Source organism: Saccopteryx leptura, chromosome 2 (assembly GCF_036850995.1).
Source record: "Saccopteryx leptura isolate mSacLep1 chromosome 2, mSacLep1_pri_phased_curated, whole genome shotgun sequence".
Taxonomy (NCBI): domain Eukaryota; kingdom Metazoa; phylum Chordata; class Mammalia; order Chiroptera; family Emballonuridae; genus Saccopteryx; species Saccopteryx leptura.
The window spans coordinates 231464471-231593147 of NC_089504.1; the positions used below are offsets into that span (position 1 = coordinate 231464471).

Consider the following 128677-nt stretch of genomic DNA (forward strand, 5'->3'; position numbering starts at 1 on the left):
ACATGATTAAGGCCATCTATGACAAACCCACAGCCAACATCATACTCAATGGACAAAAATTAAAAGTAATCCCCTTAAGATCAGGAACAAGTCAGGGGTGCCCCTTTCACCACTTTTTTTTTTTTTTTGTATTTTTCTGAGGTTGGAAATGGGGAGGCAGTCAGACTCCCACAGGCACCCGACCAGGACCCACGCGGCATGCCCACCAGGGGGCGATGCTCTGCTCATCTGGGGTGTCGCTCTGTTGCAATCAGAGCCATTCTAGGGCCTGAGGCAAAGGCCACAGAGCTGTCCTCAGCGCCCGGGCCAACTTTGCTCCAATGGAGCCTTGGCTGCGGGAGGGGAAGAGAGAGAGAGGAAGGAGAGGGGAGGGGTAGAGAAGCAGATGGGCGCTTCTCCTGTGTGCCCTGGCTGGGAATCGAACCCAGGACTCTCACACGCCAGGCCGACGCTCTACCACTGAGCCAACCGGCCAGGACCTCACCACTCTTATTCAACATAGTTCTGGAAGTCCTAGCCACAGCAATCAGACAAGAAGAAGAAATAAAAGGCATCCAAATGGGAAAAGAAGTAAAACTATCATTTGCAGGTGAAATGATATTGTATCATATATAGAAAACCCTAAAGTCTCAATCAAAAAACTACTGGACCTAATAAATGAATTTAGCAAGGTGGCAGAATGGCAGGATATAAAATTAATACTCAGAAATCAGAGGCATTTTTATACACCAACAATGAACTGTCAGAGAAATTAAGGAAACAATCCCCTTCACTATTGCAACCAAAAAAATTAAGTACCTAGGAGTAAATTTAACCAAGGAAATTAAAGACTTGTACTCAGAAAATGATAAAATGTTGATAAAAGAAATCAAGGAAGATACAAACAAGTGGAAGCATATACCATGCTCATGGTTAGGAAGAATAAACACCATTAAAATGTCTATATTACCCAAAGCAATTTATAAATTTAATGCAATACCAATTAAAATACTAATGACATACTTCAAAGATATAGAACACATATTCCTCTCTCGGTTCCTGAGATTAGCATTAGAGCAGAGAGCAGGTTGGAGAGCACAGTAAGGCCACATGGAAGAGAGAAGCAGCCAAGATGGTGGAGTGCTGAAAGAAGCCAGTATGTGCAGAGTTTGTGCAGAGAGGAGATGGGGAACAGAGGTGAATGAGACTGGTGAGCTTAGAAACCTTTGATTCTAAGAAACTCAGATAAGTCAGTAGCTTTGTGAGTACTGAATGAGTGGGTTTTGGAGCCCAGTGTGTGTTTTTACTTGCCCGCCGGGTGCAAGCTAGGATTAAAGATGGTGGCCCCACCAGTTCTTGGCTCCATTTCATTACCGACTGTCCGAATCTAATGCGAACCTGCACAGGCCAGGCGGCTGTGATGGTGGCAGTGCCTACTGGCCAAACGTTTGGCGTAGTCTGTGGCAGGATTCGATACAGATGAGTATGGAGCCACCTTTGAGTGGTGGAATAGAGCAGTGGTCCCCAACCTTTTTTTGGGCCATGGACCGGTTTAATATCAGAAAATATTTTCATGGACCGGCCTTTAGAGTGGGACGGATAAATGCACAAAATAAAATTATGCGACCGGCGTAAAAACTGGTATTTTTAAATATAATTGTCAAACTTAAGAGCATCAAGAGTGAGTCTTAGATGGATGTAACAGAGGGAATCTAGTCATTTTTTTTTTTTTTTTGTATTTTTCTGAGATTGGAAACGGAGAGGCAGTCAGACAGATTCCCTCATGCGTCCGACCGGGATCCACCCGGCATGACCACCAGGGGGCAATGCTCTGCCCATCTGGGGTGTCGCTCTGTTGCAACCAGGGCCATTCTAGTGCCTGAGGCAGAGGCCACAGAGCCATCCTCAGTGCCCGGGCCAACTTTGCTCCAATGGAGTCTTGGCTGCGGGAGGGGAAGAGAGAGACAGAGAGGAAGGAGAGGGGGAGGGGTGGAGAAGCAGATGGGCGCTTCTCCTGTGTGCCCTGGCCAGGAATCGAACCCGGGATTCCTGCATGCCAGGCCGACACTCTACCACTGAGCCAACCGGCCAGGGCCTAGTCATTTCTTAAAAATAAAACTTCGTTCAGACTTAAATATAAATAAAATGGAAATAATGTAAGTTATTTATTCTTTCTCTGCGGACTGGTACTGGTCCGCAGCCTGGGGGTTGGGGACCACTGGAGTAGAGGACTGGCTGCTGTTATGGTTCCCCATGGCTGTCTGTCCTTTGGGGACCGTAGGCTGGCTGACTTACAGCCATGTGTGAGGAAACCGAGAGCTATATGGAAGAGGCTGCCCGGGACCTGTAAACCAAGCAGTGGAAGGAGCTGGAGCAAACATGGGAGAAACAGATGCTGACCCTGGAGCTGGAGCAGCTGCTGGAGGAGGATTCACAGATTCGTGAGTTGCAGATTGCCCTGAATGTTGTGGAAAGCCAGCAGTGGCGGGAGGCCGGGGCTGAGACTGAAGCTGGAGCTGCAAGGTCTGCAGAGCTGAAGGCGGTGGCAGCCTGGGGCTCGAGCCCGGCACCACAAGCTGGTGTTTTCAGTTCCTCTTTGGAGGATGAGGAGAATTGGGCTGGAGTTGCAATCCGCAGTCTCCAGAAGATGAGAGCCCAGCTGGAAGGAGCACCTACTACGGCCCTGGTAGGTCTACGATTTTGGGACATACGGGTGGATGCCATCATGCTCTCTGGAGCAGAGATGGAAATGCTGACTGTCATTGCCGAGTGCTCCTCTTTGGGACAGTGTAAGACCTGCCAGGATGGCAGGAATGAGGGGGGTGGCTGACGCCACATGTGCGTGGACTGATTTCCTAGACTACGATCGGAGTGGGCACTGGCTCCTTTGTTGGATGGACTTATGGATTTTGGACAATGTGGAATACCCTGATGGAGGTGGGGGGCGGCTTTGCTGGAGGGCTTCCCCCTGCCCCGGGAAACTTTTCCCATAGCTAGAAAGAAGGCCGAGGACATTTTGCACTTTTGGCAAAGTGCTCAGAGACTGGTGATGTGTACCTTTGTAATTGTTGAAATTGTATGATTTGTCATGTTGCTGTAAAACAAAACAAAACAAAACAAAAAAAACCCAAACAACAACACATATTCCAAAAATTTATATGGAACCCAAAAAAAACAACAAAAAACCACGAATAGCCTCAGCAATCTTGAAAAGGAAGAATAAAGTGGGAAGTATCACACTTCCTGATATCAAGTTGTACTACAAGGCCATTGTACTCAAAACAGCTTGGTACTGGCATAAAAACAGGCATATAGATCAATGAAACAGAACAGCAAACCCAGAAATAAACCCACACCTATATGAACAACTGATATTTGACAAAGCAGGTAAGAGCATACATTGGAGTAAACACAGCCTCTTCAACAAATGGTGTTGGGAAAATTGGACAGCTACCTGCAAAAAAATGAAACTAGACCACCAACTTACACCATTCACAAAAATAAACTCAAAATGGATAAAAGACTTAAATGTTAGCGTGAAACCATAAGCATCTTAGAAGGAAACAGGCAGTAAGCTCTCTGACATCTCTCGCAGCAATATATTTGCTGCTTTATCTCCACAGCAAGTGAAATAAAAGACAGGATAAACAAATGGGACTATATCAAACTAAGGGACCAGAGGAAAAGAGGACAGGGGGAAAGGGGATGATAGGATGGATAAACCTGAAGGGAAGGGGGGAGGGCGTTATGAGGAGTGGGGCAAGGGAGATGTTGAGGGAATATGGGGGCGGGGCGATACATTCAGGGCAACACTAGAATCTATGTAAACATAATAAATTAAAATCAATGAAAAAAAATAAAAATGCATAATTGTGCTAAGGCCATGAACTATTTTTTTCAACTATCTTTTAATGTCTTACCACATGGCTAACATCAGTTATGAATTTATACATTTCAATAGGAGGAAAATATGTATTTTGTCAGCAATGCTAAGCACACGTTTCCAACGCAGTTTTCAGGTAGCCTGAAGAAAAGCTTCTGCACAGCTAAAGACAGTAAGAACAGAATAAAAAGACAAACTACACAATAGGAGAACATATTCAACTGTACATCTGATAAGGGGTTAATAAACAAAATTTATAAAGAACTTGTAAAACTCAACACCAGGAAGAAACAATCCAATCAAAAAATGGGCAAAAGAGATGAATAGACACTTCTCCAAAGAGGACATACAGATGGCCAATAGACATATGAAAAAATGTTCAACATCACTAATCATTAGAGAAATGCAAATTAAAACCACAATGAGATATCACCTCACACCAGTCAGAATGGTGCTCATCAACAAAACATCACAGGATAAGTGCTGGCGAGGATGTAGAGAAAAGGGAACCCTCCTGCACTGCTGGTGGGAATGCAGACTGGTGCAGCCACTGTGGAAAATAGTATGGAGATTCCTCAAAAAATTGAAAATTGAACTGCCTTTTGACCCAGCTATCCCACTTTTAGGAATATACTCCAAGAACACCATAGTACTGTTTGAAAAGAAGAAATGCACCCCCATGTTTATTTATTTTGTTTTTTTGGGGTTTTTTTTTAATTTATTTATTTTTTACAGAGACAGAGAGTGAGTCAGAGAGAGGGATAGACAGGGACAGACAGACAGGAATGGAGAGAGACGAGAAGCATCAATCATTAGTTTTTTATTGCGCGTTGCAACACAGTTGTTCATTGATTGCTTTCTCATATGCGCCTTGACCGCGGGCCTTCAGCAGACTGAGTAACCCCTTGCTGGACCCAGCAACCTTGGGTTCAAGCTGGCGAGCTTTTGCTCAAACCAGATGAGCCCACTCTCAAGCCAGCGACCTCGGGGTCTCGAACCTGGGTCCTCTGCATCCCAGTTCGACGCTCTATCCACTGTGCCACCGCCTGGTCAGGCCACTCCTATGTTTATTGTGGCATTGTTTACAATAGCCAATATCTGGAAACAGCCCAAGTGTCTGTCAGTGGACGAATGGATTAAAGAGCTGTGATATATACACAATGGAATACTACACGGCCGTGAAAAAAAAGAAACTCTTACCTTCTGTGACAACATGGATGGACCTGGAAACTTATGTTAAGTGAAATAAGCCAGGCAGAAAAAGAAAAATATCATGACCTCACTCATTTGAGGAATCCAATGAACAATGTGAACTGAGAAATGGAATTGAGACAGAGGAGAGATCAAAGGGACCAGAGGAAAAGAGGACAGGGGGAAAGGGGATGATAGGATGGATAAACCTGAAGGGAAGGGGGGAGGGCGTTATGAGGAGTGGGGCAAGGGAGATGTTGAGGGAATATGGGAGCGGGGCGATGCATTCAGGGCAACGCTAGAATCTATGTAAACATAATAAATTAGAATTAATGAAAAAAATAAAAATGCATAATTGTGCTAAGGCCATGAACTATTTTTTTCAACTATCTTTTAATGTCTTACCACATGGCTAACATCAGTTATGAATTTATACATTTCAATAGGAGGAAAATATGTATTTTGTCAGCAATGCTAAGCACACATTTCCAACACAGTTTTCAGGTAGCCTGAAGAAGAGGTGGTGTCGTGCTTCATTTTCTTCACCTGTGTCTTCAGCAACTGACTGATGTCCCAATCCTGGCTTCCGAGGTAGAGAGTTTACCTCGCCCCATTTTGTCCAAAAGCTCATCCTCATCAGATGACTCCTTGTGGTGTAGCCTCTCTGCCATGTTTCTCTTGTGTATGGCGTTGAGCGATCCATATATATCTCTAAGCCAAAGCGGCCGCCTGCTCCAGAAACCGCCCCCCACAATGACACAGAAAAGTAAAGTGAACTTCATTACTGCCACAGAAATGGGTAGTGCCACGATGAGTTTATTCTTATACGCATAGGCTGGCAGTTCTTTTTTGAGCTCTTCCTCCTCATCCTGTGCATCTGTCCTCTCATTTTTCAATTGATCAGTATCACACTCTGCCTTGGGAACCTTGACTTGTTGCTTACTGAAAAGCTTCATCAGGGGGCTCATAAAGGCTGACAGATTGTCGCCACTTTGAGGATTTCCACTCCAGTTCAATAGCTCAGTGCTGGTGCTCTTTTCTTAGGATTTGTAATGCTTTTATTAACGCTGCATTTCCTGTGGACAGTTCTTCATCGTGGAGGAACCAATCGTACCATTGGTCTCTCTCTGAACTATTCTTAGGATTATAAAATTTAACCAATTTACTCATTATCTTAAGCACTTTATCAGTTTGTTTTTTTTTAAAGCTTTATAGAAAATATTTTATTAGCAGTCTTCATTCCTTAAAAGTGTCTAACTTCATATTCATATATTCTGCACCCTCCCCCCTCCACTCTTGAGCTGTTTTGTTTTACTTTTTGTCACTTGGTACTTTAGCTGCACTGGACAGAAGCTTTAGTGTGTTCTGACTATGCTCTTATCATTCTGGGACGGGCATGAGGCGTGGGGCTTTTTTCTTTCCTTCTCAGACTAAAGGATAATTGAGGATTCATAGATGAAGGAAACACCACAGGATAATACTGTGGCATACAAACTAACACAAACATACATGTGTGAACGTCTGTACGCACACAGACACACACATACATGCACACATACACAATCCAGCCCTTCTCTGCCCAGGCTCATCCACAGCTTTGCCTGTGAGGAAGCCAAGACCTTGTGAGCTCAGAGGAAGGCACACTCCACTGAGGCATGAATAAATTCAGCCCCTAGACAGGCACTTTATCAGTTTTAACTGATGTGAGTATTCCTGTATTTTATTGTTTTTGTTTGTTTGTTTTTTATAAAACAGCACCTATTTATTAGCTTACAGTCTATAAGTCAGAAGTGACTGGGTTCTGTCTGCTTTGGGTCTCATAAGGCTGAGGTCAAGATATTGGCTGGGCTGTATTCCCTCTGGAGGCTCCAATGGAAGAATCTACTCCAAGCTCATTCTTATTCCTGGCTAAATTCAGTTCCTTGTGGTTGTAGGATCAAGGTTCCTGTTTCCTTGCTATCTGTCAGCTGGGATGACTCTCAGCTCTGAGGCTACCTGCATTTCTTAGGACTTGGCCCTCTCCATCTTCAAAGTCAGCAATGGCATGTTGAATCCTTCTAATGTTCCAAATTTTTCTGACTACTGAATATTCCTGTTTTTAGCCTTGAGTAAACAGGCATGGAGAGAGTAAGTTGTATACTCACAGTCACAGAGTAGAGAGATGAATATAAAATATGTGCAAAACACTTGTCACAGTTCTTGCCGCCTAGTAAGGGCCAGACGCAGGCTGTTATTTTTGCTATTGTGCTATCACAGGGAGATAAGTGCTGCAGTAGGTGTTCTGAGAGAGGAAGGTGAAAACCTGTTATAACTTTCCTCATTTTAAATCTAAAGCTGATTTCATTCTGACCATCTCATGTGTATTTTCCCCAAGAGTTCCCAATGCCTTTTCTTTGCAATCCCTCCATTTTTCCCTCCTATCTGCCTTCTGAGGTCATCCCCAGGACTCAGAGGGGGGAGGCTATTCCCAAGGTCATAGAACCAGTATTTTAGTCACCACTTTACCCTACCCCACCCCCACCAAGCCCAGGGCTCCCAAGTCCAGACCTATGGCTCAAGTGCCTTCTACAGTGCCAATTGTATGGCTCCATTACAAACTGCTGGACCATGTTTTTAACTCTGTCTGTGGGTGATGTTATTCCTCATACTTTTTGGTGTTTGCCTCCTGTGTGGTGGCTGGAAGTTTTCTTCAGGGGCTTGGGCTGAAATTGGGCTTTTGAAGTTGGCTCAGTGGTTTGGGTATTTAAAGGGAGCCCACTGCTAGTTTTGCTTCTCCATGGCCAGCACCCAGAATCCCCCTAACACTAACCCAGGTCTCATTCCAAGGGGAAGGGATCAGGAGACCTGGGGGAGTCCCGCACTCCAAGCTCTCCTTTCTTCCTGGGATTGGCTCTGGAGACAGGGCACTCTCCTCCACAGACTGGCAGATCCCACAGGCCTTCTGTGACTGAGGCTGTGACTGGAGGCCAGGAATGCTGCTGGGTGGAATGTGAGTGAATGGGACTTTTGAGCTGCCCTCTGGACTGGCCCAAACCCAGTTTCCCTGAGCTCCTGAATGAACATCTGTCCTGCTTCAGCTGCAGAAGGCCTATTGACCACAAGGCAGCCTTGTGACTATCAGAGGCCATAGGCCCAGCATGTGGCCCAGCACTCTGCATTTCTTGTTTAAGGCTTGCAGCATGAGGCAGCTCCTTGCTGGCAGATTTTCCAATTCTCATTATCATCCTCTAAGGATTATCTGCCCCATTGTTTAACCAGAGCAGTTCTTCCTTTCCTGGTGACCACACTTTGACCACACTGTCCTCACTGCTTCACCAGACTGGACTGTGAATTGGGAACAGATGTTCCTGGCATGGCACTGCTGGGAAAACTAGGCACAACTTGATGCTTTCAGAGTCACCATAATTTTAAAGACTTGTAGACATTAAGGAATTTTACTTTTCAATTGCACCAGCTGCTTGAAAGCATTCGTCATGTAGCCCAGAGGAAGCCAATAATAATTAGAACCATTTCACTTTTTAAAATTATAGTATTGCATTAGAGAATATATATATAAAGGTTGTATTAGGTTATGATAGGATATATCCTTGAATGGAAATATGTGATGTACTCTAATTATATGTAATTGTATTTATCCCTATAATTTAAAAAGCAAAACATCAAAAAAATTACAGTACATGTACTACTAAATAAGGGGTTTTTTTGAAGTTTACTTTTTCAAAATAAAGTAAAATGTAAGATTGTGAGGTTATTATTATTAATGCTTATCTGATTTGGGGCTTTGCTCTTAACTATCCTACATTGTTATATTTAAAAAGTGAGTGCCTGACCAGGCAGTGGTGCAGTGGATAGAGTGTCGGACTGGGATGCAGAGGACCCAGGTTCGAGACCCTGAGGTCGTCAGCTTGAGCGTGGGCTCATCTCGTTTGAGCAAAAGCTCACCAGCTTGGACCCAAGGTCACTGGCTTGAGCAAGGGGTTACTCAGTCTGCTGAAGGCCCACGATCAAGGCACATGTGAGAGATCAATCAATGAACAACTGACGTGTCGCAATGAAAAACTGATGATTAATGCTTCTCATCTCTCTTTGTTCCTGTCTGTCTGTTCCTATCTATCCCTCTCTCTAACTCTCTCTGTCTCTGTAAAAAAAAAAAAAAAAAAAAAAAAAAAAAAAAAAGAAGAAGAAGAAGAAGCTTTATAGTTTGCCTATTCATCATAAACTGTTCGGTACCAGCTTACTACCATTTGAACCACTGCTGTCAATTACGAATAAAGGCTATGACATCTGGACATCTCACAGATTTCCTAAGTACATGCAAGCTCCACATGCCAATGGGATTTGCACCTAGGGCGAGACTTTCAGGAATGACCCCAGTAGAATGAAACTCCAGGTTATCAATATATTCCTATATCCCTGGTCAAGTACCTCATCCTAAAAACAACCCCTATGGCAGCCAGTCTATTGGGATGTTTCACAGCATTGCCAAAGGTGTCTCATTTTGTATCCCAGTGAACCACATGATTCTGTGCAGCCATTCCTTGGGATCATTCATTCATTCACTCCTGCTTTCTCACTATAGTCTAACCACACCATCTGAGCCTGCTTCTCTTTAAGGACTTTGCATTTACTGCCCTACTTCCTTCACTTTATTCTCCTAGGTCCCCACAGAGAGGCTTCCTTATTTCCATCTCCACCAACAAGCCCCAATTCTGCCCTCAGCATTCTCTATACTTTACCCTGCCTTATTTTCCTTTTCACACTGACAAATGTTCTATGCTTGTTTATGCTTTTTCTCCTCCTCTGGAATATAAACTCTTTTGAGCCAGGACTTCATCTCTTTTGTTCACTAGAGTAATATCAAATAAGTGAAAGGGCTCTGAAGTTTGAAGTAAATAAACAACATTTATTGAATGTCTACTATGTGTTGGAGGCTTCAGCGACTTAGGTCACTGACTTCGCCAAGTAATTATTAACATTCCTATTATTCAAAAGAAGAAACAGGTTTTGAAAAGTTAAACAACCTTGCACAAGAACATCCAGTTATAGAGAAGGCACAGCCATGAAACGAAGACTCTCAAGCCATGTGTCAATGGTTAAATCAGGTAAACTCCCCTGCTGCAGCTATAGGCTGTGGTGGGAAACACACACAAGACAATAATGAATTCGCAAATGCTTTGCAAACTACAAATGCTACCCTCCTGGCCTCCATTTACTGGGTATCTCCATGTGCCAGATATGAAGATATGCTTAGCACATATTATCACACTGAAGTCTCAGAACAATTCTTCCAAGGAGGTATTTTTTTTTAGTATTTCTGCTTTGCAGATGATGCAGTGGGCTCAAAGAGAAGTGATTTACTCAAGGTCACACAGTGACAGAGCAGAGATTTGAATCCTGAGAGGTTTTATATAAGAAAATTAGAAGCTGAGGCATAAAGGCCTATACGTGAGAAACATCTATCCAGTCTCCCAAAGACACCCAGGTCCCTCTAACCTACCCCCACCCCACCCCACCCCAAATGCTCTTGGGGTGAACATCATTGTATATTACTGTTATAGATCTGAGCATGTTTGGGATATGACCCTAGGATCAGAATTATGAAGTAAAGGGTTGTAGATACTTTGCCAGGTGTAGGGCTTCATATCTGTGCATCTGGCTCCTTTCTCCTTTTCTTGGGACAGACACACATCCCAATGTGAGGCCCATTCTGCTTCTCCTGGGAGCTGCTGGGACTAGGAGCTCACCACTTTGTCGGGAGCCACTGGAAAGGAGGAACATCCTCCCAGACTGAGAATTTAAGACCAAAATAGCCTGTGCCCACTCCCATGTCTGCTGTTGCCCTGTTTATGGAAAACCAGAAGACTGTGGAATGTGAACACTGCATAGCAAAGTCTTCAAGAATGTCTGGGCCACGTGGCATCAAGGAAATAATGAAAGGATGGTGAAATCACTGAAGTCTTAAAACACCCCGCGTTGGGGCTTGGTTCAGGCCCCTTAGTGGCCTGCCTGTCCCAGGCCCTGCAGTTCAGGTCTGGCTCGTTCAGTCCCTTCCTATCTCTGGGCCTGTCTCCCTTACAGGTCTACAGTAGAGTGTCAGATGACAAGATGGTACTGGACTTAAGTGAGGAGCTATCATGACTCCCAAGTGTTAACAATTCCTGGTGTCAGAAGTAGGCTGCTGGGAGCTAAGTCTATGCAGATACAATTGGCTCAGGCATCCTAATATAAGCTGTTACTGAGAGGTAGGTTCAAATCCTGGCTCTGCCACAAGATATTTCTGGGACCCTGGGCAGCTGATTTCATTCCTTGCACTTCAGTTTTCTTAACTGTAAAATGGGGCTAATAATATATTTATCTACCTTACTGCTAAAAGATTATAAGAGATGGTGCAACCAATTAGAAAACAGCTTGCCAGTTCCTCAAAAGGTGTTCTTTCTTTTTTATTGATTTGAAAGAGAGAGTAAGGGAAAGAGAGACAGAATCAATGATCTGTTCCTGTATGTGCTCTAACTGGGGATCAAACCTGCAACCTTTACATTTTGGGAGGTGCTCTAACCAAGTGAGCTATCAGGCCAATGCCCTTGAAAGGTTTAAACAGAGTTACCATGTGACCCAGAAATTCCCACTCCTAGATATTTAGCTGAGAGAAAAATATTTTACCATAAAAGTTTGTACCTCAATGTTCATAGCAGCATTATTCAAAATAGCTTCAAAGTGGAAACAACCCAAATGACCATGACTGAAAAAATGGATAAACGAAATGTGGTCTATCCATACGATGGAATATTATTCAGCCATAAAAAGGAATGATGCAGTGGTATATGCTACAATGTGAATGAACCTTCAAAAAACACTATGCTAAATGAAATAAGCCAGACACATAGGGTCACATATATTTCTATTTATATGGTATGTCCAGACAAAGCAAATCTGTAGAGACAGAATGCAGATTAATGGTTGCCAGGGCCTGGGGGAAGGAAGGAAGATCGGGGAGTGACTGCTAATGGATAGGAATTTCTTTTTGGAGTGATGAAAATGTTTTAAAATTTGATTATGGTGATGTTTGCACAACTTTATAAATAGGCTTAAAACCACTGAATTGTACACTTTAAATGGGTGGTTTTTACGGTATTTTTAGGGTATGTTGACTATTCTCAAAGCTGTTAGGAGCAGGGGGAAGGGGCTGTGGAACTTCTAGTTCAGCACGGGTCTTTAAGCCGCTGTGGTCCTGGGTTAGTCACCGACCCCCATCCTGAATCTCCTCAGAGCTTCTCATAAAGGGGTGGACGATATAATCCTCATCTACGTTTCTGGGGTCTCCCGAGGAGTCGGGGCTCAGGAGGAAGGTGCAGATTCCTCGGCGGACGCCCTTCACCTTTTCCCGCGCCGCATTACAGGTAATAGGCCTGACTCGGGCCAACCCGGAAAGGGCAGAAGGGCTCTTTCAGGTGAGCTCTCGTGATTGGCAGCCCGGGGAAGGCTCTGGGTGACGGCTGCCCCGCCTCCTCACGTCGGGCTGGTTGGCGCCAGGGGGAGAGCTCCCAAAAGCCTAGGGACCCGCCCCCGGCCTTGCGACGGCCAATGGACGCGACGCGTGGGCGGGGCGTCGGCGGCGTCGGCGGTGGCTGGGCGGCAGAGGCGGCTGAGGTGGCTGAGGTGGCTGCTGAGGCTGAGGCGGCGGGCGCGGCCGGGATGGCGAAGAGCCCTGGAGAGAACGGGCCGCGCTCGCCCGCAACTGGGGGGAGCCTGTCAGGGACCCGGGAGAGCCTGGCCCCGGGACCCGACACGGCAGCCACCGACGAGCTCAGCTCTCTCGGCTCCGATTCAGAGGCCAACGGCTTCGCCGAGCGCCGCATCGACAAGTTCGGCTTTATCGTGGGCTCGCAGGGCGCCGAGTGCGCGTGAGTAGCGCCGGGGGCTCGGGGGCCGGGGCCGGGCGCGGGACTCGCGTGGAGCGGGATGGGCCTCGACGCTGACAGAGCGCCTTCAGGACAGACCGACATGTTCCCCTCCCAACCCGGAACAACCGTCGCCTTCTCTCCCCTGCTCCACCCGCACGACCCTCCTAAGTAGACTAACCTGCCTCTCACCCTGAGCCCACTTCCGACCGACTGACAGGCTAATCCCACCGCCTCACCACCCCCTACCCCCGTCCCGACCCTGCCGACAGACCGACCCGCCCTCCAGGAAGGACCGACTGTGTCCTCCTCTCAATTTCAGAACAGGCACTTGTCCTAACATCACTGCTGCCACCCGGGCCTTAGGGACTGATTGACTTTGCCACCCCCGACAGGCTTCTAGATGACTGCCCCTCCCCCAACAGGCACCTATTTTCTATACTCTCCCCCCCCCCTGCCAAGACCCACGGGCGCCCTTGTCTCCCCAGCTCACTACCCCCTCACCCCGGGACACCTCAGGCAGGGTTCAGAGGGGTCAGACTCTCTTGTCCCTCTCTCACTCCAGAACAGAAACACAAAGGCTTCTGGATGGACTAACATTGGTCAGCTCCATTCAAACAGTTCCACCCTGGGACAGACAGTCCCCGGTCCGCTCATAGAAGCGTCGGAGTGTGCGCCCCTTCCCCCTCAGAGGCAGATTTCTTCCGGTTACTGGCAACAGATGGGAAGACAGTCCTGTTTCCTAGTACTCACAGGGTGACAGCGCCTCACCTTCAGGACAGACTGTCGGCTGTCTCCCTGTGCGCTATGGAATCTCTTTAAACACAGACTTGGGGTGGGAGCAGGCGGGGGGGGGGGGGCACAGCAGGATCCAATCCCCTACTCCCAGAGCACCCAGGCACCCAGCTGTCAGGCAGAGAAACGGGAGGCAGTGGAGTACCACCTTCTTTCCAAGCTGGGTAAGCTGGGCAGCGACACTGTCCACAGAACCACCAGAACCCAGTCATCAGATAGTATGTATAGTATAGGCTGGTGGTCTTAGGAAAGTTGGACTCTAGACCTCACTCCCACCCCAGCTGTCCTGTCACATGAGACCAGTGTTCTACAGAGAACTGACAAGCCTCCCTTATGATGTTCCCCCTGTGTGGGGCGTGGGGGGCCTACAGCACTACTGAGTTCCATGATCCTACTCCAGAGGGTCCTTCCTCCCCTTCTCTGACCAGTTGTGACTGCCCAAGGCTCCTGCACCCTCTTTTATGACTTACAGAAGTATAAGAACCCCACCCCATACAAGCAGCCCCATTAAGGTCACTTCCGGGGTTTTCCCAAGTCCTAAAGCTTTATATTCCTCAAGGGTCCTTCTCCTTTGTAAAAAATATAGGCCCCTCCCCTTAGGAGTTCCTTTCTAACCACTGGTTCTGTCTTTTCCAGCTTCTTCCCATTTACTCACACTAGGCTAAGCTTATCTCAGTCCAGGACTCAGAAAGCACCTTTTATTCTGATCCCTCATCCTGATTTGATGCTTTGTCACAGTTCTCTAGGGATTAGTTTGTGAGAACTCAAAGGGGATTTAAGGTATATTTTTGAATTGAGGAGCAGTCACAGGGCCCAAGAACCTGGGAGGAATGGGGTCTTGAGAAGTGGAATTTCAAGTTGTATTTCTGGGTTCTTGGAGGGAAGAGCTCAGATTTGCTGGTGAATTCTAGGAGATAAGAATTTCTACTACATGTTTATCAAGCAGTTAACCAAGTCTTGGTGTACAGAGCAGTGTGATATAGTGGGAAAAGGCCAGACTTAGGAAGAATTCACCCTTGTTGGCTGTGTGACCTTGGGTAAGATCCTGAATCTCTGAACCTGTTTATTTTCTGTAAAGGGCAACAGTAACACCTACTCCCAAGATTATTATCGGGTTTAAATGAGATCAGGTCTGTGAAGGTGCCTAGCATGGTGCCTGGCACATGTAGTGGCCCAGAAAATGTTAGTTTTCTTTCTTTTCCTTCTAAGGGTCTGAAAATTGAGGAGAAAAATGAGGGCGTACCTCTGGTATTTGTGGACAGAGAGAGGCCCCAGTGGGAGCACCTCCCTTTGGCTGTAGTCCCCAACCAGTCTGCCAGACATCTGTCTTCTCCCTCCAATTACAAACCCAGGCTTTGCAGACGCCCTCTGTATCACTGGTGTCTGTAGGCCTGAGGCTGAGGTGGAATCCTAGGTCCTCTCCTCTCTCCCTGCCTCACTTTTTTTTACCTTGTTGGTCAACCTAAAATCTTTGGTGTCTGAAAGCTTTGATGTTCTCTGCTTTGTTTATATTGTGGTTTCAAAAAAGCCAAAAGTAAGTCCCTACCCACAGTCATAAGGGAAGTTATGGGAAGTTTCAGTGTGACCGCCCTGAACCCAGTCTCGTGGTTGAGGGCTAGGAGTCCATGTGCTATCCCAGAGAAATGAAACATTAGCACTGATGGCTGCAATAGAGATGGCAGGGACTCTGGCTCCAGATTAAAAGTCCGTTTCAGCCATCCTGGGCTAAAGGTTATCTCAAGACTGTTAGTTTTGGCAGTCGCCGGGGGCTGGAGGGGAGAGGAAGAAAGCAGGTCAGAGGCTACCCCACTCAGGTAACTGTTAGGTGCCTGGCATGAGTAGATTTTAAAATCATAGACTGTTTGAAGAGATCTTAAGATTGATCAGCTTAGCCCTTACTTATTATACAAATGAGGAAACTGAGGCCCAGAGAGGAGAATAACTTGCTTAAGGTCACACAGCATATTAGTAGCAGAATCAGGACTTGAACCCAAGGTTTCTGACTCCTAGGTCAGGACAGTTTCCACTGCCTTCACCATCCATTAATATGGCCTATGGTCCTAGCAGAAGAACCAGGTGCTGGACAAGTAGAACATAAGGTTCCTAGCAGGAACGTGCCTAACCTCATCTTCCCTGGCTCAGCTCAGCACTTTTGACTCCCTCAGCAGTGTAGGAGGCTAACAGAGACAGCCCAGCCAGGGTAGGAGTGTGTTGTCATTACCAGTTCATTAGACTGATCAACTTTAGGGCTGGCACCAGACTTATTCACCTTTCTCCTCAGGCTTACAGCAAAGTAAATGCTCAGTTAATATTTATTTACTAAATGAAATATTATTTTTTTGCTTTTCTTTTTAGATTTTATTTTTTCATTTTTAGAGAGAGAGGAGAGAGAGAAAGAGAGAGAAGGAGGAAAGAGCAGGAAGCATCAACTCCCATATGTGCCTTGACCAGGCAAACCTGGGGTTTCGAACTGGCAACCTCAGTGTTCCAGGTCAATGTTTTATCCACTGCGCCACCACAGGTCAGGCTATTATTTATTTCTTTTCAAGTCAAAAAGCTGAAGATATGGCCATCATCGTACAGATTGGTAAACTAAGGCCTGAGAGAGGTGATTAGCTTTACTATTAGGAGCAACATCAGGAATTGAACCCAGAACTCCTGATTCCTAGCCCTAGGCCTTTTCTACTTCTTCACCTTGCCTGTTTTTTGAGCCTACTCTGCAGGGCACCTTTGATGGGACTGAGATGATCACTACCTGCTCTTGAGCAGTAGTACCCAGTAAGTGGGGAAAGGCAAGAAAGCAGCCAGCCATCAAAGGGCCTCTGGATAGCATAGACACAGGGGTACAAGTGTCCTCAGCAGGGAAGGGTGGGAGGAGTAATGTTACCATTCCTATAACTTTGGGGGTAAGAAGAGCAGACCTGTTTATGGGGGAAACCCCTTTTGCAGCATAGAGGATGTGGTCAGGAAAATACAGATACCAGGTCTCCTGGCCTAAAGGAGATGGCCTGAGAGAGGTGGGTCCCTGAACTCCTTCTCCTTTTCCTATGTAAGTGCCAGGATTGGCCTCCTGAGGCTAGTGCCTCCCATCTAGCTTTAGTTTGCTCAGTGCAGCAGGCCAGATGAGGTGAGGAGCTATGCACTCTAGGATCCCATGGGTGTTGGCTTCCTGTTACGGGAGAGAGGGATCTGAGTTGAGCCCAGGGAGAAACATCTGGAATAGCAGTCTTGTCTTCTCCTGATACAGCTCTCCTCTCCCCTGGGCCCTCCACTATTCCTAACCAACTATGGTAGCCCTATGACTTTGTAAATCATAGAATTGGCTTAATTGACATCTTTATATTTTCGGTCTGTGCCAGTTTTTGTTGGGGTATGGCCAGGGCCCTTCTGGCAGGCCAGTGCCTGCCTCCCTGCCTTCTCACCGCCTTCTCCAGTTTATAAGCTCAGGGCATCCTATTTTCTTAAACTATTACAGTTCTCAGGAGAGCATGGAGCTGGCAATAGAGTGGTCCCTGGGTGGCTCATCTGGAATGAGGCAGCTGCACATGTGGAGCCCTGGTCTGTGACTCAAGACCACAAGCCCTCCATTTTCTCTCCTCCTTCTCTTCCTCCAGCTTCAAAGGAAAATCCGGTTTGGTGGCCCTTTGGGTGTTCTAGAGCCTCAGACAAGACTTGACTTGGTGAAGGAGGGGGCTAGCGCACCAGCTGCTGGCCTGGGAAGGTGCCTGTGTGTCCGCCTGTTAGGAAATCTTAAGCTGTGGGAAAGAGATAAGGTATTGGGGCCTGCGTGATGTTTTGTCCTTCTAGCATCTGCATCTGAAACAGGACCTCCAGAGGGCCAGTGGGGCCTGGCTCTGATCCATTCACCCAATCTGTTTACCCTAAGGTGGAGGAAAGAAGGTGCTCTGTGTTCCTTCCTCACGCAAGTTCTGGAGTCGGGCTGTCTGTGTGACCTTGGACATGTTGCTTAATTTTTTCCTATTTCTCACTGAAACGATTATGATAATACTGACATTGCAGGGGTTTTGTGAAGTTTAAATGAGATGATGTTTGAAAAGAGCCTGGCTCAGTAGAGTGCCCAGTGAGTGTTCTCTCTTTTAAAGACTGGATTAGGTAGTCTTGTCTTTTCATTTTTTACTTTCTGTCTCTGGCTCTGATAGTGGGTGTTAGTGAGGTCCATCCCATGTGGGCAAGAGTTAACTCTAAGCAATGGTGAACCCTTTCTTTGAAAGGCATGGTTATCCCCATTCTGTAGATGAGCATTTTGAAGATTGTACCTGAGGTTTGCCAGCTACTAAGTAAATGGCAGAACTGGGACTAGAACCTGTTTCTCAGTGCTGAATCCAGTGACTAAGCTTTGCTAAGATGGCAGCAGGCAGAGTGCCAAGTACTTGCTGGTCCCTGAGGCCCCCACACCCAGAAGCAGGAGTTAGCAGGAACCTGGCTACCTCCCCATCCCAGTGTGGAGGGCAAGGCAGGTCTCCATACAGTGAAAGTCCATAGACAGCTGAGTCAGAGAAGACCTGGTGAAAGAAGATCTTTAGGGAGGCCCTGGAAGCATGTTCAGATTAGGCTTGGTCTAGCTCTTTTATAGCCAGAGTCCATACTATGTTGCTCTTGATCCCAAACTATTGTGCAATAGCCATCTGACTTTGATATCCAGTCTGTACCTTTTGGAAGAAGTGTTTCTGTGTACGGAAGAGAGGGATTATGTTTTGTGTGAAGGTGAGGAACTCAAGGCCTGTAGAAGCCTCATAGTTATTTAACAATGGATCCAGATTAGGGAGAGATTCCAGATCTTCTGACTCAGCCCATTGCTACTCCAGCTATATGGCACTGGCTTTTCTCTTCCCACTCCAAGCCAGTTGAGCCTCTAGACCAGGGTACATTGCCCACCAGTGAAGAACCCTGCCATCAACCACCCATTGTCAGTGCCCTGGCTGATAACTTTCTTTTTTTTTTTTTTTTTGCAAAGGGGAGAGAGAGAGAGAGACAGACAGACAAGAAGGGAAAGAGATAAGGAGCATCAACTGGTAGTTGCAGCACTTTAGTTGTTCATTGATGCCTTCTCATACAGTCCAGTGACCTTGGGCTCAAGCCAGTGACCATGGTGGTCATGTCTATGATCCCACACTCAAGCTGGCACCTCCATGCTCAAGCCAGCAACCCCGTGCTCAAGCCGGCTACCTCAGGGTTTCAAACCTGGGTCCTCAGGGTCCCAGGTCGACACTCTATCCACTGCACCACTGCCTGGTCAGGCATAACTTTCTTTATTTTACAGGCACCACATATGAGGGGCAGGAGGCCTCTTTTAGCTGACTTTTCTACCCCTGGCATATCTGCTGTTATCCTGAGCCCAGGGACCCTCCCTGGGAGAAAACTGTCCTGTCTGCTCTACTGGCAAACCAATGCTTCACTTGCTTAGAAACCCCCTATTCAGGATTCAGGGAAGCTGCCAACTTTAGCTTTCTTTGTTTCATCTTTCTCTTTCCTGTCTTCATCACACCCTACTGTACTACATTCTGTGCCCTGTCGAGCTCCTCAGAGGCTGTCACAGTTTAGCTCTTCACTGTTTTTCAGGTTGGGAAATAGCAGACTCAGGAGTCTGGGAGAGAAAGCCAAGGTTCCGTTTGCTAGTTTATTTATCTTAGTGGGCTTATTTCCAAAACATTTATTGATTACCTACTCTGCCAGCCCCTGTGATTGGGACAAGAATATAGAACTGAACAAGACATCTGTGTCTTATTGCCCTCAAGGGGTTCACAGACTTGTTGGAAAATGAACCACACACAAATCACTGTAATGTTGAGCAATAAAAGCTATAATTGAGGTATGTGCTTGCTCTAGGGAAATAGATGAAGACGCAGCCAGCTCACCTATTGGAACTCAGAAAAAAAGAAGTAGCATTTGATCCAGGCCTCAAAAGGATCAAGGGAAGACATTCCGTTGGATGGGAGGGAACCATGTACGAAGTCCCCCTAGAAGCCAGCTGTTTAAGAAATGTGATATACAGAGATTACAAGAAGAGCAAGTGGATCATGTGAAGCAAGGGGAGGCTAGGAAAGTAGGTTGGGAAGACCATGCCTAGCCTTGATTGTCAGACTGAGGCCTTCTGTGTTTCATCAAGGTCAGTCTGATGCTGGTGTTGAAGATGGTAGTGAGACTAGTTGGGAGAGTTTAGGACAGCCCATAAGGGCTATAGAGAGTCCTGGAAGAGATCTGGAGCTATGAGGATGAACAGGCCAGTGAATCAGTAGGGCTTGGTACCTGACTGGCTGTGTGAACCAATAGGGAATTGGGAAGGCTTGGGACAGGCTGAAGTGGTCCTGGATTATCACAGAACCCATCCTGGGGCCATCTGGCCACAGGGAGGGAAGGGTAACTGTGGCCTTCCTCTGTAGTGGACAACGGGCTGCTTTTGACTGCTTTGTCACAGCGCTGGGCTCCCCAAGGTGCCTGGCATGGCTGGCATGCCCAGGGCACATCAAGGGGTTCTTTGTTTTTCTCCAGTAGGAGAGCCAGTTAGCTGGCCTGGTTGGGAGTGGGCAGGGTAAATGGCACTGAGCTTTGTGGTCTCTGCCCAGTAAACATATTAGATGGCAAGGAAGGCTGCAAGGAGAGAGCAGTAAGGTCTAAGGGCATGGAAAACCTACCTTAAGACTGTGCGGCGAGGACGGGTAGGTTTTGCGTTTGGGCACAGCATTAGCTGCTTGAGGGGAAGCAGATGATAGCTGAGGGCTGGCTTGAGCTCAGCTCAAGTTGTTATTGTGTTCCCGGAGCTGGTGCCTCAGCTGGGATGGGTGGAAGCAAGTCCAGTGCCTATAAGAAGGCAAAGACCTCAGCACTTAGGAACACAAAAAGCTGTTTCTCAGGGTTGAGAGATTCTGGCTGAAAATGTGGATTTAGGCTAGTAATGGGAGATGGCTCTGCTGGTTCCACTACTGGCTGTTGTATTGTGTAACTTAGGCATGTCCCTCACCTGACTGTGGGGCTAATGCTCCCTGATTTTCATTTAGCGCTTATTATATGTGCAACCATGTGCTCAGGAGATACAGACATGGTCTTGCCCTCCCAGAACTTATAGCCCCACAGGGATGTCAGACATTCAACAAGTAGTTAAAGGCATAGTCTATGTATAAAAGGATTGTGAGGATCAAATGAGATAACTGGATTAGGTGCAAGTATAGACAAAGACTGCTGAACAGGGTCAGGAGACCTAAGTCCAGGACCTCACTGGGCCCCTAATTTGCTGTGTGACTGAGAAAACTCCTTAATTTCTCTAAGCTTCAATTTCCCCCAGATATAAACTAAGGCAGTTTTAAAGAGATGATGTTGAAGAGTTCATCTGCTTCTAACATTCTGAAAATGACCTTGGATTATATGAAAAGTGTGTTGAGAAGTTTTTTATGAGGTACCACACAAGTGCAAGGAATTGTCACAGCACAGCCTATAGAGGCCAATGCTTCTGTCATGCTCTGTTCCTCTTGTGAAAAGATCTGTCTTTGTGGGTGGTACCAGTGGTCTTCATGTTTTTGGCAGTGTAATCACATCAAAGGATGCTTTGATTTCTCTAGCTCTTTGGTCTGCAAAGTACTTTCATTCCCATTGCCTTGCAGTAATCCTTACAGGAGCAATGGGAAATCAGTAGGGTAGGTTTTATTTTACTCCATTTATAGACGAGGAAACTGAGGCTGAGCAAGTGATAGAACTGGGCCTGAAACCAAAGATTCCTCCTTCCCAATATTTCATTGTACCAAAGCTGGTGGCACCTGTGGCCTCTCCTCGCCCTCTCTGTCCCAGCCTTAAGACTTCAGCTCAGCCCTAAGTATCTACTCTTCTCCAAGTAGGCTTCTCAAGTTTTTTGTTGTTGTTCAGTTATTACGATGGGTGGCACACTTCCTGTCCCAGTTCTTCACACCTAGCCGCTCACATGTTCCCCAAAACAAGGCAGAGCAGGTGAGTAGTGAGGGGGCCTAGGAACATAGTGTGGAGAACACTTGTTCTTCCTCAGTGCACTCTGGGCTCTGGACTCTATGTGTTCAGAAGCAATCCTTCCTAGCCACTACTTTTGGAGGATGCTGCTTTTTTCTCATCCCTTCCTGTCTTGGTTTCACAAAAAAACCTCAAATTTGGGTCTGAGAAAGCCCGAGTTCAAGATACCAGCTGACCTGGCTTCCAGTCCTGGCTCTGTTACTTTCTTGCCTAGCCTCAGATTCTGAGTCTGTAGTAGGGGTAGGTGGTGGCATTGGGAAAGAGGTGTTACGAGGATTAAGGGAGGCAATGTTGGTAAAGCACAGTGTTGCCACAAAGAAAGGGGTCCATGTACACAGTGGCTCTTAATACTTGAGTGTAAATTATACTCTGAGGTTCACTTCAGGCCTTTGGTATAATGGTGAGAGAACAAGGCAAAATGGGTGTGAAGATCCAGGTTGCCTCATTTGCTCTGTTGCCAACCCACCATTGGGCCTGGAGGAAAGGCAGGAGCTGGTACCTCTCAGCTTGTGGTCTGGAGCTTTCTGGCCTGCCAGGGCAGGTTGGGAATCCCTCCATCAGTTCCTTATTGAGTCATTTGAAACGGAGTCTTCACTCTGAAGGCCCTGATCTTTCTTCTCCTTGGCCTGTGAAGATAAAGCAGAAGTGAGAACAGAGGTGGGTCTCCTGAAAGATTCAACTCAGCATGCAACCATAGGGCTGCCTGGGGCCTTTCCCCTCCTGAGTAGTGGCAGTTTTCTGTAGGAGTCAGAGTTTGCTTTATAATTACCACCACCCTGCTGTGTTTTTTGTAAAATTTCATTCTGGTCTCCCTGTCCTGCTTCTGAGTGACCTTTACCATCCTCCCAGTATAGTCACATGGTAATGCTATTTCACATAAAAACCTGCATAGTGGACAAAGCTTTCACTGATACCACCTCATTTAATTCTGTGAGACGTACTTGTCATGGTAATGGCCCATTTTACAGAAACAGCCACCAAACTCCAGAAAGGTAAAATGAGTTGCCAAGCAACACACAGTTTATGACTCTGAATCCACTAAACTCCACGCTCCCTGGGAGTAGGGCTTGTGTGTACCCAGCCTGGTGGACAGCACTCAGTTCTGGAGTCGAGTGACAGAGCAGAAGCAGAGGAGGGCCTGGATTCACTTCCTAGAGCTATCCTCTGCTCACCCTGGACCTTGGATAGTTGCTGGCTGGCTGTTTTCTTCATCTGTAGGAAGGGGATGATAATTAGAGGACCTGTCTCATGAACTTGTCAGGATTAAATGAAATAGTTTAAGTTAAGCATTGAGCACCATGTCTGGTGCATAACAAGTGCCTGGTAAGTGATATAATAGACATTTAGAGATGTTAATTGAATATTAGAATTATAATGTTGTAAAAGGCTGTCATCAAGCACATCTGTTTTCAGCCCTGTGCACAAGGAAAATCCATAGCTGATATCAGGCCAAGGAGGGAGTGCCGTTTATTAAGCACTGTCTGTGCTTCACCCACCTGATCTTAAGGTAGAGGACAGTATTCCCATCTCCCTGAGGGGGAAATCTGAAACTCATAGTGCCCAAGGTCACAAAGCTAATGAATCTGTCAACACAGAACCAGCTAGGTACCAGGCTTTGTTCTAGGCCCAGGATGAACTGCAGAGAATGAGACAGGCAGAGCCCCTGCCCTCTAGGGACAACTTTGTGGAATGCTGCCTCAGCAGAGTGGACAGTCAGGTGGAGAAGCCTTACCTGTTCTATTGGACAGCTCACATTCCCCAAACAAGCTGAGCTCTTTTTTGTCAACTTATGCTTGCTCATACCAAATCTTCAACCTGATGTGCCCTTTCCCCTTTCTCAACCTGGCCACTTTCTGTTACCCTTCAAGGACCATCTCAAAAGGCAGCTACCCTTTAAAGCTTTTCCTAAACACCCCTGCTCCCACGCTGGGGGCTTCTTGCAGTGATCTAGCACCTTTTACGTGCATCTCTGATAGCACTTCTCTGTGTGCTAGTTATTTACTCACCTCTCTGTCTCTGCCAGATGGACCTCTTCAAGGACAGGGAAAGTGTTTTTTTATTTTTGGAGATTCAGGAACAGGAACATAGCCTCTAGAGAGATGTATACGGACTATAATGAGATGCTGATTGTGTTCTGTGCGCAGGGTAGTTAAGAAAGGCTCTATAGAGATTAGAGGAAGTTCTAAATGAGGCCTCAGAAGATGAGTAGGGCCAAAAAAGAGTAGGGTGAGGGAGGGCAGCTCAGAGAGAGGCCTAGCTAGAGGAGTGAGGAAAAAAGAGGGATGTTTAGAGGAACTAGGAGTAGCCTGAGATTTCTTTTGGACACAGAAGGTAGTAGGGGGCCTTGAAGGAGTCTGGGCAGAAGAGGACTTACGTAAGCCATAAGTCAATACTAACTCAGTAAGATACATCAGTAAGATCTAGCAGTTTGGTAAGGATGTGTAAGGGGACCTTATGTGAGTAAGGGTGGTTGTGGGTGTCCACAGTGAGATTGTGATTTGAGGACCCAATTGCCAGATGGGGAATTTCAAGCATTACTCTTCTGGCAGGGGTGGATGCATGGGGAAGAGATGTTTTTGGCTGAAAATAGTCTCCATACCTTGCTACAGTTCTCAGGGAGCATTGCCTTGAGGATTTCTGCTTTGGTCAGTGCCTTTTCCTAGCTGAGTGGGCGCGGGGGAAGGGGAAGTCCTTGTTTTTTGGAGCCAGCAAGGCTGGTGCCTAAAGGAACCATTTCTTCCATCTGAATCTTGGGATGGGGGTGGGGGTTGAAGCTGAGCAGAGTGGAGAGCTGGGCAGGGGCCCAGGGCACTGAGGCCAATGAAGGGTAGAGAGAACCTGTTTACCATTGTGCACTGACCCAGGGCTGGAAGAAGCAAAGCCAGGGAATTCTGTATGGAAAAGAGAGGCCCAGAACTAGCTTGCATGGGGGCAGGCAGGGGGAAGCAATCCAGACTCTCTCTCACCCTGATAGGGAGCCTGGACACTGCCCTACCTCCAAGCCAAGGGCTCCAGATCAGGAGGGAGCACCAGGCTGCTACCAAACTTTTCCTTTTTCACACTGACTCCCAGTGTGGCCTTCGGCAGATCACTTATCGTCTGGGTCACAGGCCTCCCTGCTGTCTGGGGAGGGGATGGACTCACTGGGTGATCTACAGGCCTCCCAACCCTGACCGTTGGCCATTTGCGCACCACCAATGCACCCTCTCTTGCATTCCAGTTTCCTGTCATTTGCACACTACCAGTGAACCCTCTCTTGCATTCTAGTATTCTATCATAGGTTATGACACTGGTATAAAAGCTGATTATGGCTCTGGCCGGTTGGCTCAGTGGTAGAGCGTCCGCCTGGCGTGCAAGAGTCCCGGGTTCAATTCCTGGCCAGGGCACACAGGAGAAGCGCCCATCTGCTTCTCCACCCCCCCCCCCCATTCCTTCCTCTCTGTCTCTCTCTTCCCCTCCCGCAGCCAAGGCTCTATTGGAGCAAAGTTGGCCCAGGTGCTGAGGATGGCTCTGTGGCCTCTGTCTCAGGCGCTAGAATGGCTCTGATTGCGGCAGAGCGAAGCCCCAGATGGGCAGAGCATCGCCCCCTGGTGGGCATGCTGGGTGGATCCCGGTTGGGTGCATGTGGGAGTCTGACTGCATCCCCGTTTCCAACTTCAGAAAAATACAAAAAAAAAAAAAAAAAAGAAGCTGATTATACTTTCAGTCACTACCACCTCTTAGGTTAATGAACTCCAGAAGTTGTTGCTCAGTGTGCAAAGTAGGTCAGTTTTTTGTTTATCCTCACTTCTTTTTCCAGCTCTGGGTGGGAGAGGGGAGCTCCCTCACCCTGTTGTCCCTGGAGCTGTGATCAGCCATGTTTTTTCTCAATTTTCCACATTTTCTTGTTGCTCACTCCTGCCCTTCTCAGCACAGAGGGAAGTGGTTTTTTACTGGGTGGTGAAGAAGAGGGGGAAGGAATGTGACAGGTATTGAGGTGGTGTTACATGTTGGGCACTTTCTCTTTATTGGAGAGTTTAGTGCTCAAATGGCAATTTCCCCTTCTGAGCTGTGTAACCTTGGGCAGATTACTCAACCATGCTGAGCTTTAGTTTTCTTGTCTATTAAATGGAGATAATAAAAGCTACTTCCTTGGGGAACTATGTGCCTTTGTAGCGCTTGGCAGAAGCAAGTACGTAGCCAGTGCTAGAAATGTGTCAGCTCTTACTGCCTTGTGTGATCTTTATCACTGTACTCTGAGGAGGTAGCATTATGTCCAAATTACAGGTGGGGAACCAGAGGCTCAGAGAGTGGAGCACCCTGTTCCTTTCACACAGCCATAAAGTACTAGAGCTGGGAACTGTTGCCATTAAGTAAATTTCTTAATTTTTTGAGGATATCAATTGCTTTTGGCTAAAATGGGGATAATCCGGCCCTGCCACATGTGTATGTGGCTATATATATGAACCAGTTGGATGAGAAAAGGGATGTGAAAGTGTGAGGTAAACTGCAAATATTTATACCATTTGCTGGCCACCCACCAGGCTGGGCCCTTATATATATTTATTCCTCATTGTAGCCCTATAAATGTGAGGTGTGTGTTTCAGTCTCACTTAAAGATGAAGTTGAGACTTGAAGGCAAGTATTTTGCCTATGGTCTTTCTAGTGAAGGATATGGAATGGAAACTTAGGTTTGTAAGCATTATAATCCCCACTCTGTTCACTATTCCTTGCACCCAACTGGGCCTCCTTAGTGTTTGAATGAGGAGGATCAGTTCTGTGGTCTGTGACTTTGGGCTTTCTGCTGGGGTTATGTTTCTCTTCCTTTGGGCTGGTTTGGAGAGTAAAGCTTGGAGTAGGGGTTTAGAGTGGTCTTTGGGACCAAGGTTTACCTTCTACTGTCACATAAAGGGGTCATGGGCACAAGGACCATACCTGACTGAGCCTGCCAACCAGAGAGGCTGAGGTATGCTTGGGAAGAAGCAGACAGCTGGAAGGACAAGGGGACCGAAAACCCCAACCTGTGGTCTCAGTAGCCTTGGGAAATGGTCTTGTCCCTTTGAACTCTTATAAGTCCCCAGCCTCTGGGTTTGGGGAGAAGGCTAGGGAACTGGGAGCCTACTGAGCATATGGAACCACTGCCACTTTGGACCTTGGCATAGCACAGCACAGCTAAGCCTAGCTCAGCCTAAAAGCCCAATGGATCTGGGATCAGGGGCTCCCTGGCAGCCCACCGTTGTCTCCTCTGTGCCGCTCCCCCTGAGGAGTGGGTGGCTGGCAAATAGCACATTGCCCAGACTTGCTGTCTTCAACTGAGGTTGTAATTGCAAGCTACACTTATTCAGTATATTGGCCTCACTGTGCATTGCTAGGTATGGACAGGCTACTCACTGAGTTAGTCAGAACATTGGAGGAGGGGGTTAGACTATCTCTAGGGGCTTGGAGGCCAGAGATAGAGCCTTCTGGTAACATATTTAGAATGACCTGATTTCCCCACAGTCTTCCCAAGGGGGTTAGAAGCAGTACACGAGTCACTATGGCAGAGGGGAAGCCCTGGTTCTGCCATTTATTAGCTTTGTGACTGCCCAAATCATACAACCTCTCTGATGGGTCCAATTTCTCTTGGGCCAAATGGAAATAGGAATTAATCTATGAGGGATCCCCCTCACTGGACTGTTAGGGACACAAATAAAATTACTTTAGGCAGTAGTGGCTTGTAGCCTGGAATGCAGTGTGGTTGAAAGTAATGATGTCATGGTGAAACCAGGCAGGCACCTGTTGAACACCTGTGGAATGCATGGTAGGAGTTACAGAAGTTCAAGATCTAGTCCAGTTAGGCAGGGATAGTGCAGAACAATATGAGCAAGTTGTAATGAAGTGCTCGTTTCAGACTTTATGTCTTGATTCATTAATGACTAGTGATAAAATAATTTTAGGGAATTGTGATCGGCATTAAAAACAAAGAAATATAGAATAATATAAAATTGAAATATCTGAGTGCTTTAGTACATTTAGGAGTAAATTGTTTCATAAAATATATTTTGGTTATATAGGTATATATATATATATATAAATCTCAGTATAAAATATGTTTCTTACTGTGGGTCTCAGTTTAAAAACTTTGAGAAACTGTTCTAAGTCAGGATGAAAGTCTTTAGGTTGGAAGACAGTTAATGAGACTGGGCAAGTATGGGGGCTGAATGCTTGACCTATAGGGATAGAGGGGTACAGTGCAAGGGCGAGGAGTGTGCGCTGTAAAGTCATGCGGGTCTGGGTTTCAGTTTCAGTTCTGTCACTTAATGCTACATGGCCTTGAATGAGGCACTTAACTTTACTAAGTCTTAGGTTCTACTTATGTAAAACGGAGAGAATGATACTATGGTAGGGATATTATGAAATGTACATGAGATAATATATGTAAAGCATTTAGAAAGACATTGGTAAGTAGTAAATGATGTACAAATGGTAACTACTATTGCTGCTGTTATCATTGAAATTGTGGTTTTTATGTTATAGTTGGCTCTGAAAGAGTTATGGTGACTTGGAGAGGGGAGAAAAAAGGACATTCTGAATAGGGTTGAGTGAGTGACAAGGGATAGTCAGTGTGTGTGCCTGGTGTGAGAACCTTAGAAGAGGGTGTTGAGATTATAGGAAGAAGGTACCAGGAAAATTTTGGCATTACATGAGGAAGAAAGTTTTAACAGTAAGAAACTTCAGCGATAGGGTGGCTTCACCTAGAGATAATGAGGCCCCATACCTGGAGGCATTGCAGCAGAGGCTAAGCTTCTAGAGACTGTTATCACTAGGTTCTTTTGGATGCAGTGACTCCCTCAGGCCACCATATGGAAAGAAGGGTTTTCTGAAGGGTGAGTGAAGCCCTGGGACCTGAAGCATTCCCCATGGGCTATTTGGTCCTTTTAACTGGCCATATGGTCACTTCTCTCTCACTAGAAGCTGGCTCATGCTCTCCTTCCACTATCAGGAGGAAGCACTTCAGGGCTTCTATCACATCATGCTGTTTACCTGGAACATCCTGACCTCAACTTCATCTCACGACCCTTTCTGGGCATCCTTTGAGGCTCAGTTCACAATGCAGGCCATCCAATCATTTGGGAGATTGAGGCTCAGAGAGGGCAAGAGACTTGCCTGTTGTAGAAGGGATTCCTATATCAGATAGCAGTTTGATCAGATGCCTTCTGAGGTCCTGACTAGACTGAAGGATACTTAAATCTTCTGATTTAAAAAAATATCTTATTCATTTGAGAGAGAGAGAAAGAGAGAGAGAGAAATGGGGAGGGAAGAGGAATGGAAAGCATCAATTCATAGTTGCCTCTGTATGTGCCTTGACCAGGCAAGCCCGGGGCTTTGAACCAGTGATATCAGCATTCCAGGTCAACACTTTTCCGTTGTGCCACTACAGGTCAGGCATGATTTCTTTTTTAAAGATTTTATCATTTTAGAGAGAGGAGAGAAAGAGAGAGAAAGGTGGGGGTGGGTGGTGTATTGGGAAGCATCAGCTCATAGTTGCTTTTTGCATGTGCCTTGACCGGGCAAGCCCAGGGTTTCGAACTAGAGACCTCAGCATTCCAGGTTGATACTTTATCCACTGTGCCACCACAGGTCAGGTGAGGCATAATTTTTAATAAATGGATAGCCTAAAACTCTTCAGGGCACATCCGTGTATAAAGAGAAGTCTAACTACAGTTAGAGAGCATGTGATCTGCTGAGTGCTGGGTACAGCCAGACCTTCAGTGTCTTCCTTCTTACCATCTCTAGCTGGGTTAAACTCCTCTGCTGTTGGAGAAGCCATGCAAATGACATTTCTTCAAAATTTTCTGAATTTAAGGTTTTAAAAATTAAAAAAGAATCTTTCAGTTGACATGTACATTTAATGAAGTAATGGATTTTTTTGTATGTTTCTGAGAAGATCTTGCCAAATCAATGGTGCAAGTTAAAATCAGTAGTGTCTTAGAATCCAGGAAATACAGTCGTTTATTTTGTACCCAATTGAAATTCCGGTTAGAGGTTTGATGTTCAGGCTTTGAAACTGCCAAAGTTCTTATCTGGGATCAGTTATAAAAGAATAAAACACTGAACTTGAATGTGTTCCCCTGTGTATCTATCTGCATTTGGGTGAATGGATATCTCTGAGGCCCTGTAGTCAGATCTTATCAACACAGACAGAGCTGAGGACATGTATTACTGTGTTACATGGGATTTCTTTGAAAACTAGTCATCTCAGATGAAAGCCTTGCCCTTTATGAGCCTTGGTTTTCTCATCTGCTCAATGTGAAGATTGGATCAGACATGATCCACATCCATGACTGCCAGAACTTCATGTTGACTCAGTGTGGGCACTCCCTTTCATTTAGTTAACTAGAAGGCTCATCCCCTGACTTGTATTAAGTGTTTTGCAGGTGGCAGGATGGCCTGTGATGCATGGTTCTTTGGTTTCTTTTCCTAGGGTGTTTGGGGGTTGCTGAACCTGATCTAAAGGTGTGGTCTCTTCTTTTCTCCTCTCAAGGAGGAAAAGGGAGTGTCCTTGTGCCTTGATTTTTGCCTCTGGGTGGTACAAGGCTCAGTTCAAGACTGGGATGAGCAGTGTTAGTGTGTCTGAGGGACTAGGTTTGCCCTCCTCAGCTGTTCATCTCTGAAGCTATTCTCCGGCTTGTGCTGTTTTCCAGATAAATTGTACTGAAGAAGAGTTCCTACCCTTTTGTGTCTCAGAGGCCTCTGCTCTGCCAGGGCCCCTCCCTCTGCTTTTCCAACCAGTAAAAGTCACAGCAGTGCATTTCCTTCCGGTAGAGAGAGAATCAGAATTCAGGCCTGGGCCAAGCCCTAGCCTCGCTATGTCCTGTTCCTGAAAGCCTCCTCCCAGCCGCCTCAATAACTTCGACCCTGCTCTCCTTTCTGGGAGGTCAGGCAGGACTGAGTGCAGGCTCTTGGCTGGGATCTGACTTAGATTTGAGTCTGGGTTTTTCCACTGATTTGCTGTTTGACTCTGAGCAAGATACCCTCTCTGGATATCTTCTCAATACTGTCAAGTACTTTTTTAAATGGAAAAAAAGAAACACAAGAAGCACAAAAAAAGACATTTAAAGATCCATAAGCCTTTTTACAAAAAACTTTACGAAGAGATAGTGTGTGTACAAGAGGTGCACATATACAATTTGTTGTTGTTTTACCGATATTGCTGTGTAGGCTAAATAGTAAAGTATATGTAAACACCCAGCCTACACGTGCTAGTCTGCTCCTTCTTGTTGCCCCTCAGAGTTAGGTAAACTCATTAATTCCTGGGGACTAACTCCTTAGCTCACTCACTTGAAGTACCCTCTGGCAAAGCCAGGGATTCCCACCCCAGCCTGCCTCATCTGCTTTGGTGCCTGTCTGCCTGCCTTGGGTGGATCTCCATGCTGAGGTATTTTTCTCACTAGCTCTAGTGAATATTCAGTGCCAGTAGACTGTTAACACCATGAGGTCCAGGACTAGTTCTGGTCACAAGAGTGCTTCCCCACAGCCTGCCCGGAGGCCCTGGCCCTAGAACAATGCAGACACAGCTGTGATAGCTGCTCAGTTAGTAGATATACAAATACAGGTGGTATTTGATGGGGCTTTGATGTGTGTGTAGGATTCTGATTGGTAGACAACTTGGAGAGCCTTTCAGCAAAGGGATGAGGAAAGTTTGAAAGGTGGGAAAGGGCCAGGGTGTAATTGGGGAAACTATGAGTAACTGGTTTTGCTAGAGTGAAGAGGTGAGCATGTTATTTTTGTACTTGTTTGACTAGTTTTTTTTATCCAACTCTGCACTTTGCGTGTAGGCCCTCTAAAGAGGCTTATTTATCAAGACAGACCCAGGACAAAAATGCATTGCTTTGGTACACAGATGCAGGCACTTAGACCTCTGCCTCAGCAAGACACAGTGACCCTTGGCTCCTTAACGTGTTGGGGGAATGGGCACTTGAACCTGGTGTCTCTTTGGCCTATATGCCTTTCAGGGACAGGGTAGAATTTCCTGACATTTGTATTAGGGTGTTCATGAGTTAGCAGTCTCAAGGGGAACAGCAGGGATGAAAGGTAGGGGGAAGAAAGGAGGAATGACCAGACTGGTGGCTAGGACCTAAGCCAAGGCCTCTGCTTCTCTTGGCACCTCTGATGGGCCCTGTCCTCTGTTCCACAGGCTGGAGGAAGTCCCCCTGGAGGTGCTGAGACAGAGGGAGTCCAAGTGGCTGGACATGCTCAACAACTGGGACAAGTGGATGGCCAAGAAGCACAAAAAGGTGAGGGGCCTCTCTTTGGTCCTTGGACTGGGAGTTGGTAGCCTGGGGAAGAAGAGGAAGAAACTATATCAGCTTAGAGGAGCAGGTCTTCAACTGCCAGTTGCCTTAGGTATGCCCCATCTCCTGGCTCTGAAATGGGAACAGAAGCTGTTGGTACTGTTGGTCCTCCCACATGACTTCAGACTCATGCAAACTTTGTCCTGGAGTCAAACTTTAAAGCTGTCTTAGCCAAAAGCCCTTATAAGGTAGCTTTCCTCCACCCCCTCCTGGGAAAGTACTTACTGCTGCTGACCTATCAGGAAGGACTTTATAATACTAATAAATAGCTAACGTGTCAGACATTTGCCATGTGTTGGGCACTTGGCTGGGATAATCCTTATAACAACCCAGTGAGGTTGGTAGTAGTAGTATCTTCACTTTACAGATGGCCTGTAGAATCAAAATTTGAATTAAATTTAATCATTTTAGTGCCTATACTCTTCACCACCACAATAAGGAGAAATTTTAACCCTCTAGATTAATTTGATGAGCTTCCTCTTGCCTCCTGGCCAAAGCAAAAATAAAAAAAATAATCTCACAGTTTAATAGTTTCATAAAAACAAAAACACAAGTGTACCTTTTCTAGTCAGGCCATCTTTAGGCACCAACTCTATTGCCTGGTAGGAATGTACTTGCCCACCATTCTTATATGTATGTGTTGATGTCCTTGGCCACTTTGGCATGGTCTAGTTACTAGTTACCCCCTGGCCTAGTGGAGGCCTACCTAGAGCCTCACAGCTGGGGTCTGTGCACAAGTTCCCAGTGCACAGAGTGAACCAGCTGACTTGCTCTTGTTAGCTGACACACTGGTGTGGTCCAGGCTGGCACAGCTAGGTGCAGGGCCTAGCAGAAAGCTCAGGATCAAAGGTCAGGTACAGGCTTGGGCCCAGCCCTACTGCCTTCCTCTCTTCATTTCCGTGGTTAGCTGTGTAACTTTAAGTGAGTCACTTCACTCTTACAACCTCAGTTTCCCTCGTCTCATGGGAATGATAGTCCTGTTGCAAGGCTCCTGTGAGGTGGTGACTGTAAAGCCCTGTACCCATGTGAAGAGAGGAGCAGCTACGGCGGGCCTCTTTCTTACTGTTCTGTGTGGGCTGAGGACATTCTTTTTTTTTTTTTTTTTTCTTATTAGAAAGTCTTTCTCTCTTTCTCTTCTCTTAAAAAATTTTTTTTTTTTTTTTTTTACTGTAGCTGTTCTCAACCACCTCCAGTCTGACTCTGGGGTCTGTTTTCCTGCCTCCTCAGCCCCCAGGATCTTAACCCGAGCTTCAGCTCCCTCTCCACTGACTGTTGTGGTAACTAGTGGCTCTGACCTTCTTGCCATACCTTCCTTGCAAATGGGGATTCCAGAAGGGTGCCTTGGGGAGCTCCTCTCAGCATAGCAATCAGCACCACTTCCTCTTCCCCTTTGCTTCCCTGGCACTGTGGTTAGAAGCTGAGGGCTATCCCTGCTTGGCATGGGCCACCACAAGAGGCTTCCCCTCACCCTACCCAGAGGCCTTAGCCCTCTGCCCTATGCCTGCCACCTCAGCTGTGGTCACGTTAGCCCTAGGAGCTTTTCCTGCCTGGCTGTGCAGGCTTAGGCTCTCCCTGTGGGGAGGAAGTCATGGCACAGGAAAGACAATACCTGTTTCAGGAAGTGTGTCCAGACCCACCACTTCTCCTGGACTTATCCTGAGTCCCCAGGAGGGGAGCCCAGCCCTGTGCCTAGAATTCTATCTTCTCCTGTAGGGTTTTGCTCAAATTTAGCAATCAGGGTGTGGCCTCACTCAACAGTCAGAGACCTCTTTTTCCAAGGCCTCATGTTAATCCCTTATCTTTCTCTTTACTAGAGCACTTTCTTTTGCTTCATCCTTCTGGTCCCTACCATTGTCTTCTCCCAAAAGCAGGAAGGTGGAGATTACCTCTTTGCTGAGGAGGATCCCAGAGGTCAGAGCGTGAAAGGCTAGCTGAACTGGATTTCACTCTTCAGCCCCGAGCCTGAGTGAGGGAATGGCCTCTTTGAGAACCTTAATGGACTGAATATGTTCTGGGCTCTCTCATGGAGCAGTCCAAGTATGAAAGGGCTGTGATGATGTGAGGGCTGGTTCTGCTGAGCTTAACCCTAAGGGGAGCCGAAAGAGCCTGTGACTCTGGGCCATACTGCATCCCTTTGCTAGAATCTGCCCAGACCAAGTGGCTTCCTAAAGAGACCCTTGTCCCACAACAGCAGGAAACTGTTCCCAGAGTCTGGGCCAGTTCTCTTCCACTCCCTTTCTGTCTCCACTTTGTAGGCAGTCCCAGAAGCTTAAGTTTGGCTCCTGTGAGCAGTCACTCTGCTCTTCCCCCATTGCCCTCAGTCTCTGCTTGCCTCCTTCCTGGTTATTGACTCTTTCTGACCCTTGGAAAGTTTTCTCTTGTTTTTGTTGGTCATCAGGAAGACCAGCCTTCTGTGTTCCCTCCTCTGAGAGTTTGCATTGGGACTGTTTGAGGGGGTTTCCGGGTGAGGGGAAGTTAGGTGTAAGCCCAAGACCCTGGGGCTCCTGTGTCAGGCATCCTCCTGGGATGGAGGGGTAGAGAGGAAGCCATCATTTATTGAAGACAGACTGCAAAGCATGCCCCCTCCCCCAAATTCTAGTAGAGTTTTAGGTATTGTCATTCTGATCTTACTAATAATGAGAAATGATTGACACAAGGTCAGTGCTGGATTCAAAACTACATCCATGTGCTCTTCCCCCTGCTCTGAGCTGCTATATTCTTCATCCCAGGACAGGCTGCTTAGTGCAGAGGTCTTGTCAGTCTCCCACTTCCATTCTATAGGAGTCATGCCTCTCTACCTCTGCCCTCACCCTTTTTGCCCTTAGCCTTGAGGTCAGGGAGGATGATCAGGCAGCTGCCTCAGCCTCATTCAGTCCTAAGGCCAGGGGGGAACTTGCCTCCCTGCCTGACTCGGAGGCCAGTGAAGTGGAAAGTGCATGGAACTGGGTCCTATGTAGTGTAGCTAGAAGCTAGTTTGGGCACCTCTGATGGTGTGACCTTAATATTATATTTTCTTTAAAAAAAAAATTATATTTTCTTCACTCTTTGCCTCATTTTCCCCATTTGTAAAAGACTTGATGGTTTTTCAGACTGGGTTTTGGTAGTGGAAGCCTTTTTTTTTTTTTTTTAATAAAAATAGCTAGCATATTAATTGAGCACTAGCTCTGTGTCACGAGCCACCCCAAACACTTCTTCCCTCTCATCTTCCAGTCTGTGAGTGGAAGGGAAGACCTGTGCTGTGTTAGCACCTGGGCCAGCTGACTCTGCCTCAGTCTGGTGATCATGAAAGCTCAGGGTTAGGGAGAGCAGAAGAGGTTGGGGGGGGGAGGGGAGTATTCTTGACCAAAACAAAGAGGAAGTCGTTTTGATCAGCTCTCATTTTCCTTCTGAGTTGTGCTGAGGTCTCTCCTCGCTAGGCTGCTGTGTCCTGCTGTGTGGCTGCTTAAACAGACACTCCCGTGAAAGTCCCCCAGCCACATTCTTGGTCATTTCATGAGATGTTCTTCCTGTGGCTACAGCTGTGCAGATCTTTTCCTGGGGTCATCTATGGGGCTCCTTGAACTTGTGTATTTCTTTTTGATTCAGAGAATGGTGATAGGGATTCAGAATTCTGTGGTAGACCTCCAGAATACCTGCATTTTCACTGGACCATGAGGACTCTATCATCACCTGGTGGCAGCACATTTCATTGCAGTCGCATAACTTTCAATCATTTTAGCAATAGTAGGAAAGTCCTCTTCTCTTCCCTCTTCTGCTCTTGCTTTTATGTTCACCAAAGTCCTGCCAAGCATCAGCAGAGCACCTGGGCTAGCACACAACCTCTGGGGGAGCTCCCTGGTGGATGCATTGGCACTGACCTCCTTTTGACTTTCAGATTCGTCTGCGGTGCCAAAAGGGCATCCCACCTTCTCTGCGGGGCCGTGCTTGGCAATACCTGTCAGGAGGCAAGGTGAAGCTACAGCAGAACCCAGGAAAGTTTGACGTGAGTTGCCCTTCCTTCACCCTGTCCTTCCTTCTGTATGTCTTGGCATCTTCCCCATGGTAGTGATCCTGTTCATTCATCTGGACCTCAGCAATATGAGCAATGGATGGAACCACCCATCTAGTACCTGACTGCCCATTCCAGCTTTTCCTCTTTATAGTCACTCAGGTTTGCTTCCTTGGGCTCAGTGAGCCATCACCCAGCTTTTGTTCATCAGGGGGGGACACTCAGACACTTCCCTAACTACCTTGGGCTCTGTGCCTACTTAGTACGGTCACAGAACCCTCAATACTTCCTGGCCTCCCATCTTGTACTCATTCTCTTATCTCATTCAAGCCTGGCCAGATATGGTTCACCTGTGTTGCTTGTGGGGTTATCAGCCTTGGGGATGGGCAGAGCCAAACTAATATCCTTAGGGGTCAGAAGCCAGTGAATGGCCAGAGTAAGAACACCTCTCCATTCATGGGACTTTTTGAGCTTGCCTGGGTTGGGCAGGTCCTCTAGCCTGCTCCCTTAGGGAACTATGGGAGGCAGTTGGCTTCCCTGGGGTTGCCCCGGCTTACCTACTAGACCTGGCCCCAGGCACTAGGGTTTCTCTCAGGGTCTTGGGGCTGGTGACAGAAAGACAGAACTGTGAGTCACCTGCTCTTTGTTGACATCTTTCATGCTTCAGTGAACACCAGTCCCAGAAAAGGGTGGGTGGAGCAGGACAGCCTAAAGTTTCTGCTGTTGACCTGGAGAGGGTAAGAGGTGTTTGCTGGCAGTACTTGGCATTGGAGGTCAGGGAGTCTGGTGGAGTGTCTGCCTGGGAAAAGCTCTGAATTGGGCCAGTTGGACTGAATTGGACTGGATGCCTCTCAATTTCAGAGTCTATTTCCCAGTGACTACATAGCTTCCATTTCAGGGGGCTACATCCTGGACAGAGGGGGAAGCTCAGGGGTGGGAGCCCCACCTAAGTCCATAGCACAGTTGACTCTTGAACAACACAGGAATGAGGGGTGCTGACCCCTTCACAGTTAAAAATCCATGTGTAACTTAATCTGGCCTTCTGCATACACTGATACCCAATATTGGATCAAAAATATAGTTGAACCTTAAACAGTATGAGGATTTTAAAAATCTGCATATGTTGAAAACACTCGTTTGAAAAGATATATGCACCCCTATGTTTATCGAAGCATTATTTATAATAGCCAAGATATAGAAGCAACCTAAGTGTCTATTAATAAATGAAAGGATAAAGAGGATGTGGGACTTATATACAATGGAATATTACTTGGCTATAAAAGGAGTGAAATCTTGCCATTTGTGACAACATGGATGGGCCTAGAAACTATATGTTAAGTGAAATAAGCTGGACAGAGAAAGAGAAATGCTTTATATGTCACTTATATGTGGACTCTAAAAAGCAAAACAAATGAACAAACAAAATGAAACAGGAACAAATTTGTAGATAGAACAAACTGATAGTTGCCAAATGGGAGGGGGTAGGGAATGGATGAAAAAGGTAAAGGATTAGGAAGTACAAATTGACAGTTATAGAAGAGTCACAGGGATATAAAGTACAGTATAGGAAATATAGTTGATAATATTGTAATAACTATGTATGGTGTCAGATGGGCACTACACTTACCAGGGTGATCACTTCGTGGGGTATATGTGTCTCATTACTATGTTGTATACCCAACTGTAGCTGGAAGTAATGAATATAACATTGCATGTCAACCAATTTAAATACATAATTTTTAAAATCCATGTATAACTGGACCCATGCAGTTCAGTAGTTCAAACAAACCCGTGCCGTTTGAGGATTAACTGTACTGTGTGTTTATAAATCGTACTCATGCTTAAATATTCACAGAAATTTGAAGAAAATAGTTAAACTTTATTGAAATCTCAACACACAGAGATGGCTCTAAGGTTAATGGTTTGACAAATGTCATCTCCTTCCAGACAGTAGTGTGTACAGATCACACACATACACTTTCCTGAATAGGCAACTCCACTTGCACAGGGAGACAGGTAATGGAAGAGTTGGAATTCACAGCTCTAAGTCAACCTGGCTTCCAGGTCCACTCCACATTTTTCTTGGGCAAATGACTTTTTTTTGGCCTTCATTTTTGAACAGTATAATGATAGGACCTTTGTGGTAGCCTTCCATCTTAAGGATGTGACATAGGTGAGTCCTGAGTGAAATGCCTAGAAGTCACTTCCAGCTACAGCTGTGATGGACAGTCTTACCCACACACACCCTCCTGGAGCCAGGATCACCCCTCAGGGTTTCCAGGGCCTTTCCCCGCCCTTGCCTCTTTCCCCTTGCCTAGGCTTTTGCACCTGGGCTTCCTGAACTGTCCTCAGGAATTGGGTGGGCATCATCCCTGGTGGAGGGCTCCTCCAATACTTGGGATAGTTGTATCTTCCTAGCTGTAACTCCTAATATATTCCCTTGGCCTTGCTTCTAGGAGTTGGATATGTCCCCTGGGGACTCCAAATGGCTGGACGTGATTGAGCGTGACCTGCACCGGCAGTTCCCTTTCCATGAGATGTTTGTGTCCCGGGGAGGCCATGGGTAAGCAGGCTGGGTGTGTTAGTCTGGTGGTGACTTTAGGCTCTGTCCCTCAGGAGTCAGAAGGTATAAAATGATTTTGGGAGTATCTAGGGAGGCCTAAGAGCTGGGGACCCCAGATTCTACTTCTAAAGTTTTTTCTTTGGTTTGAGTCTGATGGGTCCTCTTAGCATCTCTTCTTACCACTGGGGCAACTTCCATCATTTACTCACCAAAGTGTTACAGCTTGTCTGGCCTGATCGTCATCTGGAAACAGGTTTTAGTGGGGAGAAAGAGGATTAGAGACAGTGGGGTAAGCAGAGGGTATGTAGGAAGGGAGAGATGTGGCAGGCCAGGGAACCAAGACAGACACCTGGGACAGAGGTAGGTTGGCTGAGATGCCATAGCTTCTGGGTGAGGGACTCATACTTCCAGCCCCTGATACATCCTTACCCCATTTCTGGAATCCTTCCCTGGCCTTGCCCCCTGCTTTCTCTTTGAGGCTCTGCTCTCACCTGTTTGTTTGGGGGAAGCCCCTCCCTTTCTCCATCCTCTGGTCATGTGAGAGTTTGTGTGCAGTGGGAGACCGACCCCTTGGTGACTACAATCAGGTCATGTCCCCTCTAGAGAAATACAAATTCTGAGACAGGTCTAGTTTACTGGGGCTCAGGTGAGGACAGTGGGTGGCAGAGTCACACCTGTCATTCCTGCAATGCTTGGCCTCTCCACAGCCAGCAGGACCTGTTCCGTGTGCTGAAGGCTTACACAGTGTACCGACCCGAAGAGGGATACTGCCAGGCCCAGGCACCCATTGCCGCTGTTCTGCTCATGCACATGCCTGCTGAGGTACCACCAGGCCCTGGGGGGCACGTGGGGAGCACGTAACACCTAGCAGCAAAGCCTTATTTCTTCCTTCCCTACAGCAAGCATTCTGGTGCTTGGTGCAGATTTGTGAGAAGTACCTGCCTGGCTACTACAGTGAGAAACTGGTGAGTGCTTTCTGGGCCCAGGACCAGGACACTATCTGTGGCTTCTCCAGGTCTTTCTCTCTGCAGTCACCTATCCCCACCTGAAACCTTCCCAGCCTTCTGTTGCTTTTAAGCTGAAGTCCCCAGGCCTACCAGGGTCAGGTCTCAGTCTTCAGCTGTCTAGCCACTCAGCAGGATCACAGTTCCTCTAGTGCACCAAGTTCCTCCTGCTTCAGCTGTGGCATAGGCTTACATTTCTAACCTTCCCTTGCCCTTCTGATAGTGCGTTCTTTCCCTCACCTTTCTGCCCTCTGGGAGCTTTCCTTGACCCTGACTAGCGAGACCTCTGGCACATACCCAGTGTTCCTGTTTCTGCCATGTTCTGGATACTTACTCCCCTCCCTGTCCCCCTAGTCTTTTTGTTCCTGTGACTCGTCACTAACCCCTTTTACTACATGCTTACAAGGGGACCAACTGTTGGCTCATAGTATCTCAGAACCCAGCATGAAGCTGGCTTCCTGCAGGCAGTAGCCACCTGAGGAATGAATGAACGCTTGCCTGGTGCTGGGGGCCTGGGCATCCCTGCCCTATCTGATACAGGCCCAGAATCATGGCCTCACTGTCCCCCAGGAAGCAATCCAGCTGGATGGGGAGATCCTCTTCTCGCTGCTGCAGAAGGTGTCGCCCATGGCCCACAAGCACCTGAGCCAGCAGAAGATCGACCCACTGCTGTACATGACAGAATGGTTCATGTGTGCCTTCTCCCGCACCCTGCCCTGGAGCTCTGTGCTGCGTGTCTGGGACATGTTCTTCTGTGAAGGTACCAGGCTGAGCTCAAGGGAGCACCCTTACCCCCATCCCAGCCCACAGGGGACCTCTATTTTCAGAGAAACTCCCTAAACTCCCTTGTACTCACTGCCCCCACCTCTCGCCTCATACAGGAGTCAAGATCATCTTCCGGGTGGGGTTGGTGCTGCTGAAGCATGCGTTGGGTTCCCCGGAGAAGCTCAAGGCCTGCCAGGGCCAGTATGAGACTATCGAGCAGCTGCGAAGCCTCAGCCCCAAGATCATGCAGGAGGCCTTTCTGGTCCAGGAGGTGCGGCCCACACCTTCCCCTAAACACTGGAAGGGAAGATGTATGGGCCTTTCAGAGAGGAGCCTGGTAACCCTCTTCCCCTGAGGGTGGGTAGTGCCAGGCTCAGTGCTTAGCAGCCCTCACAGTCTTAGACATCCTTTGTCTGAATGAGAAGAGGGGTCACAGAAAGGCCTAAGTTAGTGGGGCCTTTTCTGTTCTGAACGTCTTCAGAATGAGAGGAGCTGCAACCCCTCACCCCTCTTTCTCCCTGGTACCACATCCATGGCTTTGGCTTTAATTTCCCTTTTGTCTTCCTCCCCTCCCCTCCCCTCCCCTCCCCTTTCGTGTGTGTGTGTGTGTGTGTGTGTGTGTGTGTGTGTGTGTGTGAGAGAGAGAGAGAGAGAGAGAGAGAGAGAGAGAGAGAGAGAGAGACAGGAAGGGAGAGAGATGAGAAGCATCAATTCTTCGTCGTGGCACCTTAGTTGTTCATTGATTGCTTTCTTGTATGTGCCCTGACCAGGGGACTACAGCAGACACCGAGTGACCCCTTGCATGAGCCAGCGACCCTGTGGTCAAGCTGGTGAGCCTTGCTTAAACCAGATAAGCCTGCGCTCAAGCTGGAAACCTTGGGGCTTCAAACCTGGGTCCTTCACATCCCAGTCCAATGCTCTGTTCACTGCGCCACCACCTGGTCAGGCCCCTTTTGTCTTTCTTTTGTGGATGTTTGTCTCTCAGGGGCTGTAATTAGGTGACACACAATTAGGTGAGGGAAGTCATGAGTCGTGAGCAGCTTTCTTCTCTGAGGCAGTGGGTCTCAAGTGTCTGGCTCACCACTGGCAGGATACTTATTACTACTACAGGGAACGACCTTCATTCTTCCTATGATCAGCCTTTAGTGACCAGGACTGGGGAATTCTGAGGCAGGGTGGGGGCCCAGGCTGGGAGGCAGAGGGGAAGGTTTTTCCTGGTGCCCACTTGCCTGTCACTGCTCCCACAGGTGGTAGAGTTGCCAGTGACTGAGCGTCAGATTGAGCGTGAGCACCTCATCCAGCTACGACGCTGGCAGGAGACCCGGGGCGAACTACAGTGCCGCTCCTCACCCAGGCTGCATGGTGCCAAGGCTATCTTGGAGGCAGAGCCAGGACCCCGGCCCACCCTGCAACCTTCACCGTCCATCCGCCTGCCCCCAGATGCCCTGCTCCCTGGCTCCAAAGGCAAGCCCAAGCCACCCAAGCAGACTCAGAAGGAGCAGCAGAAGCAGGGGAAGGCAAGTGGACAGCTGGACAAGACCCCAACGCCAAGTCAAGCCACGGTGGTAGCTGCTGCGGGAGATGCATGTTCCCCACATGATGTGCCCCCACAGGACCCAGTTCACCAGGACCCAGCCCCTCAGAACTCAGCTCCCCAGGATTCAGCCCACCACCGCTCCCAGGAGAGCCTGACGTCCCAGGAGAGTGAGGACACCTACTTGTAACCCTGGCATCTCAGGCCTCCAGGGTGGGATCTCCACACACTTATGTGGTTCATGGACTGACACTCCAGGGCCTGCCCACCGTCTGCGCGCCCTGCTGCCTGGCTACTGGGTATAGAGAGTCGGGCTGGCCTAGGACAGATTCTGCCTGAGCCTCCTTATTTATTTTCTCCAGAGTGGAGCTCAGGTCAGCCCAACTGAGGCAGGCAGAAGTGAGGGCCTCACTCAGGCCCCTCCTCCTGAGGGGATGTTCCCTAGTGCTGGGGCACTTACATGAGGGGAGAGGGTGGGGTGCAGGGTGGGGTGCTCTTGTGTATAATAGAAACATGGTTTTGTACAGAAATAAACAGGTTTGTGTAGAGAGCTGGTGTGCAGCGAGGGACTGGGAAGGGGGTGCCACCCCTGGTGCTCAGCATCTCTTTTTCACTCCCTTCAGAGCCCTCCTCCTGGCCCCAGCCAAGCACCAGAGCCTCTCTGAGAAGTACCTTTGTCAGAGGGGATGCCAAGTCCAGGGCCAGCCTGTTCTTGGTCCCCATTTTCCCTCACTCCATTCCTCTGTGCCACATCTACCATGTCACATGGGTGAGGGTCACCAGGGCCAAAGCCCAGTCTTGGGGCAGAACAGGGCCTGCTCCCTAGGCTTGATCTCTACTCATCACTGATGGAGAGGGGCTCCTTAAGGAGAACTTTTCAGGGTTTTCCTCCTCAAGGCCTGGCCTGGATGCCACTTGGGACACCAATGAGGTTCCGAGTTTTCATTCTGGGTTAGATGCTGGTGCCAGAGGTGGGAGACCATGAATGCCCTTACATGTACAGCCCAGGTCTCCACTGGATGAGTGGGGAGAAGGCTAGGTCTTTGATAAAAGGTAGCCTGTCATTTACTGAGCACTTAGCACGTGCCGCACTGAACTGGTGTGTCACCAGCTGATAGGTGGGCTCTATTCGATAGACGAGGCAACAAGAGCTGAAGGAGAAACATGAAGCTGCCCCAAATTAGTACCCAGAGCCCTCCGCTGCCTCTCCTGACCAGGGTACCAGATAACCTGACTTGCCATTGAGGGCCTAGGCAGGCTCTGTGGTCACAACCCGCCTACTGGTGAGGTTATGGACAGGGTGTCCCTGGGAGAGGCCCCCCTTCTGCTGAGGAAGCAGCTTTCCCAGTCAAACAATAGCGGCTGTTCCTGGCAGGCAACCAAGCTGGGCAGGGCCATGGAGGGAGGGGACAGGAGAGGGAGGAGTAGACTCTCTAGGAGCGTTCAGGCATCTCAGAGCTTCAGTCTGGAACATCTTGTTCTGGTACATCTGGGGATATTGAGGCCTGGGGAGGTCAAGGGTCACATGAGCTTGTCAGGGCAGGCCATCACTTCCTGCCTCCTAACCCTCATGCCTGTGGTTTTCCACCCCATCTATACCATTGATGAGATGAGGGGCTCAGCCTTTGAGGACATTCCCCTCCCCCTGACCCTCCAGGGGACAGGCCAGGATGTGGCGGCTGCACAGTGTTCCTCAGGAACCCACTGAGCCAGAGAGTCCAGAGAAGGAAGGCACTGCCCACTTCCATCCGCCTCCAGTGGAGGCTCCCAAGCAGGCAGGAGGCCTGTGCAGGCCTGCTGGGTGTCAATCAGACCTGAGGCCTGCTTCAACCTACTTGGTTCAAAGCCTCAGATTTGAGACCTGAGGATGCTTGAGCCAGACAAGGGCTCTCCGGAGCATGCTCAGCCTTGCTATCTAGGCTAGCTTAGGTGTGCTGATGCTTGCTCAGCTTTGGGGTCTTAGACCTGAGGAGACTTGAGCAGAACCCAGTCCTAACATCAAAATAAGCCTAAATTGTGCCTAACAAGCCTCAGATCTGTGGCATCTGCCAGTGCTGAGGGGTTCCTTGGGCCTGAAGCCAGTTTAGATATGCTCAGCTAGATGGGCTCTTCTAATGGCTACTGTCTTTGGGAGGCCTCACCAGGGCTCAAGTCCCAAGACAGATCTGAGTACTCAGTGAACCCCAGAAACATGGGCCTGTCCCCTGAAGTCTGAGCCTTGGGCATTCCTGGACCAAGCACTTGGTCTTTAGGGGCCTTCTTAGGCCACCTTCAGCACCCCGCCCAACAGTATGACAGAGGTGGATTGGGGAGACCCTGCTGGGGAGACTTCCATGAGAGGAAGGAGGGAGAAAGGTGCCAGGGTACTTTGTTGAGAGAGAATCATAGGATCCCCAGCGCTTCACAGTGGACCCCTACCCCTCTATGCTCCAGGGATTTCGGTCCCAGACAAGCCTTGATTAGTCTGGCGGCGCTTTCAAACCTCAATATAACCAATCATAAGATCCATATGGGGAGCTGAAGAACAGAAAGGACTCCAGTCTCCTGCAAATTTACCCCCCAAGGCTCCACTGGCAACCTGCAGAAAGGGCGGGGCTTGGAAATGGGGCGTGGGCGGGGTCTGAAAGTCTCGACGGGGTGGGGTCAGCCAGTGATTCCTAAACCAGAGCTAGGGGGCGGAGTCATTCGGAGCGGGATCGGCGGGCTGGAAGAGCGGGGAGTGGCTCTGGCGTTAAAAGGAGGCGTGGCTACCCTGGGTAGGCCGCGCGTCCTGCAGGGCGTGGCTGTCAGGGAGCGGGACGCGCCGCGGGGCTGGGCGGGTCCGACGCGTAGCGGTCGGCGTGGTCGGGGCCGCGCAGCTGCTCCTTTAAGCCTGCGGCACCGCCCCCCCCGTCCCGCCCCCGGCGCGGCCTGGGTCTGGCTGGCTGCGGGGTCGGGTCCGCGCGGACCGCGATGGAGCTGCACATCCTAGAGCACCGGGTGCGGGTGCTGAGCCTCGCCCGCTCCGGTCTTTGGCTCTACACCCACCCTCTCATCAAGCTGCTATTCCTGCCCCGCCGAAGCCGGTGCGCGCCCGGGTTCGGGGGCACAGATTAGGGTGGGCTCCCCTGTTGCCCTGGGACGGGGTCGGGAGATTATAGAGTCGCCGTGAGGCGAGCAGGGGCGAACGGGAGCGGGCAGGGAGGGCCTTTCCACCCCACCCCCCAGCCGCCATCCGGCTTGGCCTTACCCTCCCTGGGACCGCCGCCTATCCGGGGCCAGTTAAGGAGCAAACAGCCTAAGGTGGACAATGCTTAACTCTAGTTGGTATCAAATGGGGGCATTCCTTCCTGGCGACTGCGAGGAGCTTGTTCCAGACACCTCCTTTCGGGTCAGAGGGTCTAGTCTAGGCGACTTCTGGTCCGACCACCCCGGGTTGTCACCGCGGGTGAGCCTCCGCCCTCCCGAAATGGAGGGGCGGAGGGCTCCTGGGGAGGTGGGAGGTGTAAAACAGTTTGCGATTCCGAAGATGTGGCCCACACCCCACTGCCATTGCGAGAAATTTGAGGCTTGAGGGGGCAGGGAGGCGCCCGGCGAAGGAGTCTTTCCGGGCGGATGGAGCGAAGTCTACCTGCCCCCTCCTCCCAACCCAGGCTGAAGATATCCATTCCCCCACCCCCAACCAGGTGCAAGTTCTTCAGCCTGACGGAGACTCCCGAGGATTACACGCTCATGGTGGACGAGGAGGGCTTCAAAGGTGGGAGCTGGCTGGGCTGGGGAGCAATGTCATGCTCCCCTCTTTAGGGGATTCTCACTAGATGCTGAGGCCAGAAGGCAGATTGATCTGAGTTCAACTAGGACTCTACTCACTGGCTGTGTGCCCTTGAGCAAGTCACTTCCCCTCTCTGAGCTGTTCGTTTCCTCTTATGTACAAAATTGGTATAGTTATGGTTCTGATCTAATAGGGTCCCATGAGGGCTTTATAAACAGGCTGTGTTCACACACTTAGCAGCCTCAGATGGCAGCAGGGCTTCAGATATACTTGCTGGCAAGAATCAGAGGTTCCTGTGGCTGTTACAATCCCCTGGCCATTATTTTTCCCTGGACTTCTCTCCCTGCTGTTGGTCATGCCCTCCCTGGCTGTCTGGGAACTCCAGAAGTCTGAGTTGGGGTAGGCATGCAGGAGCAGGCAGCCAGCCCAGGCGAGGGTCCTGGGGGGGGGGGGGCGCACTTAACTATGCTTGGGCAATTAGCAAGCCACCTTGGCCCCAGCCCCTGGTCTGGACTGGACGCCAGCCTAGCCCCCCTACCAGACCCCTCCCTGGCCTCTGGAGCTGGCATCGGGTCCTACTCCTGCCAGCCTGAGCTATCCTCACAGGCCTGGAGTCTCAGGCCAGCCAAATGGGGCTTGACCCATCTCCTACTGCACTCCCTCAGGCCTTAGTTTCCCTGTTTTGTACTGCAGGAAAGTTGGGTCTATTAAGGCAGTGGTTCCCAACCCCCGGGCCGTGGACCGGTACCGGTCCGTGGGCCATTTGGTACCGGTCCACAGAGAAAGAATAAATAACTTACATTATTTCCGTTTTATTTATATTTAAGTCTGAACGATGTTTTATTTTTAAAAAATGACCAGATTCCCTCTGTTACATCCGTCTAAGACTCCTGACGCTTATCTCGGTCATGTGATACATTTATCCATCCCACCCTAAAGGCCAGTCAGTGAAAATATTTTCTGATATTAACCGGTCGGTGGCCCAAAAAAGGTTGGGGACCACCGTGTTAAGGGGGAAAAGAATCTCCCAGGCAACCTGATCTGCTTGCGCCCCCTTGTGGTGTCAGGTGGTATAAAGTCTGTGTTAACCCACAGAACACTGTTGTGAGGTACAGACTGTCATCCCATTTTACAGATGAGGAAACTGAGACTCAGAGAAGTTAAATCATTTGCACCAGGTCACAGGCAAATACAGGGCAAATCTTGGATTTGAACTCAGGTCTGTTTAAATCTGGAGCTCTGATCTTAACTGGAAAGTTTTGATCCCTTGCAGGCCAGCACCTGAAGTACATCTCAGTCCTTGCATACATGCAGGTGTCAGAAGCAGAAATTGGGGGAGGAAGATAAACCCAGTCTCCAGACCAGGCCTTACCTTGGTAGAGCCCTCTAAAGCACAGACAGGGAAACTGAGGGGTAAGGGTCAGCCCAAAGGCCCTGACTGGTCTTGTGCCCTCTGCTTGCAGAGCTGCCTCCATCTGAGTTCCTGCAAGTGGCTGAGGCCACATGGCTGGTGATGAACGTGTCATCCCATAGTGGTGCAGCAGTGCAAGCTGCTGGGGTCACCAAGATCGCCCGCTCAGTCATTGCGCCACTGGCTGAGCACCACGTGTCAGTGCTGATGCTGTCCACTTACCAGACAGACTTCATTCTGGTGAGTTCCCCACAGGGGCCAATGTAGGGCAGTGTGTGTATGGTTGCCTGGGAACCCATGTGAAATGCTATCTTCCGGTGACCCAGGTGCGGGAGCAGGACCTGTCCGTGGTGATCCACACATTGGCTCAGGAGTTCGACATTTACCGAGAGGTGGGCGGGGAGCCTGTACCTGTTGCCAGGGATGATTCCAGCAATGGCTTTCCCCGTGCTCAGCATGGTGAGGGCGCCCTCTGACACTTAGACCTGGGCAGGGGGCTCCTCTTACCACTGAGGCCCTATGCTTGTGCAGGTGTGTCTGTGTGGGGGGGTGGGACTGACACTGACCACCTCACAACATAGGGAGATGGGGTTGGGGAACCCAAGGCAGATTTCTGTAGACCAGGATGCTACACCCTCCAGGACCCTCCCTGGCTGGCCACCAGGGGGCGCCCCCAGCCCACGGTCCTTTTTTCACCTTCCACTTTCTGGTTCCACCCTAGCAGGGCCCAACCCCACGGTGCATCCCATCCAGAGCCCACAGAACCGCTTTTGTGTCCTTACGCTGGACCCTGAAACACTGCCAGCCATCGCCACTACCCTCATCGACGTTCTCTTCTACTCCCACAGGTGGTCTGGTTTGCGTTTAGTCTCTTTGTCCTCATATCATTGTTCCCTATGCTCCGTCCTACCACCTTCCATCCATCCCTTGGTTCTGCAGCTCTGTGCCCCATTCTGTGTCTTGGATTCCTGATAACCTGTGATGCTCATGTACCCATCACTGATGTTCAGGAAAGGTCCCAGTGCTGCAGCCGGAACCCTGTCCTGTAGTGTGAGCAGAGCAACCCCAGAGCCCTGCCTTGGTCAGGCCTTCTGGCCCTGGGGTCTTTTGGAACAGGCAGGGTTCATTGTCCTGCCCAACCCCACCCAGTACCATCAGAAGATCAGGGTCCTAGGACAGGGAATGAAAGTGGCTCAGAGACAGGAGGGCTGGCCCAGGTGTCTGTAGGCTGACTGGGAGGAGAGGGAGTGGGCTGGGCGCCCAGCAGAGTGCTTGAGCCTCATGTCTCTCCCCAGTGTCCCCAAAGAGGCAGCCCCTGGTGATCCTGGACCCAACTCCATTACGTTCTTTGCCTTCTCCCTCATTGAGGGCTACATCTCCATTGTCATGGATGCGGAGACACAGAAAAAGTATGTGACCTCTGCCCTTGGGTGAGCCACAGTTCCTAAGCCAGGTCCAGGGAGGAAGGAGGTGGAGCATCAGACAATGATGTCACCAGGCCCACCTGCCTCCCCAGGTTCCCCAGTGACCTCCTGCTGACCAGCTCTTCGGGAGAGCTGTGGAGGATGGTGCGCATTGGAGGACAGCCCCTGGGTTTTGGTGAGGACTGCGCCCTATGTGCTGGGGGCTTGGGAAGAGCCTGAGGGGCAACTAGGCTGATCCACATGGACCCCTCCTCAACCCTCAGATGAATGTGGAATCGTGGCCCAGATCGCGGGTCCCCTGGCTGCGGCTGACATCTCCGCCTACTACATAAGCACCTTCAACTTTGACCATGCGCTGGTGAGTGCTATGGGCTGGACAGGGGCTCCCAGAAGGACACTGTGGCCAGAAGGGTGGGGGACAAGAGGTAGTCCCAATGGGCCAGGATGTTGGGGCAGCCCTGACCCCTTCCTCCCCCACACCTGCCCACAGGTGCCCGAGGATGGCATCAGCAGTGTCATTGAAGTCCTCCAGCGGCGGCAGGAGAGCCTGGGCTGCTGAGGCTGGAGGGGGGCAGCAGCTTCTGCACTCCCCTCGCTCCGGGCTGCTCGGACTGCTCTAAGCTATTTCCTCAAGCTCTGAGATGAGCCCACTTTCCTCTCCTTTCTCCCCCATTTGTGCAGGGGGACCCCTCCTTCTGCTCTGTATGTAAGCTGCGTGTAGGCACCGGCTCTCACGTGGACACATGTGTCTGCCCACACAGGGGAACACGGTGCTCTGGGCTTCCACAAGGATGCCCTCAACCCATCACTCCCTGCCCAGCCTCAGCATTTGCACATTCCCTGCCTGAGGCTCGAGCCATTCCCTCCTCAACACCTCCTCGGGCCAGCTGCTCCCCGGACAGGGCCCTAATCTCCATTCTGCCTCTGGTTGGGCTCTGTCCCTGGCCAGATGAGTTTTAATAGTGCCTCCCCGTAACGGGGCCTCTAAGAAAAGTATTTTTACATTTCTCTCTTCTATTTTTTTTTTTTTTTTTTTTGTATTTTTCTGAAGTTGGAAACTGGGAGGCAGACAGACTCCCGCATGCGCCCGACCGGGATCCACCCGGCACACCCACCAGGGGGCGGTGCTCTGCCCATCTGGGCCGTTGCTCTGTTGTAACCAGAACCATTCTAGTGCCTGAGGCAGAGGCCACAGAGCTATCCTCAGTGCCCGGGCCAACTTCGCTCCAATGGAGCCTTGGCTGCGGTAGGGGAAGAGAGAGACAGAGAGGAAGGAGAGGGGGAGGGGTGGAGAAGCAGATGGGCGCTTCTCCTGTGTGCCCTGGCCAGGAATCGAACCCGGGACTCCCGCACTCCATGTCAACGCTCTACCACTGAGCCAACCGGCCAGGGCTATTTTTTTTTTTTTAATCAACTTGTTAATAAAGGGCTTGTAGTGACCAGGCTGGGCTGTGTTTTTGGGTGTTGTCTGAGCCTTGGCCACTGCTGCTGTGATGCTCCTTGGGCCCCGCTGCCCAGGGTTCTGGTCTCCCATGTAGCTAGCTTGGGTCTGGGCTCACCTCACCTCACTCAGTTCTCACCTTAAAAGTTGTAGGTGAACCATCATCATTTTAGCTGAGGAACCGAAGCTTTGAGAGTTGATTTAGTCAGAGGTACCTGATTCTCATCCAGGGCTGCCTGGCTCTGCAGTCTGGGTTCTTCCTTCATTCCTTGCTATTCCCAGAATAGCCCAGAAGGTTCTGAACATGGGTAGAAACTCCCAGACCCGCCTGCTTAGGGATCCCGCAGCTCTCCTTGCCAGCTTGGGTATGGCTGACCGGGTACAGAACCTCCTCAGGGAGGCCCCGGAGCACCTTTCTTCCAGGGTGCTGCCTGCTTCCTTTTGGACCGTGTCTGAGTTTGGCTCTCCTTCACAGGAGTCCCCGCTGTCCAGGAGACCTGTCGGTTCTTGTCGGCAGGGCTCTACTGGCGTAGTGGTGGAAAGGGGCCAGCCAGACTGGGGACTTGGTCTGCACACTGGTCTTCCCCTGGCCAAGAGGACGGGACAGGGGCCTGGAGGTCACCTGGAGCCTACTCTGCCTTTGACGGCTACATGTCTGGGCCAGAGGGTCAGTCAGCACAACTGGGCCTGAATTTCCTGTCGTGGAGGGGCCACCTCCCCACTCTGTGAGGCTGGAATTCCACGGTGGCCTGATGGGGCCCCACAGATGTGACAGGAAGGTTATCAGGTGCCTTCAGCCCAGACCCGCCCGTGCTCAGGAAGGGAAGAAGGGTGTGACTTCGTCGTACTCAGAACTTGTGGTGGCTCCCTAGAAAAGTCAGAACGGGGACCAGGCCTCTGGCAGTGTGCCCGTCCTGGTCCTGGGGACCTGGGGGTCTACAGATCAGAGGAGCTGAGAGCACATCCTGGCCTGGTGAGTGAGCAGTCGGGGACCCTGGGCCAGCCGTTTACCTTTGGCCTTAGTTCCCCATGTGCACGGTAACCTGGGAGGCGGCTCCTTCAGGAGCCTGTCCCCTTTGGCCCTGGGTAGGGGGCAAATGCCCTGGGCATTTCTTCATAGTTTATCTTTCGTGGGGGGGGGGTCCCAGTAGTCCCTGGAGAGTCTGTTATGGACCCTGCTTGGCTTGACCAATGTCCTAGGCTAAGGTGGAGGTTTTAGAACCAGAATTCTTGTGGCTGCTTGGCCTGTAGCTAGAGAACCCCTGGCCCCACATTCAGCTCTTGGGGTGGAGGCATCTGTCCATCTGTCTGTCTCCCTCTGAGTCCCTGCTTTATTTGAGTGTTTCTGTCATCCTGGCTTTCCAAGTGTCTTAAGACTCACCCAGTCCCTTAAACCCAACCCAGTTCCTGGGGCTGGCCATGAGACTGGCCTTGGTGAGGGGGCCGCAGGTGGCCTGGTGGGCTGGTTTGACTCAGACCCAGGCTTAGAAGTCTGTACCCATGTGTGTCTCTGTCATGTGTGTATGTCTTGGTGGAGGGTTCTTAGTCCCCAGGGTGTTTTTGCAGGTCACTGGGCCAGTTCCCAACCTTTAGTGAGTTACAAAAGGGGAGATCTGCTTTGAGAGTGCAAGGGACCCACTGGGGTCAGACAGACTGGGCTTGGGAGGGAACGGGACACTCAGCTGAGAACAGGTACCTTCCAGGAATATGACCCTGGGCCTTATCCACTGCTGATGCTCTGGATGTTGTCATCAGACAGCCGTTGAGCTGTCCCAGGCTGAGGTGGGGGCTCATGGAACCATGTCCTTGTCCCACCGAGGCCCTGGGAGGATGTTAGGGCAAAGAAATCAGTCTGGTCAGCCCCGGCCTGGGGTTGAGCTCAGCTTGGGTAATTCATGACTGGGGTTGGGACACCTGCTGACATGCAGCCCACATCCTTGTCCTCTCAGCCCTGGGAGCCCCAGTCCACTTGTCCACATCAGCGCAGCCACTGCTAGGTACGAGGGTCAAGGCCTCAGATGGTGGAATTGAGTGCTCATGGTCACAAAGATGGCAGCCTGGGCTTGGGAGGGCCCTGCCCACAGTCCCTCAGGGAGTGGGAGGGTGCTCTCAGCCCTCTGACCGCCAGCCCGGTGTCCAGCTTAGGCAGGGAGGATGTGGACCTGAGGGGGGGCTCTTGGGTGGGTGGGGGCAGGAGATGAGGAAACCTCAGGCGGGAGAGTCAGCAGCTCATTTCCACCCTTTCTGATTTTATGCCCATACAGAGGAAGTGAACTTTTAATTCCTCCTTGAAGATATTTATTCAGAAATTTAGGGTTTCAAGTCCTCACCTGACCTGGCTGGTTAGCTCATTTGGTTGGAGTGTCATCTCGATATTGCAGACTGGTTCAATCCCCAGTCAGGGCACATACAGAAACAGATCGATGTTTGTCTGTCTGTCTCTCTCTAAAGTCAATACAATGAAATTTTTAAAAAATTAAAAAATAAAAAAGCCCTCACTCTCATCTCCGCCAGGCAGGGCCTTGTGGTCTCATGCTTGCTGAGTTGCTCCCAAGCTGGATTCTTGGTCCTGTGTGGAGGGAGAACTGCACACCCTCTGCATTGTCACCAGGCCACAGGATGCCACTGGGTGGGAAGGGACCGAACAAGAGCCAGGAGGGGGAGCCCAGTCTGCAGCTAGCTGACAGCTGGGGCAGCTGCTTCCCCTGTCCCTGTGTGGGAGAGGGGTGCTCCATTAACATATATTCAACACATGCTGAGTATCCCCCTTAACACAGGGGAAGATGAAGCACAGAGAGGTGAAGAGAGGTCACAGCTGGGCACAGCAGAACCAGAATTCAAAAAGGAGGATCCCGGGGAGGTCCCTGGGGGAAGGGACACTTTAGCTGCACCCTGAGGGATGGGATGGTTTTGCAAGCTCCCTGCAATCCCAGCTGTCTGCGTTGGTGGCTGGGTGTCTGCTGCCGGTGGCAACGAGGACGTGGGCAGGCACGCGAGGCCGGGCCCTGGTTCCTCCCTGACCCTGGGCCCTGCTGGATGGGTGTGTTAGGCAACAGCTGTGATTTTTGTCTCACTTTCCCAGGCCAGTCCTGGCGCTGGGGTTCCAGAACGAGGGCTGTCTCAAACGGGGCTGCCCAGAGCTTCCTTCCCAGAAAGCTGAGCTGCGTGGGTGTTGGTGCGCTGCATGGGTGTGCCTGTGCAGGACTACATGTGCAGTCAGTGCAGGCCTCCGCGTGCATCTGTATAAATAAGTCTTTCGGCCAAAAGTGTGTGTATGTTCCTCTATGCGTGTGCCTAAGTGTCAGGATATCCTGGTGCATACTTGTGTCTCTGCAGGAGTCTGCACGTCTGTGGCTGTACGTGCATCTGATTGTGTATGAGCACCAGCTGTGTGCCTGGCTTTAACTCTGCACGTGTCCTGTGTGTCTGTGACTGGAGTGTGTATCTGTGCCTGTGTGTGTACCTGTGAGCATATGTGGTACACGTTTCTGTGTGTCTGCTTTTTGGCTGTGGCCAGAGACGTGTATTTTTATGTCTGTGTGTGTGCACACACATTTGCATCTTTTGTGTGTTTATGTTCACATTTGTGCCCGTGTGTACCCTCCTGGCCACTTTCTTTCCCCGGATCCACATTCCCTCAGGCCTTCCTGCCTCTCCCTGATCCCAGCAGGCCCAGCTCCCTGCAGTAATCAGGGCCGTGGTGGGCTGTGCTGGACCCATCCCTCCACCTTCCACCCTGTATCCCCTCAGCCTCAGCCTCATTCTCCATGGTCTCCTTCCTACCTTTCTGCCAACTCCTTCTCTGTCCCTTCTCCCCTGTCTACAGCACGAAGCAAGCCTGGACCCCCCCATGATGACACCCTCACTTCCCAGTTTGGCCCACGGTTGTCTTCACCTGTGTTGCTGGCCCAGACTTCCTGCTGGTCTCCCTGCCTCAGTCTCTCTCTCATCTGGCCGCATGAGCACATCATCCCCAGCACACCTCAATCTTCGGCAGACCCCTTCCTCCGGAAGCCTGCCTTTGAGACCCCCCCAACCTACCCCAGCTCTCCTGGCTGCCTGCCACTCAGTGCCTTGTTCATGACATGCTTTCTCCTGGCAGCTGCCTGTCCTGGTTAGGTTGAGGTGAGTATTTTCCAAGTCAACTACCGAGAGCCCCGTGGCAGGTGCCCCTGGCTGTAGCACAGGCGGCCCTGGGAGCCCTCTGACGCTCCTGCCCTCGTAGCCAGCTGCTCTCTAGCCCCTTGGTTTCCTGGGGTCGCTGTATTCTTAAGCTCTGCCTTTTAAAATGGTTTTTTTTTTTAATTGAGGTAAAATTTACATAATATAAAATTAACCATTTTAAAGTGAATGACTCTGGCATTTAGTGCATTCCCGATGTTGTGCGACTGTCACCTCTGTCTAGTTCCGACACATTCTCATCACCCCCAAAGGAAACCCTGTACCCATTTGCTATCCTGCCTCATTCTCCCCAAGCTCCCCCATCCCTCAGCAGCCTCAGGTAACAACCAATCTCCAATCTGATCTCAGTCTCTGTGGATTCCCCTATTCCTGATATTTCAGGTAAATGGAATCACATGCTGACTCTTGGTGTCTAGCCTATGTCATTCAGCATGATGTTTTTAAGGTACATCCAGGTGGGAGCGTGTGTCAGCACTTCATTCCTTTTCATGGCTGAATAGTATTCCATTGTGTGGATGCAACACATTTTTTAATCATTACCTGTTGATGGACATTAGGGTTCTCACTTTTTGTCTTCTAGACTGGAGGTGCCCAGCATTTGCCTTTAACACTATAGTGTCTGCTTCTCTTCCTTATATGCTCAGTCTGTGGATGGGGTGCCCTGAACCCCTCATCCCTTGAATGGCCACTAGTAGCCCCTTGAACAGGGAGAGCAAGCTTCAACGGCCATTTCTCTCCTTGGAGCTGCAGGATTTCTTTTTTTTTGTATCAAGACAAATGCCCAGTTAACTCTATAACAAGAGGGGGAAGAAGGCAGGTCTTCCCAGCACCTGTCCTAGGTTACTTCCTCCAGGCCAGTAGTTGGCATCCCTGCAAGTGAGTCCTGCCTCTGTGTCCTGCGGTCCCCTTGGGACCAGGGCTGTCATTTGTGGACAGCTCCATGGGGACTGTGGCCAGTTTCACCCATCTGTCCCCAATTGTCTTCTCTGTTGAGCAAAGTTTCCGAGCTTTTGCTGCATTGGCTGTACCCATGCAGCTGGCACCAATGAAAGGCTCTGAGAGCCATCCCACTTCCTCCCTGCATGCCCTCCACCCCTCCTACCCCATCCTCATGCTGTGGTTGGACTAAGGACTCTCCCCTGCAAGTGCCGGGAAACCAGTTCAAGCAGCAGAAAAGTACTGCCATCACATCCTGTGTAGCCGGGACACACCATGGTGTTGGCCAGGACTTCAAGCAGGGACCAGAGGCTCAGGGAAATCACTCAGCCTTCCGGTCTTCCTGGCCACATTCTCGCCTTACCCACTTGGCAGGACCCCACCCCCGCCCCATGCAGTTGGGGAAAGGAGCTTTCCACAGTGACAGGCCTGTGACATCCCGGCTCAGAAACCCCAGACATGTGAGGGAGGGTCTCCTGGGTCTGACATTAGTCCTGGGAAAGGATTCTAATTAATCCTGCTCGAGACACAGGTGCATTGCTAGGCCCCAGGGTACCACAGTGCCAGGCTGGGTGGTGTCCCCTCCTGTGGCCTAGGTTCAGAGATAGGCAGTTTGACAAGAGGGTCTTCCAGGCCCCTCCACACGCCGGGTGTTAGTGTATCTGTCTATTCACTCTTCGGAACCTGGATATCAAAAGGCGTTCATAGTAATTTCACTCACCTATGAGCCTTGTCTTTGCCCATTTACCCCCTGCACCAAGGCTGGTGCTGGACACCTACAGCGAGCCACTTAAACATAAGGTTGAGTGCAGGACTGTCATGCTGGTGGCCAAGGCCCGGCTGGTCCACACTGGATGCAGGCAGACAGTAGAGAAACTGTGGAGCCAGAAAGCATTGAACCATTCCTTTTTTTTTTTTTTTTTTTACAGAGACAGAGAGAGGGATATATAGGGACAGACAGACAGGAATGGAGAGAGATGAGAAGCATCAATCATCAGGTTTTTGTTGCAGCACCTAGTTGCTCATTGATTGCTTTCTCATATATGCCTTGACCATGGGGCTACAGCAGACCGAGTGACCCCTTGCTCAAGCCAGCGACCTTGGGCTCAAGCTGGTGAGCTTTGCTCAAACCAGATGAACCCACGCTCAAGCAGGTGACTTCGAGGTCTTGAACCTCAGTCCTCCGCATCCCAGTCCAACACTCCATCCACTGCGCCACTGCCTGGTCAGGCTGAACCATTTCTATTTAATAGAGCAGGGGTCCCCAAACTATGGCCCATGGGCCGCATGCAGCCCCCTGAGGCCATTTATTCGGCCCCCGCCGCACTTTCGGAAGGGGCACCTCTTTCATTGGTGGTCAGTGAGAGGAGCACAGGATGCATCCACATCCTGTGCTCCTGGAGTACTGTATGTGGTGGCGCTGCAAAGCGCTGCGTAGCTCACAGTACTACTTCCAGTGATGCGGGACGCACATGTCACGGCTCCGGAAGCACGTCATATCACTTGTTACGGCTAGCAGTGACAAATATGGAATTGGACATTGACCATCTCATTAGCCAAAAGCAGGCCCATAGTTCCCATTGAAATACTGGTCAGTTTGTTGATTTAAATTTACTTGTTCTTTATTTTAAATATTGTATTTGTTCCCGTTTTGTTTTTTTACTTTAAAATAAAATATGTGCAGTGTGCATAGGGATTTGTTCATAGTTTTTTTATAGTCCGGCCCTCCAACGGTCTGAGGGACAGTGAACTGGACCCCTGTGTAAAACGTTTGGGGACCCCTGTAATAGAGTCTTGCAATGGTGCACGAGCAAACGGGCAAGGGAAAAACCTCTTCTCAGTCAAATGGACAACAAAATGGCTCCTCACGGTGGCGGCAGGCAACCCGCCATCTGCCCTGAGGGCAAGCACCCGCAGCATTACACAGACTATACACACGTGGCGCTGCCCCGGGCTCACACACTAATTAGGCAAAGTAGAAGCGAGTGAGCCTAACACGGCTGTTTGAACAAGTAAATTTAAAAAGCAATTTTGATTTGTCTGTTTTTAAAAATGTAGGATTTTCCTGTCACATGAAGTCTGGCCCCTTCCTATGAGGCTGGCAGGTGCCACTTGTGTAGAATTTGTTCTGAAGTGAATTCTTTAAAGGAAGCTGGAGAAATGCCTTGGCTTTTTCTTTTTTTAGTTTGTTCTTCCAGGAAAATGTTGACATCTGCAGTGAGTTAAAGAATAGATTTTGAACTGGCTTTAGAAAAATCATCGTAAAGGAAAAAGTCAGCATCTTTGACATTGAGGCTTCCCCAAAAAGAGATCTCGTGCTTTGGTGGATTGTGAGTGAGATGACTCTAATTTCCTTGGGGAGAGGTGACCAGAGAGTCATGGCAAAGGCTCCAAGATAGCTCGCTCCCACCTGGTGGAGAGGTGAGCCTGCACTTCCAGGGGCCTGCCTGCAGGGGTACTAAATGTGGGAAGGGGCCATGTCTGAGTCCTGAACCCTGAAGGCCACAGATGACCTTCCTGGGACTTCTGCAGATGGCCATACCTGTATGGTCATACATTTGTTCATTCACTAAGATTTCAGTGAGCACTTACTACATTCAGGGCTTTGGGTGTGCTCCAGAGAGGGGTGATACGGAGTCACCACATGGTGCACACCTTTGGAATTTACAGTCTGGCTGAGGAGGCAACCCACAGTTGTATAAACTTACAACTCTGAAGAGTGCTACAAAGAGGGGCACCATGGTACTCTGGGAGAGTGGAGAGAGCAGGAACAGAAACCCTAGATTGGACCTTGATGTCCAATTTAGTAGGTAGAGTGGTCAGGCAGTAAGAACTACATGTGCAAAGGCCCTGCAGTGAGGATTCAGCTTCCCAGAAGGCCTGAAGAGGGTCAGAAAGGTGGCAAGCTGTAGAAGTGTGAGTGAGATTGGGGAGGTGAGCAGGTCCTGTGGCCATGATAGTGACTTTGGCCTTACCTTACCCGAATGGCAATGGGAAGCCAGGAGGGTGGGACAAGGCTGTGTTGTACAAGCCCTTCCAGGGGGGCTGCAATGGCAACAAAGCTATTTTGCAAGTGGCTCCATTTCACCTTCCTTCCTTGTCTCCCTCCCTCTCTGGTCATTTCCAGCCACACCTGCCATTCTCTGAACTGGTCCTATGGGGTCTTGCCTGCATGTGGCCTCACGCAGTTATCTCCACATCCCTTTTTCTGCACTTTGCATTCAACAAAAGTGTTATCTTCCCAGACCGGTAGAAATACCAACCTCCTCAGCCAAGACCGCCTCCTTGCCTCTGATAGCTCTCACTCCCCAAGGGAGTGGATCTCCTGTCTCCCCGCCATAAGAGCCCTTTGCATTCCTTTTGGTTGAATGAACCTTTGCTCCCTCCCAGCCTTGAGACCTTCTGCTGAGTACCCCACCTCTCAGGCTACAGTTTCCCCATCTACAGGACAGAGATAATTTCTGCTTCCTAAGGTGGTTATAAGGATTCTTTTTATTATTATTATTATTATTATTATTATTATTATTATTATTATTATGTTAGAGAGGGAGGAAAGAGAGAAGAGGGAAGGAGCAGGAAGCATCAACTACCATATGTGCCTTGACCAGGCAAGCCCAGGGTTTTGAACCGGCGACCTCAGCATTCCAGGTCGACGCTCTATCCACTGCGCCACTACAGGTCTGTTGTGAGGATTCAGTGAGCTCACCCATGTGAAATGCTCAGAACTGGGCCCAGCACACAGAAGAGCTCCAGAAACGTGTCAGTTATCCCCACTGGGCACACGCCTGGGCACCAGATAATTTTTGGCTAGACTGTGATGTTTCAAAAATAGGCATTGGTTGTTGTCACCGTGAGAAAAGACAGAACTTGGACTTCCTGGTCCTTGGTTAATGTTTAGGGTTATTTTATTTACAGTGATGTCTCAGTGCTGAGGACTGCTGAGGGAGCCCGTGGCGCTCTGTAGGTTGTGGGCCCTCTGTGGTCATCTTGCCTATCCCCTCATTTCACAGAGAGGCCCTGGGCTCAGAGAAGGTGGCCAGGTAGGGGTGGGGGTGGGAGTTATTCCAGGCCAGCCAGGGAGTAGACAGAAGGGCAGCCCCCTTGTCCCCTGGTCATTCCACTTCAGAGAAGCTGTGTCAGTGTCCCCCCCACCTCCACCTTCTCCGTTTGAAGGTTCCCTGTAGAGGGGCCCGACCTAGGTCTAGGATAAGGTGGACAACAAGAGGCTCCTGCACAGAAGTGAGTTCTTTCTCTCCTCTGCTGCACTTCCCCGAACAGGTGTTAGGCCCCTGGAAAGGGGGATCAGCTATCCAATTTGGGGGAGGCACTGGCAGCAGGGAGCAGGGGGCCATGGCTTCTCATGCCTGTGGACACACCAGATCCCAGAAGAACTGTGTAGCAGTTCTTGAGCCAGAGGATCCCCCAACCCAGGGTGACCTCGCTGACCTCATGGGTAGAGTCTTGCTCACCCCAGGTTTATGTAACAACGTCTTTCCCAACTGTTCTCAGAGCCACCCTGTGACATAAACAAACGTGAGCCTTCATCTGCCCCAGCAGCTGGAGGGTAAGAGTTTTCAAGTGCCTGCTAAGGGCCCGGCGCTTATATTTTTTAAAAATTGAGATACAACTCATATACCATCAAATGTATCATTGTAAAGTACATAATCAGTGGTTTTTAGTGTGTTCACAAGATTGTGCAACCATCACCACTACCTAGTTCAAAAACATTTCATCACCCCAGAAGAAAGCCTGGACCCATCAGCAGTCACTCCCCATCCCCAGACAGCCCCTAACCCCAGTCCCCGCAACCACTAATCTACTTTCTGTCTCTATGGCTTTACTATTCAGGACATTTCATATAAAGGGAATCATATAATATGTGGCTTTTTGTGACTGGACACTTCCACTTAATGTAAGGTGTTTTTTTTGTTTGTTTGTTTTTTGGGTTTTTTTTGTATTTTTCTGAAGCTGGAAACGGGGACAGTCAGACAGACTACCGCATGCGCCCGACTGGGATCCACCCGGCACGCCCACCAGGGGGCGACGCTCTGCCCACCAGGGGGCGATGCTCTGCCCCTCCGGGGCGTTGCTCTGCTGCGACCAGAGCCACTCTAGCGCCTGGGGCAGAGGCCAAGGAGCCATCCCCAGCGCCCAGGCCATCTTTGCTCCAATGGAGCCTTGGCTGCGGGAGGGGAAGAGAGAGACAGAGAGGAAGGAGGGGGGGTGGAGAAGCAAATGGGCGCTTCTCCTATGTGCCCTGGCCGGGAATCGAACCCGGGTCCCCCGCACGCCAGGCTGATGCTCTACTGCTGAGCCAACCGGCCAGGGCTAATGTAAGGTTTTTGAGGTTCATCTGCATCGTAGTATATATTATACATCAATATCTCATTCCTTTTCATGGCTAAATAATAATCTATTGTATGGATAGACCACAATTTTTTAACCCACTTTCTGTTGATGGGCATTTGGGTTGCTTCTACTTTGGGGCTATTGTAAATAAATGTAAATAAATTTGTGTGTAAGTTTTTGTGCAAACTTATGTTTTCAGTTCTCGTAAGTATATATCCAGGTGCGGAACAATTGGGTGTCTGGCATCCCTATGTTTACTCCTTTGAGGAACTGCCAGACTGTCTTCCAAAGTGGCGGTTCCGTTGTGCATTCACACCAGCCGTGTACAGGGCTCAGATTTCTCCACATCCTCTCCAACACTTGCCATTGTTTGTCTCTGATTATAGCCACTCTAGTGGGTGTGAAGTGGTACCTCATTGTGGTTTTGATTTGCGTTTCCATGATGGCTATGATGACGCTGAGCATCTTTTCATGTGTTTATGGGCCATTTGTCTCTCTTTTGGAGAGATGTCTATTCAAATCCTTTGCCCATTTTTGTTTCTTTGGTTTCTTTTTTTAAAGTATAATTTCCATTTCATTTTTTCCCAGACAACTTTTCTCTGGTCCTTACAAACTTAGCTTCTTCCATGGGCTTTAATAAGGTCATGGGACAGCACCCACAGGTCTACATCGAGGTGGGGGTGTTTGGTCCTTCCAGGCTTCACAAAACGATTCCTGACTACCTTGCTGTGAATGGCACAACTCACGCAGTAATGTAGTTTCACATACAGCTTGGGAAGCACATCAGCGTTGAAGATATTCACTTTGGAAAGGGCCCTAGTGGCTGTGGCTCTTACTATGTTTCAAATGGCAAACTTCTTAATGGCCTTGTCCTTGGGCACACACTAGAAACAGCTGGTCCAGCAAATAGGCTGCACATGACCATAGCCTTTTTCGGCATGACCGTTGTTCCTTCTTTTCTTGGTCATCTTGGATGCAAGGACCCAAGAGAGGCCCCTTTGCCCATTTTTAAATTAAGTTGTTTTTCTCTTGATCGTTCAGTTGTACTGCCGTCGTCTACAGAGTGGAACTGAGGCTCAGAAAGGGAATGTGTCTGGATCAAGAACACTGGGCTCACAAGTGGGTTGGCCTCTGCCTCCCACCGAGCAGGTCAGGGGCCACTGCCTCCACCCAGTGGACAAAAGGAGTGGCCTGCAGTTTGACCCGTCTCCCTAAGCCACCCCAGGTTCTGTCCTTGCGTTTAAAGGGGTAAGGTCCCACAGCCGGAGGGTGGGCCGGGAAGCCGGGGAGCAGCAGTTCTGAGGAAGCAAGCTGGCCCTCTCCTTCCCTCCAAATCACGCGGAACTGGCTGACGTGGCCCTGGAAGAGGGGACAGCCCGGGTCCTGTGGTCAGGGAGCCTATTTATACTGACTGGGCCATGTTGCAAGCTTTTCCTGCTGGCAACAGAGACGTCACTGGGCGCTGATCTCACCAGAAACGCTGACGCATCTTCTCTTCACGCTGCGTTCAAATGAGCAGCCAGGCCTCCTCACTCGGGGGCCACTACGTGTCCTCCTGGGCATTACTGCCCCCTCCCACCTCGCTCTGGAGTCTCCCCCAGAGGCCCTACACCTTGCAGCCCTCCAACTACACCCTCTTCTTGTAAGCTGGGCTGAATGGTGTCCCTCTAATGCATACATTGGTTGAAGTCCAACCCCCCAGTGCCCCAGCCTGCGAATATATTTGGAGATGAGGTCTTCAAAGAGCTGATTAAGGTGAAATGAGGTCATCGGGTGGGCCCTAATGCAATATGACTGGTGTCCTTATAAGAAGAGGAGATTAGGACATAGACACACACAGAGACTGAGGGAGGATTGTGTGAGGAGACAAGGAGAAGGTGGCCGTCTGCAAATCAAGTAGAGAGGCTGCAGGATGAAATCAACCTTGCCGACACCTTGACCTCAGACTTCCAGCTCCAGGACTGTGAGGAAACATACTTCTGTTATATATAAGCCGCCCAGTCTGTGGTGTTTTGGTATGGCACCCCAAGCAAAGCAGTACGTGAGCCCTTCTTGCCTTGGTAGCCCTGGTCCCTGGGGCCTGCGCAGGCACTTGAACGAGCCACGTGTTCAGAGAGTGGTTTTTCAAATTCAAGAATTCTGATTTGAATTCCCCACTCCTCTTAAATGTTATCGTGCATCATGTCTCTGGGCCTTGGAGGCCTCTTCGTACCGAGGAAACAACTGGCCTCCCTGGATCACGGGGAAGGGAGGATGATCTTAAAGCACATGCCTGGAAGGTGGAGATTGGTCAGCAATAGCTGAGAGGGTTCAGAAGCTCTCCAGACAGACCTGGCCCCGGACCCAGGCCCTGAGCTTGTCTGAATTTCAATTTCCTCATTAAAAGGAGCCGACGCACCCCTGCCCAGCAGCTCCCCTTCACGGGGCTGTTGCACAAGGAGCTCAGGGATGTGAAATGAAGAAGGACTCCGCTTGGCATGGGCGCAGGAAGCAGCCTTGCGGGGGTGGGCACCGAAATGAAGAATTTAGCGGAAGCAACATTCTCAAGAGGAGAACCTAGAACTGGCCCTGGGGGTGTGGTGACAGTGGGGTGATTGGGCATGGTGTGGTGAGCGTCATGCTGAGGTGCCAGGGAGTGGGTGGGGGGTGAGGAGCCGCCTCCTGGGCATGGCAGTGTGTCTGATTTTGCTCACTGCTGGAACCTCAGCATCCGGGAGCGGCTGGCACAAAACAGGGCCAAAATTTGTTGAATGAATTAAGGATTAATGATGCTCATCTCTACAAAGGGGACAGCAAGTAGGAACAGCTGTGGTCATGATGGATGCCAGGGGTGGGGACAGACAGGAGAGCATCTAACCATGGCCACCTCGGCTTCCTTAGTCCAGGGGCCAGGGGCAGCTGGAGTAGCTCAGGCCTCCCTGGTAGCCCCCAGGGGCCCCACTCTGGCTTTCCAGCCTTCTAACACCCTCCTTCCTGCAAGGATCCTGCGGGCACTGGGCAGTGACCTTCTTCCAGGCCTGGTAAATGCTCGAGGGCCACCAGGCCAGGCCTGCGGGCCTGGGCCAGCCCCTCCATCTCCTTATTTGCCCTCACCTGGGCCTCAGTTTACCCATGGTGAAGTAGCTGGTTGACTAGGCAGGCATTGTCTCCAGGGCCTCTTCTTTCTGACGTTCAGAGATCTGTGAGACACAGAGGACCAACCCATGATCACTATCTTTCAGAGAAAGTGAAACCTGGTCCCCAACCGTCACCACAGTGACTCCCCCTCCCCGGTTTCCCCTCTGAGCTCATCGCTTCCCCATCTCCTCCACTCCCCACCCCATGATATTGCCCCCTCCCCTTCACAGCTAGTACTTGGAATTAGACTTTCATCTTTCTTCCTTCAAAGAACTTTTGCGTTTTATGTCCATGACGGCAGCAGCCCTGTGAGGTGGGCCGGGAAATGCTTTTCAAATCCTCATTTTTCGGGGGGTGGGGGACTCTGAGGCCCAGAGAGGTCAAGCAACTTGCCTCAGGTCACACAGCATGTCCTGTTTCTCTTGCTCCAAGCACTTGGTTCTCTCCAGAGGACCATGTCTGTGGAGAAAGAGCCTGGCTGCAGCAATGGGCCCGGGCTGCTTGTGTGCAAGGTGCATGGTGCGGTGAAAGAGAAGCCTAGAGCCCTCCTGGGGGCCGCAGGTCCTGGGGCCAGAGCCACAATCTCGGGGCTGCCAGCCTGGGTCTGGCTCTGTGCCCAGAGCCCAGTGGTTTCCGCTCACAGATGTCCCAACAGCCCTAGCAGGAGGGCGGGAAGGGCACTCAAGAAGGAAGATGTCTTGCCCCCTCAGCCCCAAACCACAATGACCTGTGGGGCCCATGGCTTCTGAACCAAGACTGACCTGCGGGCCACCGAGGGGCCTGGCTGGCAGACTTTTCCCTGTGTCCTGGGCACAGTGCCTTGCCGATAGCACAGACCCCTTGCTCTCCATCCACCCCGGGAAGCTGAGGCTGCGGTTTGCATCATCCTTGGGCGTGGGGCTGACCTCGAAGAACGAATTCGAAGAAAACAGGAGGAGGAGCAGGCATGCCACTGTGCCCAGCGCCCATTGGCCGCCCGTGGAAACTTTGGTTTTTGGGGTCATGTTCCCAGAAGGCCTGCCCTCCCCCCTCCCCCTCCCCACCCACCTCACGAGGTGTTGGCCAATCGCTCTGGCGGGCAATAAAGTGGCTGTCAGCCCGCAGGGATCCCAGCCGGGAGGTGTCATCCCCAACAGGCACAGGCCAGAGCTTGGACACCCAGCATGTGGGCACAGCTTATGAGGAGGACGCTGCTCAGTAAGTACTTCCTTCCTCCCCACTGGCACCCACTTCTCTGAACCGCGGGTGCCGGCGGGGAGCAGGGGTACCCTCTGTCCTCCGGGAGAACCAGGCACTGGGCAGAAGGATGCTGAGGCAGAAAGAGAGCCAGGAGGTCAGGCAAAGAGAGGGGGTCCACTGAGAACACAGCATCTTCACAGGGTTGAGAAGGGGTATCCAGGAGGACTTCCAGGGGGAGGTAATGTCGAGGCAACTCAGGGAGCCAGGAAGTGAGGGAAGAGGTCAGATTGGGAGAGAGGCTGGGGAAGCAGGAAGGAGGTGGGAGTGTGCTGGGTAGAGGAAGCTAAGCAGAAAAGTAGTGCAATGTCTGGAAGGGCCTTCTGCCTTGATTTACAGGGTCTGGAATGAATAGACAGTCAGCCAGGCCCAGGGGCCACACGATCACACAGCACACATAGCCACACCCACATGACATGGTGACACACACACAGAGCCAAGTGACATCATCCAGAGCCCTCAATCTCACCAACCTGGGAACCCCCACATGCAGCCTGGGGCCCCCACGGAGGATGGGGCACAACTGCTCCCTGACAGCCTCACACAGACCTGGCTGCACACCAGGCAGAAGCCCTGGTCCCATAGGGACACTCAGGAGATACCTGGGGAGGCAGGGCGGGTGCCTGGTGGTCGCTGCGCCTGGGTGCCCAGCCCCGCCACCCTCCCCAGCAGTGTCTTCCCCAAGGGGCCGGATGGTTCTTAGGAAGGGAACATGGTGTCATTGCCTTCCGGGCCATTGCACCACAGGTCCCTTCCGACCACGTGGTTGCTGGTGGGGGGGGAGTTGAGCGGTAACTGTGCCCGGCCCCCCAGAACACCCCGACAGGCTCACAGCATCCCTGTGGGCCTGACAGGAGTGGCCACTTACGGAGAAAGGAGGAAGGCTCAAGGCTGGGGGTCAGGCCAGCCTTGTGTAACTTGAGCAACACTTCTTCAGCTCCTTGGCTTTCCTGTCAGTAAAATGGGGTCTGTCACAGGGGGCCCAGGGTCCTGTGACAATAGCTAATTTTAGCCTGAAGGTCTTGCCAAGAGCAGCCCCACCTGGGCCACCCCATGTCAGTTCCTGAGGTTGGCAGGCCTGGGAGCTCCGGCCAGACCCTGCAGCCTCCTCTCAAAGGCCTACTCAGTGAATCACAGCTGCTGCTTCAGGGGCTGGATTAGGACACCCTGGACAGGTGGCAGGGGCCCCAGCAGGTGCTCCTGGGTGATGGGCTGCGCCCTCTGAGCACCCTCCCCTCCGAAAGCTGCCCGCCTAGGGCTCCTCATCTCAGTGAGCTGACACTCCTTTTTCCTGCCCCAGGTCTGATCCTCAGACTCCTGTTCCTGAACCCAGTGGCCACGGGCAACTGCTTGGGCCATGGCCAACAACTCCTCATTCAGCTCCAGAAGCAGGCGGACCTCATGCAGAAAACCAGCATGCTCCTGGACCCCTATGTGAGCGCCCAGACCCTGGTGACATCTGAGTCTCAGAGAATTTCGGGGTTAGGGCAGGAGTGAGCCCCAGAGAAGATCAGGCCCAAGGCCCACTCGCTCAGCCCCCACATCCAAGGCCTAACCCTGAGACAATACAGCTTCTCTAGCTCAGTGTGCCTGGACTGTGAGCCCAGCCACATCACCTCAGTGCCTGCCTTTGTCCATGCTTAGTGCACACATGCTACACACCTTGTCTGGGCCACGGATGTGCAGCAAGGAACGAAAAAGTGCTGCCTTCCTGAAGCTCATAGTCACCTCCCACTGACACTCCCTACACCACAATCACTGCCTGTGCAGTCACCCCACCAGGCCCCCTGCATCTCTCTGGCCCTACCTGCAGTGCTGGGGAGTCCTCTCTGTTCTTGGGCCTCCGTTTCTGGATCTACACAATGGGCAGACTATACAGGGGGTGGATGAGGTCGAGCATTTCAAAGCTGATAAAACAGACTTGCCTCTGTGTGTGTGTGTGTGTGTGTGTGTGTGTGTGTGTGTTGGGAGCTCCAGCACTCACCCTGATTCTCCTCCACCGTCCCCAGATCAAAGTGCAAGGCCTTGACAAGCTTAATCTGAGAGAACACTGTCAAGAGCACTCCGGGGTCTTTCCCGAAGAGCCTGCCCTGCAGGGGCTCAGCAAGATGGGCTTCCTGCAGACCCTCAACACCACACTGGACCTCGTCCTACAGAGACTGACTGCTTTCCAGCAGGACACCCCTAAAGACAAAACCTTGGAGACTGCGAGGAGCTATATTTCTGGGATCAAGAACAACATCCACTGCATGGCCCAGCTGCTTCGAGGCTCCTCAGAGATGGCTGAACCCGTGCGGGCCGGGCTGGGCACCTCGCCACCTCCCACCCCCACCTCAGACACCTTTAAACGCAAGTTGGAGGGCTGCCAGTTCCTACACGGCTACCACTGCTTCATGCGCTCAGTGAGGCAGGTCTTCCTCAAGTGGGAGGGGGTCCCAACCCAGAGGAGCTGGAGACGCAGTCCCCGCCAGACCCTACAGAAGGGAGCTCGCTGGGTGCCACCCTCCATGAAGGGCAAGAGACTAGTGCCCAGGGGGCATCTGCCCAGGTAGCCTTGGGGGCCCCTCAGCAGGTGAAGGATCAGCAGGTGCCCTCAGGACGATGCCTCCCTGGGGTCTCCAAACCTGCTCCCCACTTCTTGGAAGTGCACTTTAAGGGATGAGAGCTGGGTAGGCTCCTTTACCTCCTCTGGGGCTGGGAAGGATAGGATCAGACCATGTGTCTCCCCAGCCCTGAGTTCTCCAGACCCAGTGGGGTGGTTGGGTCAGGCCACATGGGGCCAACTTTCCATTGATTCAGGGGTCTGATGACACAAGCTGACTCACGGCCAGACGGACTGCCCCCCCCGACTCTGCTCCCCGGAGGCCGGCCGGCTCTTCCCTCTCATGACTTGCAGAGCTGCTGCCCCCAGACTTCCTCCTTTCCGTGGTGGCCTGGTTCCGAGGGGGAGGTCAGGGCCTGAGCTGTCCTCTTATGCCTCATCGCCAATCTCAGGCCAGACACCTGGACATCTGGGTGACCTCACTTCAGGCAGCTATGACAGGGGAAGAGTGTACTGGAAGAAGCACTGACCTGGAGGAGGTCCAAGGAAAGAGGCTCAGACTCAGCTTGGTCCCTAACTCACAGTGTGGCCTCAGGCAGGCCACTTTACCTCTCTGGACCTCAGTTTTGTCTTTTTGGACCAAAGGGGTTGGGGACCTTGTAAAGCCCTCTATGTCTGTCATCTGCTGGGACTCACTGACACAGGGTAGATTTCGGATTCTTTTCACAAATTGGGACACGCAGTGCAAATGGACGGGGGTGCAGACTGAGTTCTTTGCAGGAGACCTCCAAGGGCCTGGAAGCTCCCGCCTTGGGTTCTGGCTGCTGACTGCTCCCCCTGGTGGTGGATCTTGAAATTTTCCCATGTTGAAACCATTGTCCTCCTGATGGGTTCCGGGCCAATTTCTTGGAAGGACATAATTAATTTATCGGTTTTTTTTTTTATATCAGTTCCTATCTGTTTTTTTTCCTTTTATTTATGAGGCTTATTTATAATGTGTATTTAATGTTAATATTGTGCTAACATATATTTAAAATTTGCCTGGTTTCTAAAGCCCCTGTGTCTCTCTGTTGCTTTGTGGGAGAGGATTTGGGGGAGGCTGGCCTCTGGGAGAGGGGTGGTCCCTAGACTGCAAGGCCGTGTCTACCCCCTGAGGACTGGGCTGGAGCTCCTTGCCCTACCCAGAAAGGGAAGTCTCATTCTCCAGTCTGACTGTGGGGGCGTCTCAAACACAAAGAGTTTGTTATGTCTGAACAGGTCTCCCCTGAGACGCTGGGGACTAGGGGTGTCGGGGTTTGGGAGCACGTGGGGAGGGATGCAGGCCGGAGTGTCTGGGTTCCTCTGGCCCCTGTGGGTGTGTGGCTGGGATATGTGTGCTGATGCGAGTTGCATGACATGAACAAGATAATAACAGATCCTGCCTCAGACATAGCTTGTGACCTGGTATATATCTGAAACTGCTCCCTGAAGGGCCCCAGGGGGTGGGAAGTCATTCTTTCCCCCAGAAAACTGAGCTGCCTCCCAATGCTCGAGGCCCCACCTTAGGAGAGGCACCTACAGGCCGATGGATGATGTGCTAAGGCAGAAGCTACAAACGAAAGCCTATGAACTTGACCTGGATCAGTCCCTGGCTACTCCTAGTTCCTGGGATTGGGGCCAAAGGTGGGAACAGGACTTAATATCAGAGGTGGGGGAGAGCCCCATGTGGGACTCTTTCCAGTAGCTATGATCCACGTGGTAGATGAGAAGACTCAGGCTCAGAGAGTTTGAGTCACCTGCCCACGTCCTCAAAGCAATTTACTGAGGGGAACACATTTGAATTCAAGTTGATTAGATGCCAGAACTGGAACATCTTCCTGTTACCCTTCAGCCTCTATAACTGCTGACAATTTCACGAGGCCCTGAAGGCACAGAGCTCCCAGGTGAGGGGGCAGACAGACAATAGACAAGCGAAAATACTAACAGGAGCCTCTGACATTGTAGTACAAGCCAGCAAAAATAAAGCAGGGTGATGTAATAGAGAGTGCGAGATGTGGGTGGTCGGGGTGGCGTCTGGGAGAGGTGACATCCACTCTGTAGCCTAACGGATACAGCTGCCTCCAAGTGGCATAGTGAAGGCAAAGGCTCTGAGCATTCAAGGATCAGCGTTATCAAACAGGGCCAGAGAGAGGAAGCACCTTGCTCAAGGTCACAGTCACAGCATAGGGCTTGGGCTAGAACTTTCAGCCCATGACTCCCAACCAGCAGTCTTCCTGAGCAGCTTACCAAAGCATTCCAGGCTATTTACCAAGTACCCAGTAAGGGTTCTCTCCTGCCCCCACTGCACTCCCCTTTCACTCCAGCTCCTGCCACACTGGCCACCTTTGGGTTGCTGAAATGCCCAGGGCTCTCTCCTCCTACAAAGCCTCTGCTTATGCTGATTCTTCTGTCTGGAATGCTGTTCCTTGTTCTCTTTGTGAGTGTATCTTCAACAGTTCTGCCCTAGAGCCCATGGTCTGGGTCCAGCAACTTGGTTATTTGTTCTCTCAGAACTGCCCCATCAGGGGTCCTTACCAGTATGGCGTTTACATAACCATCCACTTCTCTCACTAGGCTGGAGCTACCAACGATGGAAACCTGCTACCCTCTGCTCTGTCCCAGCATCCGGCACAGTGGCCACACCCAGGAGGAGTGTGCCAGGCAGTCTGGCCGAGCCAGGTGCCACCCAGGTGCTCCCAACAGCACGGGGCCTCTTTTTTCCCTGCCTCAGCATGGGGTTGGGGGGCTTTCCTCGGGCTGGGCTGCTGAGAAGTTGTGGGTGGAAGGTGGCAGACACTGAAAGCCAGGCACGCTCGGGCAGCTGGCACTGCGGTGGGTGTGCGGTTGCCGTGGAGAGGGCAGAGGTTGGTCTGCGGAGGAAGAACTGGGAAGCCCAGGGTGGCTGCCCCCCACCTCTGGCTGGGCCCCTTGCCAGCCTCCAACTCTGTGGATAAGCCCTTGGGGCTGGCTTTGAGCTGGAGTAGCACCCACCTCGCAGGAAGCAGATCAAGGATCTCCAGACTCTGGGGTGGCGGTCTCGGGGATCCTGCTGGTGAGAATTGGTCACCTCCACCTTGTCTCCTGATGAGGCTACAGCTGCAGGAGTACCTGAACCGCCTCCAGCCTGGTTTTCTCTAAGCCCAGAACAACAGAGCCAGCTGCCAAGAACACATGGGTACCTCAAGGCCAAACTCACCCACCAACCTCACACCTTTCTGCTTCTTATTTGTCCCCACTGAAGTTCCAGAACCCCAAGCCATCCCCTTCTCTGCCCTCAGCCTCTTCTCTCCCCCCATCGATCACCTATATCCCATCTCTCCCTACCACCAGCCAGGTCCTGGCTCCCTGGACACGGTCTAAAATCTCACTGTCATATCTCCTGCTTACAAACCTTCAATGACTCCCTTCTGTTCAAATGCTGGTGGCATCAATTTCAAATTCCTCATCGCAGCATACCAGGCCCCTGTTCTCAGGTCCAGCCAACTCTGCCAGCTCATATCAGCACTCTCAGCTGGCCCCCAACTCATCTGGGCATCCTGACCTCCCCAATGCCTGCCTTTCCCCCTCTCCACCCCTCCTACCGCCCACCCAGAGGGGTCATGATTCCCTTATCCAGAGGGGCGTGTGGGGCTTCTCTGGGCTGTGGGCAGCATGCGGGGTGTGTGTGTGTGTATGTGTCACATCTGGAGGCAGAACGACCCCTCTCTGATCACCCTCTTCCCACTACAGCACCCACTGCTCTGAGATAGGGGTTCTCCTGACCATCTGCTGCGACAGGCAGCTAAGTGGCAGCTCTAATAATCGCTTTTGTGCTACAGAGTGAGTTGATCCCCCCACGAGGCATGTTTTCCCTGGAGTGGAGATACACCATGAGCCTGAAAAGAGCATATGCTCCACACAACGGCTCATGTGAAGGGACAAAGTAGCCATGGGCCATGGGTGAGCCGACACAGGCTAGGAAGACAAAGGAGTCCTCCTGTGACCCTGCTGCTGGAATCACTCTAAGCCACGTTTTCTTTTTCAAGTATTCAGGGTGACAGTCACAGCCCCTCAGTCAATGCTACTGGCAGCCCGCGGAGGGAAAGTTCCCCAGGCCAGAGGGCCCAGAGGCAGGGGAAAGGCAGGGCAAGGTAAGGATGGGGTCCTGGCACTTACTGTCTATCTATATAACACACTCACCACCTACAAATGGCAGAGCCAGGTCTTTGGCTTCTATACCCTTATCTACTTCGTAGTCCAGCAGTTCTAATGTGACCCCCCCACACACCTTTTCTCATGGGATAAAGAAGTGCTTGAAAGTTAAGCAAAATAAGTTTAAACCTCAGCCCTCTGCCCTTAAGCTGTGTAACCTCCCAGGCTGGGCCTCAACTTTCCCCTCTGCACAGTGGGTTAACGTGGACCACCTCCAGGCTGTGACAGACTTGCTGAGAGACAACACCACACACACACACACACACACACACACACACACACACACACACACACACACAGGGCTAGATCGGCACTCACAAGCTGTCATTGAGCAGGTGCACAAGCAACAGTCTCTTTCTTTATTTTCTCTCATTTTCCCTTTTCTTTGGTTTTCTTTCTTCACAGCTCTTGTTCCTGTCCCCCTGCACCCCTCCCACCCACCCCCACACTAGGCTCAGAACCCGAAGTGTTGACAGAACCCCTTTTCCACGCTGAGGGAAGGGTCACAGTCCACAGTCAGAGTGGGGAGGCCCTCAGCAAGGCCAGCCCCACTCCCTGCTTCCTGGGGCGTCCCCGAGGGCTGGGCTCAGGGAGGGGCGAAGGTCTCGGCAGGAGGGGGTTGGGCAGGTGGGGCACTGGAGGAGGGCCGACCAGACGGGTCAGGTGGCTCCAGGGTTCTGAGGTGGGTGCCAGGGCAGGGAGTGTGTCTTGGAAAGGCCCTGTGTCCAGGGGGGTGGCTGCAGCCCTGTGACTCTTCTGGGGACAGGGACAAGGGAGCATGGCCCTGGTGCACACGGCCTGTGGCAGGTCTGAGTCAAAATACCTAAGGCCGACCCTGGCCGGTCATGCGGAGGGCTGCCCAGTCATCGCCTTATGCCGGCCTGGGTCACCCAGAAGGGCTGGGCGCGGCCCAGTCAGCTGTGACTCAGGTCCCAGCAGCCTTGCCACGCAGCACCAGGCAGGGGCTTGAGGCACAGGGACGCCCCCCTCCCCACCACTGGCCCCAGTTCTCTCAGCCACTCTGAAGACCCTGCCTCACCTGTGTCAGGTGCAGCCTGGCCAGGAACCTGGGATTCTCTGGTCCTGTGGCCCCCCGGCCTTTCATCTGGGGGGTGGGGTAGAAGTGGGGGGAGCCTCAGAGCCACCCGGCCCTTGACGGGAAGTCAAGTGGGGGGCGGGGTAACGAGCTGTCTCCAGAGAAGTTTCAGCAGGAGAGGGAAGCAGAGGGGGCCCTGGCCCCGAAGACGAAGACGACAGTGTCCCACTGAAGATCTGGCACTCACTCACCCTGCAAGACGCTGGAGTGTCCTGTGCTGGCGCAGACCACGGTAGGCTTCCCTGATGGGGAAGGGCCAGGGGGTAGATGCCAGCCACCAAATTTATCCTCAGCAGGACAAGCATTACCTCCTCCCTCCTGTGTCTAGGAGGTACCTGGTGGCCCACACAATTCTCCGGGTGTCAGTCCCCCCATCTGTGTAATGGGTATGATAGGACGTGCCCTGCACATCTCTCTGAGGATGTTGAGGTGAAGAAGACAGACTAGATGTGAAAGTGTCAGGTGGACATGTGAGGGGTTAAAGATCATCTTGGGGTTAAAGGGCAGAGGAGGGAGAACAGGATGGGGAGGGCAGAATCCTGGCATTGCGTGATCCTGCAGAAGTCACACCCCTAGGGGTACTGATTCCTGAATTCCCAAGGGACCTTTAAGTTCCCTTCTCCGCAGATGAAAATGGGGCAGGCAAAGGGTCCCTGTCCCTCCAGGAGAGGCTGCGGTGGGTCATAGGGTGGCACCTTCTGCCTGTGCTTTGGGGAGAAGGGTTATGATGGCTTTTACCAAAGTGAAGTTCCTCAGGGGAGGTTCTGGGGTGTGTGATCAGTCAAGGTCACGGCCCCTTCATTTTTGACCTTGGGCTAGCCAAGGACTCAGCCACTCTGTGCTTCCCTTACTCTGAAAGATGAGCCCAATTGTGGAAGCACCAGCTCAGGAGTCATGGCGAGGTAGAAGGAAAAACGTAAGTCTGCACAGAGCTTGGAACCTGAGATGGGGCACCAATAACCTTAGAAGGGACTGGACCCCAATCTTATCAACAGTTCCCGAGAACTGGGGAGAGGCTTCTGGGAGGGCGGAGACACTGTCCCCAGGGCCAGTTCTGGCGGAAACTAGGTGGTCCTGGGGCCTGAGGTTGGTGGGAGGGGGCAGGGGCGTCTCTTCTACCCCTTTTCCTCCACCCAGAACTCCAGCCGGAACCCAGGCAATTGCCCCCAATCCGAGCCCAGTGCTCGTGGTCCTGGCGCCCCCTAGTGGCTGGTCTTTACGGCTTCCCCTCACCCCCACCTTTTCCCCAGGAGGTGCTAGGCATTGCGGAGACTCTTCCAGATACCTCAGTTGTGCCCCTTAACCCCGTCTTGGACAATGGCCCTTGTCCACCTTCCATTCCAAGCCTTAGGCATCCCTGCCCACTTCCTCAATCTCCAAATCCTGACCCACAGAGCTCTGGAGGAGGCAGTGGCCAAAATAAACCGGCCTGGAGCGGTTGGTGTTGAGGCCATGGCTCCTGCTGCCCGATAGGCAGTGGGGGGCGCTGCAGTCCGCAGCTTGGAGCTGAGCTAAGTTTCTGGGCACTGGAGTGCGCAGGGCAGTCAGCCCTGGACCTGGTCCTCACTCCTGTAGGACCCAGTTTTCCAGGGTGCCTGCAAGGCTTTCTCTATTCTGGACAACCCACAGCACAGTCCACTCCTTGAAGAGCCTTTTCTAGCTCTTTCAAGACTAATGGCCTTCTCTAAGCCCGTTTTACAGACGGGGAAACTGAGACTCCAAGAAGCTCCTTTCCGGAATTCTCATAGTCAATCAGGCTGAAACCCAGGGTTCTTGACTTCCTGTCTAGGAGTACACAAGAGTCAAGCAGCTTACATTACATTACCGGTCCTTGGGCCATTTGGTACCGGTCCGCAGAGAAAGAATAAATAACTTTCATTATTTCTGTTTTATTTATATTTAAGTCTGAACGATGTTTTATTTTTTTAAAATGACCAGATTCCCTCTGTTACATCGGTCTAAGACTCACTCTTGACACTTGTCTCGGTCACGTGATACATTTATCCGCCCCACCCTAAAGGCCGGTCCATGAAAATATTTTCTGACATTAAACCGATCCGTGGCTCAAAAAAGGTTGGGGACCACTAGCTTACATGCTGTTTTGGGATGTGCTACTAATATGCTGTGTTACCTTTGAAACGTGACTTTCCCTATCTGGGCCCCACTTGTGAAGCTGTAATAGCGCAGGTAATAATATCACTAACTTAGTGCCTGCCAGGGCTTTCCAGAGGGCATTGCTAACTTCACAGGTTGATAAGATTGTGTCCCATTTTGTAGAGGTGGGAAATGAGCAGCAATGAGGTCACCTGTCTGAGGTCCACAGCTTATAAATGGCAGCTAGGACGGGACCAGAGGCCTGGCTGATGGCAGAGCTTATCTAGCACCCTTTCCCCTCCCCCAGCCTCATCTTGCCAGCTTTTCCCCTTTACAACTGGGGACACTGAGGCCAGCAGAGGCCAGATGGTCTCTAAGTTCCCCCCAGCTGACATCACTTCAGTGGGTAGGTCGGTTCTTGGAGGAGACCCTTAGGGTGGGGAACCACAGGCCACTGTCCTCCTTCCATGAGAGTCTGCTGCTGCCAGCCTGCTGCCCAGAGTAGACTTGGGGGAGACACAGCCACTGAGGGGCTTGCATGGAATGCTGGCTGTCCAGACAGCCCACGGTGATCCCAGGGACAGCCCTGGTTCCACCCAGAAAGGGAGGAAGCGGAAACGGGGTCCAGGGTGGGGCAGGGTGGAGGAGGCTGGCTGGGCAGCAGATCAGAGCAGGATTGTGTCATGGAGTCCTATGGCTGATAAGCAGCTGAGTGGCCGGCCCAGGCCGAAGGAGGGGCTCCCCAGGGGCGGGTCACCCTTGGGACCCCCGTTCCCTCTGCTGCCAGTGAGCCCCACCAGGCTGCCCACACCACACTTGACTTCCTGGCTCCCGATTTTGGGAGGCTGCGGAGGCGTGGATGGAGAGCTGACTTCGTTACACCCTGTGAGACCTAGAACAAATCATTCTACTCTCTGAGCCTCAGTTTCCATGTCTGTAAAGCATGGATTAAAATGCCTCCCTTGGAGATGAGAGTTAGGACTGGAGACAACAGGGGGCTCTATCAAGTACTTTGTAATGATTTGCTTTGGGGGTTGTGGGTGTGAGAGAGGTTCATGAAGGACTTGGGGGTTGGCAGAATGCCAGCCACATGCCCCAGAAAGGCTGGGAAGCAGGTTGAAGTGGCACAAGGGTGTGGGGTTGAGGGACACAGGCTTCATACCCAGGTTGCCTGAAGGATGCAGGGGGAGGCCTGGCTGTCTCTTCCCAGCTCTCCACAAGCTGCTCTCCTACCTGGTCCCATCTCTCCCCTCCCCTTCCAGTCTCCTGACTTCAGGGAGCTTATCCTTTCTTCTCTTCCCAGGGAAGAGGATGGTCCAACCACAACCTCACCCCTTCTACCCTCCTCACCCATTGGGATGGGACCCATCTTCTCTTTGCATCTTGTCATCTCCCACCCACCATCGTCAAAACATTTCCTCAGTCCCTGCAACACTGAGGGACAGTTTGGGGAGAGGGTTGGCTGCCTCCCTGACATCATCTCTGGGGTAGAGTCGGGGTGGCCCCAGTGAGCTTGACTCGAGGCGGGAGGTGGGGGTGGGAGGCTGGGCCCCACCTTGGTGCCGGCCAGTTTCAGGCTGAGTGGGTCTGTGGGGCTGCTTCCTGTTCTGTTTATTGCCTCTGAGTTCAGGAAATCATTGAGTGAAACATCCTCCCCCATCCACTGCCCCGAGATTATTTAATAGGAACCGAGCTGTGGTCTCTCTCTTTTGGAAAATCCAGTGGGAGAAGGAAGCTGTCAGCTCAGCTCTGACATCAGCTTTGTCCCTGGGCCAAGAATCAGGGTGGCCAGGGCGAGGGGGGGGGGGCTGGGGCGGGGTGGGGAGGAAACCAGCTGCTGGTGGCCCCTGTGACGTGAGGCTGCCACACGATTCCCAGGGGCGGGGGCTGGAGGGTAAGGAGCAGGGATCATTGGAGACACACACAGGGGCACGCGCGCGCACACATGCGCACACATGCACAGGGTCATACTTCCACATTTGTGCCCAGAGACTCTTACCACGCACAGACTTGCACAGATATGGTGTCAGACACTCTGGTACAGGAGTCACAACGGTCACACAATCATGTGGAGGGCTTGCAAATCAGGCAGAGGTATGCACGCTCCAGCTTTCTCCCAGCCAACACAGGTAAACAGAACAGCACAGGCACACATAAGCACACACACTGGGCCGAACACAACTGAACACAGACACGCAAGCACAAACGGCCCTTACCACACATGCACATACATGTAGATGCCCTTTCAGGCCCAGAGAGACAGACAGGCCCATGGGGAGGGAGCTCAGTGGGGGCTCCCAGACACAGGCTGGACCTCTGGGCCTCGGGCTCCCACTGCCCTCACTGAGACTGAGGGGCTCCCATGTGAGGCCTCACCCGGTGGAGCAGGGAAAGGAGGGAGCCCAGGGAGTCTGAGGCCACAAAAGGGGGTGGACAATGAGAGGCTGGGCCTTGGGAGGGCCTTTGTCCCTGCACAAGCTGATGCCAGGTCCCCGCCCCCACTTGCACCGTGAGCACCTGCCTGCCCCACCCTGCCCGCAGAACCTCCTGCCCATTCCTGAGCTGCAAGGGATGGCAGCTGAGGTGCCAGTCGGGAGCCCGATGCTGACAACAGCTGGGTGACCTTAGGCAAGTCACTCCTCAGTCCCTCAGGGCCTGGATTTCATCATCGATACCAGGGGCGCACATACGTTCTGACCGCGACCCACAGTTAGAAACACATTGCACCTGGTAACCAGAGGATGATGCACACGCTGACACATACAGACAACGGAAAGGAAAACTTTGTGGAACAGAGCTTGCCCTCACTCCAGGCGATGCCGGGTGATTTTGCGATTCAATTTCCTCTTCAAAAGTGCTGGTGGCAACCCTCTAAATGGAATCAATGATCCGATAAGAGGCAGAGACCCACAATGTGAAAATATCGCTCTCTACGTTGGCCTGCAACGGTTTCCAGCTAGTTTGAGATCCAGGGAAAGCCTGGAGGAGATCACAGTGCTTGTGGCAGAGGCAAAAATGCCATATCCATTATGTGCTGATGAATGAACAGGGAGGAGAGCAACCCATTCTACAGATGGAAATGTTAAAGGCACAGCATGCAACAAATGAATGGCCCTTGGAGCCAAACCTCTGGTCAGTGATTGGAGCTCCATGTGCTGCTGCTTTCTGTGAAGTTTCTATTAGAACTGGAAAAAAAAATGCAGTCACTTTGATTCACCTCTAGGGGGTTGATTCCTAATGCAGAACCACTCAGGAAATAAATGTCAGGGTAGTGCTGGGGGCAGTTGGCAGGCCAGGGCAGCTTCTGGAACTTCCTTGGCCCCAGGGGGTATAACTGGTCCCTGCTGGATATTTGATGAGGTGAGGGTGAGACAGGGCCAGGGCCTGTAGAGCCCCAAAGATGGGCTGGGCTCTCCAAGGCCCCAAGGTGGGAAATATTGTTAATCCCTTTGCTAAGACTCTGAGAGGCTGCCTGATCCCCTAGGACTATACCATGCTCTGTGTACTGAGAGCACCCAGGAGCCCTCCCTGGCTGAACTCTCAGACCACAGGTGTTGCACCGACCCCTGGACCCAAGCCCTTCCCGTGGTCACCCAAAGCCCCGGTTAGAATGGCTATCATGTGTTAGGCACTTTATCTGCCCTTCCTATTTAACATCCTCACGACAGCCTCATGAGGCCACACTACAGCAGTCCCCGCTTTCAGAGGGGAAATCAAGGCCCAGAGAGAAGGAGTCAGTTGCTCCAGGTCACACCATTGGTCAGTGGTGTGGGCAGGGATTTGAATCCAGGTTTACCTGGCTCTAAGCCACATCCTTACCCACGAGCACCAGCACCAGCCTACCTCAAAGTTGACTTGCAAAGCTGAGTCAGGGGCCACAGGAAAGTCCACGAGAGGGTGTGGATGTTTCCATGGTGCTGTGAGGTGGGGGTGAGGGGGCCACAGGCGTAGTTCCACCTTCATTTCTCGAGTGCTAAATAATGAGGTGCTTTTGCCTTTTGGGCCAAGATGCCCATCTTCCAGGGCTGTGCCAGGAATTCCCGAGCTTCTCTCCTGTTCTCTGGCTGCCCCTTACCAGCACTGGTCTAGCCCCAGGGCTCTGGCCCCAACTTCCTCCCCCTGGGCCATCTGACTCCCCTATGCTCATTTCCCAGGTGAGAACTTCAAGGCAGGGGCTGGGTTTGAGCTGAGGGCTGAGAGCAGCTGATGGTTGGGTTTTCAGAGAACCGAGACCTGAGGCAGGCACAGGAAGGGGACGGTGAAGAAAGGATGGGGACAGCCTGGGCAGTGGGGCTTGCCCGGAGTGCTCAGTTTCTGGGTCACTGGTCCTGGGGAATTCCCCGGTGCCCAGAGAGCTGCTTACCTGGTGACTAACTGCTGCTGGCTGCCCACACAGGATGCCTGACTGTCAGGGTACCTCCCTGCCACCTTTCTGCCAATGGCCACTGCCACACTGCCATCTCCCTTGAGTGCCCTGGGGGTCAGGAAAGAGACAGACAGACAGGCAGGGGGCTGGCCCCCGCCCCCACACCCTTTAGGGCTCCACAGGGGGCGGCTGGTGATTCAAGCCCCTCTGAGCTGAGCTATGTCTCCTTCCTTCTCAGATGGGGCCTGGGGGTGATTCAGCTCCTGGGGGCGGTGAGGTCGGGTCAGCTACTGTCCTCAGCTCAGGCCTGGGGGGGTGGGGCTGGTCAGGGGCCAGGATGGGACATGGGGGGAGAGTGAGCCCACTGCCATGCCAGCCCCACACACAACCCATTGATTTTTCTGAGGCACCCCTGAAACTGGAGGCTATGATGCTGTCTTGCCTCCAATATACAGTATCTCAAAAGAGGGTGGACAGGCCTTCTCCTGCCCGCTTTTCCCTCTCAGCCTTGCAGTGCACCGAAGTTTCCTGGGGATAACAACCCCTATTTCAAAGGGAGGTGGTAAGGACCAATGCTGGTGTGTAGAGAGGCCTTGCTAGGTGCACAGAACGGCACTGAGCCCTGAGCCCTCACAGCAGACCCATGGTGTAGGTAGGTACCATAATTCCCATTTTACAGAAGAAGACACTGAGACCAGGAGGCAACCACTTCCCCAAAGTCACCCAGTTCATAACTGGCAGAGCCAAACTTCCAAGCCAGCTGTGACTGAGGCCAAAGTCCACGCTTCAAACCACCAGCCTCCACACCTCTCCATGACTGATTTGGCACAGACGGCTTTTGGAAATTATAAAATGCTTTTAAAAAATATTTAGCATCTACTTTGGTATAACCTGAGTCAGATGCTGTCAAGAGTACAAATGAGTATCAGACCCCATCCATGTCCTCAAAGAGTGGGGAATAAGACCTATCCCCACTTGAAGGACAGTGGGCAGCCCTTGGCTGACTCAGCCTGTCTGGGCGGTGGGAGGCCTGGAAGAAGTGGCCTTTAGTGCCCCTAGTTCTTCTTCTGATGTGAGGTGCTGGCACTGCTGTGGCCTGCAAGCCGGGGGCCTGGGTTCTAGACTCCTCTCTACTGTTAACTCACTCTGCGGCCCTGGACAAGTACTTCACCTCTCTGAGCCTCAGTTTCCCTACCTGAAAAATAAACCATCTCTGACATTCTAGGAGAGGCTCATGGGTGAGAATCAGCAGAAAAGGGGGGACTGTGGTGGCGGTGTGCTCCGAAGTGTGTAGGAGAAAGAGCCTTGAAGGGCCCTGGAAAGACCCCAGGCCGGTGCGTGGGCTCACTTTCTGGAGAAGAGAGATGAGCAAGTGGACGGCACAGCCACCTGGTGACGGCCACCCAAGGCTCTAACTCAGCACCCCCCTGCGCAGGCTGAGGGGGCCCCATGTGGGCCCTGACTGTCCCCCTCACCCTGAGGCCAGTCAAATCCCCAGCAGGCCCAGTGTGCAGGAGCAGGACAGGCTGGGGATGAGGTCACAGCTGGAAGGGGCCTGGCTGGGGCTGCCACTCCAGGGTGGGGCCTGGGGTCACGACCCTGGGAGAAGGCAGCCAAGAAGGGAGGATGCCTTCCGTGAGGAAGCTGGGGAAAACACACACACACACAGCAGTGTAGGGAGGGAGGGGAGAAAACAAACTCCAGGAGACCAAAGCTGGCCTGGAGCGCAGCCTGGGCTGCCGATTCCTGGGGACCGACGCCACGTTGCAGGCGGTTCACGGCCTGGCGTCTCCAAGACCCTCTCCAGCCTCGCCCCCAGAGGCCCAGTGCTGGTGGTGCCTGGACATGGACAGGAGAGGGAGGCTGGGCCTGGGGTGCCGAGGGGCCCACAGCACGTGGGGAGCACGGACCAAAACAGGTACCGTGAGGGGGGAAACTGAGGCAGGGAGGGGGGCCAGTCAGGACAGGGTTTTAGTGTCTCCTAGACTCTGCCCCCACTTCCTGTTTCCTATGGGGTGGGGCTGGGGTTCTACAGTGATTATGGGTGATTATAGGGCTGATGCGGGGTGGAGGGGCAGAGGGCCGTGCAAGGCCCTAGAAGTCCACATGGAAGGATGCAGGGGAGGGACTGGCCAGGATAGTGGTAGGACAGGGTGGCAGATGGCCCCAGGAAAACCAGGACATCTAGTAGGAGACTCAAGCAGGGAAACAAAGGGATCCCTAGGTGGGGCTCAGTGGGGTGCTGGTCAGATGAATTTAGGATCCATGTCAAAAGAGCCAGGCCGAGTCAGGAGACAGGGGTCTGAGAGTGTATGAGGCTGGAGGCTTATCCAGAGTTTATGTGCTCCAAGTGTTCAGGCTGTTGTGCAAGAGAGGCTGGGGGGGGGGGGTTGTGAGAAGAGGGAGGTGAGCTGGGATGTCCTGGGCCAGGGGGTTGGCTGAGCCAGGCTGGGGTTGGTGGGCATCCTGGTGCTGTGCTGACCACAGAGCAGGTGCATGGGAGCGGCATGTGCAAGGTGGTGCCTCCCATGATCCCCCTCCCAAGGGAGACCCAAAGTATGGAGGGCAGGGAACAGGAAGGAGGGCTGCCCTGGCTCTACCAGCCTACACCCCGCTGGGAAGAGCCAGGTGGGACTGGCAGTTTTATTGCCCCACATTCCAGGTCCCCGGAGCATGGGGGAAGCCAGTTTGGATGGGGCAGGGTGTGTGTATGAGGTGGGGCAGGAACAGCAGCAGGCTCTAGGGCCCGTCCTGGCACGGTGAGGGAAGCGGGCCCGGCTGGGCAATTCTGAGATGTGGCAGGAAGCAGGAGTGGGGGGCATGCATGGAGATTAGGAGAGGGCCAGGAAGAGAGCACTGGGGCCAGGGAAAGGCTGTGGGGTCCCTGGCCTTGGAAAACCAACTCTCCTGCTTTGTTTTCTGGTCAGAGTCCGGTGGGAGGGCTGTGGTGGGGTCTCATTTCCAAATGAGACATCTCCTGGGATAAGGGGTGCCCCTAGCAACTTATGGGACAATGTAGCCCCAGATATCTGTTCTCTGGACAATGCTCCCCACCTCAATATTTATTTATTTATGTTGATTCTATTGGGGTGATATTAGTAAATAGAATTGTATAGGTTTCAGGTATAATAATACATTATCTGTATATTGTATTGTGTAGTCATCATCCCAAGTCCCCACCTCATTTTTTAAAATTGCTCTTTATAAGAGAGGAGTCCCTATGCTCATTTTGCTTTAGTCCCCACCATTCTTTCCTGCCCTTCTTCACTCATTTAGGAATCTCCATGACCATGATAGCATTTGTGACCCTACCTTAGAGATTCTAGAAGCACCTTTGGGGGGACCACCATCATTCTCTGAGGATCTAAGGGGCTTCGAAGACAGGTCTGGGAGAGGCAAACTATTTCTGCTCTTCTTAGCATCCCGAGGAGGAGACCTGAGTCTGATTTGCTAAGTCCCTCCAGGTCTCTGCCTCAGGTGTGCTTCCAGAATAGAAATGCTGGGTTACATTTGAAGGGGACATCTGAAGGAGACAGCGGGGTTACAAAGAGTTTAGGTAAACTCCAGAAACGCAACACCTTCCCAGAAGTTCCTCCCCAGGCTGCCCCCAAACGACCCAGACACAGCCATTTCCCACCCCCATCTTCTCAGCCCCCTCCCCAACCTCACAAGTACCTGTAGTCAGCAACGCAAGCTCACTGATGGTGGTCAGGAGGCCTGGCCCTGTGGGACATCGGGCAAATGTTCCCTTTGGAGCTCCACTTTGCCCAGTGGCAGTGGGCAGGTTGAAGGAGACTACCTATGAGGTGGCTTCCAGTGCCCACATTTAGTTCCGCTTTATTACTGTCTAAAGTCCAGGCCGGGTGCCAGCCCCTCTTCCTGGAGCCTTCTTCTCAGTCAAGCCCCAGCCTGCCTCCTGACCACTGTCCCCCAAAACCCCAAACCAGGGGGCCACAGGTGCCGGCCTCCATCTGCTTGCTTAGTTTCAAGCCACCTCCCCAAACCCAGGTGAGTCAGGGCTGTCTGGGGCGCCCACTACCCCGGGGACCCTGATGACTCGACCTGGGGACCCTCCTCCCCTTCCTCATCTTCAGGGCAAGCCACTGAGAAAACCACAGGGTGTTTTGTGGAAGAGTTCATTATAATTTTATCAATCAAATTCTTAGAAGAGGGAAAAAGTCTGCTCTCCCCACCCTCCCCCCTCACTCCCCCCCCTTCACTCTCACTTTCTTCCATTCATAATTTCCTATGATGCACCTCAAACAACTTCCTGGACGGGGATCCCTGCTAAATATAGCCGTTTCTCTCTGTCTTACAACACAGGCTCCAGTATATAAATCAGGCAAATTCCCCATTTGAGCATGAACCTCTGAAAACTGCCGGCATCTAAGGTCTCCTCCAAGGCCCTCTGGAGTCCAGCCCATAATGAAGGTCTTGGCAGCAGGTAAATCCACCCGCCCCGCGCTGGCCTCCGCGCCCTGCTGCGAGCGCAGCGGCAACTTGGGGCTCTTGGCGATCGCGAACGGGACACCCACCCGCCGCTGACACACGGACGCTTGGGGCGCCCGAGCAGCCGGCCCAGCCGCTGGAGGCGCTGGGTGACGGTCCGGGGAGAGTGCAGGCACATGGTCCCAGCACCGCACGACTAGCTCGCCCGCCTCGGGGCCAGCAGGTTGGCGGACAAGGGAGAGGGCTCCGCAGCCTTCCTCCACCTCCTGCTCCTGCTCCTCCTCCTCCTCCTCAATCCTGCCACTCTCCCGTGCTGCCCTTCCCGCTTTGCTGTCTCCTGGATTCACCCTCCCTCTTTTCTTTCTTTCTGTCTTTCCGCTTTCTCTTTTCCAACTGCGTCCCGGACTGTTCCCTGGGAGGGGCGCCGGCCGCCGAGCAGCTTGCAAACTCTGGCTGGGACGGGAGCAGGTGCCGCTTCCATCTGCTAGTACCTGAAAAGCTGCGCTCTGTGCTAGGTGAGCTGGGGCTCGGGGGTTCCCTAGCCATCCCGGGGGACTCAGCATTGCCTGGAGATGCTAGGAGGAATAGGGGACCTGGAAAAGTGAAGTTGAGGCTGTCGCTGTCCCAGCAGGGGGGACCCCAGCAGGAAGCTCCCGTTCCTCCCCTCTCCCCAGTCTCATTGGTCTGTTGACCCCAGCCCTTGCTGCTGAGCCACTTGGAAAGGCCCCTCTAAGGGGACCTAAGTGGAAGGGGGGAAACAGCCTCTGGGGGAGGGGCAATCCAGGACGGGCCCCAACAGCTCCCAGTTCTCTTGTCACCTTTCACTTTCTTTCCTTCCCCGCCCACCTGTCTACCTGCGACCTTTTCCCTTTTCTGGTTGCACCATTTCCTCTTCCTCCCCAAGGCTCTGGGAGCCTCTGGGACCCCTGGATCCTCCTTGTCCTAACCCAGGGCAGGGGACCAGGAATAGTAGACAAGAAGGGGAGGGCATGGAGATGAGGAGCTGTGCAGAGGTGGGGGACAGAAAGCTTTGAATGATGGTTTGAGGATGGAGGAGGGAGCAGAGCCACAGAACTGGATGCAGTTGAGGGTCCTAGTAGGGGAGTAGCCACACTGGAGAAGGGTAGAGATAGGAGAGATGGGGAAGGAGAGAGGGGGCAGAATTAGGGGACAAATGGCCAAGGGAGCCAGGATCATGTGACAGGTTTGGGAGGGATAAGTGGGTTAGCCGAGAACCTATGAAACAATGCTTAGGAATCTGGACCATCCTGGGAGATGGGAAGATAAGAGCCTTTCTTTTTTTTTCAGACCCCCTGGGTCTGGGCCCTGTGCCTTCCGGTGAGAGGGCCAGGAGACTCAGGGGCTTTTGCCTTCCTGAGGAAAAGGGCTGGATAGTTGGTGTCATTCTGGACCCAGCTTGCAACTGGTGAGGACAGCTCGTGTCCTGCCTCTTTGCTCCTTTTCTCAGGGAAAAGCTGGGAGAGATAAGAAGGTGGAGAGATGCAGAGCTAGAAAGTTAGAGATCTGGAGAGAGGGAGGCAGAGAGAAACAGAGGCAGTGACGTGGTGAACGCTAGACATGGCCAAGCCAGAGGAAGATAGAGCTGGGGGCTGAGGAACACCCTCTGCCATGAGCCCCCTTACCCACCCCCCACACCCCGGCTCATGACTTCTTGCTTGTTCCCAGGAGTCATGCCCCTGCTGCTGGTTCTGCACTGGAAACACGGGGCAGGGAGCCCCCTTCCCATCACTCCTGCCAACGCTACCTTTGTCACACGCCACCCATGTCATAGCAACCTCATGAGCCAGATCAAGAACCAACTGGCCCAGCTCAACAGCAGCGCCAATGCTCTCTTCATTCTCTATGTAAGTCACCCCCAGGTAACGAGGGGGATAGGAGGGTGGAAAGGTGTTTGCTGCACTGACCTGGGCTGGCAGGGCCGGTGAGGGAAGGGACCCTTTTGTAGCTGGAAGGAAAGAATGGGCGGGCCTTGGTTCAACCACACCAGACTCCCACAGCTTCTGCCCCACCCCCAGCCCAGGCTTGGAGACTGGAAGTCACTTTCCCAGGGTGCCAGAGCAGGGAGAGATGGGAGTCTCCACCACGTGGAGTCAGAGGCCAATGAGAGACAAGGGAGAGAGGTAGTGCAGTGAACGGGGAGGTACTGCTGGGAGAGACAGTGGCTGTGGGTGTTTGGGGGTGCAGAGCCCCCAGGAAGACAGTGAGCTCAGTGGGTGAAAGGGCAAGTGTGTGATGCACCTCCTCTCTGTGAGACATGGCATTTTCCTTTCTGTCCTTATGTGGCCCTGGTGAGGAGGATCATGATGATGATGACATAACTTTTGTGGTATAGGCTTTGCTTCTTTACCAAGTGGATTCATACCCATGATTACTTCTGGCTCTCATAATAACCCTGAGATGCCTATTGGACAAGTAGTTGGGTCCCTATGCCATAGGTGGGAAACAGGTCTGAGGGCTTGCCCAGAGGGTTGGTGACAGGGTAGAACACCTGTCCCTGACTCCCTTGTCACCTCTCTTCTACCCTTCTGCCCCTCAGTACACAGCCCAGGGGGAGCCGTTCCCCAACAACTTGGACAAGCTTTGTGGCCCCAACGTGACAGACTTCCCGCCCTTCCATGCCAACGGCACGGAGAAGGCCCGGCTGGTGGAGTTGTACCGCATCATCGCCTACCTTGGTGCCTCCCTGGGCAACATCACACGAGATCAGAAGACCCTCAATCCTAACGCCGCCAGCCTGCACAGCAAGCTGAACGCCACCTCAGACATCATGCGGGGCCTCCTCAGCAACGTGCTCTGCCGCCTGTACAGCAGGTACCATGTGGCCCACGTGGAGGTGGCCTATGGACCCGACACCTCAAACAAGGATGTCTTCCAGAAGAAGAAGCTGGGCTGTCAGCTCCTGGGGAAGTATAAGCAGGTCATCGCTGTGCTGGCCCAGGCCTTCTCCTAGACAGGAATTCTTGAAGAATGCAATGACCCAAGATCTTAGACTCAGGTGGCTCTCAAACTGTGGCCAGAACCCAAAGCATCACCAAACCCAAGTGCAGGCTGCTGGCAGACCCTGAAGGGTTCCTGGCCAGTCCACTCCCCTCCAAGGAGGACTGTGATGAAACCGAGCAGATCAAAACTCCCATATAGGCAGGGCCTATATACAGTGCCAGCTGGAAGAAGGTGCCCCTTCCTCTGGGAGACTGCAACCAGGCACCGGGGTGTGAGGCTGCTGAGGGGAATGTGGGCTGGACTTCTGCCCCCACCTGTCCCCTCAGCCGGGCCTTCGTGTCCAAACTGAACAAGTTATCAACGGCGATCCTGACCACAGGGCAAGACAGCAGGGGTTGGGGGAATTGCCTGGCCCCCACAGAATGACCACCATCAGTGCTTTTGCTGCCCCTGAGGTAGACTTGGAAAGTTTGGTTGAGGCAGGCCAGAGGGGCTGGGACCCCAAAGGACTCCTCAGCCTCTGGAAGTGTGGTGAGTGGAAGTTAGAGAAGGGAGCTCTGATTTGAGATGCTGCCTGCTCTTGAGCATGATTGGAGGACTCAGGCCTAGCAACTGTTAGGCAGAAGGTTCCAGAAGGAGGTTACTGGCATTCAGGGTCCTAGGGAGGCAGAGAAGCCACTTTCAGGCCTGGGAAGGAAGATGCTGGAAGGAAGAGGGGCCCTTACAGCCTTGACAGGCTCTCCTTCCTCTTCCCTGCGGTCCTTCCTGCAGCCCGGGATGGCTGGAGCCTGGTGGCTGGAGGTGGGTATGTGGAGGTGAGCAGGTGGCAAGGTCAGTGAGGAAGTTCTGAAGGGACCCAGGATCTTTCCTCTGGGTGAGAGCCTGTAAGAGAGGGGACAGACGGGGTAGTTCAGAGGTGCAACTCACATCCAAGGCCTATGGAGGTCTCGTGAGGTCACACAAAGGTACTTGAGTGGGACAGAGGCCATCTCTGGTCCCCAGAGTAAGGGGACAGCAGAACTTGAGGTCAGGGTCTCAGGGAAGCCTGAGATCCAAGAGTGCTGTGTGTCCAACCCAGCACAATTATCTATTTATTATGATGCCCTATTTATATTAACTTATTGGTGCTTTAAATGGCAAAGTTAATTTCCCTTTCCCTGTTTGCTACCCAACAGAAATAATATGATGGTTCCTTCTTTAGGGGCCAGGACCAGGCCTTAGCAGGGTTTGGTCTAGAAGTCAAAGATGTTACAAGTAGGATAAGCCTTATGGGTGAAGCTCAGAGAAGGGTCAGGATCTGAGACAACTGGTCAGCCTGGTGGGAGGGCGGGGAACCTAGCTCCACCCCCACCCCAACTGTGACTTGCTTTGGGGGTATCAGGATCCTGGCTGCAAGGGAAGCTGGGGGGGGGCTTTGTGAAGTGACTGGAGTGGGCTTTTCCCAGGGATGCCCTGTTGCTTGGCTCCAGGGCGTCACTCAGTAATTCCAAGGTTCCTTCTGGAATTGTGCTGAGAGGGACAGTGGGCAGGGCAGCCCTGGTGGCCCATCCTGCTGCTGTTTCCTTGTCCCCACGCTGTCTGCCTCTAGACAGCGGTGAGGAGCCTTGGAACAGTCCTGACCCAGCACCCAGCATGCTCGCACACAGCAGGGAAGCGCCTTCTCTGGTGGCCCGAACACCCACAGAGGACAAGAGGGCCTGGCTGGACCTCAGGGAGCTGGGGCAGTGCAGGGAGGAGCCCCCTGCTCCGGAGAGGACAGGGAGGCCCTGGGACGTGGACCAGGAAGCTGTGGTCCCTCCTGAGGACAGGGAGGCCCTGGGATGTGGACCAGGAAGCTGTGGTCCCTCCTCCCCACCTCCCCCCACACCCCCACCCATGTCTGGGCTCCCAGGCAGGGAACCTGATCTTTTCCTTTGTGCTGGGGCCAGGCTAGTGGAGAAACGCCCTCCAGTCTGGGAGCAGGGGAGGAGAGCTCAGAGCTGGGGCAGCAGCGTTCTGGCTTGGCCTTTTCTCAAACCCTGAGTGGGCTGCTGTCCGAGCAGTTCAGCCAATGCAATTATGGTACTTTGCACTCACTTTGCACCTCTCTCTGTCTTCTCTAAGTACTTTATCCACACCCACCGGATGGCAGGTGAGCAGGCAGCAGGCTGGCCCTGAGGCCTGGGGTGGGGTAGTGGGTAGAGTTAGGAGTTGTCTGACCCACTGGCAAGACTAAGATGTAAGGGGGGTGGCGGAGGAGACCCTGGCAGTCGCATGTTTTCCGATGCTGTCTGGATGTGGGTCAGGCTCTCAGCCTGCTGCCTGTCCCGCCTCTTTGCTTCTTTGGTGAACGTGGCTCAGAAGGCTTGGAGCCAGCTGGGTCTCCCATCATCTCATGGTCCATGGATACAGACTCCCCATGCCCGGCCCACCTGGGCAGCCTCTGAGGCTCAGGGACCTAGAAAATCTCCTCTCCTTGGCCCAACACAGCCCCTGGTTCCCCATGCTCTGCCTTTGCAGGGCAGGAGGCTGTCTTTCCCCTCAATTTTCATATGCTGGTGTGGACCCTTACTTGTATCCTGGGTCATCAGCCAGCCAGGCCCGGGAGGAAGAGGAAGAGGCCGTCCGCAGAGAAGGGGGTAGGACAGTCATTTTGCAATTTACTCAGAGAAGAGTATTGGGACCTTATTTATTTAAACACATTTTAAACAAAAAGCACCATTAGTTTATTTGTCTCTCCTCCTTATTGGGGACATCTGTCTAGCTCTGCCCGAATGGCTTTCCAGAACAGTGTGTGGGGTTGGAGCCTAGAATCCCGTGGAAAGTTAACTGCCCCTCAGATGGCACAGATGTTTTTACCTTCGAACCCCCCCCCCCCCCCCGCCCAATCCCAGTACCTGGCGTCTCTCCCATCCGCACCGCTAGCTCTGTGCTCCCTGTGTCCTTCTGTATTTCCCTTCTTCCTTTCTACTGGAAAGGACTTGGCCTTGGGGACAAATTCCTCTTTGATGAATGTACCCTGTGGGAATGTTTCATACTGACAGAATTATTTTTATTTATTCAATGTCATATTTAAAATATTTATTTTTTTATACTGAAGGAATCCTTTTTTTTTTTTAAAGAAAAAAGAAATTAATAAAGAATCTGCTCTTGGCAAGGAAGCTCTCAGAGTGTGCTGAAGGGGGAGGCGGGGCCGGAGGGGCTGGGGGGTCTCTGTCCCGGGCACTCTGTCACGTGGGGCTCTGTTTGCCAAAGGGCAGAGGGTGGGAGAGGGGGCGCCTCCACCCGCTGAGGGTGCTAGTGTGGGCAAGGGCAGGGGTGGGCTACCCAAAAGTGGGGAGGAGTATTAGTTGATGTCATAGCTCCTTCAGTCCCTATCTCCCACTGTAGTCCCATGAGTCCCTGGGAGTTATCATCCCCATTAAGCAGAGGAGGAAACTGAGGCTGAGAGAGATGTAGCCATTTTCCCAGGGTCACACTGGCAAGGTGTTTAGGGCCACCTCTCTAGCTCCAAATCTCACGATCTTTCCTCTACATGGAACTTCAGGGTCCTAGAGGATTCCAGCTACTGAGACCTCTATCCTCAAGGAATGGACTGTTGCCCATTCACGGGACTATAAAGGGGGCGGGCATGAATGACTCTGGAGCAAGAAGTTCAAGGTTCCTGTCTGGGATCATGCAGGATGCTGGGGGCCAGAACCAGGGCTCTTTTTGTTGGGCTCTTCTGGGCCTGAGCAGTTCTCCGTGGTGGCCATTGTCATCCTTCCTCCTGTCTCACACCTGGGGACCATCACAACCTTCTTCCCAGCCTCCCTGGACCCCTTCCTTGAGGAACAAGAGACTGACACCAGATGACCACAGAAACAGGGGCTCCGGGACATCCCCAAAGATCTTCTCTGTGCTATGCTCCAGAGTTTGGGTCTGGGCTCCCCGGCTGAGATTCATTCGTGGACCCGTGCAGTTTTTCTGATAGTCACCTACTTGCTTGTTTGTGAATATTTATAAGTGTCAGGTCCTGTGTTGGGTTCCAAAAGTGACTAGGATAGAGTCCCTGCCTTCTGGAAGCTCACAGGCTGGTGGGGACAATGAATGAGCACAGCCGGGAGGATGTGAGTGATGAAAGAGGCACATGAAGGTGCCAAAGCCAAGGTGGAGAGACCATTCACTGCTTGAGGTATCAGCAGGGAGCTTGGGCCAAGGGCTCTCTCTGCTTTCTGTGCAACGAAGGGGCTTGATCCACATCAGGCAACCTTGGCTTCACCTGGAAGCTGATCAGAAATGCAGAATCTTGCCCCTACCCCAGATCTGCTGAGTCAGAATTTGCCTTTTAACAAGATTCCAGGTGATTTGTGTACATGGTAATGTCTGAGAAAGGCCACCCTGCACTCTCTCCATCTCTCACTCCTCCTGAGTTTATTAAGATGCCAAGTGCAAATCGCCAAGGGTAGCACAGGCAGCTGCTCGGGCGGGAGAGGCCGATGGCCTCTGGGAGCCAGGCGCTCAGCTGTTTCAGACTCTCCCTCCTACAACCCCAGGCATCCCAGCTCCTCCCTGCAGGCTAAATCCCACGCCAGGCCACACCCCACCAGAGTCCTCCGCCTTCCCCTTCACTCATGGGAGACGAGATGGAAGCTTTTCAAAAGAAACTTTCACTAAGAAACTAGAGGAAAGCAAAACAAATGCCAAAGCACAAAAATGAGGGACGTGCAGGGACGTCAGATCCCAACCGCCGTCCTGGGGGCTGGCTGGGCCACCTGGGCCCTCAGGGTCTTCCCTGCCTCCTCTGGGGAGTTCTCAGGCCCCGAGGAGAAGGCAGGTGCTCTCTTCTCTACCCTGCCCTGGCCAGCGAGAACAAAGAACTGTTACTTGGTTATTGGGTCATCCTCCCAATAAGACGTGAAAACAATCTCTTGGTGGGAGGAAGGGAGGCCCCCTGCTCTTCTGGGAAGTCCCCTCCCCGCCCCTTGAGACTTGGGTCCTCCTCTGGTTCTACTACAGTGCAGTCCTGTGACCCTCCCGGGTGAGCTCAGCTCCCATATCTGTGAAACTGCAGGAGGAATCAGTGATGAGCGCTGTCCTAACTACTTCATGAGGCTGCCGAAGGAGCCCATGAGACAGAAATGCTGCGTGAATCGAATCGGGACTGGCTGGACCATCCACAGGTGGTGATGGGGAAAGAATGAATCTGAGATGCTGATGCCCTTTCCTCGGGGCAAAGGGGGTCCTCTCCCCCAGTGAATGCAGAAGGGAGGGTCTGACAGCTCTGAGTCCAAGGCCAGGAGTCAGACTGATGGGGAAGGGGGTGAGCAGGGTGGACTCACTTTCAGCTGATGGCTCCCCTGACGTACCCAGGGCTCTAGTTCTGGACAAGACCTACACAGAGAGGCTTTGTCACCTCGTAGAGGTGGTGGGCTCAGGGGCAGCCCAGATACTCAGCTGAGTATTTTATCCTGGCTTTCGTGTGGTCATGAGGACAGGGGCACACCCACCCCAAGAAGATCATGGCCAAGAGCTAACCCCCTGGATGCACAAGCCCACAGGCTCAGTAATGGTTCCGTACCTGATAGTTCACAAAGCATTTCTCACCTGTCATCAGGTCCTCCCAACCATACTGACAATGGGCCGTTGATGACTGTCTCCATTGTACAGACCGAGGTGCCAGGTGGCTAAGGGACTACCTTGACATCACTTAACTTGTAAAATATTTGCTTATCTTTATGTTCATCATCTGTCACTCACCTGGTCAAGACTGGTAAGGGCTTCTATGAGCCAGGCTTTACATCGAGGTGCTCAAGGCTTAGAGGCAGAAGAAAAGAGAACTTCTTAGGTCACCCCTGCCCTACATTCAGACTATGCTGAAGGGGAATTCACGCTAAGCAACCACATTTACAGCAATAAAATTAACGTCATAATGGAACCACTGTCCTTAATTATGGTCCTCTTTGTTCCAAACAGCATGTAAAGCAGCTGACAACAGAAGGCACACCGGAAAAACACCCGTGAATCAGCATCAGAGAAAATATCAACAGAGTGAGAAAACTGAGACCACAGAAAAAAAGAAAATCAATATTTTAAGTCATGAGGGGCCACAGAGTGACCATGGCTGAGCTTCAAAGTTAACTTTGAGTTTCCTAGCAGCTAAAGGAAAGAGGGAAATGTGACCTACAGCCAAGCAATTCTCATAGTCAGAAGGTGGAGGCTTTCTCGGGCCTCAGGGAAAACAGAGCCTGTCCTGGGGCTGAGTTTTGAGGAGGACTTCTCCCTTTCAACCCTTAGGGTTAGTAGATGATGTGATGGGCTCCACCTGCTGTTCCTGCATCTGTGGTCTTTGCAGGAGCTAAAGCCCAGCATCTAATGCAACCCAATGAAGGGGTTTCTAGAAGAACCCAGGACAACACAGGCATTAATTGGGCTTTGGCCTTGACCCAAAAGTGGATCTCTGCATCCCAAGGGTGCAGCAGGGGCTGAATATGCCTCAGAAGCTCCCCATTTCCAGGATTTTGAAAAAGGTTTCCCTTGATGCATATTATACCTACAACATGGACATTGGATGAGCTCCTCCCTCCTGGAAGGTTCTGTGAGGTTGGAGTGATGCCAGGTGAAGCATAAAGGAGAGGAGTGGGAAGGATGGCACCAGGACAGAAGCAGGGATGTCGGGGTCAGTGGGCCTTGAGTCTCTGTCCCTGCCTCACTCAAAGGCCACTCGGATTCTCTGGGGCCCCCATGGAAAGCCTTTTTATTTGGTCACCGGCTTCAGTATCCAGGACACTTCCTGTGCTCCCTCCTGCCTGAGTGGAGCCCAGCTTGAATCCCTCCCTTTGACTTGGGGGAAGCACCACCCTGCTTTGGCCTCACTTCAGGGACCAAATATTTCAATTATGAGGACGTGGTCAAGCCCTGCCCACTCCAGCCTCAATGACCCTGCAATGAAGAGAGGGTGTCCCTGGGGGAAGAGGTGGGCGGTGCACAGACGGGACAGGGGATGGGGGCTGAGCGAGGTTAACCGAGCAGACAGGCCTTCTCTGCAGACTGAGAACAAAACCACGGGGCCGGAGGAAAATATGTGTGAGGCATTTTTGTAATTCCAAGAGGCTCGGTCCAGCTCTTGCCCAGACGGTCAATGAATCAAAGCCGGGAAGGGCTCTACCTGTCAGCAGGCTTCCTCCTGGCCCTGCTCACCAAGGCCCCGCCCCCAGCCCCAGTAGGCCAGCTGGAAGCCTCCCAGTCCCCAGAAGGATGGTTCTTTGAAGAAGAGTGTGTCACAGGCGAAACCCCAACACGGGCAGCCCTCAGGCAGAACTCTTGGCATCTTCCTTTGCCTGCTCTGCATCGCCTGCTACAGTGTGTTGAAAGTGGCTCCTGAAAAGATATATCCATGTCCTGGTCCATGGAACCTGTGAATGTGTCCTTATTTGGAAAAAGAATCTTTGCAGATGTAATTAAGTTAAGGATCTCAAGGTGAGATCATCCCGGATTATTCAAGTGAGTCCTAAATCCAAGGACAATTGTCCTTAGAAGAGACACACAGAGAAGAGGAAAGAAGGCCACATGAAGGCAGAGGCAGAAATTGGAGTTATGTAGCCACAAGCCAAGGAAGGCCTGGGGCCACTGGAAACTGGAAGAGCCGGGGAGGGATCCTCCCCTAGAGCCATCGGAGGGAGGTCAGCCTCACCCCTTGGTTTTGGGACTTCTGGCCTCCATTTGTGAGAGAATAAATGGCTATTGTTTGAAGCCACCCAGTTTTTGATAATGTCTTACAGCATCTAATCTAATCATCAATAATCATCCATCCCCCTCCAAGTAACCATGTATCTTCATTCTGCAAATCATATAGCTAGTTCTGCCCAACTTTACCTTTTTGGCTCACATCCCCCACACCCCTTTATCTTGGCCACCATGGGGCTTGGTGCTCTGTTAAATGTCACATTTTTTCACCTTTGCTCTGGCTTTCCCCTCTGTCTCCAATGCCCTTCCTCCTTTGTTGCATGGTAAATTCTTTCTAGTCCTTCAAGGCCCATCTCAAATGGCACTTCTTCCATGAAGTCTTCCTTGATTCCTTCAGTTTAACTCTCTTAAGTCCATTTTAGCTCCAATTATATATTGGCACAGGACTCTAGACTTCACCAAGCTCTTACTTTACCTGATCATGTTTCACAGGGGCCATGACACCTACTATTTATTGAGAACCTGCTATGCACAGAGCATGTTTTGGGTACTTTAACAGATAATAGAAATAATAGCATTCAACAGGTAATAGAAATAGTGCTTCCATTTACTGAAGGCTCACACCAGGTACTTAACCGTATCACCTTATATAAAATAAATAAAGCACAGACCAGCCTGTGACCACAGCGCCGGGAGTTAAGAAATGCAGACTCGAGTCCCCACCTCAGACAGGCCACATTGAAATCTGTATTTCAGTGCAATTTCCAGAGGATTCTGTGCATTCCAGCCCAAGAAAGGCTGACCTACAGCTCCCAGCATAGGGCTAAGGCTCTGACATCCTTGTATTTGAATACCAGCTCTATCCTTTCCAGCTGTGGGAATTCAGGCAAGTTTCTTAAAATCTCCGTGCCTCAGTTTCCTCATCTGTCACATGAACTCCTATGGCAGTTGAGAGAAGTAGATGTGATGATACCTGGCACAGAGGGTAAGAGAACCAGGTAGCATATAACTGTCTAAGTCCCCTTTACCCTCTAGAACTTTTACCCCCTCCCACTTTTAACTCTTCTAAGGAAAACCTCAGATCTCCTAGTGGTAGCAGAGGAGGTGTTGGGGTTTAAGGGGCCTTTCTGTCTCCCTCACACCTGCCCCTGGCCCTGGCTGGGGTATCCAGTACCCTCCACGCAGTTCAGCCAGCCCCCTCCTATAGGTGCCTCCCCTCCCCCCAAGACCCCCGGGAGGTCCAGCTTCCCAGCAGCAGTGAGCCCCCAAGGGAGGCACTGGAGGAGGGGGGCCTGGTGTGAGGTCAGACCCACGTCAGGCCTCCTCTCACTTTCCGTGCCGCGGCTGGGAAGAGGCCACTGAGCCGGTGCCAGCCACGGGGGAGGTCTGTCCCCTGCTCTGGGGCCAGACCACAGGCAGCCACTGCTGGGCTGCAGCCAGGCCAGGGGGAGGTGTTCTCAGCCCCCAAGCTTCTCTCTGTCTGGCCCTCGGGACCCCTCCCCGACCCCAGATCCCAGCACCCGCCAAGGGCTTCTCCAAGCAGGTGAGATCATTCTCTCCACCAGACCAGCTTAATGCAAAGAAATTAGCCACCCACATGGCAGGAATCCTGCACCCCCAAGTCTCCTATGCAAACCTTCTTCCCAGTAGCAGCCCTGGACCCCAATTTTCTCCACTTTATTCCCATCTGGGGGCCCTCAGAAGTAAGCTCCAAACACCTGTTCAGGGAACAGAGCTGGGTGGGCGAAGTGGAAACACGGACAGACAGATTCTCGGACCACCCTCCAGGGTCCGTGTGGGTCTGTGGAGCCAGAGCCAGAGGGGGCTTTGAAGGTCAGGAGCGCTCTGGCGCACAGGCGACTCCTGAACCTCTGGCTTCAGTCCTCACCCACTGCCCACTGAGCACAGCCTGCACTGGCCATAGTTTATTCTGTGTCCACAGCGACTTGTGTCACCGCTTGGTCAAGACGAACCGTTTCTTCTGCTTTTCAGGATTTCCCAACGGTCCCTTTCAGGATGCCCAGAATACTTTTGCCGAAAGCCTGAGGAGGTTTGCTGATGAGTACAGGTTCTCCCAGCAGATCCTTGGGTAGGTTCAAATCTCAGGGTTAGTCAAAATCAGTAGTTCTCATCTGGGGATGATTTTGTCCCAACCTTCCCCTCCCCCTCCCCCAGGATATTTGGCTACGTCTGGAGACACTGCTGTTTTTCACACACTACCGGTGAGTGTAGTACTTACCGGTGTCTAGTGGGTAGAGGCCAGGGATACTGCTACACATGCTACACCGCACAGGACAGCCCCCACCACAAAGAGTCCTTGGCCGAGTTGTCACTGGTGCATAGGTTGAGAACCCTGGTCAAAATGAATCCATCAATCAATCCATCATCTCTCAGCATCTAATCTGCTCCCAGACAAGACCCACCTCCCCAGAAACTGATTAGGCTTGTGCCTTCAGGTCTCATTTGTGCACACATGCATTCACACAGACACTCACACATTCTCACTTACACAAACAGGGTAACCCCAAGAAGTCAACAATACAAGTTCATACCCAGGAGCGCTGGGCAGGCCCTGGAAATCTCAGAGGATGAGGAGCCAGGATGTCTTCACCCTGGTCCTGGACAGGCCTCTCCCCACTACTGCGAGCCCCAGACACGTCACACTTGACCTCTCTGAACCTCGGGTTTTATATCATAAAATGAAATTGGTTTAAGAGAGCATAGGCTTTTGGGCCAGGTTGCTGTGGGTTTGGAACCTGGATCCGTTCCTAACCAGCTACAGGAGCCTGGGCTCCATTCATTCCCTCTCTGAATCCCCATTTCCTCCTGTGTAAAATGGACACCCCAGGTCTCACCTCAAAGGGGTTTCTGGGAGGACAAAAAGAGAAAAACACAGGTGGCACCTGGTGCAGCGGCACCATGATAGTTCTCTTTCCTGTTACTTGTAAGGTTCTCACCAACCCAGAATCTATGCCAGGGTCAGCCTACTGCACCCACCAGCTGAAGTTACAGGTAAAATACAAGGCTCTGCAATTCAAATTTAACTGGATGTCCTGTATTTTTATTTGCTAAATCTGGCCCACTGCCTATTTTTGTAAATAAAGCTTTATTGGGACGCAGCATGCCCATTAATTTTCATATGGTTTATTGCTGATTTTTGTGCTAGACTAGTAAAGGATATGTAACAGAGACCTTAATGGTCTGCAAAGCCTAAAATAGTATCTGACCCTCTATAGGAGAAGTTTGCTGAGCTCTGGTTTATGTTGGGAAATAATCGTCCAAGGGTGGTGGGGTGTGTGTCTACAGCCCATGGAGTAACTGGCCCTCTTTTTGGGCAGTGGATAAGAGGGGATACATGCAGAGAAAGGCGGGCACTCTTGGTTACCTTGGGGACACAGACTGGAAATAATCAGAAAGAGCCCTGGCCCGGGGAGACAGGAGCCTGGGATCTAGACCTGGCCTTTCACTGATTTTCGAGTGACCTTGGCAAAGTCCTTTCTCCAGCCTGGAACTGATCCTTACTTCCTGTATTTGTTCAACGAATTTTTATTAAATTAGTACTATGTGCTAGATGCCACTGGACACAGGTTCCACTCTCATGTGGCTTTAATTCAAGTTGTGGGGAGAGATGATGAAAATGTCCACAATTACACAGCTGGTGTCAGCAGGTAAAGGGATGCCCTGGAGGAGATACCGAGAGTGCTGTGGCAGAGCGGGGTGGCGGGGGAGGTGGTGTTCGCGCAGAGACCTGACAGGAGGAGGAGCTTCGGTTTCTCCATTTGCTACCTCCTCAGACTGAACGGGCTTCTTAAGGCAGGAATGGGTCAGTTCTGGCCAAGAGGCAATATTTCTCCTAAATCCCTTTGCATGAGACCCCCTTTGCGTGAGACCCCCTTTGCGTGAGACTCCCTTTGTGTGAGAGGCGCCTTTTATCTCACCCTTTGGTATGGAGAGGAGGGGGCCACCGAAAGGGCTGCCATCTGGTGGGGGTGAGGGTGAGGGTGTGGGAAGTGAGAGGTGGAGAGGGTAGAGGGTAGGCAGGCCCTAGTCCTGATCATGGCCAGCAGCTACCTCCCTTCCTGTTTTCCTGTACCAGTTCCCAGGAGTGTCCTGTCCCGAGCCCACAGCTGGCCAAGCTGGCCTGACCCCAGTGGCCAAACTGGAGGACCGGGAGGGCTGTGCCGCATGGACTTCCTGCAGAGCATAGCTCGCCCCTGGGCCGGGCAGCCCTGGACAAAATGGGCCAGAGGCTCACTCCCCGCCACCTGACCTGGATGTCCTGGGAGGTACGGAACATGGCCCAGGCCTGTCTGGGTGGGAGTGGTGATTGAGGTTTGACAGCAGTCCAGTTTATAGCCTCGTCCACTCTATCTGTACCCCAAGGAGCCTCCAGCAACATTGTTTCGTGCCCCACAATCCTTCCCAATTCTGAGTTTTTTCATCTGTACTAGTTTTCTGCCTGATTAATCTGATGAACAAATTGTTAACATCTGACATGATGCCATGTCAGAGGTGCCTGTGGCCCAGTGGAGACACTACCAGGTCACACATTTACATTTTAATTGGGGCCTTCAGCGCCCTAAGGCAAATGAATGACTAATAGTGGAATTTTTAGGCACATGGCAAGTTGGTGGGGGGTAAGGCCCCTTGGGTTAAAAAATAGTCCCTTACAGGTGAACAGGGCTATAAAGCTTACTAATGTAAAACTCATCTCGTAGGCATTCATTTATTTAATTTCATAATAGCCTTACTGGTGAGGCAGGTCCCAGTTTAGACCTTCATTCATGTATTTGTTCAGTGCCTGGCTCTGTGCCAGCTCCTAGAAGCCCAGAGTGAAAACACAAGACCCTTTTTACAGCGAGGCCATGTGGTCACTGTAATACAGAAGACATCTGCCACAGGAGCCAGGAGAAAATGGAGCCCAGAGACGTGGTGGGTGTCTGTCCCCGCAAGGATGACTGAACCCCCAGCCTCTGACCCCTGATCTGGCGTTCCTTCCTCTACACCAGCAAGGTCTGAAATGGGTTCCACTGTTTTCCATTCTCAAGAGAAGTTATTGGTGATCAGAGAATCAAAAAAAAACTGTGTCAAAAACATTTGGGGAACACTGGGTTAAAGAAAATCAAATGATGCCTTTGTTGCAGGACTTCTCAGAGCCTTTAGGATAGTCGGGTGGGTGGAGCATGCAGCCTGCCTATGGGTCTTCCAGGGCTACATTCCATAGACACAGGTCAGGTAGGAAAGTGCTGATCTGTTCACTTCCTTTACTGTCCTGTTAGGCATCTTTTCCAAAGGCTACCACCAGCCTAACCCAAAGCCTGGGGCAGGGCTAAATCTGTTTGCAAATCTTCTTTTTTTCCGTGGTCCCCAGACTTCCAGCGTGACCTGGGCTTCTCGACCAGAAAAGGAGAAGGAGAGTACCGGGCATAGCAGCTGCCACCCCTGATCTCAGTTTCTCAGCCAGGGGCTGGAGCTGAACTCCAGGTGCACGGCACTGACATCTACAGGAAAGGGTCCCTGCAGAGATGCCCCCATCCACTCACAGCCACACCAGGGCCTGGCCCAGGGCCTGAGTCAAGGCTGGGGCCCAAATAATCTTCCTGAAACACAAACTGACTGATGCAGCTCCTGTTCAAAACCCTCAGTAGCTCCCCAGTACCCTTAAGGTCAAGTCCAAAGCCTCGGTCTCTGCTCTGGCCACCCAGGAGCCCCATCACTTCTTGCTTTATGCTCCAGCACAGTTAATCCGATTGTGGTCCCCAGGACACGCCATGCTCATTCCTGCTTCCCTGCTTCTGGGCACCCAGTCCCCATGCTGAGAACATCCTTCCTATTCTTTTTCCTCTGTAGGATTTCATTCCTCCTTAAATTTTCACCGTGAGCCTCTTCTGTGAGAATTCCCCCTGTACCCCCAAGCTGGCCTCTCCCCTACATTCTAGGAAATAACCTTGTGTGAGTTTATCTCCCCAGCTAGACCACAGACCTCTGTCCTATCCCCCCAAGGCCTCAGAGCTGCACAGAGGACTGTTTCATTGCTGACACCTACAAATGTGTACTGACCCCTACATATCAGCAGGCACATAGGGTTCTCCCAGGGAAGAATGTAGGCCCACATACTGGCTGTGTGGCCTTGGGTAAGTTTCTGGACCTCTCTGTGCCATCTCCTCTTCTGCAGAGTGTTGTCACTCTGAGTTTATAGATGTGCAACATAGAACAATGCCTGACCTGTGCTAAGTGCTATGTGTGTTATGTTATGATGACCATGGTGGCATCAGTACCAGGGTCCCTGTGCCAGCTCTGTCACTGACTGGCTAGTTGTGGGCAAGAGCCTTTTTTCAGCTGAGCTTCAGCATCCCCAACCTCAAAATGAGGCTGTGGGGTGGTTGATCCCTGTAGTGGTGTGAATGGTAACCTCTTCTCCCAAAAGATACATCCACATCTGGGAACATGTCAACACGACCTCATCTGGAAAAAGAGTCTTTGCAGACATAATTAAATCAAGGATCTCTAGACTATCCTGAGTTATCCAAGTGGGCCCTGAATCCAGTGACAGTTGTCTTTATAAGAGAAAGGCAGGGAAGTGTTTGAGACATAGAAGAAAAGAAGGCCATGTGAAGATGGAGGCAGAAACAGGACTGAGGCGGCCACAAGCAAAGGAAGGCCTGGAGTCACTTTCTAGAAGCCACTTGGGAGCAGCAAGAAAGATATCTTTCCTAGAGCCTCCAAAAGGAACATGACCCTGACTACACCTTGATTTCAGACTCTGGCCTCCAGAACTAGGAGAGGATAAATGTCTATTATTTGAAGTCACCAAGTCTGTGGAGATTTGTTATGGCAGTCATGGGAAATTAATACAGTAGTTAAAGGGCTCTCCTAGTTCCAACAAGGACTGACTCAGAGATTCTCAATTATCAGACATGTTCCCACGCGCAGCCCCGGGGTGGTCCTTGCAGCCTAAGACTCTGACCCTAGAAGGAGAAACCTTATTCTTTCTCTGAGATGCTGATCCTGGAACACCTACCCTTCCTCTCTAATCATCCTTTAAGGACCTACCAATACCAGAGGTAGTTAGAGCCGGAGGAATCCTTTGAAATTATCCCTCATGTCTCTGCGCCTTAGCATAGGCTGTTTCCTCTGAGCGAGTGCTGTTTCCCACTGCCTCCATTGCCACTTGGCTGTTCAGCCTCCAAGTGGGCTCAAACATCCCCTTCTTGATGAAACCTTCTCCAAATGCTCAACCAGCTGCCTGGCAGAGTTAACTCTTGGACCCTTATAGCTCTGATGTAGCAGGGGACACGTCTTCATTCATTTCTCTGTGATCACATCTAACTCAATCCACAGCCCAGAGCAATCATTCAACCCACATGTGTTGATGGGAAGGCATGCTCCAGTCAAACACCCCCAGTTTCCAAGTGAGGAGACCAGGCGCGGGTTTGCTCACGGCAACTGGGCGGATGGTGTGGGAGGCCCCTGGTGGTGGAGTTGAAACTCTGGCTTCAGCCACTTGCACGTGACTCTACCTTTCTGAGCCTCAGTTTCTTATTCAATAAGAAAGGGAAAAGAATGCACTGCAAACCTCAAAGTGATGAGAAAGTGCTTGTGCAGCATTCTAGAGTGATACGCTCATGACAGCTGCTGTCTCAGGGCTGTGGTTGCTGCTGTCAGGCTGGGAAGAGACCTGGGTGTTTCCTCTCTGGTGTCTGTCATCCAAATGCAGCAGGGCCTGCTTGGATTTGCTCACAGCCTTGGCCTGTAACCTTTTCGCCCTGTACCCCCAGGCTGGCCTCTCCTCCACGTTCTAGGAAATAACCTTGAGTTCCATAAGTTTATCTTTGCTGGGTACTGTGAATTTGTGTTTATCCAGAAACCCACAGAAATAAACAGAATACTCAGATGACCAGAATTTCCATCTCAGCATGTTCAAAGATAACTCAAGTCACAGATGTCTCCTGGGCCTTGCAAGACCCTGAGGGTCCCCCCCCACACACACACACAGGCACACACACACACACATACACACCCCGCCATAATGTTTGGTTGCATTTCTCCATTTGGTGAGGTCAGTTATAGAAATGCAAACCTCTGGAGCTAGAAGGGCCTCAAAGAAACCTTCATAGGTTTCAAATTGGGGCCCAGGAGCCCTGTGGGGTGGGGAGGTGACCCAGGGGCATTTTGGGATGGGGCATGAATAGGACACATGGTGATGGTCATCTCAGGCTGCAGACTTCGGCAGCACGGCTGATTGAATGGGTTATGATGCACTAAGGTGACCTCTCGGTCTCCCCACCACATGCTTGGTATGGAGTCCCTGCTGCGTGGGGTCCCTCAGTGAGGAAGACTCAGGTGGCCCTCCAGGAGTCCGCCATCTCGCAGGAACACAGACTCTGTGCTATTTAGGGGAGCAGTGGCGGGGGAGTGGCATTGGAAATTGGAATTGGAGTAAGCCGGGCAGACGAGTGGGGGAAATGGTGTAAGAAGACAGACCAACCAAGTCAGATTGCGACATTCACTGAGATGATGCATAAAAGGCTCTCAGCATCATACAGGCCACAAGGGGCTCAACCTATGACAGCGATTCTTGTGGTTCCTTGTCTAGAATGACAGAATCGGGGGATCTTAAAGGTCATGTAAGCTGGTGGTTCTCAACCGAGGGTGATTTTGTCTCAGGGGACACTTCGTAATGTCTAGAGACATTTTAAAAAAAATAGATTTTATTGGGGTGACACTGTTCACATAGTGATACAGGTTTCAGGTGTCCAATTCTACAAGACCTCTCTGCACACCATATTGTGTGTCCATGACTCCAAGTCCTCGTCCATCACATTTACCCCCCATACCCTCCTCCACCTCCCCTGCCCGTGGACTGTTGTCCATGTCTATGACTTTCTCTTTCTTTACCCACCCCCCCCTCTCTTTCCTTCCTTCCTTTCTTCCTTCCTTCCTTCCTTCCTTCCTTCCTTCCTTCCTTCCTTCCTTCCATCCATCCTTCTTTCCGGAGATATTTTTGATTGTCACAAAGATGGGGGGGCACCATGTTGCTGGCATAAGTAGGTAGAGATCAGAGAGGTTGCTGAAAATCCTACAGGTGCAAAGGACAGCCCTTGCTTCAAAGAATGTCAGTAATGCTGAGGCTGAAAAGAGCAGCTCCCAGCTCACCAACCTCAGAATTGACCCCTCTCTGAGCTGTCTCCACCAGCTGATCGTCAGGCCTTCGCTTGAGCATCCTCCAGTGATGGGGAACTCACTACCTGCCAGGCAGCTGGTTCCATCTGTAACTTCGGTGTATCACAATGCTCTTTTCACAATGAGTTGAAATCCCTTCCATGTTCTTCTAACTTCCAAGTCTTTGTCCTACCTAGATCCAGCTCTGGAATAGCTTAATTCAGCGTTTTCATGAGAGGCCTTCAAATGTTTGAGCAGGCCAAACACCCTCCATGAGACCCAGGAAGTTTGACCTGGAAGTGGTCTCTTGTCTGTATGAACAGCACAAGCTAGTCACCACCCCCACTCATGAACCAACTGGCAAGCTGATAGTGAGGTCCAGGCCCTGATCTGCTGCCTGCTGCATGATGCTCTCAGTCATATGGCTTCTCCGAGCCTCAGTTTTGTCTTCTGTCAAATGGGTAGGTCATTTGCCTGGACTTCTTGCTCACTGCCACGATGCTCAGAGGAGGTAACAGATGAGAAGATGCTTTGAAAGGTAAAAACACCGCATAGACCCTTCCACATGCTCATGGTGGACCAATGACCTGTATCATTGGCCAGCTCTTCTCACATATGTGACTGTCTTCCTCCCTATTCGTTGAAAGCAGAGGTAGAGCAGCAATAGAGGTCCCATTTTACAGATGGGCACACTGAGGGGCAGAGACTGAAATTATGACACGGCAAAGTCAAATATTGAACCCAATCCTTTGGCTCCAAATTCAGGACCATAAATATCAGAGTCACAGAGGCAGGCAGAAGAAGGCCACGGTGAGGAGCAAGGAGACATGTCAGGCTGAGAAGACTTGGGAGGCTGACAGGCGCCATCAGTGGGAAGCAACTCACCGTCACCAGGGCCTGCTTCCTCTCCACACACACTTCTTTTGTCCCTTTGAAGTTGCCTGTAGTTAGTTGGGTTCACCCGAACACAGCCGGAGGGGTGGCCGTGGGCCCACACCCAGGGCACCTGCTTCTCTCTCACACCTCCCCTCCTCTTTCGCTTCCTCTGGTGGCTTGGGTTTCCTTCCTCCCTTCAAAGTGCATGGGCTCTCTCCCTTAGAAGCCACTTTCTTTTCTTTCTTGGAATCTACCCAGGGAGACACCTGTGTTTCTGTTTCTCCTCAGGCACCCGCATTTCCTGGGAAGGTCAGGGTGGGAACATGGCCCACGGGCAGCAGGTCATCATCCGGCTCCACCAGGCTGGGAAGCTGGTGTCTGAGAGGCCCCAGTCCTTCTGTTTCCTGGCTCTGACACCCGACAACCCCTCCCCGCCCCCGCCTTCTGCCTCCTGTGTGTCATCAGTTTGCCTTCTTCACTCCAATCTCAGCTTCAGAGACTCAAGCTTCAGAGATGGGAGGGTTTGGTGGGAATTCAGGCTCATGGAGGGGCAGGGGCTTGCTAGTGGGAACACAGCCCAGTATGGACAGACAGCAGTCTCCTGTCCTTCCCATGATGCCAGGCAGAAATTCTTTCTCAGCCTCTCCTACGCACCCCCTCAGAACATTCTCTGAATGTACTTCTGCCCCCTTCTTCCTGTGTTATCTTTTTCTTCCTCTCACTTTCTTACCCAACTCATTTTTCAGGACTCAGCCCAATATCACTGACTCTAGGAAGCCTCCCTGGATTGCCTTTCCCTCAGCCCAGTTCTCTAGGCTGGGAGGTGTTCTTCCCTCTTTCCACAACACTATACCAATGTGTCTTCATATGCAAAATATATTACTTTCGCGTAGGGTTCCAACACTTGTCCTCAGCCAGCCCCACTCACTCTGATCCCACCTGTTTTCTGGGGCTGTGAATAAAATTGCTTCTCTGCCCTTCTTCACTTGTGAGCTCCCTAAATCCTGCACCTTAAACCCTTTATTTTTAAGACAGTTTTATTAAGATAATATTTATGCAGTATACAAGTCCCCCATTTAAATAAATTTTAGTATATTCACAAATATGTGCAAACATCACCACAGTTAACTTTAGAATATTTTTATCACCTCAAAAAGAAAGACCATACCCTTTAGCTATTACCCACCCTCAACCCTGAGCATCTGCTAATTTCTGATCTGTCTCTATGGATTTTCCTATTCTAGACATTTCATACAAATAAAATCATACAGCATGTTGACTTTTGTGACTGTATTCTTTCACTCAGTATGTTTGCAAGGTTCATCCGTGTTACAGCATGTATCAGACTTTGATCTTTTTCATGGCTGAATAATATTCCATTGTGTGACTAGACCACATTTATCCATTTGGGTCATTTCCCCCTTTTGACTATTATGCATAACTCTGTTATGAACATTCCTGTACAAGTCTTTGTGTGAACATATGTTTTTATTTCTCTTGGGTATAAACCTAGGAGTGGAATTGCTGGATCAGATGGTAACTCTCTGTTTAACTGTTTGAGGAACTGGTCACGGTTTTCCAAAACAGCTGCACCATTTTACATTCCCACCAGCAGTGTGTGAGGGTTTCCCTGCATCCTGCCCAGTTTGACATCTTTATTTCAGCCATGTTAGCGAGTGGGAAGTGGCGAGTCTTACTTCTTTTCTTTGCTGGTCAGGGGAGCCCTTAAGGCAGACCCAGGACTGGAAGCCTGACTCTTGATTTCTGCTGGGGGACTTGAGTCAAGGTCTCTTCACCTCGCGGGGCCTCATGGTTCTCTCCTGTGGAATGCAGCAATGGTCGGTGGCTAAGATCTAGTGAATGTCAAGTACTTAGCAAAGCTGCTGGCATATGACACGTGCTCAATCATTGTGAACCACAATAACAGCTATGATGATCACTCTAAAAGCCTTGAAGTTTCTGGCACGTGGTAGGCCCTCATGGGTGTGGGTAGTGTGACCGGCAGCAAGTGTGCCCGGGGGAGGGTGCCAAGCTGAGGACCTGGCCTGGATGACAGGGGCCCCTTGGCCAAAGCCCTGTGCAGGCCAGCTTTTGTCTGGCGGGGAAAACAGTTGTCTTTCTACACGCGTTTGGAGACTCAGCACATGTAAGCTTGCTCCTGATGGTTTGAATTAGAAAGCAGCTGATGCCTTCTGGAAAACCCAGGGAAAAACATTATTGTTGGAGGCCAGTCTCCTCGCTGGCAGATCTGACTGCCCTGGCCTGGCATTCCAGAGCACAAAAGCCTTTGCTGGCAGAATCAGAGCCCCCTCATCAGGAGCGCCGCTCCTCCCCACCCTCCCTCTCACCCAGCCTCCGCTGGGCCTAGCAAACATTGGCTGTCGGATGGGAGTCGGGACAAGAATCCTCTGGCTGTCTGGGCCCATTCACACTGGGAGCATGTTGGTGGATGGAGGTCTGACTCAAGTCCCAGCCTGGCAAAGGCCTGGTGTCTGGTGTGGTGCAAACGTGGTGGTATCCTCTGGGGAAAGGAGCGGCGACTGGGGAGAGGACCCGGCCAGGAGAAAGGTGGCAACAGGCTGTCTGGACACCGAGCTCAGAAAAAGAGAGATGGTGTTACTGCTTTCATTGGACAGACAATGGAACCGAGGCTCAGGGAGGTGATGTCACCCGTCTGTGGTCACAGCGCCTGTGAGTGGAGGCTTGAGGAGTTTTCATGCCAAGAATGGGAATAAAAGTGCTTTGCAAACCAAAAAGAACAGCATAAATGTGAGGGGCTTTGACTATTATTCCTACTGCTTTTTTTCTCATCCAGATCTGCCCTTTTCCTCCCCACCTCCCTGACCTGGAGCAGCCCAAGGGAGGTGGTCAGGAGAGCCCGCTTTGAGCTGGCCGTCGGTGCTGCTGCGGCTTCTGCTGGGTCACCAACAGTTACAGCCGCATGACCGGGACTGCCTTATCTCCTCGAGGGCAGCCGGCTTGTGCTCCAACAAGCCTGGCTTCCGATGGGCAGTGGTGATTGCGAAGATCTGCAGCGCCCCGATAAAGCCGCACCAGCACGGGACAGACAGATGGAAGGTCCCTGAGCTGCTTCCTTCACCACCCAGCTGCCCAGATCCTTGGGCTCCCTTCCCCTCCTCACCAGGGCAGATGGCAACCCCAGGGCCTGTCCACTCCAGCCCCGGGGACACCCACCACTAACCATCTTAGGTGTCCCTCACCCGCTCTGCTATCAAATTGCCCCTCAAACTCCGTCTCCTCTGGGCACCCCCTGCCATGCTTGCCCTGAACCTTGCTCCTCCTTTGCTGCATCTGGTAATTAACTGACTTCCTTCCCTATAAGACCATGACTTTCTTAGGAGCAGGGACACATCCTACACCCCTCTGTCTCCCACTCCCTGGCACGGTGCCAGGAGCACAGGTGCTCAGAGAGATACAAATCATTAGGGTAACAATTATGGTCCTGATGAGAATGATGGCACCCACTATGTCCTGAACACTGACCTTGAGCTTTTTTACCTGCTCTGCTATTTACCTCGATTCATCACAGAACACCTCCGGCAACCCAGAGACTAAGTAGCTACTAAATGCATCTTAAGGAGGAGAAGAGGTCACCATAAAAGGAAGGCCTGGGCCCTGGCCAGTTGGCTCAGCGGTAGAGCGTCGGCCTGGCGTGCGGGGGACCCAGGTTCGATTCCCGGCTAGGACACATAGGAGAAGCGCCCATTTGCTTCTCCACTCCCCCCTCCTTCCTCTCTGTCTCTCTCTTCCCTTCCCGCAGCCAAGGCTCCATTGGAGCAAGGATGGCCCGGGCGCTGGGGATGGCTCCTTGGCCTCTGCCCCAGGTGCTAGAGTGGCTCTGGTCATGGCAGAGTGACGCCCCGGAGGGGCAGAGCATCGCCCCCTGGTGGGCAGAGCGTCACCCCTGGTGGGCGTGCCGGGTGGATCCCGGTCAGGCGCATGCGGGAGTCTGTCTGACTGTCTCTCCCCGTTTCCAGCTTCAGAAAAATACAAAAAAAAAAAAAAAAAAAGGCCTGAAGCTCAGACTGTACCAAAGGCATGGTGCGGGGAAGGGCTGTTTCCCTGCTGCACAGGGGCCTGACACCTGCTCTCCTTTCTTCCCTCCAGGTGGTTGTGGGGGTCAAGCAGGACAGTGAGCACACTGTCAAGTGCAGACAGCTGCCCAAACTGATGGCGTGGTGGAGTAAATGCTTATTGGAGAACCTACCCAAAGTCAGGTAGCGGGGGAGGAATGGGGGTTTTAATTTCTCTTTCCCACTTGCTCTCCAAGAATACTAGTGAAAGCAAAGGCGATTGCAGTAGCCCTAGTTCTGCATGGGAGGACTCAGGTGCTAGGCAGGTTGGCGCCGATCCACTCCCTCCAGCATCCCTCACCCCCAACTTCTTTCCTCCTCCTGTGCCAGCTGTAGCCACACAGGCTGTCTTTCTACCCTAGTCAGAGCCAAGCTGCTGCCCAGGTCATGCCCTCTGCTTGGAATGTTCTCCCATTCTGCTCGCCTTGCTCCACTGAGATGCCAGCCCCATCAGGCAGCCTTCCCTAGCTCCCAGCCCTAGCCTGTGCCCATGAGAGGCTGGCAGAGCCTTAACCCTCCTCAGTGGCACTTACCTTTGCTCTAATGAAACAATTAGCCGCATAATTATGACATTGGCCTGTCTTGCCAGGCAAAGGCTCTGTGGCGGCAGTGAGGTTCAGACCATGTTCAGACCATGTCCTGGGGACAGACACTGCGGAGCACGCAGGTGGGGCTCAGTGAAGGCTCACTGACTGACAGAATGAATGAAGAAGGAAATGAGTGGACATTTCATTCAGCCTCATCCTTCAGCAAAGCTCAGCCTGGCCATGCTGTGAACCCTGCTGGGTCCAACCAAGGATGCTGATTGATCTTGAAATGTTAGAGTCATGTGGCAAACGGTCTCTGAAGTCAGATGGAGTCTGAATCCCAGCTCTATCGCTTCTTAGACGCTTAATGTTGGGGAAGTTGCTCAACCTTTCTGGGCCTAACTCTAGAACTGAGATAGTAATAGCACCTCATTAAGGGCTATTGATAGAAGGCTTATGCGAAACAATGAGAGTGACTGTAATTATTACTATTATTATTGTTGTTGCTGGTAATGACTCAGAGGATTCTTCCTCCTAGTTACTATCATCGTCCTGTAATAGCAGGGGCCCCAGTCGTGGCAATAGAGTCGGAAAGGCCTGGAAAGAGAGCCAGAAGCCAGGGGCTCCAGTTCAGTGGCCCGATCGTGTGACCAGAAGGAAGTCACTCCATCTTGCCCACTAGCCAGATGACTAATAGCAGCAGCAATCATATTTCCTAACTTGCTACCTCACAGGGGTGTGGGGGGAAATCAAACAGAGATGTGAATGAGAACTGTTGTCTCTGTAAATATTTGTTGAACACCTACTGTGTTCCAGGAATCATAGAGGACCAGTGAACAAGACCACAGAAGCCCAACCCCTGGGAAGCCAGAAATTAAGGGGTTACTACAGAGTGAGCAAGCCCAACAAATGCTCATTCTGCTCGAGAAGGGGGCACACAGTGGCCCAGGCATCTCCGTAAGTCTGAACTACAAACCAATGGTTCAGTGGAGAAGCACCTCCCTTCCTGCCTCCTTTTAGTGATGTGATCTGGGCACCTCCCTCACTCTCAAAGCCTTTGAGTCTCCATTTATGAAGCAGGCTTTGAGGTGGATGTAAAATATACCTTCTTCACCTCACTGGTGTAAGGACGAACTGAGCTCATGTGTGAGAGCTTAGCACTGAGCCAGACCAGGCTATCTCTCACTACATGGTGGTTATTTTCAATGCCATGAACTTGGTGTGACCTAGTCATGACCTTGTTGCCTGGCTCTGAGCTGGCACCTGGGGTTTGTGAGTGAGATATAGATATGACATTGTTCTTCAAAGAGAGAGAGAGCAGGAGTGTGGCACACAGGGACCACGTTTCCTTCCCGCCTCAGGGCTGATTTTGGTTACACACACATATACATGACTGTATAGGACATAAAAAGGTTTGAAATATTCCAAACTGTTAATTATAGAGGGTGGGATGAGGACATCGACCAATTACCTTTTACTTGAATGTATCATATGAACAATAGATTGCTTTCTGCGGTTTGTGTTTCTTTGTTGTGATAAAATATACATAACAAGAAATTTCCCATCTTAACCAGTTTTAGGTATGCAGTTCAGTAGTAAGTACATTTGCATTGTTGTGTAACCATCACCACCACCTCCAGAATATTTTCATAACCTGCAACTCAAACTCTGTACCATTAACCACTAGCTCCCCATGCCCCACTCTCCTAGCCACTTGCAACCTCTATTCTACTTTCTGTCCCTATGGTTTTGACTGTTTTAGGTACCTCATGTAAATGGACTCATATAGCATTTTCCCGTTTGTGACAGGCTTATTTCACTTAGCATAGTGTCTTCAACGTTCATCCTTGTTGTAGAATTTTATTCCCTTTTAAGACTAATACTCTATAGATTACTTTTGCAATTGGAAGAAAAAGATAAAAAAAACAACAACAACAAGTAGATGGAATGAATGACTGAAGAAGGAATGGTGGGTGAGTGCTGGGGCCTTTCAGGAATGACTCCAACTCTGTGCATTTTGGATGGGGGGCAGCAGATCAGCAGGTTGCTAACGTGGGGCAGGCACCTCATGAATCAGTCCTGGACTTCTTGTATCATAAAAAGAGAGAGTTGCCCTGACCAGGCGGTGGTGCAGTGGATAGAGCGTCAGACTGGGATGCCGAGGACCCAGGTATGAGAACCCGAGGTTGCCAGCTTAAGCATGGGCTCATCTGGTTTGAGCAAAAGCTCACCAGCTTGGACCCAAGGTCGCTGGCTCGAGCAAGGGGTTACTTGGTCTGCTGAAGGCCCGTGGTCAAGGCACATATGAGAAAGCAATCAATAAACAACTAAGGTGTCACAATGCGCAACGAAAAACTAATGATTGATGCTTCTCATCTCTCCATTCCTGTCTGTCTGTCCCTGTCTATCCCTCTCTCTGACTCTGTCTCTGTAAAAAAAAAAAAAAAAAAGAGAGAGAGAGAGAGTTGGGTCCCTCATCAGGGCTCCAGCCTCACTGTCCCACGGCTGAGTGGACAATGAAGACACTCAGGCTGCCAGCCGAGGGCTATGACTCATAAGCCATGAGGCTGCACAGAGCCCCCACGCTCGGCCTCCAATGCCCTGGCCATTCAACCTGGGCAGTGAGCCGCACGGAGTTCCCGGTCCCTTTCTGATACCAGCCCTGCTCCCAGGCTCCGGGGACAACCCAATCAGCCCAGTGAGTAAGGAGACTTCGGACAATCCTTCCTTTCATAAACCTTCGCTGCTGACTAATGACTCCCAGTCACTCTGGGCCCTTCCACCCCAAAACCGGTCCCTGCCCCAGAGCCGGCCCCGCAGGGTTTTGGTACTGCCCTCCTGCCCTGCCCCTGCCAACCTCTGAGCTCTCCTAGTCAGCCCTCTCTTTCTGGGGCCAGTTTTCCTTTCCTCCTTCTCTCCTCCTATCAACCCCGAGCCCTGCCAAGCCCTCATCTCAGGGATTTGCTGTCGAGCCTCAGGTGGGTCCCACCATAATCAAAACTTTGCTAAGAAGCTTCTTGTAAACCCTCCTCCTGCCCATCCCTGGCTTTTCCTGTTAGAAAGGAGCATCTGGCCACCCAAGGCTGGGGTCAACAGGACATGGACACTTGGCCAGGTGGTCAGGAGAACTATTTCTGAGCATGTGTGCAGGGGTATCTTGAGATGCCCTCAAACCCCTCCAAAGCACATGGAGAGGTGTCATAGAAAGAGTTGGGCTTTGGAGTCAGGCTGAGTTCAAATTCTGACTTTGCTACTTACTAGCTGGGTGACCACGGGCAGGCAACTTAACCTGTCTGAGTCTCAATTTCTTTTTTTCTTTTTAAGATTTTTTCTGTTGTATTTTTCTGAAGTTGGAAACGGGGAGGCAGTCAGACAGACTCACCCGGCATGCCCACCAGGGGGCGATGCTCTGCCCATCTGGGGCATTGCTCTGTTGCTACCAGAGCCACTCTAGCGCCTGAGGCAGAGGCCATAGAGCCATCCTCAGCGCCTGGGCCAACTTTGCTCCAATGGAGCCTTGGCTGGGCTGCGGGAGGGGAAGAGAGAGACAGAGAGGAAGGAGAGGGGGAGGGGTGGAGAAGCAGATGGGCGCTTCTCCTGTGTGCCCTGGCTGGGATCTTTTAAAGTTTTTATTCATTCATTTTAGAGAAGAGAAAGAGAGAAGGGGGAGGAGCAGGAAGCATCAACTCCCATATGTGCCTGGACCAGGCAACCCAGGGTTTTGAACCGGTGACCTCAGCGATCCAGGTCAACGCTTTATTCACTGTGCCACCAGAGGTCAGGCTGAGCCTCAATTTTTATATCTGCTTTTAAATAAGGGAATGGGCATGGATGTGAAGCCCCTTCCAGAGACTCTCGACTTGGCCTCAATAGAGGTGACAGTCCTAGAGGGACCAGGAAATGGGGTTGGGATGCCTTGGGGAGAACACACTCTCCAATGGGAGGCCTTGGCCAAGGAGTGTGTGGCTGGTAAGGGACAAGTTGAGTCCCTCCAACGCCTTGGCACGCATGATGGCTCAATTTACCAGCTGAGAAATAGCCTTTTGTTCTCAGGAGTGATGGGAGGGTGAATGACATTCTTTTATGACACCACGTGAGGACAGGGAACTATACCCCTGAAGGGGAGTTTGGCATGGACAGTACAAGACATCAGATGACAAGAAAAACTATCCCTGTTTGGTTCTGGAATGGACTCGCTTTCATTTTTTTGTGAAGCAGTGGGACGGGAGGGAGAAAGGGCCACAGCCAGCTCCTCTTGCTAATGAGGCCTAAAGGAGGCGAATGTGGCAATGACTTGGCAGGATCTGAGAGGCAGCTTGGAAAACCGGGAAAAGCTCCTGCCTGGGAGGCGAGAGCCACGGTGAGGTCCCATCTGAGCCTCCCACTAGCCGTGTGACCGTGGGTGAGTCACAGCCTCACCGAGTGACATGGCCCGTATCTATAAAGGGAGGAGGTAAGACGTGAGGTCTTCGCAGGCCCTTTCCAGCTCTAAGATTCTCTATTGCTGCAGCCATCTCTTTAAAGATGAAAAGCTGAGATGCTGAGCTAAAACAGATGTGGTGGATAAAGCCAAGATAATCAGCCCAGTGGTTTCTCCCCCTCCAATGCCCTGCGTCAGCAAGGCCTTGGGTGAATTCTGGCTTTTGCTCATTTCGATAGGTAATCAAGGCAACATCTGTGGGCCCCAACTTCCGGAAAAGGAGCTGACCAAACAATTTTTGCCCTAAAACCTTTCTCCTTCCTGAATGGCATGTGTGTGATATGCACCCTCTGAATCCCTGGGGCTCCAGACTGGCTCCCGAACCGAGCATTTCCTACCTATGGTTTCTTTGCTCAGACCTCCACATCCTCCTGACCTCCCAGAGTCAGCCGGCGTCTGGGGTTGTCCATTCACTAGAGAAGTATTTAGTATGTGTCTCCCCAGTGCCTGGTGCCAAAATACAAGGTTCTGGGGCATGTGTGTTAGAGGGAGTTCCCACGAGGTGCTGGTGTATGAGGTAACTATGCTTCTTGCCCCCAAGGGACCCATGAGCCACTGACGGAGATGAAAAGAGAGCCAATACCCACAGGGCAAACCGGCAGTGGGCGAGGAAGGGCTCAGGCTTGCCGAGCGGCACACTCTGCTGCCCCCTGGGAGGAAAGGGAACCGGCTGGACAGAGAAATGACAGGAGCTACAGTGGCCAGGCAGTGACAGATTTAAGCAGCACACAGCTCTGAGGGTGGCATTTCCTTTTAAAGTAACTCCCGCCCATTTCTACTCCAGACCAGGCATGTCTCCATCATCACCGTGATTTTGTTTATGATCTGAACCCCCCTCTGGAAGGAAAACTCCAGGAGGGAAAGACTGCTGCTGGCTCTTCGCCTCTCTCCCCCAGCCCCAGAGCCCTGCACAGAGAGAGTGCTGAGATGGCCCGTGTGGCACGTGCAAAGGCATTGGGCAGACGAGTGACAAAAATCCAAGTCGTGTTTCAGGATGGCAGAGTTGCAAGGCCGAGTCACAGTTGAGCAAAGAGGCAGAACATTCCGTCTTTTCAGAGCCCAGGACATTTTTTTCTTCATGCTTCCTAATCAGTGGTTTCTTGCCCTTCACTGGAGTCCGGGGCCGGGAGCATCCGGGCCTGGAACGCGGACATATGTGGGAGGGATGCGAAACTGTGCCGGCAGCCTGGAGAAAAGAATCAGTCTTTGTCCTGGCCCTTGGGTGCACCTGTCGTCTCAAACCCTCGACAAACATTGTGTCATTCACCTTCCCAACCTCTCTGTGGATTCGGCCCAGGGAAGGGGGGTGGCGAGGAGGATGCCGGCAGGAGCACAGGGAGCGGCATTCCGTGCATTCCTGTCTCCTGACAGCTCCTGGTACCACGGCTGTGAGAGCCGGGGATGTCCAGAAATTCCAGCTGACTCATCCATGGGTGAGCAAGGCCAAGACGTGGGGATGGATGGAATCTCCTGGAGCTCTGCCTCTCTCTGTCCAGGTCCCCGGTTCAGAGGGGCAGTGGGGCGAGGGGTGGCGATGGCCAGGATGCAGGCTGTTTCTGCTTGAGTGATGCTTGGGTGTCACTTGAGGTACCAGGAAGTGGTGACGGGTGTTTGGGTGGGAGCCTGGGCCGGGACCTTGGATGCTTGGATTTGAGTTCTACCTCCAACCTTATCACCTTTGCAACCTCATCAAAAACCTCTCTGGGTCTCAGTGTCCTGGAGCAGAAACTGGGGTGGATAATGGTTCCGACTTCATGCCTAGTGGTGAAGATGAAGAAACAGAATGTGGGTAAGATATGAACACATTCCCTGGTACAGAGGAGTTGCTTAACAATGGTGATTTGTGCTAGAATGTCACCCTTCTGATGCAATGACGTGAGACTCTTCCGGGCGGGCAGGCGAGTGTGGAGCGTGTCATGAGCCCTCGCTGGGTCATAGTGGGAACGTCTTTGCCCTGCTTTAGGAATCTGTGTAGAGCCACCCTCTCTTTGAATATCCCCTGTCACAGCTGAACCTCCCGTGACCGCACTCAGGGAATGACATTACATCCAACAGGCAGCAGCTTTTCTGGTCCTCACACCGGCTTCCAGATGGCTTGTAACCACTTCCCTGCCAAATTGCTCTGAACTCCCCCCAGGACTTGTCTTGCCAGAGCATTTCTCAAAAGGGAGAAATACAGTCCTGTCGTCATCACCTCATCACTACATCACTAGCGCAGCCTTCCAGCTGTTCTCCCTGGGAATGTCTCGAAAGGTTTTCCCGCAGCTCTGTCCAGGGGCTGTCAGGGAGAGTGAAGTCCGGGAAGGAGGCTGGGGACACAGGGTGCAACGTGACCTTGGGCCATTTGCTGGCCTTCTTCACTTTCCCTGGCGTCTGTGGAAGGAGGAGGCTGATTGAGGTCATTTGCTTCCGGCAGTTTGGTCCCGGGGGTTCTGGCTCCTGAGTGGGGGGAGAGCCCGGCAGATGATTTGTTCCTCTTTGTTAGGAAAGCACAGGGATTAGGACATAAATGGTTCTGAGTTTAAATCTTTACTGGCTGTGTGATCTTAGGCAAATCTCACACCCTCTCTGAGCAGTTACACTCTGTAAAATGGACATAGCCAACTGCCACCTTCAGGGTTGTGGTGAGGATTAAGCAAGATGATGCATGTGCAAAACTCAGCGTCGTGTCTGGCACTCACAATATATTTTTATTTTTTTCCGCAGAAATATGTGCTTGCTCATCTTCACCAAACTGCTGGCCTTCCCGAGGAGGAAACCGAGGCCCGCTGGTGGCTGGTGGGAAGAGAATTCAGACCGTGTTTCCATGTTTCAGCTGCCACACGAGGCCAGCTTCAGAAGGAAGAGGCAATAACTCAGGGAAAAAGTCCCACAGTGTCTGCTCCAGCCCCTCGGGCGGCTCTCAGAGCTCATGCCAAGAGATGGCTTGGCGCCCTGCTCTCTCCTTCGTGCGCATTAGCGTATTTCCAGATGTTTCGGGCAGCAGCCCATGAAGTGGTTGAATCTCCTTTCCTGGAGCTTTTCTTTCTCTTTGCTTTTCCCCAACTGGCCATTGTAGCTTTATAGATGAAAAAACTACATCTTTCTTATCACTTTCAAATCCCCTGACCCCAGTCCCTTTCTCAGAAGATCCCTGGAAATGTTTTGGTCAGTCACAGAGGGAGGGTCAGGACAGCTGGATGCCTTATTAAATACTCCTTTTACCAGTAACAACAGGAACTGCCTTTAGTGTTTCACACTTGGATTTCATTAGCTCTGTCCCGCACATGCCCACGGCCCTGGGAAATGGTGGCCTGCAGAGTTCTGGTGACCACAGGCAGCAAAATAGAACAAGCTCTCTCCGGCACACCTATCCTGCATTCCCGCTTCACCTGTTATTCTGGATCTTACCAACCCCATGAAGTAGGTGATATTAGCCCCCCGCCTTTTTGGGTGAGGAACTAAGACTCAGAGAAGCCATGTAACTTGTCCAAGGTCACTGAGCTACTGAGATGACCATTTTTGGCCCAACTTGGCCCAACTCCAAAAGCCCGGCTTTATCCATGACAGACAGATGTCAGAAGCTTGCCCACACAGTCTGCGCATGGCCTGGGTTCTGACCCATCTGCCAACCTGGATCCTAGGCCATAAGCTTCAAATTGAAAGCTGGCCCAGTAAGCAGGTCACTGGCCTTGCCTCATCTCAGAGGAGAGTGTCAAATCAAATCCAAAAAAGTGTGTGTGCAGTGTGCATTCATGTGTGAAGGTAGAAGGGTGCATGTTTATGTAAGGATGTGTATGTTTGTGTTTGAAGATGCACATAAGCATGTGTACCTATGTGTGCACATGTGCAAGGATATGTTGTGGCATGAGAACGTGTACTTGCATGTGTGTTTGTACGTTAAGGTGCACTTATGTGTAAGGATGTGCATGCTTGTGCATGAGAATTCTTTATTTAAAGAGACCTTCTTGGTGTTGAGTATCAGACATTTCCCAAGCACCTATTACAGATCTTTTTATTATTATTTATTTATTTTTATTGAATTTATTGGGGTGGCGTTGGTTGACAAAATCATACAGATTTCAAGTGTACAACTCAACAAAACATCATCTGCACACTGCATCCTGCGCCCATCGCCCCAAGCGAAGCCTCTCTCCTCTTTCTGTCCCCATTTTCCTCTGCTTTGCCCGCCCCCATGCACCCCCACCACCTTCCCCTCTGGCTAGCACCACACTGTTGTCTGTCTATGCGTTTTACACATATACATGATATGTGTATAATTTTGTGCTTAATCCCTTCATGTTACAGATCTTTTTAGTGTATTTATCATCTTACATAAATATACATAGGTGCATACATGCATGAGACTGAGGGTCTGTGTTTGTGTATGGAAGTGTGTACAGTGTTTGTGTGTGTGTATGTTTGTGTGAGGATGCATATGTGTGAGAATATGTGTATACATGTTGTGAAGGCATATGCATGTGTTTATGAACATGTGTGAGGACGTGAGGGTTATATGCACGGAATGGTGAAACAGGGTGAATGCATGCACACCAATGTGTGTGCCCAGGTGTGTATACATTCAGATATGTATGAGGCTGTGTACTGATACGTGTGCACGAACTCACAAGTGAGGATGTGTGCGCATGCGTCGGGAAGCAGGATGCGGATGAATGGTGGGGCGGGAACACTGATCATCACCAGATGGATTCTTTGTTTCGAGAGACCTCCTTGGTGTTGAGTACCAGGCGTTTCCCAGCACCAACGACAGATCTTTTTAAAAAGTGTATTTATCTTTTCACATGGTCAAAGGGCAGCATTCAAGCAAAGAGGGGGTTTCCTTTCCTGGAGACTGGAGCTGCTCCCTGCTGGGCATCACGGGCTGAGGTTTACCTTGGCCATGAGCGGGATCTGCAGGCCCAGCTTCCTGGGGCTCACGGTGCCCTGAGCCCGTGCTCCCTCTCCACGTAAGGGCGTGGCTTGTCCCTATCTCAGGGCAGATTAACTTCCCTGGCACCAGCTGTGTTTTGGCTCATTAAGGAGGAACAGCCACTGAGAGCACAGGCCTCTCCCTTCCACCCCCGGGCCTGGTTCTGCTGAAAACACTTGATTTAGAGCTTCTCACTTTGCTTTCCCTGGCTGGGTGTCCCATGCAGAAGGGGAAACACCTAGAGCCGAGGCTGTTTTGTCTGCTGAGATGGGGAAGAGGGATTTGGTTTCCCCACTGAGGTGGCTCAAGCCCGAGCCACCCCAGTGGGTCTGGGCTGTTTGTTTGTTGAGCGTCTGTTCCTCAGGGTGGGTGGGGTAAGGCTGAGAACGCTCTAATGGGAAGCAGGAGAGTGAAGCCTCAGGCTCCTGCAGATAAACGTTCTCCTCTGTGGGCAGCCATGCATGATAGTAAGAGGGAGCCTGCTTTTCCGTGTGTGTCCTGCTGGGGAAAGCACCTCTGTGTTCATGTAACCCCCTTTTTTTTTCTTAAATTCATTCCACTCCCAAACCCCCACTTTCCTTCACATTTCACCTCTCAGGGATCATAAAGGCCATAGTGCCTCAGCTCTGAGGGCACACAGTGGTCATCTGGCCACATCCTCTCTATAGAGAATGTCTCCTTGTCAAGCATCACGCCCACCCCACTAGAATGTAAGCTTCCTGGGGGAAAGACACGTATCTCTCTGGGGCCTGTGCCTGGCCTGGTGCCTGCTGCCTGGCGCCTCATAGCCCTTGGTACAAATTTATCATCTGGGGACAGGATGAGGTAACTTGCTATTGCTGCAGGTAGACAGCCTTAATTCAGAGATTCCCTTGGATCCTTGAGTCAAATTACATTGAGCCAAAATTTGCTTCCCTCTAAATGTCACCCTCTTGAGCAACACAGATTAGTTGTACCATGAAAGCCCTGTAACTAAGCACACTGCAGTCCTCTAAATGCCTCCTGGATCCAAGTTGAAGGTAGTTCCTGTTAGGTTTGGGTCCTGAGCCCCTTACCAATAGCCTCAACTAGCTAGGTTAAAGTTTAGGTGGCCCGGGACCAGGGCTGTTCCCATCCTGATTGATATTTTACCTCCCCACGACCCTGGGGCATCCTGACAGTCATCCCCCATCACATATCCAAACATTCTTTACTTAGCACCACCTTCCCTTCCCTCCCCCATCATTTCAACCGCCACAAGTAACAGAGGTTTTCCCCTGCGGTGAGAAATACACCCAAACTCAGTCCTATGAACGCTGAGACTTTCCATCCTCTTGTTGCTGACGTCACTAGGGTCTCAGCCCATCTGTTGCAGATGCGTAAATACAGGGAGTCCTTGGGTTACGACACAGTTCCGTTCCTACGACAGTGATGTAACCCAAATTTTGGTGTGTAAGTCGAAACACACCCTAGCCTAAGTCACTTATCTATCCTAACACAGTTTAGGAGCTGTGATAAGGGCCAAAAAGTTGCCAAACAAAGCAACATAAACAGAGCACTTGCACTTTTAACAGTCCAAAATGGCATAGGTAAGCGTACTGGGGAACGCCACTCCCTCACTCAGGCTTTGTATTCCTCCATTGTGCACAACCAAACTAGTTTGCCCACGTAGTCCATAAGTACAATGCTAATGGCGTAAGCTGAAACACTCATGTCTCAATTTTTATAAGTTTTTATGGAAATGAGCATCGTAAACTTGAAATGTCCTATGTAGAGACTGTCATAACCCAAGGACCCCCTGTAAACTTATAAAATTCACCAGGCCTTGTGCGTCTCTCCTTTGGCAACCTAACCGTTTCCAGAACCATTCTTCATATCATACAAATAGGAACAATGTTTTCAATGGACATCTTGAAATTTAGTTCATGAGTTGGACCCAAAATTCTAGCTGTAGCTTGTTCAGTTTGTGGCGTTGTGTCATGACAGCCCAGGACAGTAACACCCAGGACCACTGCTCCCCTTGACTTGTACATTGCTACAAAATATCGCTCTTGGTGACTCTGTGGTTTAACCTTAAAAAATTTAAAGGGACCATCGAAAACTATTGAAATTAATAGTAGAAGTATTTAGAAAAATGACTGGACATAATTTAAACACACCGAGGTAAAGGCACTCTCATATGCTAGTAAGCTGAGAATCCTAATCATGATGTTCCACTCACATTAACACCTGAAGCCATAAACCACTTCCCTTAAACCTGTGTGGGACCTTGATAAAGAACGCTACACAATTATATGGGGAAAATTTAAGAGATTCGAATAAAATAGGTGTTACCAAGTGGAAAAATTCAATTTAGAAAAATTTTTTAGCCTCGGATTAATTTGTTACTCCACTGTGATTCCAATCAAAACCCCAGAGGATTCAGTAATTTTTTTTAAAAAGAAACACATCCATATTTAATAAATGAAAGAAAACGACAAAGACAATTCTGGAAAAAGAGGGTGTGGTGGGGGTTGGGAGAATCCTATTAGACCAGACATTAGAAAATATTACTAACTAAAAATACTCAAGCGTATGATACAAAATAATACCAAAACCAACAGATGCTGGTTCAATGTCTGTTATCCCCTTCCAGAAACGATCTCAAAGTAGAGTGAGATGGGAGAGACAGGGCTCAAAGAAGACAAAATGGCAATGTTGAGAATTTGGGGCACTTGGGTGCTTACACAGGTAAAAGAACATCCCCACTTACAAGCGATGGCATGGAGCATCATCCCCACCCAGAGGGGTTTATAACGCCATCAACTAAGTTGCTTTCTCAGTGGGAAGGAAGCCCCTGAGCTGAGTCCTGCTTCTGCAGTGACACTAAACGCTGTTCCCCAGGAAGAGCTTCGAGGTGGGAGAAGCAGGGAGGGTTAGTGGATATGCATATCTGCTGATAGCTGCTGCATTTCCTTGGCTAGTTCTGCTACTCACTGTGTTCTCTGAGAGGGGGTTTTGTAATCACCAGGACATCTTTTTCTCAATCCAGTTGTTTGAATTTCCAGAACCAAATTAGGTTGGGGAAACACCCTGAATTTACAGACTTAATATTCTCAGTTTCATCAGAAGTTCGCTGAGCCTCTATGATGTGCCAGGCTCTGTGTCAGGCCCAGGGCCCTGGAAGTTCTTGACAGGTAGTTGTGCCTCACACAGGGTGAATTTGCACTGGTCCCTTGTGAAGCTGGGACGCACACTCACTGAGAGAGGGCCCAGCCAGGCAGTCCAGTGTCACTGAATATAGCTTGGTGTTTCTCACTTCATTACATAAGAGTGGTTGAATATGTTACAAATAATCATTGTTATTGTGACTTAGAATGTTAAACTATACTCAAGGGCATTTTCAGGAGAACTTTTTGCCACGGTGATGGTCACGGGGGAGGCCAGATCCCAAATGCTGAAGCCTGGAGTGAAGCCAGGGTTCGGACCAGGGAGAGGAGACAAATGCCAGAGAAGAGGGTTGTGCAAGGAGCTGGCGGGTGTGGCTGATCTTGTGGACCAGTTAGGGGGCTGGCCTACTTCAGTGGATGGTGACTCTGGAGGCACATTATAATGACTTGGGGAACTTTTTAAAAAAATCTTTGCTCAGATCCCAGCACAGCCCAATTAAATCAGAATCTCTGGGTGAGTGTCTCATGACTAAAGCTCTGCAGGTGATTCTAATGTGAAAGCAGGTCTGAGAACAGAGCTTAAGACAGGAATGAGGTTGCTGCTTCTTGCTTAATTGTACTTTACCTGGTGCAAGTGAAAGCGCATGCACACATGTACACATAAAAATCCTGGTCAATATTTCAATTTATTTATTTATTTATTTTTGAGAGAGAGGGAGAGAGAGGGAGAGAGAGGGAGAGAGGGAGAGAGAGAGAGAGAGAGAGGAAGAGAGATAAGAAGCATCATTCGTAGTTGCATCACTTTTAGTTGTTCATTGATTGCTTCTTATATGTGCCTTGACCTGGGGACTCCAGCCAAGCCAGTAACCCCTTGCTCAAGCCAGCGACCTTGGGCTCAAGCCAGCGACCTTGGGCTTCAAGCCAGCAAACCTTTGGGCTTAAGCCAGTGACCATGGGATCATGTTGATGATCCCACACTTAAGCCAGTGACCCCACGCTCAAGCTGGTGAGCCTGTGCTCAAGCTGGCAAGCTCGGGGTTTCGAACCTGGGTCTTCAATGTCCCAGGTTGACTCTTTATCCACTGCACCACCACTGGTCAGGCAATATATTAAATAATATAATTAAACAAAAAGAAATATGTATTTAGTATATATGTTGTCAGGTGCCATCGTGAGTTTTGGTGACATGTTGAGGACTACGTACAGTGCTTGACTTTTTTTTTCTTTTTAACCCATTGTTGATGTCTTTGTCGCTATATAAGAAAAAATGATTCTGGAAATATAGAAATAAAAAAACTAGGGCTTACTTACCCTACAAGGTCAGTGTCTCTGTCATTTACCTCATCATTGCCCTTATCTGATTTCCTCTGACTAAAAGTAGTTGTGTGTGTGAACTCTTTCTTTCCTGAGGGTCTCTCTCAGCCAGTCTCTTGACTGGGGCCATCAGCAAAAGGTTGAAAGGATTCTTCGTGTGCCTTTTAAGAAGAGTCTTCCTACAGAGTATGTCATGAGATGGGGGAAGCCTGCAAGGCTTTTTCGAGAAATTTCTATCTTTCTCAGGAATTTGATCCAGTGGAGGGGAGGGTCATGTTTCTGAATTGTGCATCTTCTTCCTATAGCCAGTTAGACACATTCTGACTAGAGTCCTAGCCTGATGTTCCTAGTGTGAGCTGGGCACCATATGATGTATCCCAAGTAAAAAAGCATCCTAAGAAGGTTTGGGGATGAGGCTTCTGTTTGTGTGTGTAAGAAACAAACATGGGTCCAGATCAGAATTAAAGAAACTGAAAAGAGAAAATCCAACCTTTTTCAGAACATCCAGCCCTTCCCTATCTGAGCATCACCTCCAGGGAAAAGCCTGCCTAAAACTCTGGTCTGCAGAAAACCATGTTCTGAGAAGGAGCCTGGGCAGCACTGCGGTTGCAGCTGCTCTCATGGAAGCAGCCAGACTAGGGCCGACAAGGCAGGCCTCTGTAAAAATCTTCCAAGGAGGTAAGGAGGAAAAAAAATAAAGATTCCTCATTTACACCAAGAGTAAACTTCCTGTCCTATTAAACAATGAGGCATTCAAAATCGCCTGAGTAAAAGTCCCCTGATGTAATGAGAGGGTGAGCAATTTCATGTCAGGCTGTTGTTATGGGATTTATACATGTCCTAGCTAGGGCTTGAGGTGAAAACCGGAGCCAAAAACAATAGCCCTAAACCCCACATGCACAGAAAACTCATTCCAGTGGAGTTTCCTTAAGAGAGAACACAGCAGACTCTTCACAAACAAAGTGACTTCAAAGGTAGGCTTGCATCACTGGCCTCCCCCACTTGACACTTCCCTTTAGCCCAGACCTGGCCCTTCTGTTTCTTGATTTACTTTATGAGGTTCTCACACACATTGCAGAGCAATTATCTGAGCGCGCAGGCCAACAGGAAAGCAATTGTAACGGAGTACTTCCTTTGTCAAGCGCTGATGCTGGCCACCGCAATGGTCACGCGAGGTGTGCTGAGCACCTGGGCACCCGGTGACAAAGCAACCCCTCCCCCCACCCCACACTCACAGACTGAATTCCCGAGGGAGGAGGACAACAGTGGGATGGGGGAATGGGGAAATTTTCTTACATCACTTGACGTGCTTGCTTTCACTCCCAAAATCCTGAGTCATGACTGAAGCTGTATTGCCTCGGGTCTCTGGCTGAAACTGGAGGTTATAGATTTGGAAATCTGACTCCATCAGCTGACTCCTGTCCAGTTCATCAGAGGAAATGTGTATTATTTTAGTCGCCCCTCTTGAAGCTGAAGTGCCTTCTGATTGAGGGCCTTACGTGAGGAAAGTGGCTCTGTAGTGGCTTAGTAAGCTGATGCCACGCTGGTGAACAATATTTGACGTTTGGTGAGTTTACAAAAAGGGCAGTCTCTCTGTTTGTTTAAACTGAGATTAAGTGAAAGGAAAAGTTTTTCTTTCCCATCCCAAGACAAATGTGAAACACATGTTTTCCCTTTTGACTTTGTAGTACAAGGCTCAAACAATTCTCCCCACCCCCCTCAGCTGTGCATTTTCAAGGATTGCAGAATGTTTCCTTTCTTTGGTGGCCAAAGCCAATATGAGCCTTTGTATTTCCAGACAGTGGAGCTCACGATGATGGCCTCGTTGTTCCAAGTAATTATGTGTGGGGTGTTCCTGGGCCTCCCATCGTATGGGTAGGTGGAGTGGTAAGGTCTAGCACTAGGGAACTGGGTTCAAGTCATAACTAGGCTTTTGCCTGTGTGACCTCACTAAGCCTCTCTCTTCTCATTTGCAAAATGAAGTTGGTTACACTTGAAAAGTCTCAGGAAATTTCCGATTCTGGAAAGACTGTTGGTTCAGGTTGGTTTTTCTGGTTTATGGGAGCTATTCCTGGTTGAGGGCACCCTTGTAGCATGGTTGGGGCAGTATTAGAAAACTCAATCAAGTAGCCTGCCTTTCCACTGACTCACCATGACCTTGAACCACTTACTGGTCCTCTTTGTTGAGTCCCTCTCCTTATCTGAGAGAGGAGGTTCGACAGTCTTGCCCTAACATGGAAGCTTAGATATGTGACAAGCCTGAATGATACTAGGGTGTAAAGTACTTTGAGTTTTTTGAACTAAAATGATTATTTATCTTGGAAGATAAGTTTTAAAAAATGCTAGCTCCCAAATATTTTTTTCATTATACAAGAATAAAGTAATGAAGATCGATGTTCTTTACTCTTGGCTTTCCTTAAATCACTATTGGTTCAGAGACTGTAAACACCAGTTAACTAACATGGGCTGGGAAAATCAGGATTTCATCCTCCTATGTTGGCCAAAGCAATGTCCTTGCTTTGGTTATGTTGCTACTCTGCTCAGAAACCTTACCTCTAAGATTCGATCCACACTGACATTCAATTCCTGTTATGACCTGGCTTCAACCTGTGTAGTCTACCCCTCCTACCCAAAATCTTGAATTCGCTAGAACCTCCACAATGATGTCACAATTGCCCTGTAAATATCACCTTATAAGTGAGCAGAAGGTCTTTGTTTGGACACAGTGGCAGGGAGAAGCCTCTGATGCTTTCAAATCACCCCTAATTGTTAGAAATGTCTCCCCTGTGTTGAATCAGAATCTGCTCCATCACAAACCCCAACTTCCCCAGGTCCTGCAGGAGTCACTCCAATTCAGCTCCCTCCAGCTTCCTCGGTGTTTGAAGACCGCCATCAGGCCACCCCTGAGAAATCTCTTTTCCAGGCTAAACAATTGCAGTGTCCTTAACAGACTTCCATTGACTTGGTTTTCAGATTCCTAAATGTTGTTGTCCTTACCTTTCACTGAACATGCTTCAAATGGTCAGTGTCTCTTTTTAAAAAGTAACCCCTTGAAAGCAATGTTCTAAATGCAGACCAATTGGTAGAGCTAGTATCTCCTTTGCTTCTGTAACAGTTAGGCTAGGTAAGAGATGTGACAATATTTTAGTGGCTTAAAGAACGTAGGATGTTTTTTTCTCTCTCGAGTAACTGTCAAGGTGAGTGATCCAGCTGAGCCCCTGTCCTCTGCAGTCATTCAGGGACCCAGGCCCTTCTACTGGGGATTCAATATTCCGTAGTGTGTTCACCCATCCAAGCTGGGTTGTTGCCAATCCGGATACAGTCAGCAAGAAAAGAGGAGTGTGACGAGGGGCGTGTGCTGATGATCTCTTAAGGGCCCCCAACTCCCAACACAATTATTTGTTAGCATCTCACTAGTGAGAACTCAGTCCCACGGTCATTTTCAACTGCAAGGGAGGCTGGGAAATGTAGTACCCCAATACCATGGCAGATGAGAGAATGGATGTTGGTAGGCATAAATATGGACAAGCCTCATTGATCTTTCCGTCCCAGGAACACATCAACTCCTAATGCATTCACGGCCAGTGCATTCCCTGTACTGCCTGAAATGTTCTGCCTTTCTGCCTCTCCTTCCTAAAGCTCGACTGCCCTTACCAACACAGGAAAAGTGAACCCCTCATCACTCTCTTTCCAGCCTTCATTTGTGCTCTGCCATATTTTAGTGATTGTGTGTGTGTGTGTGTGTGTGTGTGTGTGTGTGTTTCTTTTCCCTAATAAACTACAGGCTGCATGAGGGCAGGGACTTTGTCTTGTTCTCTGGTGTGTTCACTGGCCAACCCAGTGCCTGACATTGGAGGCTAAATAAAGATTTGTTGAATTAAGGGATATATGGACACTATATGCTTACTAAAAAGTCTTTTCTGCCAAGCACATCACATTTTAGGTAATTTGTGGCCAACTAAAAGTCCCAGGTCACTTTTCACATAGACTGAGGCTGAGACATATTTTTCCATCTGCTACATGAAAAGTTGATTTTTTGACCCTAAATACAATATTTCATATTTATACCTATTATGTTTCAGCTGGTTGTTTTTTTTAGCCCCAAAAACATTTTTTTGATGTATCAACTAATACATTGATTTTCCCCTTCAAGTATTGTATTATGCAAAACTCTGATAGATGCATCTTGTGTGTTTCTTTATGTCATTGGCAAACATCACTAAAGATGGAAAAAAGAAATGGGCCATGCTCTGGCTGGCTGGATAGCTTGGTTGGTTAGAGCGTTGTCCTGAAGCACAGAGGTTGCTGATTCAATCCTGAGGGCACATACAGGAACAGATCGATATTCCCCACCCCTCCCCCTTCTTCTCTTGCTAAAATCAATAAATAAAATTTTTTAAAAAGAAGAAATAGGCCAAAGATAGAGCCCCCATCAATACTGAAGTCCATCCTCATACTACCATTAATCCACCATCAACTCTCTTTGGGGATGAGTGTTTACTCATACAAACCACACTCTTAACAAGAATCTCACTGAACCTACTGATGCTTTGCTGAAATTGAGATGCACAGTAGACTGCAAGGCCTTCCATTCAACTCCAGGACCATACAAATTCCCAGCCAATGGCAAGAATCCCCTTAACAACACCCTCTAGTTTTCCAGGTAGTAACCTTATAAAAATAGTAAATGACTAGTTGCTAATGAATCCATATTTAGTGACTCCTAAAAATTATTATTCTCTCATAAGTGTTTACAAACCTTTAATTCATAATTTTGGGGGGAACTTTTCTAAGATCTGCCATCTGCCCTCCTCTCTTTTCTGTCAACCCTGCCACATCCATCCATTTTCTATCCCCAAATGCTCCTCCATCCTCACATCTCTGAGCAGTCACTCCTCTGTTCCTTCTGGTATGAAATGCTTTCTACTTGACCCTGACAATCCAAATCCTGACCTCCCCTCGTCTAGCTTGAAAGTCACCACCTCTATGAAGCTACCCTACACCATTCCAGGTCTCTCTGCGCTGAGTCCCTGTGGAATTCATTAACCCTATCCTTCCTCAGGGCTTGTCGCTGCTGCCTGGGCAGACTTTCTGAATGGCACAGCCCAGCCTGTGCCTTGCACAGAACCCACACCCTACAAGGTATGTAGATTCAGTTGGCCAGTGAAAATGAGCATCACATATGCCCTTCATTAAAACTTCAGCCTAAGCTGTGTTCAAGGGCCAGATGATGTGGTCTTCTAATATGTTTGGAAATTTAAAAATTTATATATATATTTGGGGGGGGGTTAAAGAAAAGTTTGGTGAAGTATTATAAAGTCCCAAGGAATCTGTAAAATTATTGATTTTTTTTCACACTAAGCCAATCTGTTTGATATAACATTCTGGGAAACGGAGATGGGTAGTGACAGATGATTAATCTATTCCAAACTACAACATCATAGCATCCTAAACGTTCCAGCAGCAAAGAACACAAGTAAAAATTCAGAGCTATGAGCAAAATTATTTTCCAAAGTGTTTACTCACCTTTCCAGAAGCATATTTAGATTTACAAAAGATTTCAAGTAGGGCTCCTTTAACTATTTTTGTAGACTGAAAACGATTTAATTCCCAGACAACTTTGGAAGAAGTCGATGTTATAAATGCAGTCCACCTGCGTTTCACTTCCCCCGAGTAGCATCAGAATCTGGCAGAGATGCTGATGCCACATCATACCATTTTGAGAGGAAAAAGTTAGCTCTATTAGATCATCCCGTCCAATTCCTCCCAACTGCCATTGAAAACTTTGTTCCCTGTTAGGGAGGGGGCTCAGAAAGGAATGATTCTGCCACTGTGGGAGTTCCTCGCGGCTGCCAGGGCACTCGCAAAAGTCATCCCACCTCTCCCCAGCCTCCTGGGGTCTGCCATCCCCTTCAGACCAGAGAAACTTTCCTTTCTATCAAAATGCCAATGACTCTCATTATAAAAAGTCTCGTTTTAAGAAACCCTCTCTGCTGCTTGCTTTCTGAGTTTTTTTAATAAATCCTGGATTAGTATGAAAACCACCCAGGCACTGACTCCCCACATTTCCCAAC

General features: G+C 50.9%; 5 protein-coding genes across 10 annotated transcripts; 4 read left to right on the forward strand and 1 right to left on the reverse strand.

Annotated features, from left to right (window-relative positions):
- Positions 1-12668: 12668 nt before the first annotated feature.
- On the forward strand, positions 12669-42420 carry TBC1D10A (TBC1 domain family member 10A). Its single transcript, XM_066370530.1, has 9 exons — positions 12669-12954; positions 31895-31994; positions 35926-36033; positions 38496-38602; positions 39310-39424; positions 39502-39567; positions 40177-40366; positions 40488-40642; positions 41619-42420. Exons 1-9 carry the CDS (start codon positions 12746-12748, stop codon positions 42093-42095), a joined length of 1527 nt encoding a protein of 508 aa, XP_066226627.1. The 5' UTR covers positions 12669-12745; the 3' UTR covers positions 42096-42420.
- A 2305-nt stretch (positions 42421-44725) lies between these two features.
- On the forward strand, positions 44726-49562 carry CASTOR1 (cytosolic arginine sensor for mTORC1 subunit 1). Of its 2 annotated transcripts, none has more exons than XM_066370531.1 (9): positions 44726-44970; positions 45571-45641; positions 47120-47307; positions 47394-47526; positions 47789-47915; positions 48363-48476; positions 48584-48666; positions 48755-48849; positions 48982-49562. In XM_066370531.1, exons 1-9 carry the CDS (start codon positions 44858-44860, stop codon positions 49048-49050), a joined length of 993 nt encoding a protein of 330 aa, XP_066226628.1. In that variant the 5' UTR covers positions 44726-44857; the 3' UTR covers positions 49051-49562. The 2 variants fall into 2 exon arrangements, with proteins under 2 accessions (XP_066226628.1, XP_066226629.1); XM_066370532.1 differs by having other exon boundaries at positions 47792-47915; positions 48982-49551.
- Positions 49563-62987: 13425 nt separating this feature from the next.
- LOC136395548 (uncharacterized) lies at positions 62988-73019 on the reverse strand. Its single transcript, XM_066370537.1, has 6 exons — positions 72791-73019; positions 65621-65702; positions 64564-64825; positions 64278-64421; positions 63509-63578; positions 62988-63119 (listed from the first exon to the last, which is right to left on the reverse strand). Exons 1-6 carry the CDS (start codon positions 72902-72904, stop codon positions 63015-63017), a joined length of 777 nt encoding a protein of 258 aa, XP_066226634.1. The 5' UTR covers positions 72905-73019; the 3' UTR covers positions 62988-63014.
- OSM (oncostatin M) lies at positions 64640-67304 on the forward strand. The gene is made up of 3 exons (XM_066370538.1): positions 64640-64713; positions 66053-66186; positions 66762-67304. Exons 1-3 carry the CDS (start codon positions 64680-64682, stop codon positions 67302-67304), a joined length of 711 nt encoding a protein of 236 aa, XP_066226635.1. The 5' UTR covers positions 64640-64679.
- On the forward strand, positions 72173-88229 carry LIF (LIF interleukin 6 family cytokine). 5 transcript variants are annotated; one of them, XM_066370539.1, is made up of 4 exons: positions 72173-72831; positions 83383-83503; positions 85195-85373; positions 86066-88229. In XM_066370539.1, exons 2-4 carry the CDS (start codon positions 83485-83487, stop codon positions 86477-86479), a joined length of 612 nt encoding a protein of 203 aa, XP_066226636.1. In that variant the 5' UTR covers positions 72173-72831; positions 83383-83484; the 3' UTR covers positions 86480-88229. The 5 variants fall into 5 exon arrangements, with proteins under 5 accessions (XP_066226636.1, XP_066226637.1, XP_066226638.1 ...); XM_066370540.1 differs by lacking the exon at positions 72173-72831 and adding an exon at positions 80812-80977; XM_066370541.1 differs by lacking the exon at positions 72173-72831 and adding an exon at positions 82950-83067.
- Positions 88230-128677: the final 40448 nt, after the last annotated feature.

What these genes read in the sequence shown, in the direction of transcription:
- TBC1D10A (XM_066370530.1), top strand. Translation starts at nt 12,746, where the DNA reads ATGGCGAAGAGCCCTGGAGAGAACGGGCCGCGCTCGCCCGCAACTGGG. An exon ending in TGGCCAAGAAGCACAAAAAG is followed by an intron (nt 31,995 to 35,925) that starts GTGAGGGGCCTC and finishes TTTGACTTTCAG; the next exon opens with ATTCGTCTGCGGTGCCAAAA. An exon ending in GCTACTACAGTGAGAAACTG is followed by an intron (nt 39,568 to 40,176) that starts GTGAGTGCTTTC and finishes ACTGTCCCCCAG; the next exon opens with GAAGCAATCCAGCTGGATGG.
- CASTOR1 (XM_066370531.1), top strand. Translation starts at nt 44,858, where the DNA reads ATGGAGCTGCACATCCTAGAGCACCGGGTGCGGGTGCTGAGCCTCGCC. An exon ending in TTCCTGCCCCGCCGAAGCCG is followed by an intron (nt 44,971 to 45,570) that starts GTGCGCGCCCGG and finishes ACCCCCAACCAG; the next exon opens with GTGCAAGTTCTTCAGCCTGA. An exon ending in TCAACTTTGACCATGCGCTG is followed by an intron (nt 48,850 to 48,981) that starts GTGAGTGCTATG and finishes ACCTGCCCACAG; the next exon opens with GTGCCCGAGGATGGCATCAG.
- OSM (XM_066370538.1), top strand. Translation starts at nt 64,680, where the DNA reads ATGTGGGCACAGCTTATGAGGAGGACGCTGCTCA. An exon ending in TATGAGGAGGACGCTGCTCA is followed by an intron (nt 64,714 to 66,052) that starts GTAAGTACTTCC and finishes TTCCTGCCCCAG; the next exon opens with GTCTGATCCTCAGACTCCTG. An exon ending in GCATGCTCCTGGACCCCTAT is followed by an intron (nt 66,187 to 66,761) that starts GTGAGCGCCCAG and finishes CACCGTCCCCAG; the next exon opens with ATCAAAGTGCAAGGCCTTGA.
- LOC136395548 (XM_066370537.1), bottom strand. Translation starts at nt 72,904, where the DNA reads ATGCTTGTCCTGCTGAGGATAAATTTGGTGGCTGGCATCTACCCCCTG. An exon ending in ACACTCCAGCGTCTTGCAGG is followed by an intron (nt 65,703 to 72,790) that starts GTGAGTGAGTGC and finishes TTTTACTGACAG; the next exon opens with GAAAGCCAAGGAGCTGAAGA. An exon ending in GGCCCCTCGGTGGCCCGCAG is followed by an intron (nt 63,579 to 64,277) that starts GTCAGTCTTGGT and finishes TGTGTCTCACAG; the next exon opens with ATCTCTGAACGTCAGAAAGA.
- LIF (XM_066370539.1), top strand. An exon ending in ATGCTCTCTTCATTCTCTAT is followed by an intron (nt 85,374 to 86,065) that starts GTAAGTCACCCC and finishes TCTGCCCCTCAG; the next exon opens with TACACAGCCCAGGGGGAGCC.